This window comes from Rhipicephalus sanguineus, chromosome 1 (assembly GCF_013339695.2).
Source record: "Rhipicephalus sanguineus isolate Rsan-2018 chromosome 1, BIME_Rsan_1.4, whole genome shotgun sequence".
In the NCBI taxonomy this organism is placed as follows: domain Eukaryota; kingdom Metazoa; phylum Arthropoda; class Arachnida; order Ixodida; family Ixodidae; genus Rhipicephalus; species Rhipicephalus sanguineus.
Genome location: NC_051176.1, coordinates 227,564,132 through 227,708,310, shown reverse-complemented (window position 1 = coordinate 227,708,310; position 144,179 = coordinate 227,564,132). Strand labels below are relative to the sequence as shown.

Sequence of the window (144,179 nt, the reverse complement as noted above, 5' to 3'; positions counted from 1 at the left end):
TCAGCCGAGTGCGTCCATATAATTGCTATCGCAATAAAATACCTTTACAAGCAATAAATTACACATGACCAAGAAACGACATTGAAGATGGCAACAACAACGACAGCCACTACTGCTGATGTTCTGTGGGAAATATTCGTGGCTTGTTTTCCTATTTGACTTGCAGATGCGTACATTTATTCAAGAAAACTGGCCTGAAACTTCCCGAAAATTGTGATTCCTGGAAGCGTGTCCTCCCTTTAAAAACTAGACAGTGGAAAGGAAGGCCGCCAGCCGTCCAATAAATTGTCACACAACGAGTTTGTAGGTTCAGTATACTGCTCGTTAAAAGAAGGATACTAAACTTAAGAGTAATATGTGCAAATTCTATAACGCTCTCTGAAACGTGAGATGAACAAATAAAATTAATAACTGGGCACATCGATGCCCGTCTCTAAGACTTAAACAAGTGCGCAGTTACCTTCACTCGACGCATACGTACTCGAAATATCCAAATTTTATCGTGCTCATCTAAGATGGTCTGTGCACACTGGGAAGGAGACGAAAGCGCCAGTATTTGTTCGCACTGGGAAAAAAACACACACAAAAAGACGATTAATTCTTCGAAAACATCAAAGAAATTATTTTTTTTTTGTGCACGCGTGCTATAATTAAATACTGGTTATCAGAAATTAACGCCCACACATTACAGCGCCATTTAAGAGAATCAAGCTGCAGCTCCAAAAGTTCGCTAATCAATTATCTTAATTAACAAGCCTAAGACACGTGCTTGTATTGTACGCTCGAGGCTTGGCCGCCCACGAAGCTATCTATCTATTCATGCAGAAAAAAGGAGCGCCGCACTGTGAAATTAGATCTGTACATAGATATTATCACGTGCCTTGAACGTGGCCATCCGGGCAAACACGACGTAAGTTTTATAACGGTGGGATGAACGCACGATACATATTCGACTAGCGATTTCATGTCTTCACTTTCTTAATCATTCTATCATTGGGGTTTTGCAGTACATTTGAGGCAGACTATTGCACTGTACGAGTTTAATTTCGCAAAACAGAGCACATATTTGCGGAGTCTTGAAGTGGTAACGATGATTTATTACCCGATCTCCAAGATTTTGAAAGAAGCAGGACCGATAACATTTAAACAGCTTGGTGCACTTGGTAAAAATCAAAAATCGTCGGTAGTCCACAAACACGCAAGAACGCACGCATGCACGCACGCACACACACACATGTATATACACACACGCACGCACACACGAAAGAGGTAAAGTGTAGGGTGACTCTGCCATTTTGACACACCTAAATGGATTATTTAAATCGCAATTTTAAATACAACAGCTAGAGTAAGCTGGAGGCAGCTACCTCGGGCTATGGATTTTTGATACTCAAGCGTCAAACATCTATCTAAAAGCAGGGAGATAGCGGTCAGTCTTACATTCTTTCTTGCAGTCGTTTTCGTGCGTCAAAGTTCCATCATTAAAATTCGGTACATCCTTGGCTCACTTTCCTTGCTTCCAAATCATTCTTTTTTTCTAAGCGCTATAGAAAGAACCAGCGGTCAATTAATCGTAGCCTCTCTGTTTTAGTTTCTCGTGATTTGGCAGCCGGGAAAAATATCCGCGAGGATCCTTCTTCGTGATTATAGGTAAAATTTTATCGAACGTTTTCCGGTAACGAGGAGACTCATTACAGCTGAGTGTGAGTGCACGGCCGCAATGGTTTGAATAAAAGCGACGTCGGCGCTGCGATCATGTTTCCTTACAAAGCTGGCGCTTCGTCTGATCGGTGGAGGTAATTTTGTTGAAGACAGGTGCAGCCTTGACGCTCGCGTGCGGAGGCTGCGACTCCGGAGGCATGATATAAAGCTCACCGAAATTTTAGAACTCTTGGCTGCAGTGTCACGTGAAATTCGGCATCAGTTTGCAGCGTTCCTAATGAGTAACCGGACGCCACTGAGACTGAGCGAGCCCATTGTATGGGCTCGCTGAAGAAAACAGGTATTCCCTGTCGGTTTGACGTTATATGGCCATAAACTTTATAGCTGCGTCGACAGCGATAACAACTTTCGCGTTATCAGTGGCATGAAGCGTTTCTGTTTGTCTATTTTTGTTTACTTGTTTGTTTGTTTGTTTATCCGGTTACTCATATGCTTACCGACCTCTTCTTAGCAGAGGTCGGCGCCTGTGCGTGGTGCCACCTACTCCTTTTCTCGGGCACTGTTGCCTTCCCAATAACGTTCATAAGAAATGAAGCCATTAAGAAACGAGCGTAAAGACGTTCACATACATGCGTTTGAGTTTCTGTATTACGATGCAAATGTTCACGCAAATTACATGTTCAGAAAATATAACCATCATTCGGCATTTGCAAATTAGGTCTCTATCGACTGCTGCACTCTAAGCGCGCTTATGTATACTCATGTATTGTACTCTACTGCTGGAAATCAATGAGCGAAAGCTCACAGCTACTGGGGACGATGATTTATTAACGAGGGGGCGATTTTACATAAATTTGTAAGTGCAGCCTCCTATTGGCTCTCTACTTTTGCTAGTAAGTTGTTCTGCAGGACCATTCGTTGGCATCTATTTGTACAAGCAGCACTCTAGCACACAAACATTCTTGATAAAATGGGCCGGAAAGGTTTGTGAACTCAAAAATTAAGACGTCTGGTGAGTTGAAACCTCTTTTTTTAATTTCTATATATTTCGTTCTTGTTATTCACGTTCTTTGCCATTCTTGAGAGTAAATCTTGGTGACATCTCTCCATTAAGAGAGAGAACAACAGTGTAAATAAATAAATAAATGAATAAATAAATAGCTAAATAACTAACTAACTAAATAAATAAATAAATAGAGTCCACCTTGATTAGAGTCTGACCATCCGTGGTGGATTAAAAACCGTGTAGGCTGATGCACACTATGCAATTTTTAAAAGAAAGAAACTGACGTAGCACAAAGCCTTCAAACAGCTGCAGTAATTGCACTCTCACTCAGGAATTGCACTCCCACTTCGTGATTTTTGATTAAAGGGTCCATGACACGGTCATCCAACAATTTGTAGTTTTCAGCTAAAAATAAAAGCAGGTAGTCTATTATATATGAAAAGTGGACTCTAAAAGAATATTTCAGTGCAAAACAAGCTCTAAAATTCACCGGCTATAAACCCCGACCACCGCCAGCGACCGCCATTTCGCCGTGGCGCGTGTGACGTCATGTGCTGCACGGAGCGGAGCCATCGTCTTCTACCAAAGTTTCAGCCGCTGCAAACCGTTCAATGTCATTGCCAAGCTGAAGAAAGCTAAAATACCTCGAGTCCACGCGCAGCTGACCACGGAACAATATCGTTCGCCGGAATTCAGGCGCTCGCGCAGCAAGCTGCTTGTTACGTGACGGCTCGCGAGTGCGCCAGTGTTGCCACTCTCAGGCTTCTCGCGTGTTTATGAAGATATTCAAATATAGATGAAGTGCTCGACCAAATTCGCTAAAATTTCACCAGCTTATTTGTGAAAGCACAAGGATTAATCCGTAAAACACAGATTATGATCGAAAATTGCGTGTCATGACCTCTTTAAGTTAATCCTGTTTGACATTTGAAGGTTGCTTTTTCAAGAAATGCGGAAACTCTCCAGCTGCTTCCTGCTAGATTGTAATAGTCGTACCTCTATCCATAAGTGGATCACATTCACTCTCTTTAAGATGTTAATGCCCACTAGACATAGACGATAAATTTCAGCTCAGAGAAAAGGCGTTTAGGTAGCTTCGCCGGAGAGAGCGAAATATGAAAGAAAGGTAAAGTAGGGAGGTTAAACTGAACAAAAATACGGTACACGGGCTTTTAGCTGCCTTTGCCTCTCCCTGCAAGAGTTCATATTGAACAGCACTCGCTCGGTTGGTTTGAGGGCTTATTCTTTATTATGTACCGAAATATTTATATATTTTATATTTATATGTTAGAGCCACCGTTATGGCATGGTGGTTACGGTGCTAGGCTGCTGATCCGAAAGACGCGGTTTCGATCCCGGCCGCCGCGGTCGCACTTCGATGGAATTGAAATGCTATAGGGACCCATGTACTGTGCGATTTCAGTGTACATTAAAGAATCCCGGGTGGTCAAAATTATCCCGAGCCCTCACCTAAGCCGTCTCTTATAGCCTGAGTCGCTTTGAAACGTTGAACCCCACAAACCAACCGACCAACCAGCTAATTATTTTGAGTATCCAGACCCCCTTTAATCATTTCGAGCACCCAGAACCCAGCTGCGCTGACATCGCTCATCGTCGTGTGCATTGTGCGGGTCCGGACGGCGTCGTGGCAAGTCAGGCATGACATGCCACATTTAAGCTTTGTGCGGTTGGCCGCAGCCGATGGTCGGGCACACCCGATGTTTTTGTCGCCTCCTTTGCTCGGAATGTGCAGAAACGTGGCTATCAAGTGAGTATTGTCAACAAATGCGTCTCACGCTGCGCCACTCGATTTCCTGTGATCGCGTGTATGTTGGGCAGACGGGACGATGCATTAATGTGCGCCTGCGTGAGCACCACAATTCTCTGAAAGGCCCGGCTGGCTCGCACTTGTCGCTCCACTGTCACGACTGTGGACCTGTTTCTTTGTTTGACAACACCACCATTCTGTACCGTCACAGGGAAGAGACGTATAGCGTGAAATCGTGGAGGCTGACCGCATCAGTGCTCTGTCAGAGGCATGCGTCGCTCAACCCTCTGTCGCCTTGCTTGACAAAGAGCTTAGTTATGTCAACTTGCGAAGATAGTTATCGCTTTGATAGTTTTTAAGTTTTCTTACTGGGCCCCCTGTACACGTGGTGCTTTACAGATGTTATTTAAGCATGGTTTTGCGCAGGTAAATGTTTACGTTGGCAGTCAGCGCTCGTCCTGTGTATTTCTTTATTTTGTCCCTCGCTTTTCCGCACTGTTAATTAAGTATGGGACCGTACCAGCTAGCCCAGTTTTACATCCCACTGAATCGTACTCGAGATATGGATAAGTTATATAAATTTGCCAGAGAGAATGAACTCGCAGGTATTGAAACTGGCCAGCTTAACATGAAACGTTTTCTGGCGCTTTCAGTTACCTCGTGCACCGGTTGCAGACAATTCGACGTTGTCGACCCGCAACGTTTGAACGCGCGCCACAGCTTCGCCCGAAAAGAACAGTAAGCCGTCCGCTTTTATCTAATAGCGGGGCAAAAGCGCCGTGTCCGCTATAGTACCAACATGTGCCACCTACGTCCGGGGCGAATGTGTGTCCGCAGAAACGAGGGCAGTCACCTTCAATTGATCAGAATTCCGTGCTAACGAAGCCTTTTAGGAATGCCGTTGGGAGATGACGGCTGCATTTGTTCTCATCATTTGTCCCTGTGCCGGCATAGACAAGGTACTCGACTCGGCGGTGGTAGCAGCAGAAGCAGCAGCAACACGGCGGTTGGCTCCGGGTGCCGCCGCTTCATTAGGGACGTCTTTGTGAGAGAGCGGCCGCTCTGTTCAGAGCACACGCACCGGCGCTCCTACGCACGCACGACGAAACGCTTGGACCCTGGATGAATCGACGCAGCGAAGGGCCCGAATGGAAATCTTGCGGCAGCGGGGGCGTGCGGTGAGGAACTCGGCTTACCCCACCTTGAGAGTTGGGTGCTAGGTGAGGGTTGCAGGCACCGCCGAGCGGACAAAGATTGGCGACGACGGAGAAAAGAAAAAAAGAGCAGCACGGATGCGCTTCTTGCTTCCCTTGTGACCGCTAATCAGGTGTTCGGGCTCTTCCTCGAGACAAGCTTAGGTAACGCAATTTGCTCCGTCAGCAGTGGAGCCGTAAATCTGTGGCGTTGCGAGAGCGTGACGTCTGCGCTGTCGGGACTCAGATTAAGCGACGATGCTGAAGGCGGGGAAGCAAGCAGCGGCAGTAGCTGGCGACAAACGAGACTGCAGAAAGCCTCGCGCGCGAGCGCGCTGCTCCAACAGCCGCAAAATCGAACAAAGCTGACGTTCTTGTTCTTGGCTCTATTGCCAAAACCTCTAAACGTAACGTACGAGGGTTCGCCCGAACAAGGCGAGAAAAGAAGAAGCGAATGAGAAGTACATTCCTGAGACTGCTGCATCTGTGTATGCGGAACGTTCCATGAGACAGGGAGATTTCGTACTGTCTGCCTGGAAACATACATAACCGTACAATACATGTTTTTGTGCAGTGACAATTACTCGGTGGATTATTTTCTTTATTATATAGAATGTATGCCTTCCAGTTGGCAACCGTATGGAACAGTCGAACTGCGCGGCTTACGAAAGGGAAACTGGCGAGAAAAATAGAAAATTTACAACGCGAGAAGGACACCCTAGATGACAGTCGAAGTAAACACTCCAGGGTGCAATGTTTCCCTTATTATTGCTTCCGTCAAACACCAGATTCCAGAATAAATATGAGGGGCCTTTTTCCAGCAGCGTACATGGGCGCGAAGGTTGGTGGTTAATCTGAACAAAGTTACGTGTATTTTATTATTGTTATTATTTGAAAGGTTGCCCTTAGGCATAAAATATTTACGTAATAGCACAAGAGGCGCGTCACACGTGAACTAACAAGATATTTTCGTGCATGAAGTCTGATAAGGATCGGTGTAATGTTGCATCTATCCACCCCTGTCAGTATTCTAAAAAGATTTATTGCATTCAGCAGTGAAATTATGGAATTGACTTCGTACAGTTGACCTTTGCCTGAAGAAAAGTTGAATCGTGCCATTATAAACGAGGAACTACACTGCCCTTGCTGTTCGGCTGCGAGTGAGAACCGTGTTATGGACCGTGTTGAGGATGCGAGGCACCGGTTTCATCAAAGGTATGGTATTACAGTTTAATTAGGAACATGTCAGGTTACAGCGGCTCTAGACTAACTATTCCAAAGCTTACAACAACGTATATACTTGAGATTAGCATAGGTATAGTAAAGTGCAGCTGAATAGAGAACACTTCGTGTCATTGAGGTTGTAAACTGACTGTTCAAAAGTTTACAGCAACGGATATACTATTTGATATTACCATAGGTATGGTTAAGTGAACCTTAATTAAGAACACTTCTCGTTACAGAGGTTGCACACTAACTGTTCTAAAGTTCACAATAACGGATATATTTGGCATCGCCATAGGCATGGCTCTGTACACTTTAATTAAGAACCTTTCGTGTCACGCTGTGCAACAAAGAAAGTTGATTTCAGTGATCCCACCGTCTGTGTGTTCCTTAACTGAGACACCAGTTAAACGAGCGTCGAGTGGGGTGGGGGGGGGGGGTACCTCTGTCGGTATTCTTTTCTAACGTGAGGATGCATGTATTCTAATATAACGGCGAGTACAACGCATCGATATGAATGCAACGCGCTGAAAACGGAGCAAAATTCATTCATTCATTCATTCATTCATTCATTCATTCATTCATTCATTCATTCATTCATTCATTCATTCATTCATTCAACCGTTAGAGATTTCGTTTCTATAAGCAGAAGAACTAGAATTACTGCATATTTAGTTCCGCGCTGGCGTGGTCAGTGCTGAATGCATTTGTGTAGTCAACCGTGAACAGCCCCAACGATGGTCAGTCTTCTGCGATTCGAAGGCAGCCCTACAATCTTTGCTATCAGCCCTGCGACACGGACCATACGAGCAGTTGGTCTTCGAGGTTAGATATCTCCTCCATACTTCGTTAGAGAAAGGACACCACGTGACATTTCAGTGGCTGCCAAGTCACTGCGGCCTGATAGGCAATGAACACGCCGACAATGCTGCTCGATCAGCTCTTCAAGGTGACAGGATCGAGACGATACCCCTATCAAGGACCGATGCTGCTAGCCAACTTCGAGTGGCTGCACAAGAAATGACTTCCTCCACTTATAACACAGTAAGCAGACTGCACAACCACCACCGCCACTGCCCGACCAATCTGCGTCTTCAGACACCTACGGGACTACGCCGAAATGATGCCACTCTGCTTTGCCGTTTATGGCTAAGAGTGGCTTTCACAAAGTCATTCTCTTTTCGAATCCAAATGGCTGACAACCCGTTTTGTGACAACTGTGGTAGCGAGGAGACACTACAGCACATCTTCTGCGACTGTCCTCGCTACAATGCGCAGAGGAAATCCCTCGCCGTCGCTCTTGCTCGCATAGATCCCAGACCGATGACGGCAGGAACCATTCTGGAATGTCGTCCTGATAGGTCATCGCGGGTGAAGGCGACGAAGGCAGTGCTAAACTTCTTGAAGGCATCAGACCTGCACCGTCGCTTATAGACTAACGTCGTTATGATGACCGTGAAATGTGTGTGACTTTTTGTGCGTGCGTGCTCTCCTTCTCTCTCTCTCTCTCTTTATATCTCCCCCATCCCTTCCCCCAGTGCAGGGTAGCATACCGGTCCTTCTAGACTGGTTAACATCCCTGCCTTTCCTTTCTCTCCTTCTCCTTCCTTCCTAGGCCTGAATTAATTAAACACCGTTTACATATCCTGCCACCGGCTAGCTTTCCTTTACAAATAATACTGGAAGAAAAGCTGGCGCTGTTGTTTGCGTGCATCGCCAATCCGGTTCCAATGCGGCCGCGTAACATTTATGATGACGATAACGACGACGGGGATGATCATATTGATTACAATTTTGATTATGATTACAACCACGAGGTCAGATGAAAAAGTGAGGCAGAAATATGGAATGAAAGCAGCGTGTAAGTGTAATTAGACAATAAAATGTCTAATTGGTCTTATTAGGAGAAAGTAGGATTGTGGGATATTTATCCAACCCTTGAGGCCGAAAATTGTTTGGAAGTAAAGTAAAATGAACAGTAAGGGAGAAGAAATTGATAGAGCGAACGTTTTCTAGATTGAAGATAAGTTTGTACAGCTCCCAATACATCGGGCTAAAACTTACAGAGGTCCCAAGGCATAATCATTCAAAATCTTTAAAACCCAAACCAGGTTTACTTATTTTTTATTGTATGCAATAATGCGGAGAATTAATAAAAGCTGGAAAGGATGCACAAAAAATACGAACAAAGTGCATGCTAACAGATCGCACAATAGAATGCAGCAGGGATGAAGACGATGGTAATGAATTCCACTCCGCGATTGCTCACTGCAAGAATGAATATTTATTTAAGTTAGTTTTCGAGAATACAGGCTTTATGTGAAGACTGTGTCTGTGATTTGAGGCTCGACCACTATGTTTTCCTAAGTACTCGTATGAGGTGTATTGCCAGTTTGCCAAAATCAATCAGAAATATTAAGCAAATAAGGCTTACGAAGAACACCTTCTAGAAGTATTCTTTTAAGCAAGAAGAGCAGCGAGAGAATACGGACTGTAATGGGGAGTACATTGATTTTGCCCGCAGAAATTTAACAATGGAGAGATGACCAGACCTGTAAAAAATATAAAGACACGACAATGTAAACGCGTAGGAGGAACCTCTGTCTCGCGGGACAGCGGTTATTGTTCCCGCAGAAACGGAGATTCTCAAAGACAGGGGAAGTTATTGCTAACTATTTGATCAAATCAATAATATGCGTGCGACGGTGCCAGTACAAAATCGCGGTGACTGAAGATGGTAGGAGGAGGATGAGAGGTCTATTGCTACACGCTTTCTTGACGTCAGTACCTATAAGTATAATCCACAATGGCCCGGCACGCATAATAAACTAATAAGCATTAATTTTGAGGCAGCTAATAAGAAGAACGCCCTAACACTGATGAATTTGATGAGGCCTTAAGAGGAGGACCAATTGAAAACGATTCTGTGATATTGATATCACTCTTGATATCCTAAATATAGGCTGTAACAAGTTTTTAGATAGGACTCATTGGTTTTCATGAAACTGAACTAACAGCGCGCGAAATAGACGTGGACGAAGGTCTCTATTTCGTACTCGTCTAGTTTCGCACTGTCACCTCGATATCCTGAATATGCCTTTGTAACCTGACAACTGCGAAAAGCTATTCTTGAACGATGGAGGTGGGATCTGCAATCCGTAGAAAAAAAAACAAACTCTAGCGGTCTTCATCGGAGCAAACGCCTATCCTGGTCATCTCTTTGCACAACGAGGCATCAACATAGCTGTAATTTTGCATAATAAAGGACGGCTATTTAAGTATTCCTGGAGATGTGATAGTCTACTGAAATCACTAGAATGTTACTCCGATCGGCACGATGAAAAATTATATGTGATCTGTATGTCAAAGATCAGACACACAACATATACAATGGCCGTCACAACACTCGACAACCCGAAGTATGTCTTATGTATACTGGGCCAGTGTTCCTAAGGCAGCTTCAATGAGGATTCGTTTCGCGAGATGCATTTGCAGCGTCAGTTCATAGCCAAGGACGCGTTCGGAGCACAAGGGAGTCATTGATGAATGTTTAGGGCTGACACCATGGCCATACTTACGGTGTAAAACATCCCGCGAGCACAGGACGACTTAGGTTGTCTAGCTTTAAATTTGCGTAATGAGCTACCGGTAGCACAAGTTACCCTGCAGTGTTTAGTAAAACGGGCTGTACTTCTGATTTTGTCTTCTTTCAATTTTTGCTCTTTCTTTTCAACAGCGAAGCTGTTCATAAGCTAGCCCTAGTTTGTGCAGCCTATCAGAAAACTATCATCATCATGAAGGGGTATGTGCCACAGAAATTGGGCAAATCCCACTACTCACCACTGGTTCACTAAGAGAGAGAGAAGGAAGGAAACAGAAAAAGGAGAAGGCAGGGAGGTTAACCAGAAACACTTCCGGTTGGCTACCCTACACTGGGGGGTCGGGGAAGGGGCATAGAAAGACGAGAAATAGAGAGGAGGAAAGAGAAAAAAAGAGAGAGAGAGAGAAGAGATGCAGTGCATTCACTACAGCGTGCGGGATTGCACCACAAGTCAGAGGCGTTCGCATAAGCCCGTCGTTCTCAACAAACGCAAGAGTGCTTTCACTGCTTTGTGGGCCGCCGAGAGATGTGGACGGTGCTGTAGTAGCACCTGCACGGACACTGGCCGATCATCCAGTCGCCGCAGTGCGTTGGACAGTACTTGTCTCTCCGAGGCAAAACGAGGGCAGTGGCACAGCAGCTGTTCGATGTCTTCTTCGGTGCCGCAAACATCACATGCCGCGCTGTCCGTCATTCCGATTAACGTTCTATATGCCTTCGTAAAAGCAACCCCCAACCAAAGGCGATAGAGAAGCGAAGCTTCGCGTCGATGAAGGGCGGATGGAGGTTGGAGTTACAGTGAAGGGTTCAGTTGATGTAGTCTGGTATGTCTGATGCATGGTGCGTTCCACTCCGTAAGTGTGAGACTGCGGGCCAGTTGTCGAATCTGCCTTGCAGCGTCTGTCCTTGAAAGCGGAATTGGGACAATGTTTGCTTCCTGATGTGATGCGCGAGCAGCGTGATCGGCGGAATCGTTTCAACTGATTCCACAGTGGCCAGGTAACCACTGGAAGTCAATATCGTGGCCTTTTTCAATTACGTGGTGGTGAAGTTTCACGGTTTCATACGTCAAATGTTCGAGGCATCCTCGCCGGAGAACTGACCGCAGGCACTGTAACGCCGGTTTTAAATCAGAAAACACAGCCCATTTACTTGGTCTTTCAGTATCAATAAATTCTAGTGCACTGCGCAGAGCCGCGAGTTCTGCCGCCGTAGACGTCGACGCATGTGAAGTTTTAAGACGCAGAGTTACCCCTTGTGATGGTATAACCACCGCACCACCAGAACTGGACGACGTAGTCGAGCCATCCGTATAGATGTGGACGTGGTTACTGTAGAGAGAGAGAAAGCTATAGAAATAAAGAGAAAGATAAATAATGGGAATAAACACATAAAAAGATACAAATAGAAAGAATAGAAAGGAAGAAATAAAAAGAAATAGATACAAAAAGAAATACAAGAAACAAAGAGATAGAGAAAGAAAGAGAATGAAAAAGAAAAATAATGAGAAACAAAGAACGCCACCCAGCTGCGCTCTTCCGTCAGGCTTGGCACGACTAGTGCAAAGCTGCCATACTAGGGAACGGGAAGGGCAACGGCGGCAGCGAGAAGAGCCCGAAGCGATGGAAGCCCTACGCCAACCACGAAGTGCCCGTAGATCTACGAGAGGTGCGAACGCTCGGTTATGGAGTTTCGGCATCCGTGTCGGGACTAACCTAGCTAAAGCCTATCAACGACCTAGAAGCAACCAGATTAGACTTCAGAATCGTCCAGTTTCGCTGTTTCAAGCCTTGCGCGACTTAGTGCAAGCTTCGCCAATTTTTGTTTTTTTCCTTTTGGGCTCAAATTTGTAAGTTAAAAAAAAAAATGAACGACATAAAAAAGCGGGGGGCGGCACATGTAAGAAGTGGCTGTAGAAGATGCTGAAAGCGTAAAATTTTTGGCTGTATAATATGGAAGGCTGACAACCAACTTTTGCTACCGACCTGGTCTCTTGCTACATTAGTATAAACTAAAAACACCTGCAGACAAGCATAGAATAAAAAAAAAGGTATTAGGGGTGAGCGCAAAAACAACTTCCTCAAGCTGAATTGCATAGATATGCTTCGCTTTGGTAAAATCTGAAAACCAGAAGGAAGACCGGTTTTGCGAAGTAATAAAACGGAAAGCATTTCTGTGATTGTTCACTCGGTAGTAAAGGTAGCGAATGCGTGATCTCAACGGAGTGCCGACCGTAACCAAAATGTAGCGCTTATAGCTTGTCCCAGAAACGCGAAAGAATGTGCCAGATGGTGAGACAAGCTGTTCCCCACCACTCCTTGCTCTTTCCCGTTTAATCAGCGCCCGCGGTTCCGGTAATTACACGCTAAACTGCTTCAACTCATGCACTTCGCCGGGCTGCTCGAGAAGAACGGACGACTCCGCCTTCTTTGGAGTACGCCGCGCGCGCGCACACACACACGCGCAATGAAAGCCGCACAGAGAAGGTATGCTACAAGTCCGGTCGCGCACCACTGATCATTTTCTCGGCCTCCCGCTCGTTCTCCTGCTGTTTTGTTAGTCCCTAGCGGAGGGCCATTTTGAAGCGCGCGTGCTCCCGTTAATTGAGGCGACCTCCTTCTGTACCTCGACGAGACAAAAAAGAAACGAAAAAAAAAAAAAAAAACAGCGCACGCGTTTCAATCGAGTCGCGTCTTAAACTTAGCGCTGAGCGGAGACGGGGCGATTCTTCGTAGCACGCGACTCGCTTGCATAAACCAACCAGCTTATACGCGTATACAATCGCGACGGAGCCGGGCGCGCGCATGTGCGTGCGTGCGTGCGCCGGTACAGCTTGCGCGAATTGTAGCGTTTCGTAAGCCGCGCGCGCGAGGTCCCTGAGTGGTTTATTCTCCCTTAAGTCCTGACCGGACGAACGAAGGAGTCGACGTCGTTCGTTTTACATATACGCGCATGTGATGGTTATCTCCGGGGCCAGAGCCGGAAAGCATATCGCCTAACACGCCGCGAACGGGCGCCATTGAATTAAAGTGTAGAATAGTTCGCATGGCGAATTATCGCGAGCTCTGAACGCGGACCGCAAGTGAGAATCTCCTCCCCCCCCCCTTTCTTTTTTTTCATTTTTGCCGCCTTTTTCTTTGCTGCTTTTCTTTCTCAGGCAAACTCTCCTAATTAAATTTTCCGCCCTGACGACGAACGTGCGCGTACGTGAACGTAGAGAAGCGGAGCAGGCCACCACCGAGCGGCGTGCTCCTATTCGCCGGCCTTGCGGCAAATGGTGATTGGCGGAGGGCGAGATTGCAAGGAACTCGGAGCGCGAGAGCCGATGACTGCGCACAAAGACCGTGCAGGGAGAGAGACGGTGGTAGGAGAGGGGAAGATGAAAATGAGCGCTCGGAAAGGTGGTTGGCGGAGGGAAGGGGTACGGGCAGCTCTACTGCGCACGGGGCAAGGCAGAGGAGGAAATGTGGGGGAGGGAGTGGGTATAATTTTCTTCGACTATTCGGAGTTGTTCCCCTGGCCTTTTGCTTTGTTCTGCGGGAAGAGAGGTTATGCATTTGCAAGTCCACCTCGGAACATCTTAATTAGAAGCTGGCTGTGAGCGTTCCTAATCTTGTTTAAATATGCGCCGCGATGCGAGATTGCGCGTTTTGAAAGAACTTGCTTAGGGACCCGCTGCACTGCAGTGCCGCACCACCATAGCACACGCACGCTCACGGTCAAGCAAGCTTCCCAGAGGAGGGGGGGGGGGAGAAGAAAAATAAAGAGCGTGGTAAAGAAGCGCAGTTGCTTCTCGATCTGCGCTTCGGTTCGGTGTGTATAATGGCTATGCAAAAATTCTTGTCCCCCACTTCCCTGTCCTTTCTTTCTGTTCCCCAGCTTCAGTGAACTAAGACAGGGGAAAAAGGAAATAAATTCTCGGAACGTCGGTTTGAGATAAACGGCGGATTTTTAAGGCTATTAAGCAAGAACGGGAATCACAGAGACGCACATCTCGGCGCACAACGCTCGTTTGCCTTTCCCTCTCCGCTATTCGCTGCACCGCCCCAGCGCCATCATGTCTCCGCCTTTCGGCAGCATGGGCCGCTGCGGAGCGGTTCATAAAGAGAACACAGGTAATGAAGTCAGGCGATACGCTCCTTTTTTATTCTTTTTTTTTTCAGAGCACCCGCCGCCTTCCGACCAATTCAGCGTATGCGCCTGACGTTGCAAACTAAAGCTGGAAGTATGTACGGCAAGTTCTTTGTAAAATAAACATAGCTGCGATAAGGCGCGCGAGGTTTGCGCTCTAGAAATTTGGCCAAGCGTTCACTGCTCGTTAGACTCCATTGGTAAGAAAAAAAAAGAATAAAAGAGTATTTCTTTTTCTTTCTTTATTCTGACTATCAGCTTAATTTACGGATGAGTTACGCTTACGCTGCTAAAATCCAATTCCGTAGCAGAACCTAATGTGGCACCCATGGGTACTCGGCGACGACGCGTTTGATCTTTCTGGTGCCCCTGATTCCAGTGCGAGCAGTTTCTCTTTGAAAAATCCGTTGTTTTGGTGCTCGTCAGGCTACTGGATGTTAAGGCGGAGTACAGCATTTTTTTGTGTTTTTTTTTTAACCCTCGGTGTCGTATATGCGCAGTTCTACAGCCTTTTTACAAAAGTTCATGTCACTCCAAAAAGAAAGGTTAACTATAAGGCGTGATCGTTCCTATAAGAGTACTGTTTTAATACGAGATATTTAGCAGTACAATATTAGTGCCTGCGCAGCTGGTAACCATTTCAACATTGCGTGATCTTTTATGGGCTGAGAAGACAGCGCCACCTTCATTTCTCCAACAGCGACTATGACCGTCGAATCGAAACGTCTTGATTACTCTCTTTCTCTCTTATCACCTGTTCGATGAAAGGCTCCAGACCTTTGAAGCATCGTGCACCTCATAAATCGGGATCGAAATAATGCACTTATCAGACCTAAAGCCCGGTCGGCGAAAGCTCTGCAGGACCATCAATAAAGTTGTTACCGAGCAAATCTTTTTAGATTACACACACACAGATACAAACGAGCGTGCGCGCGAACTCAAATTTACCAACTTGGCCCTCCAACAGCACACACAAAGCATTTCCTATGACGTATAAAAAAAAAGTCACCTCCTGTGGCATTAATACATATTCGCCATTTGATCCTTAATTTCTCAAGATACGTTTTGTGCAGGCAAGGCAGGTGAAAAAATATGTAAATCCATTGACACCGACAGGGAATTCTAACGCGTGAAATCGCTCCGTCTTTGGCCATAAAAAACAACACAGTGTAAAGTACTGAAAAAAAACAACTAATTTTTAATTGAAGAAACGGGAATGCCAAACTTGGGCACAGCTACATAAACGCAGTCCATTCTCGTCGTGTCTATTAATGTGCAGTTAATTGGTATTCATGCCCGCTTGTCGTCTAATCTGTGTATCGAACTCATCCTTGTGCACCTTGTGTGCGGAAACGCACTTTCGTCTGTTGTGTTTCAGTGCGTGTATCATGCAACATGCGTAGTGTCTTCCTCTCTGCCCCGGCATGTTAATCTTAGACCGAGTCTAGGCCTCGCGCAAGTGTTCGAAAACAATTATACGCGCAAGTGCAGGGACTACGCCTAGCGTACCATGCAACATACCCTATAGTCTTTGCGGTATATGTTCCACTATATGTGTATAAATACATGCGTTTACTCCCTTGCTATGCTCTAGAATTTCTGGGCCTGAAATGATACTTCTTAATTTGCAACATATTTTTCACTTTGTATTATTACTACCCGCAGTTTATGTGAACCAGGTAATAAGGACGCTCAATCACAGTTCTTTGTGGGAAAAATTCAGCAAATTACCAATTGCGGGCGGTAAGGTCAAAACAGGAAAGATGTGATTTTCAATAACAAAACACTAATGTGGCAAGTGAAAAGAACGTCTTAGAGAAAAGTCGACGCCGAAGCGGCTTATGAAGTAAGTAACTCAAAAGATTTAAGGAGGTTCGCATCGAAACCACGGCCCGTTCTAAAGGTCACGCAGAGACGTCCAATTTCTCAGAAGTCCTTCATGACTGCGATTCCGAGAAAGGCCGTTGAAATTTTGAGACTTTAAGTCTATTTAAAAGCATTTATTGCGTCACGAACAATATATAGTGTTCGCCAAGATTGAGGCATCGCAGTAAGCGTCTTTCTTGAGCTGGAAGCGGCCGGTTGCAGGGGACATCTTCCATCGAGATCAGCCGAATATGGTATCCCTAATTTGTAGTACAGATTTTTAGCAATATTCCTTGAGTCCTTGAGACGCTCGGATTTCTTCAGCATAAGAGCACGCAGCGTAGGTTCATGCTAATGGGGAAATCTGAGTGTCGTAATAACGATGACAAAAATTATCATCAAGAGCCGATTACGCGCGCCCGTGATAAAGTATGAAAACATTCATGCTGAAACGTGCACAAGAAACTCCAAGGATAGAATAACAAAGACAATCATTCGATAACAATAGTGTACATAAAACGAGAGATCCCAAGAAAAAAATCAAGCTTTTCTTTCTTGCAATGTTTGAAAAGACCATGAGCCGTCGAAAGGAGTTCAGGAAAAGCAGGTAACACTTTCAGAAAGACATGAATAAATAGGAACCTCCAAAAATATACCGAAATCGTACGTAACCAAGCGCTAAACGCCAACATGTTTAATGCAGACGTTTATGGCGTATACGTGCATTTCAAACGTCAAAATAATCGCTTTGTTATAGAAGACATGCTCATAGTTCTCATTTTCTACAGAGATTCTTTTTTTTTTTTCTGCGGTATTGACGATGAAAAATAGCAAGTTTCGCTAATAAAAGATTCGCCATCACACAATCATAGCGAAGAAAAGTAACATCAGGATAAGAAGCCCTAGGAAAATACCAACACATTATTGAAAGACATTCGTGTAACAAGAAAAACAGAATGAGAACGAAATACCGGCCAGATCGCAAGACGTAATAACTCATCGGATTCATTGAAAAAAGAACGTAAACTACGGTTCACAAAATAACGTCCACGGTACAGACCACGCGAAAAACCTCGCCGAGCTTTGAGAGCCAATCAATGTTTGCTTGGGCACGTCTGGGATCAAATGATTTTCTGCGCGGCGAAAGAAATTATTTAGGAAACATTCAGCCAGATGCATCACTTGCAGCTTATCATGTTGTGGGCACTCAAAGAGACAGTATTCAATAGAAGCTTCGATCCGTTGTGCTGTAGTGCGTGCGCTTTTTTTTTCCCTTACAGAATGCAAGAAGTAGGGCATGTAGGCCACCTCCAGGCGTAAGTGATCTGGGAGTGCGCCTTGTGCGCGATCGATATTAAAGTTTACAGAGAAGCCAAACAAAATTGAAAACTTGCTTCATTTTTCCCGTACAACAAGCTGAAGAAAGCAAACAAAAGCTACAGCAGTGTAGATTGAACTCGCTGGCGGCCCAGTTCTACATTAGAAAGGCGACTTCCACGTCAACAGACCACGTCGTCCAGTAGAGCAGACAGAGAGAGAGAAATGAGGAGGGAAATGCAAGGAGGTTGACGGGAAGTGCAGCATGTATCGCCAATTGGAGGGCCGCGGTACATGCTATGCCACGGCGCTATCTGCGAGTGAGCTACACCTGTGAGTGTGGTGACAGCATCTTCTTTAGGCGCCATTTTACCTGCTATTTCACTGGCTGCTGATTATTAGAGGTCGGATTTTTAGGCACTAAAAAAGCTCGTTTTCGGCGCCAAAAACAGGCAGGCAAAACAACGTTTCAGGCTTCCAAAATAGTAAATATGGGCACAATAAATTTTCACATAAATGCAAATAACTTGAAACGAAGACGTGCGCGAGCTCTATCCACGAAAGGAAAACAAAAATCTTATTGCTTAAGATGGCACAAAGGCGTTAAACAGTTGAACATAGCCGTGCAATGTGCTTTGTCCCGCACGGTTCGCAGAACACGGTCTCTCCCGTGTTCTGCACGGTGAGTCAAGATTCCACTGTCGAATCAACACACTCCGGAGTGTCTTCTCGGCATGACTGAGAAGGGCAGAGCATGAGCAGATAGCCAGATCTCTAAAACACCAGAAGGGAGGGATTCCGCCTATTGTCCGGGTCGAATCGCGTAGAGCCAATTTCTCCCCTGTCAGTGAATAACTGGCGCAGCCAGGGGGGAGAGCGGTTTCAACCCCCCCCCCCCCCGAAACATTTCAGTTTTGCATGCGTATACGTATATGCACGCATGCATACAAGCGCACTCACGAACATACATAGGGTATGTTTGAAGACCCCCCCCCCCTTCCCTTCCGAAAAAAAAATCCTGGCTACGCTGATGCAGTGAACACCTTACAAGTTAACTTACAACAACAAAAGCCGCGTGCACATCATATTTTCCTTTCTTTTTTTTTTTTTGCTCTTCACTCTCCTTTCTGCTGACGGCTCTCCACGGTCTCGCATTCGCGAACCGCGCACGCCATGTCTCTGCGGCGGAAGATGTGCGTGTCCCACTTCACGGCTGCTAGCAGTTGTTTCCGGGAGTTGGTTAACTACCGGACTAAGTTGAACCCCATAGTTCCGAACAGCCAGTGTTGCGCAGTAGCATAAATAACGGTCTCAAACTGCTCCCGGGAGCGCAACTTGAGGCTAAATAGTGTTAATACAAGCGCTAATTTCGAAAATACAAAAAAAAAACGGCAGATAGTGGAAGATGGAAGCTTGTGATGAAAAAATCCGTAAACAGGGGGTGGGTGCTCGAGCCGACGTTTCGACAAGTGGACTTTTCTTCTTTAAGGCTGGAACTGATTTCCTTAGCTACCGTGTCTATATGCTTCGTGCCCTCTCCACCACAAGGAAGAAGGGGAGGGAAACTGCCCTCCCCTTCAGCCCCCCTCTGACAGTCACCCTCCCCTTCTCCCTTGTGGTGGAGAGGGCACGAAGCATATAGACACTGTAGCTAAGGAAATCAGTTCCAGCCTTACAGAAGACAAGTCCACTTGTCGAAACGTCGGCTCGAGTACCCACCCCCTGTTTACGGATTTTTTCATCAATTTCGAAAATAGGCATGTATAAGCACTTGTGAGCATTTAGGCACAAACGTCAAAAATAGGCATTTATAGGCACTATAAAAACACTATAAAAGCCCTTCTTAGCCTCTAATTCATGCTCATATATCAAAGTGGCACGATAGGAGTGCAAGGAACAATATAGGCATTTGCCTAAAATCCGGTCTCTACTGAATACCATGAGATTTATTCTCACTTTAGGAAGAAAACCGATTTTTAAGAGGTCTTCTTCTTCAAAGTCGGTCAGGTGTCACATTTTTGTTTTCGCGTGCCCTTTCGCAAACAATTTTCACACCTCGAACAAGGGTCACCACTTCTTTGCCAGTAGAGAGGATGTCGTGTGAAACAGATGATCCACAAGGCTCTTCTTGAAAATGTTGACCTTAAAGCTTCTCACTCAGTGTATTCAAATTTCGACGTCTGAGGCTGGTATTTCGGAACACTGACGCAGCCCCGTAGTCATTGCAGGGTTTATGAATAGGGGCCCCATACATTTTGGGGTCCTAAGGAAATAGCGTCGACGCCACTGCGCATGCGCGGGACGCAAACTGCGTTTGTGGATGGCGTCAAGCACGCTATTTTTTTAATTTAGCGTGGAGCCCCAAAACTTACCCCAAAAGCTTTACGTCGCCAAACATGGTGGCACCCATCAGTTAGGCTATCTTCAAGTGCCTAACTGACCCGCCTTCTGTGTAATTTATGACGTGATTAATAAATAAATACTGGTGCAGGCTATCACTCCCTCCAATCGCACGCAGACAACAAATATTGACTGAAAAATAGCTACTCTTATTTAGGATCGGTTGCCGATTTGCGAGCTTCCAGGCTTGATGTGGCAGTGGTCACTTAATGTTTTATTGTCTTGGCTGAGGAGGGCAAGTAATCATTAGACTCACAGAATGTATCATTATTTTCAGCGAGTTCGTTAGTACTACATCTATTAGATAAACACTTTAAAAAATACGTTTGCTGGAGGCAAATTCCTGTATCAGCTTTTAAATATTATTCATGGTAGCTTGCCTTTCTAGCCGCCGTGGCGCTACTAGAGCAAGATGCAATCAATGATCGCAAAACCCTATTCTAATCAACGTTTATAGAACCAGGTAAGTTGCAAAACTCCCCGAGTCAGCCAACCCGTTGCGCGGCGCCGGACCAGCTTCCGGTTTGGTGGCGCTGGCGGCGCAACAAGCTTCCGCTAGCAGACGAAAGCGCGTAGTCTGCGTGGCAAGACGCCGGGGCAGCCGTTCGGAAAGGCTCCGTTGTTTACATCGCCGACTGTATATTATCGAGATTTTTCGTTGCGCTGCCGCGCTGCAACGTAAATCTGAGTATTATTTAGGAGCGGTAAGGCAAAGTCATTAAAGCTATGGCTTTTTAGATTGCAACTGACGCTTGATGGCATAACATCAATGTCGTTCTATTACCCTATAAGAAATTAACTATATGGCGCATTCCTGTAGCGTAATTCTTTAGCTAAAATGAATGCTTGGCATGTTGGTACTTCTTTCTTTTCGTTTTGGACTGCGCAAGTATTGCGCGTTGTTAACGAATAAATCTCTGTTGTAAGTCAGCACTGTTGTTTGTGTTTTCCTTTTTCTGGTGCTCCGTCTTTCTTGCGCTGTTTTCTTTCCGATAATTCTTCACTCTCACTTTTTTTAAGTGAGGAGGTGTCAGTCTGTATCGCGGCCGTCGTTACTTGCAATTATTGAGCGGTAAAATCGCCATGTGTACTGCACACCACAATTTCAGTCCTGATACAGAAAGAAAAATTGTATTAATTTTACGCACACAGTGCAGTGAAACAAGTTTTCAGATATTGCATGTATAGTGTGATGCACACAAACGGCACAATTTATTTACAATCACAAGCATTAAACCTTATCATAACAGCTCTAATTAAGTGTAAAAAATTATTTACAGCACAATTTTTAGAATCACTCAAATCAAGGCTAGTTCGGGAATATCTTTGGGACGCATCCTTCGACGAGGCTCCTTTCCGCTGGCGATTTCAACCTTATAATTCTTATCATTGACCATGTGAGTGAAAGTCTTCAGGATGTCTTCCTCATGAAAGTGCATATATCACATACACGTTATGTGTCGGACAGTTTCTTGTCCTCGCGAGAAATGGCGCGATCCCACGCCGCTCGCTGGTCAGCGTCACGCGGGGCGCAGATAGGTTACCAACCGCCACAGATTTCGCGGGACTGTCCCGACTTTTCATACAGCGTCCCGAGCCGTCCCTGTCAGGGTATATATATGTCCCGGATTTATTCCGGACCGTCCAGTTAGAAAATTTTAGGTTATCCAACGCACGCCCGCCAACGCGCGTCACGCTCCCAGAACACGAAGTTCTCACGAATAGAACGCAAGAAGCAACGTTGCGGTGGCTAGCGGTGGCTGCGAAGGGCTTTAGTCACTTTGGCCGAACTTCTGTGCGAAGCGCGACAACTTTTACGGGTACATTATCCAGCAAGAGGAAGTGTTGCGAGCAGCACGTAGCCAGCTGAAGAGGCCCAAACAATAAGGAAATAATCCCCCCCCCCCCCGTCCCGACTCCCTTCATTGAAGAGTTGATAACCCTAGGCACAAAAGAAATGTGGTGGTGTCTCGGATTTCCTGTAACCTAGCAAAACGTTTTCTTAGGTTAGTTGGTCCATGACATCTGTGGGAAAATTGTAGCGCAAAACAACACGAGGACCGACAAAGAATACGGGACTGGCGCCAACTTCCAACTGCAACGAGAAAGAACGTGTCCGTGTTTTTTGTCGGTCCCTGCGTTATTTTGCGCTACAATTTTCTCACAGAATTCATGTAACCGCCCGTACAGCCGGGAACAAAACATGTCGGCATGGTGAAGACACGCAGCACATCCGAAACACAATAGAAAGCGTAAAACTGTTCACGCAGAAAGCAGACTTCTCGGATACTGACGCGCCGCAACGCCGGCTAGAGAGTAGAGTGAGTGAATCTTGTTGCGACAGCAGCGCCACATCTGTCGCTGATGGCGGCGCCGCCGCGCAACATCGCTCAGTTTTGCAACTGACCTGGTTCTATAAACGTTGATTCTAATATGTGTACCTCCTGCGTCACTAAAGCCAGCACACGCAAAGCGCGTTGAGGCGTCGAACTTTTGGGGCCCCAAGCCTCTATTCTAAAACTCTCTAGTGACGCACCTCGTCGCACATTGTGCGCAAGCCTCGCAACAAAGCAGGGTAGAGAGAAGTTGCGCTACCGCACGCCCCTTTGAAAAACATTTGCGTCAAACGAATTTCGGCAATTTCTCATAATACGAGCGAACGGCAACTTTCTTGTAATGTCTAACATTCATGTAGCCGTCAACAGGCAAGCAGTGAAGCTGAGTGGGCTTTGTTAATCGGTATCTTTACGACTTTATATTACATGTAATGCTCAGTATATCCGCCAGGCAGAATGAAAAATGCCTCCAAAGAATATTTTTATAGCTAGGATTTCAGCGTGATACACAGTTCACATTGCAGTCGAAATATATAGGTGGGTTCACAGTCCCGAATACTTAGCCATTCTTTCTGATTTGGCAAAACGGCGCTAAAGTACATGAAAATGAGAACAATTCCGGCTGATCCCAAGCACTGTGGGAATTATCATCTTGCGAAGCAGTATGCAAGTAGCCGGCCATGGCTCATTGCTTGAAGTTGAGTAGAACTTTACGAGGCGGGCCGACGTGTGTGCAAATCAAGTAGTTGTGTGCTTGACGTGAAGGTAGCGGATAGGTCGACTACAACGTGATGGCTGAAGAGTAGTGTCCAGTCCGACGTAACATAAGTACTCGCGTGCCAGCGCAGACATCAGTTACATCGAGAAAGATGAACACTAGGACGCGCTGACGGCGCCGGTTGTAAACCAGCGTTCTTGAGCGTGTTCCGGTGGGTTCGAGCAACGCTACACTATAAACAGGTTATATCCGGGGAGCTTTTATAAGTATGAACAACGGCGCCGCATCGCCCATACAGCATTTCAGTTACGTATGGACGAGGTGAGACCGACAGCAAACCGTCCGCGTTGCGAAAATACGCCAAGCGCCCCAACGCGCAAGTTTGCACGAGGAAACTTCTTGGGGAAATTAGGAAATCCTTAGCGTTGTGAAAAACGCGCCAAGCATCAGAACACGCTTGCTTCAACGCGGGGCATCCTTACGCATTTTCTATTCCGCTATACGATGCATGTCCCTGTGGCAAAGTGGTTGGACCGTCGGGTGTCTGTACTAGATGCCAAGAGTCCATCTCCAGGCGTCGAAAAATTTTGGTTTGTTTTTCTAGAGATTATGACGTCACGACGTGAAAGTCAGATGTATGCGGGCAAAGTGTCTCTGGTTCGCCCTGAAATGCTTTACCTTGAATAAAGAAAGGTACACATGCGGAGCTTGTGTGCATATTATCCTTTCTTTGCCCTTCTGTATACCCTAACGTTGTTTGGCAAAGTATTGACGTTCGTCAACTTTATGGCTCCGTTATGTATACTATTGCTCCTTTGTGAACTCATCATGCGCATAGCAGGTAAAAAAAAAATCCATATGCAATGGGTCTGAAAGCCGTCATTCCGTATTTGTTTTTTCGTATTTTTTAAAGTGCCGGGCATTCACTTGGACACTCGTCGAGAAATTTCTCGTTACAGAATATCTCGCACATTTAACGGAACTCCGCAGTTTCACCACAGTGTCGCGTAATGAGCCAGGGACCCTACGCTCAACATTTATGTGCCTTACCAGGTAGGACACGTGCAAAGTCATTGCACGGTTGAATAAATCAGAACCCATATGCATCAGCACCGAGCAGTAGAGGAGAGAGCCTATGCAGCAGCTGTCGACAATTTTTAATGGAACGATAAACCAGATAGACGTGCAAAGCCTGGCAAATACTTCTTCCCGCCATACATGCGGCAAATTTTTAGTATTACAATATTCAAACTGCCTCTGTGCCGACAACATGACTGCATGGTGTCATTGATCATGTCTTCACGAAGGGTTTCAACTTGAGGACGTGCAAGTAGATGTATTTTCGTCCTTCACTTTGCACATACCATGTACGCGAAAATATAAATAGGAGGATGACCAGAATGGCACCGACTTTAGTATGCATGAATAAACTGCCCCAAAGAACATACAAAGCTACAACCATGAGCTGCTTCTCCCGTCTGCCTAATGGTTTCACTGGCATATCATTCGCAATCAAAGTAGTTGGTTCGTGCCCGAATTTTATTTCGTTTTATTTTTTTGGTTTCGATTTGTAGTCGTGCTACTGTTTTCGCACAGTAATTCTGTGGCACTATGGTTTGTTAGAGCGTTCACGGTGTTTTATTTCGTTTATTTCTGGTATGAAATCTGCTTTATTCATTTGAGGAGTTCCCGGCCCGCTGGAAGACACCGGTTTCGCGTCGCACGTAATTAATATGCCGTGAGTTAAAGGAGACCACAACCTCACTCTGCAAATATATCTGAGTGCATGCGGGTATCTGCCCATTATGTGTAGCATACCCGTGCTAAGTGTGCGTGCGCCTCTCCGTACAGGTATACAAAAATTCAATTGGGTAGTTCTGCTTCTCTTCTAGCGAATATGTTTAGTCAATGAAGCAATAGCTATATAAATGAATAAACATTAATGGGGTCAGCTTAATGAACTTTTTCTTACTTGGCCTGAGTGCTCTGGAAATTACTACTCATAATTACGAACGTACAAAAGCCAAATGACACTCGATACATCATAAAATCTGAAAGCTTCTCCCCAGCAAAAAAAAAAATGATAATAATAATTGCCCAAAATAAGGAATCTGAGACGCCGCTACTTCTTTTACACGCTATGAATGTATTGGTTCCCCGAGACCCCGTAAACCGCGAAAGCTTATATGCCCGGGCGGATGTCTTTTCATTCGGCGCTGATGTACCGCGTTAAGCAAACCGTGCCCCTCGCGATACAGTACAGCCCAAATGGAAGATGGAGCCGGGGGAGAGTCAGTCTGCGGGATGCTGCGATGGGAGAAGGATGCCGTGTTATCGTGCCGGGAATAGCGCCGTCCTCGTGAGCCGCGCAACCTGACGAAAGGACGCGGGAAAATCAATCCGAGTCAAAGGAAACGCCTTTCAGTGCTTTCGCGTGCCGGGCCACCATCTTCGTGGAAGACGGCACGTTGGCGACCCCCCCCCCCCCCCCCCCCCCACCCATCGGTGCAGCGAGACACGCTTCTCCCGCGCCAAGCAGCACAGGGCGCCCCGAAGCTGGCGCCATTGGCCGTTCGACGGGTTGCTCCACACGAACCTGAGTGTCACGGCGCCCGAAGTAAAGAGAGCGAAAAGCGATACCAGGACGAAGTTGGCGGGCAAAAGTGAAGGGGCGAGGGTGTTCGGTCTATAGCGCTGTTCCACTCGTTGCACAATTTGTCACGTCGTAGGCCCTTCTTGTGTTTCTGCGCCGCTTCTTCATTCTCTGTGTTAGTCCCCCCTCTGTTTTTTCTTCTCCTTATCCCACGTAGGCGTGTGTTTGGACGTCTGGCAGAGCTTGGGATGAGCGTGCGTGTGCACATCGTGCTTCTTGATCTTATAGCCGATTGTCCATTTACTGGGCTTCCCCTTCCCACGCTGGTCAATGTATTTCTGGTCCTTGCGCCATTTAGACGCCAGCGAGGATGTATTCTCGCAGGGCCCACGTGCAACGGCGGAGCGCGGTGAATTACGAGCGCCGCATCAAGAGCACCCATGGCAGAATGAGATATGACTTCCCGGCGTGAGAAGCGACGCGAAAGAGAACGGAATAAAAATTACTACGGTAGGACACTTCCGTACACTGGTGCTTTAACCGGCTAATGTTCTTCGAGTTCTTTTAGGGACGTCGCACGTCGAGACGTCCATGTTTTCCCGCAAAGCGCATCGACCTATTCCATCGTAATGTGCTAAACAGGAATAGAGAGCTGAATTTGTAAATTCCACTTCTAGGATGTCAGGAACACTTCAAACATTTCAACATATTAGAGTTAAGTCCCTGTTGCTATGTAATACCGCTTTAAATGCTCGAGATCTTGGAATGCACGACGACTAAACATTAAAGAACACTGATGAAGACAGTCTTTCACCCTTTCAGTAGCACAGTTTACTCCAGTTTCAGAAATATACATTGTATTGCCCATAAGTAAAGAAAGCATCACCAGAGCCGACGTTACCTATATATCGGGAGAGATACAAAGACGAGGGAAATAAGACGGGAAAAGCACAGAGAAAAATATGTTGATCTACAGCTTACGCGTTCTAGAAAAAAAAAGCATAATGATGAAACATGAAGAGTCGAAAGAAAGCCAACACACGAAAAAGAAGATGCGCCAGGCCCGGGAGTGCGAGAATCGCTCTAACACGTTGCTTGTGAAACAACCGGTTATAGCCGGTACACAACAGGTCTCTCATGACAGCAACCTGTTAGTTGCTTCAGTAGCATCTTGACAGACTTTTCGTGTTTCGACAGTGCGGAATGGTCCAGCATCCACAGCAACCTGTTAGTTGCTTCAGTAGCATCTTGACAGACTTTTCGTGTTTCGACAGTGCGGAATGGTCCAGCATCCACTGCTGCCAAAGCGACTTGCGATCGAGACAGGCTAACGTGGTCGTACGCGGCCGCCAGTTCACGTTGCAGCAACGGTGACGAGCAAGAACGTTTTCGATAGTTTCCTCGCTGAAGCATTCGTCAAAACCTACCCTGTCAGCATTTACACGCGTATTGCGAAGGTTACACGCCATTACGCATTCGCCCACGTAGTGCTGGCTCCGTTTAGGACAGTCTAGTTGGCGAAACAGTATAGGAGTTAGGGCTGAAGGCGATGCAGACGGGTGTGTCGCCATTGCGTTGCGTCAGCTCACGTACGTATAGACTTTTGTTGCTGCGTCTGACCTACACGACGGCTTGGGTACCTGCTCACTTTCTTTATGGCCAAAAGCAGTAGCTGTACTGGCATGTTCGTTGCCCGTTATGCCATAGTGTCCCCGAAGCAAATGAAGCATGATGGCGTGCTCTTGCTCGACGAGATTAGAGTTCCCAGCCAAAAAATTTGGAAATATTCTTGACTTTTAAAAAAAGTATCTTTCCTCAATGTGGAAAACGCTGAACTAGAATATTTTAGGATGGAGCAGCGTGGCACGTCGTGGTACATCTTGAGGCACAAAATTTTTACGGCGGAATGTTATCCTTTATGTTTTAAGTACTGGCTCTAACTCCAACTATGCATCGAAAACGTAAATAAAAAAAATAAATAAATAATGATTTCGTCTCGTCAGTGCTGCTTCGCTTTCTGTCCACGATGGGCCGAATATGCACTTCTAACTCAAACTTTCAACTTCTAAGAAGTTTCATTTGCTAAGCGTTGTTTGTCATGAATAAAAAGACACTAGCACAAAGGAACAAGGGCGAGAAGAAAGAACACGGGACCGCGCTTGTCGTCCTTGACCCTTTACGCTAGTAATCATGCCTTACTACGGTCGATACCAACTAGCCTAACTGTCCGCTTTAACTGTTGGTCATGGACTAGCCGTCTTTGCTATTAATAGGTACGTCTAACATCCCAGTCGTCATGCATGGCTTGTTATGAACGTTCCCCAAATAAATAGCTTCTTTGTGAATACGAGGTTATATGCTTTACAAAAGGAACAAATGTAGGCGTACGGAAACATACCACCTGGAAACCTAGTTTTCAATATTCTCCTTTTCGATTGCCAAAAGATGTTTGGCGATGTTCTGTAGCCTTGGCGTTTTACATATATGAGGGTTACCTGAATCTCTATTGCATTGTATAAGGTGGTTTCGGCATCGAATAACACTAACGGTGGTATGAACCAATGTTGAAATTAACTGCCTATGCATGTGAAAAATTTCAACTCCCTATTTCAAAGTACCCGCAAGGCGCAAAATCCTTCTTTACTTGAATAGCAATAATACACGTTTTTTTTTTAATTTATTGTTGCTATTTTTTCTTAAATGTTATCATCCTCACATGAGTGCGCTAGTGAATGAATGCTAAAATTGCAGGAATAGGCTGTACTGCACGTCTAAGCACCGTGTAAAATTTCCAGTCATTCGGTGAGCCACCGGCTTAGCAGTTAAACTACAGAACACATTCCTACATGTTTAAATAACTGCCTTGTTGCAGATACTTAAGTGAGAGACTTTGTTGGCCAGATTGAGTTTTAACTATCACAGTCGCCGTGGTGCCAACGAAGCGACGATATATGGCGGCAAGTTTTTGCTCAGCTTCCACTTCTTCGTGTTCTGTTTGTTGTGCTCTCATTTGTGCTTACAGTGGGCAAATCCTACGAACAACACATATTTCTTGATTAAAGCGGGCACTTTAAGCTCGCCGCTGAGAATTACGTTGGTGAGGCACATCACCTGAATTGTCAGGCATGACCGCTCAATAAAAAGACGAAGAGAGAAGAAATATGAGAGAAGGAAAGGCAGGGAGGTTAACCAGTTTAGGAAAACCGGTTTGCTACCCTACACATGGGAACGGGGTGGGGGAGATTTAAAGATGGTGAGGAAAGAGAGAGAGGAAGATAGCACACGACACAGCACACACAGAGTCAGTCGGTCACTCTTGCGTGGTGCGCGACATTTCTGTCACAGCCGCTTGTCCAAGTTCGTCTCTTAAAAACCTCAGCAGTGCCTTCGTCGCCTTCAGCTGCGATGTCTTCTGTTGACGACATGCAAGAATTATTTCAACAGACATTTGTCTAGTGTCAAGGTGCGCTAGAACGGACGCCAGTGACTTGTCTCTGAACATTATATACCGGCCAGTCGCACAGGACGTGGTGTAGCGTCTCCTCGCAACAACAGGCATCGCAAAGAGCGTTGTCGGCCATTCCAAGCCGAAAGGAACAGGATTTCGTAAATGCCGCCCATAGCCATAAGCGATAAACCAGTGTGGCCTCTCTTCAGCGGAGTCCACTTGGCATACAGAGATGCATCAAAGAGGACAGGTGGCGTTGACGATTGGTCCGGTTGGTTTGGCTGCTTGGCGGGCACCATAGAGCGGGCGTGATCTCCTGTGCAAGCCCTCGAAAACTGCTGGCAGCGTCAGACCTTAACAGCGGGATGAAAAGGGCGGAGTTAACCGTACCGAGAAGGCAGGATCACTGAGGGATGCTGGCGCAAGAAACTTCGTCCTCCTCGCTTAAAAATAGCCTGCACTAAATAAGAGTGATGCAGATGTAAATGAGTAGTAGAGTAATTCTTGTGCCTGGGTCTGCGTCAGGCGGAACGCTGCATTATTGTTAGTCTAAGGGAACACAATAGTAAAGTTTGCAAAGCTGCAGACGGTCACTTGGCCGCGCATTGCCACGAGTGCTGGTGTCGACCATACTTTGATAACGTCGCTGTGTTTTATCGCGACTCGGACATGCGCACTAAGTTGATTGTACAGACCGCCGCCGAAATGAAGAGGGATGACCTCATATAGTGGTCAGCTCAGCATCCATTTCGCTAACGAACAACGAGCTGCACTTTTAGAGCGTGCTTATGGCCGCCCTTGTATGACTCAAAGATTTATGTACACCTCGTATGGGCTTATTCTGTGGCATTTACAAGTCTGATTATCCTTTATGATTATTTTCACCTTTCTTTTTCAGGGGCTAACACTTATACGAAAATATGTACACGTCTCGCAATAAAACGGTCATTGAAAGTGTACCACCTCTATTATGTACTACCTTTTCGTCTTTTGTCTCTCCTGGCTTATTTGGAGTTATTGGATAATTGGAGAATAAACTATGGCCACATAATAAGTTAAGCTCAACTGCCAGCTCGCTGCGGATCAGTTATCACTTTAAACTTGCGCTATTTTGCATATTACGCACTTATGGCAGTGTGTTTGTTCTCAACATGATCTTGTGTACGCTGCATTGTTCTTGCTTCTCTGTATACAATTTCTAACGCGCTTACGGCTTTACCTATTTCCGGAAGAATCACCGAGCTGCAAAACTTTCGATAGAGGGCACAATCGCATTAAAATGTAAAGTAAGTGACCTCGAAAACGGTCACGCGTGACTAAAACAACTTTGCTACTAAATGTTTGAAGATTCTATGACGCTGTCGGGAAAACCGCAATGTCTATAGTCTAGAATTTTGTATGTCTCCAGTGCGGAGACTTGTGTGTAGATATGCTACGTAGCAAGAATTACTATATAGTAATTTAATGGAAGCTGTTATTTACAGGTTAAACTTGTTTGACCAATATCCCTAAACTGAAGGGCACAAATGGCACACTGTATACATGCTTACAGAGAGCGTTAACTGTGATATTCGCGTGCTTCTATTCGTGACGATACCGTCAGCTTAGTAATACATAAACGTGAAGTAAGTGCGGACATCTCGCACAGTCACCGTGCTTGCTGTAGATGTTTATTCGGGTAAATATGCATAGGCGTTCTGTAGAGGCGTATTTTTTTCCCCCTCTTTCGCATGCCCGAGCACTTTAGTGAAGGTGAAAATCGTGATGACAGCCACGATGACAGTTAAAAAGTGAGCGTATTAATTAGCAGTAGAAAGAAACTCCTACATAAAAAAAAGTGTCCGGCGCACGTTGCCGCAAGTAGATTAGGGACTCACGTCTGCTCATTTCTCAGTGTTGACAACGGAAGAGTAATATAAACACGCTCCTGCTTTAATTAATTGCTGCCTTCGGAGAGAGACGTTTTCGTAGTGACGAGGGGACGGAAGTACTTTCGCTGCTATGATTTCTTCTTCTTCCAATCCAGTGTTTTTTGTGAAAACAAACGACGGGGCAACCTAACCGAAGCCCGAACTGCCGTATGGCACGCACTGCACGCTCGCTGCAGGAGCGTTGCGTGACCTTCGCCCTTCTTCGCGGAGTGCAGCGAACACGGAATACGCAGTCGGGGCAAGTGCATGTGCAGCGATTATATCCCGCGTTTCTTTTTATTATTTTTTAAAGATTTTTGCCTTGCCTCGGGCGCCTTCCAATTTGCAAACATCTTTCTTCTTCTATATCTTATGTCGGAGGATGTACGGCGTTCGTGTTGGATTAGGCTCCGTATACCCTGCGATCTTCGTGCTTCGTGTCTTCACCAATGCCAGTCTTTTTTTTCCAACTTTTTTTTTTCTTTACGCGTTAAGTTCACCTCGCGTCTCGCTCTTGCTTATAAATACTGCGTGTAAATGCGAAATAAAGTTAGTTGGCAGTCAGCACTTCTTCCTATCTATCCTTCATTTCCAAGCTGCGATCATGCCGTTCCAAAATGCCAAAATTACTACTTTGCTAAGTGATTTTTTTTTTCCGTAGCGACAGCAGAGTACTTGGGGCTCAATGTATGAAGCATTTTCGGAATATGCATAGCCGTTTCTTTTCAACGAAATTCCGTGTTCCCAGATGCACACGGATTGTTTCCTGTCCCATGATATGAAAGTAAAGAAAGTTTCAGCCTGTTTATTACATGCCAGCACGCCAGCGATCAAGAGGTTTCTCGTGAGCTTCTTTCCTACCCTGCGAAGACGGCCTGAGCCACGCCCTAAGAAATCTGAACCCCAAGGCAAATTTACACCATCCTCCTCCCTGCCTCCTGCTCGCATAAATCTTGTAAGCTAAAATTGTTCATGAAACGAAATTGTTAGCCGATGCTGTCACTGAACACATTAGCGAAGATATTCGCTCATTGTAAGAGAGCACATACAGCCAAAAAGTTTTGTCCATTCGGCTCCAGAATTTATTGCGTTTAGCAGGCTTTGGGATAAAAGATATGCGGGTGGGGTGGAAGCCGATGCGGAGTAGCTGTTACTTTTTTGCGGAAAAGCTCAAACCTACTTCGCCATACATGATTCGAACCAATAACAAACTCATATGAGAAATTCTATAGACTAATTATCATGGCCATGAGAAGGCGCCTGAGATAATTTTTCAGTGTTTTCAGAGATGGAGCATTACCGGCGGGAAGGACCATGTCAAACAAACCGCCCGATTCTTGCACGGGAGTGTGGTCGACGCGCTTTAATTGTTTCGCGTCAAGGCCACATACACGGCGCCGTAGTCATAGTGGCTTCCCGTTGGGTCATTTGCCTTCGTTCTCTCCACATACACATCTACGTCGACCGCCTGGGTTACTGCGTTGCGAACAGACCATCTTTCTCAATATGCGGCTTCGCGTCGCATATGCCGAATACTTTATAATATCCTCATTAGAACGGCCGAACATGTAACATATGCAGCTGTAACGACACAAATATACCTAATATGTGTCAACTAGCGCTGTAGTCATCTAAAGAAGTTGTGTGTAGAGCGTCGCCAATCTTCCATTATCGGAAGAACGAGTCCCGTGCCAGTGTCGCTGAAGAAAGAGAAGAATTGCCCGAAGAGTTATAGTTTGTTATAGATTTGCTATTCTCAAGGTTCCCTGGCCCTTTATGACAGACTGATATATGCTCCCGGGGCCGAATTTACCGCGCTTTTAAGGCGAAAGCCTTGTATGCCTCAACAAACGCGAAAACTGGCTTCAACACGAGAGATGCAAGAAATGATCACCATGTGATCACGTCATCATATGACGTCGTCAGGACGTCACAGGTCGCCAAAATATGGGACGCTTGCTCGCTTGGTCAAATATGGGACGATCCCGGAGGCAGTGCAGTACCACGTTGGGTGCAGAAAGCTTTCGGGAAGGCGTATCAATACAATTGACTGTGAAGAAAAAAAGAAGGCTTTCGCCTTCAAGTCGACTTATGCGAATGTGTAGGGGACCGTGTGGCCGTGTGGCTTTTGTATCCTTTGTAATCTGTCACTGGCCGACCGCCCTCGCCAACCAGATTTCTAGTCTAGGATAAGGATTACTTTTTCTTTAAAAATTTTAGCGCAAGGCAAAATTCATTGAAATCATAATGCTGGACCCGTGATCAGCACGGGCTGCCAAACAATTGCAAATAGCACTCGCGAACGAAAACCTTTGCAAACTTGACTTGTGATCCGCATTCTACAAAAGCGACAGAGAGGTAGAGAGATTAAAGGGGCCCCGCAACACTTTTGGAAGTAACCATCGAATGGCCTCACTAAAGGAGTTTATTGCCTCACGAATCGACCGCCGCAAAGATATTTAGAATTCATCAAAGTTACAGAGATTTGTCGCACGCTGTAATGGCTTTCTCTCTTCTCTCGTTCCGACGAACGCAGGAAGCTAAGCAGGGAGGGATTGCACGGGGCAAAGAAGTGACGTCACGCGCGTGCCATGACCTTGAACACTCCTTTTTTAACGCGATAGCGTTAAAGCGCTCGTTTAGCAGAAATTCCGGTGTCGGCGTCGGTGTCGGCATCGTTGGTTGTGAGAGAAAAATCATCATCTCGTTCATGATGGAAAAATCGACAAAGATCAAATAAAACAAATAATAACAATCTTCGCGTTCGAGTGAGAATCGAACCCAGACTGTCTGCGTGGCAAGCAGGTCTTCTACCATAGAGATGAGCTATTGCTTGAAACTGCTTCAGAAAAAAACACCATATGAATCTCATGTAGTGGAAGGAGTCTCCTTCACGCATATAATATTGCGTGGCAGAACCGTAGAATCGCGCCAGGCGTCAAAACATGTAAATTGCGCAACTTGCGGCTGTTTTCAAGGCCCATTCACAACAAAGCGCTCAGATACATTTAATCATCATCAGCAGCAAAAGCATCAACAAAGTGAACAGCTTCGTAGGATCGCGTGTTTCCTTATACGGACGCGTAGTGGGCTCTTTGCTAATTCGCAAAAGGAACATTTATGACGTAGACGGAACTCAACAACTGTTCTTGCAGTAGGCCGTGAAGTGAAAGTAGTGCAAAATAAAGAAAAAAAAAGAAAACAAAAACAGTACGGTAACCAGAAAAAAATCTGATATAACCACCTTAGAGCAGTCAATTCTTGTTTCTCTTTGCCACTGTTATAATTTTTTTCCAAAATGCCAGATTTGCGCTCTCACGCATGTCGTACTACCTCGTCGCGTCCTTCAAACTTGCTTGTTTCATTGAAAATCCCCTCCGCGTGGTTTCATCGGTTAATTGCTGCAAGTGTTTGGATGATTCTGTGCTGTTGCTATTGCCACACAATCTATGCTGCGAAAACGAACGAGGAGGAGTGCTGGAACACAGCTCGATACAAAGGCCGCAAGAGACCTGTAGGTTTTGTTGGACATTGAGTGGTGCCCTATGGGAAGAAAACGGGAAAAAATTATTGACAAATGGAAACAGACAAAGTGTGCTTGCGCCACGCTGTAGTGCGCCTTCAATAAAGCACAAAGAGACGAAGAAAGAAAGAAAAAGAGGGCGTGATGGTTTCACATATATGAAGTAAAAGAAAGACGGAATGAGGAGAAGTGTGCTGCGAGAATAATTTATCAGCTGCGCACCCGTAGGAAAAATCGAAAGGGGCACAAACGAACCGGCGGTGTAAACAAGCGCACAGCGTAATGCTCAGAAATAATGGGTTATTCGTCAGGGCGTCCCCCTTCTACTACGAGTTCCCTTTCGGCCCGCAAGGGCAGCGATGCTGCTCCTCCCTTGTGGACCTCGTGCACGCGATCATTGTTTGAGCGCGTTGCAGGCGTCACGTCTTTGCTTAAGGCTGGCTGGCTGCTGCATGCACGCGCAGTTCCCGTGCAGCTTCATGCACGCCAAGCGTATCACGCCAGCACTTCGAAACCGGCACACACGCGAGAATTCTTGCTCATTTCGCCTGTGCTGCTGCATCTACTAAGCATCTCTCTCTCTCTCCTCCACACACACACACACACACATATCATATATATATATATATATATATATATATATATATATATATATATATATATATATATATATATATATATATATATATATATATTTATATATATGGCGCGTGTTATCAGAAACAGAGGACGTGTCTTGACCCGGACTTGCTCGACAACCACGGTGGCGCGCACATTGAGGTGCTACTGCCCCTTATGGTCGCCTATAGCTAGTCGACTCGGGCATGTTCCATTGAGTCATTGCCGGCGCCTACTGTTCCTCATTGGTCCGCACTGGCCCTTATTTTTCTTTATTTTACCAGCAAAAAAGAAAACAAAGCAAAAAAAAAACAAGTCTGTTGCATAGGCGTGCGCACAGGGGGGCGGCCGCCCCCCCTATTCACCTAAGAGGAGGGCGCAAAATCTGCCCCGTACATTGACCCTTCTAGTCACCTAAGAGGGGGGGGGGGGGCGCAAAATCTGCCCCATACATTGACTTAGTAGGGGGGCGCTGCGATGAACCTTCGCCCTCTCCCCCCCCCCCCCTGATGGGGAACCCTGCGTACGCCTATGATCAGTTGAATAACGTTTCTTTCCTCCTCTTTCCTCCATTATCTGCGAATAGCGAATGCGACGTCACCAGCTCCTGATCCGCTAAATTACGTTTGCAGAATTTTAATTCAAAGCAACCCAGTCGATCAGATAACAAAGGTGCATAAAGCACGGACATTTTCTTTAGCCAACGCACGACAGGAGTTGGTGGAGACAAATCGGACATCTGTTTGTAGCATTCTTGTATCACCCTGGTAGAATACCTCTTATTGCACCTGAGAACTTACTGTAGCACGATAGCGATGAACTATTCTCCACCTCACCACTACTGTTCAGCACTACCAAAGCTACGCGGTGTAAGTAAGGCACATGCTTCCGCTGGAAAATATAGTTCCAGACATAATTACCTTACAATTCGGAGGGTTGAGACATTTGCGCTTGTTCAGCACGTGTTACATCGCATCAGTGAGTGATGTGTTTATTCACATCGCACTTACGTCGTATTTCTTTGTGTATCAGTAACCGCCGGTAACTCTGGTTACAATTCAACATGGCAGCGCCCATGCAGACGCGACCGCCCGCTTCGATCCGAAGTTGCGCTTGTTACTTGCCCACAGCGCTGACAGCAAGAAATAAATGGGGAGGTGAGCCATCGGTTTACGCCATCTCATGACGAGGACGAAGCAACAGGTATGTTTTGTCGTTATTGACGAGATCAGACTTTTGTTTAACCACGCCTGCTAAGCCTAACGTGCCGAGCATTTGATAGCGGTTCATGAAAATAGCATACATTGCTGCCGAAGCATCACGACATGCTTCCAAAGCAAATACAAGCGTCAGTTTGGAACTTACGGGCCACCCAGCGGCCACCTCTCTTCTTCTTAGTTCCTTGCGCTATATGATTCAGCACGAACACATTTCTTGGGATGCTGTCGAAGGTTATGTCGCGTAAGAGTAACAGTCGACTGTCATCAGTGTTATCCAAAACGGCAAAGCTCAGGTTACTGGTCGCTCTTTTTCCACAGAGTATCATACATTTGGTGAGAAGCGACCACCGGGTGGAAGCTGCGTCTTCATGCTGCTGATGTCAATATGCGATGACATATACTGCTCAACAATAGCTTCGTGAGATGTAGAGCACAATTTGCGAAGCTTTTCATTAATTATAGCTATTTGTTGTCCGAAACTCCACACCTTGCACCAGCAAAAATGCGCAAATGTCCCGTACAAACCGGAGATTAGTGAATGTATTACAAGGCGTCGCTGTAAAAAATAAGTAATAAAAGCACAGCTGTGAAGTAGGAAAACAGCTTGGCACGAATACAACCAGCGGAAAAAAAAAAGAAGGTGGGAACGTGTCTCAGAGCGCCATGGGGCAAAAAGAAGAACCGCTTAGGAGCACTGAAGAGAATTGAAAACGGGACGAAATAAACAGTATATCGCGAGTTTCCCCCAAGACAGACAAAAACGAAATCAGGTTGGGCAAACCAGACGTTGGTACCTATGTATAAAGAAACAAAAAAAAATGCACGGGTAGTAAAGAGCGAAGAAAAAAAAAAGACACTGAAACAGCTTTGCTGAAAACGCTTGAATAAAAAAAAAACTAAACAAAAACGAGCGAAGCAGTGCCCTGTCGTCGGGATTTCGAAGGGATTGGAGCAGTGATTTTGGCCCGTTTTTCTCCGTCACGTTGTCTCGTTTCATCTTCGTACTTCTTTTTTTTTTTTCCGGGTTCGAAACTTTGCCCCACCGGCAGCCCCGTTGAGGCGGCAGCCGGGCGTACAGGGCGAAAAAAATGGGCAACAACAAGCAGGCGCGCTGCGGTCGAATTTGTGCGAAACCGTTTGGAGCCTTCGACTTCGGGTGGGAAGCAGTTGCGCCTCTCTTCTTTTCATTTCCTTCTGAGCGTGTTGGCCTCCCAGACTCTCTTGTTCTTGCTAGCAGTTGTGCGTCGACCTTTGCTGTCACTTTTGTGTTAGTATACTCGCCTCGACAGACCGCTCCCCCCCCCCCCTTTTTTGTGTGTGTGTGGGCAACGAGACGGATGCTGTACGAGTCAGCTCTTTCAGCTTGCGTGACCGATCAGACTTGAAGCACCACCTTAAGATAGCGAACGGAGCCGTTTTGCTTTAAGGCCGTTCTACGAAGCATTGACCTTCTACACCAGAGAAACGCATCCGTAACCGAAACTTCATCGTAAAAAAACCTGCTTCCGTTGCTGTTCCAAACTTCTTCCAAATTTTCTTGCCGGCGCTTGCGGGCTATTCATGCGTGCATGCGCCTTATTCTTCCTGAACGTATCTCAGAGCAACATCAATCGCTCATAGTTCCGCAGTTGTTGATGAAAATGGATGCGGTATGCGAAACACCCTTCTGATGTTAGTCGAAGGGCAATAGAAAGTTGCAGAGCCACCTTGGCCGTCGCTGCGTACAGATGCGTCTGTAAATACATGAAGATAATCGTCAAATTTTTCAAATAGATGCGGCTGGGCCAACTGAAATAGGCCAAAACAGGCTGGTCCGACTTTTTATGTATTCCGGGAATGGATAGATAAATGGGGAAAGTGCGTGGTTGTGGATTGCCTCGTTGTGACAGAGCCCTCTTATATAAGCTAAGAGTTGGCTCTGTATTAGTGCGTTAGCGATTACACCGACAAGGTCCTGTATACAGTCCGTCATGTACGTCGTGTGGCTCCTGTGAGACACTAGAACACGTATTATTTTAGTGTAGCGCATCGTTATGCAGCGAGCACTCCTCATCAAGGAATATGGACTTATTGGTCTTAAGTGTACGAATTAAACTTTATGATTGACTGTTCCCGGGAGGTTGTGCTGCTCGGCGTGACCAGGCCCATCGAGCCCTACTTACTTCCTTAAAAAATACCGATTTGGCCTCGCGCTTGTAGACATTTTTCCATGTGACCACTTATTCGTGCTTACGTCTGTGTTATTTGTTTTTTTTCTTTCCTATTTTCTTTCCTCTATGTTTCCCCCTTCCCGAAGGAGCAGGCAGGCGTTGCGCCCCTTTAGGTGGCAGTTGTCAGCCTGTTCCCTCCCTATTTCCCCTGCGTCTTCGTGTTTTCTATGCATTCAAACCAAATAAATAAATAATAAATAAATGTGTTGCCATTCGGCCATATGCATTACGTGCTTGCACGCCTTGTACAACGTTAGGACAAAAATGCCACCGGCGTATAATAACATACCTCTAATTTAATTCCTCTAACCATTAAACAACTCTATTTCGCTCGGTCATATTGTCCTGCGCGATTTCTCGATGCATACAGCTCACACTGGTGTGACCTCTTGTTACATGTACGAAAGCTTATCTTATCTATTGTTCCTTGCAGGTATCTGTAACGTGTCTGTTTTTCCTGACGATGGGGCTGTATCTCACGAATAACATATTGTTTTCTTTAATATTCGTCTCCTCTGAAGGTTTGTTTGTTTATTTGTAGCCACATAAGCATTTTCCGAACGTACGGTTTGTCGTTAAATATTTCTGTTTTCAATTCGTAAAGAAAGCCTTGACAACATTTTGATAAATTCCTGATATGTATATTCCATCGTTTTCCTGGATCACGCACGCGTATTTGCTTATTTTTCTTATTTAATGTCAGTATTTTCTTTGTGACTACACGAACTCATGATCAAATGTTGCAGAAAAGCCGGCTATAAAATTTGCTGACATATTTATCAATCAATCAATCAATCAATCAATCAATCAATCAATCAATCAATCAATCAATCAATCAATCAATCAATCAATCAATCAATCAATCAATCAATCTCATAAACAGCCTATGTGGTGTGTTGACGTTTTTGTAAATGCGCCAGTACCAAAGCCGGTACGTGGTTCCTGTGCGGCTATAAAACGTCGACAGCTACTACTGGTATACAACTACATATAATAATAATAATAATAATAATAATAATAATAATAATAATAATAATAATAATAATAATAATAATAATAATAATGATGATGATAATAAAATCAAACGTTTATTTTACGTGCCCAGGAACAACCGTAAGGTCTTTGCACTGGCGCCCGAAAAAAAAAAACAACAACACAGGCCAACATTCATAATAAAATATCAGGGATAAAAAAACGTTATAAAATTGCACATATACAACTATGCGCAGGTAGAAAAAAAAAAATGTCAGCAGTGTACGAGGCTATGTAAGTACAGTGCAAAGCTCGGAGCAAAACAACGACTGGGTTTCATAATAATAATAATAATAATAATAATAATAATAATAATAATAATAATAATAATAATAATAATAATAATAATAATAATAATAATAATAATAATAATAAGTATTAAAAAATAATAATATCAAAAGACAAATCTTTTTCATGGTTTCTCGTAGCGGCTTAGAGAAAGCCCGAAGAATTCATGAATGAATTGTGAAAATTGCCCTATATCTAAAGTGTTTACTTTATGACTTCCTTTCTTTCTGAATTTAAACACTTGTTTTTTATGATGCGCTTTTTCCCGTGCAATGCGGTGTGCTTCGGAGCCAAGATTCCTATAGCTTCATCTGGACAATAAGAATTTGTGTAGCTGTAAAAGATCGAGCGTAAACATTGGTATTTACGTAAGAAATGGCGTCGGAATCAGGCGCATAGCGATGACCATAAACTTGACGATGCCTTCCTCACTATGTCTGTGACAGTGCCTCTCCTCTCCAACGCAGAACCTTAAATGAAAGGAGTTCATGTCCATTGTACACGGTTTCATATTTGTGAAAGACCAATGTACCTGCTGCATACATGCATATTGTCTATGTACTTTTTTGCCTAGTTGAAACTTGTGCTTCCCGATTCTCTGAAGTATAGGAAAGTTGGAATGCTATTGATCTTAATTGCCTCTGGCTTAATATTTTTTCATAAACACGAGAAATGTGAACGCCGCCTTTCCTGCGCCATTTATGGTTCAACTATTCAGCTTATCCGGGTCGTACTTCTCTCGTACTCTATGCGTTCGCTTATCATGCACAAGTTACGTGTCCACGAGCTCCGTATATCCAAGTGTGCTCCAGGAGTGCGTAGCGCGTTGCTAACTGCTTTGCTCTCGGTCTTGCAGTGACAGTGCTGCTGACGGAGGGAGCGACTGCCGACCTGCCCTGCGACCTGGGACCGCGCTCAGACCCGGCGGTCAAGGTCTGGTGGCACCGGGCCGACGACCCGACCACGGCGCTGTACACTCTCGACCCGCCTCCTGGGCGCCGCGGAAACTTGATGCAGGCGCGCCATTCGGTCGCTGAGCCATTGCGTGGACGCGCCCACTTCTCGGCCGTGCGCAGGCCCGCACTTCTGTCCATCTCGGCACTGCGCTACGAGGACCATGGCCTCTACGTTTGCAACGTTGAGTACAAGCATGGCAGCCGTAGGAGCTACGACGTCGAACTCCACATCGTCGGTCAGTCTTCCTGCTTGTCACATGTATAAATTTTATTGCGATAACAATTATATGGACGCTCTCGGCGGATTTTTGCCGTCGCCGTCACCGTCATGTCTCGCATATGTATATGCATGTATACATATAAAAAATGCACAAAGAAAAATAAAGCAGAAGAAAAAATTCTAAAGCACTCGACCGGGGATTCGAACCAGCGACCCCTTGCTCCCTAGTGCGCTGCGTTAAACAACTGAACCAAGCGCCATGCATGCGCCGGCAAAATACCGGCGAGCTATTTATATACACCATTTACCGCTGGTGGTACGCAGAACTCAGAGGAGCTTAAGCGTGTTTGCTATCACGCAATGCTCCAACATTTTCTTTCCATTTGAAAACTGCCCTTGAGACGCGCACGACAATGTGGCCCCTTTCTGAACCCACACGTGATGTGGAAGGAAAAAAGAAGAACACCGGGCACACCTTGCGTCAGACGCCCCCGTGTGGCAGGAGGCGCAGAGGGGTCACTCCACGCGCCGCATTTTAAAAGAAAAAGAAATATCTAAGAGCGTCTGATTCTCCATTGTCGACACTTTCAGCGCGTGGCTCAAATACAAAGACGTAACAACTGTGACAGTCGTTCACGCTTGTCCTGTGTTTGTTTACCTGTGCGTCCTTCTTTGTGTTTCAGCGGCTCGCTGCATGCATCGGGCTGCTTGTCGTTCTTTCGTGCGACATTCCAATTTCTTGCTATCGCATTCATTGCTTTGCCTTTGAGGCGAAGCTGTGACTTTTTTTAGTATAGTGCGAATATAGATAGATCCCTTAGTTAAACCGCAAGCAGTAATGAAAGCCACGGTTATATGGAGGCGACAACGTCATATAATGCTGAGCACAATGTCGTGACTTTTTTCCATTCATAGCGATCACATTCTGATGGCACGAAAAGCTGGGGAACACCGTGCACGTAATGCGCATTTTTGCGGACACCTCCTTTTCGACTGCTTTTGAGCCGCGCCTGACATAAAATGCATGCATGGTGTTGCTTTAGGGCGCTAAATACGAACAATAAAATCAAATGCAAATATTTAACAAATAGTTCACTTGAAAACTGTAGTTATCGCTCCCATCCCCCTTCCACGTTCTTTTTTCTGCTCCCTTCCTCACCGCCAAGTTGCAGGTTCGAAACCATGCTCCCATGACCGACCTTCCGTCGTTTCTCGTCACTGAGCTGTTCACACTAAAACGCAGATGAAGGCACGAGCTTAGCGTCTCCTTTATTATACTTTCGTCAGAACGCGATAGGCAAGTTATCTGTCACGATTACGAGCACTTGAGTTAACCAAGGCATTCGGCACATGTAATCCAGCCTTATTGCGAGCGTTTGCTGCGATTGTCCGCCACTGGCCGAGGTACTTCTTGAGAGGGCTACAGTTCGTGAGAGTGAAATGTGGTGTAACCGGCGTTCCTGTGCGTCTGCAGCATGCAAATGCAACTGCACTTCTTCTGTCTTTGTTTTTCATTGTTTGTAAGGGGAAGTATAAATGCAGCTGTACTATATTGCCTTCATCTACGACGTTAAAAGTAAAGTGCGCTTTACTTTCAACGTCGTAAAGTAATGCATGGCTTCGAGGAGTACATAGGCCAATAACCTCTTGTAAACTTCTAAGATTTCATGGCACATCAAAATCATACAGTGCGATACAAAAAATGTGGCTCCAACGACGAGTCCGGGCGTCTCAGGAAAAACCACCCAGCAGGCCTCGCATAGTACGCACTCTTGCGAGACGGTTTCCAGTGGCCGGGGAAAGGAAGGAATCACAGTTGGCTGTTGCAGCAAAGGGAACGAGTCTAGCTCGAGGAGTGAGGCGGGGGAAAAAATATAAATATAATAAAATGACTGCAGCCCAGCGCTACACCGCCACCTACTCTCGTTCGATTCCTCTTCTTCCTCCTCTTCCCCCCTGCCCCCATCTTCTTAGCCTTGCCGAGATCCATTCTACCCTCGCGTTCCAGTGATTCTTTTGTTCCAAACACGTCCCGCAGTGCTGCGATACCACCACGGTCGGTTTGGTGCGGGGCTTCAACTCAACCCATTGCGCTTCACAAACGGCCCCAAGAAATAGCGCGTAAACATGTTTACGTTCGCATTCTGACTTGTACTTTTATCACGAATGAGAAGGTTTGCCAAATCGGCTCGGCCGTTTTACGCGTATCCTTGCTTTTTGTTCGGATCATTTCTCTATGCCTGAGCAATCGCACTCGCGCTGCTCCCTTGTACGGAGTGCCCTGCAGTATCCGGGGTGTGTTTTTATGCATGACTCTTCGTCGCTTGATCCTTTTCGTTTCCTCTCTCACAGCTGCGAGAACGCGTGGCCGGTGAAAAATGAAATGCGCAGCGGAGGACATGCGCGGAGGCAGAGAACCAGGTTGAGCGCGTGCAAGAAGCGAGCATCTCAGGAGGAGGCGGAGGAGGCTAAAAGCGCTATACGACCTAACGGTCAACACTCGGGGTCTCAGCATGGGCTGTAACTCGCTGGTGAAGGATTTAGGGCCGACGAAACGCGCATTTGTGTGACTACTCGGGAAGTGGTCGTTCGCCCGCTCTGTATTATAAATGGAGTGAAGCAACAATTGCGGGCGTAGCAATAAATGTGGCTCTTAGGTTATTGCAGCAGAGGTCAGCGCTTAACCGAAGCTCCACTTATCCCGAATGAATGCTCGCCAGTGCAAGACGGGGTTCATGGACCTCGCGTTCTCTAAACAGAACAATATTTTAGGCTAGGACACTTACCAGGAGCAGGCGCCAGTTAATCGTGATTTCCGAAATACGATTAAGCGAAGACAGCCAGCCAATGTCAAAGAGTACTTGCGAAGAAAAGCTCTGCGATGTCTTTCGGCCGTGTCTTGAAAACACTCTCCTCGAAGTACTTTTTTTTTCTCGTTCTCTTTCTCTCTTTGGTGGCAAGAAAAAAAAAATTCGACTGATGGTGCTAATAGTGGTAAGCAATTGCAGAAACTCTGGATTATTTCTGCCGATACGAAGAAAAAAAATATGCTCGCAAAGCGCTTCCTTACAACATCGAATCTTCGCAACATGGGCAGCCATTAAGAAATTTTGAGTGCTAAATGCCAGTCTTCTATATACTCACAAGTTCGCTGTTACATTAGGCTGCCGTCTTTCGACGCCCGTTATATTACTCGCAGCCTTCTACATTAAAAAAGAGAAAGCTTTTGTTTTTTTGTCAGTGCGCAAATGCAGACTTTTCGCGTATCAGTTTTTTTTTTCGCTAATGAGATCGAAGAATAAATAAGTAAAAAAAAGCTTATCTTTTCCAGCACTTTTCCTGGATTCATTGCCTATTCGCTTCGTGCCACCATTTTTAAAAATGCAGTTCCCTTGGTTCCACTAATTCCTCTCACCCATAAGTAGCGTGCGTTGGGGGCTCACGCAAGGTAATGAATAGATTTGCTAGCTTTTTGCTAAATGACCGTATGGCGTGGGAAGATTTAATCATCACTGCGAACGAGTTCGGATATTAGGAGCTTTTAAGAAAAAAAAACACCGCTTTCTTCACGCATCAGCAATTAGTATTGGCTTTTGCCACACACAGGGACATCATGATTGGCAAAAAAAAAGGGACCTGCTTCGTTACATTTCGCAGATGCGACAGGCAACGACTCGAAATTAATTAGACGGTTCTTGGCCGGAAGTGCCAGAAAAAGAAACTCAACGTGGCCTGGCATAACATTCTAATTCCAACAGGGGACCATAGAGGCTTTTCTACGCACTCAGAAAACTCTTCCCTAATGAATGCAGCTCATTAGACGAAAAGCTCAAATCTCAAGATCCACAGAAATATAAATATATATATATATATATATATATATATATATATATATATATATATATATATATATATATATATATATATATATATATATACGTACACACGCTGCTAATGTGAGAGTCGGGTGAATATAGCAGATTTCTGTGGCGACGCATGCACGTAATACCCTCGTGACCCAACAAGCGTTGAAAGTTTACTGCTTTCTAAATATAGATTCACGAAACACTCAGTTATAGCGCACCGTTTTAATGTCAGCCTTTCAGCTTAACGAGCGTGCTCCGAAACATGCTCCATGAAGACAGATGAAGCATCTTGAGACGCCTACAGTGGTCGGCGCATGAATGAATGATACTGCAAGAACATTCAACGACTTCGTACTTTTACATCGTTAATATGGCAGAAAAGATGCCGAAAAAGGCAGGGCATTTTACTTACCTTAACGACAGACAAGGATCTATTGTTTGATATAATTAAAGAAATAAATAAGGAAGTTTTCTTTTTCTTTCATTAAAACAAAACGAGCGTCTTCAGTTGAACAAAAGCCTCTTCTATTCTGGTTGAACATATTCGGTGCTTTTTTTATTTCCCAATGCTAAAGTGCAATTACAGTCAGAGCGTTCTATGAAAGATGTTTCTTTGCGTTCTGTGTGACAAGCTCGTGCAATAACTTGGGCGTTGTACCCGAAGCTCTGAGTGGTGTTAAGGGGGCAGGGACCATTAGGCCTAGTGCAAGCGGAAAAGTTAGAAGTTAGAGTATAGCGTTAGACGTTCTGGAGACGGAAAACGGTTCATTGTGGGCTGCCACGAAAGCATGTTCGCGCGCGAGCGCATGTTGTCAGGAACGCTCGAATAGGAGCGGCAAGGAAGCGTCTCGCGCACGCCCGCTGCTTATCCGGCGGCAGCTTAATCAGGCCGCGGCGTCCTTTCGTGCAGTGCGTGCGTCGCAGTGGTTAGCAGCGAGTGAGCGCGTCCCTTCAGTGGAGGACAACGCACTGCGCGGTTTATGGTCACGTGAGAGAAAACGGGCGAACATGGCCCGCGCCTAGGAGAGCGGCGGGGATCCTTACTCGATCTCGCAGTGCAACGCGCGAGATAGGCGTCCCGAACGTGGTGAAAAATGCGCGTCCGAGCACGAGGGCACAGGCCGCGTGCTCGGTGCAATGGCTGCTTGACCGGTCGACAAGTCTCTGGGGCTCCTCGGTGGGGCCCCGGGGCCGTAACAAATGGGCCTCTTCTCCCCGCGAGGCGCTGCAACGTCCATCCTCGTCCCGCGGCCGCAGATTGGACGAGACGGAGTGGTCACCCAGGGAGCGCTCCATTATTCCTCGTTTAGACGCGCAACAAATGGCCGGCGAGCGCCGAAGACCCCGCACACACGCACTTGGCCCGCCAGGCCGCAACCCTCCGGCCTTGCGAGCTTTGCAGCAGGCGGCACCTTTTCGGTCGACCCCCTTTTCCTTGATCATGTCCGTGCATCGGCGAGATTGAGCCTCGGCCCGAGACAGATAGAGACGCGCCGTGTGCGCGGCGGTGGCCCTATATATATACGCCCCATGGCCAAACACATGGCTAGGCTTTTCCGCTCGTTGCGCTAAGCACGGACCCGAGCGCTGAGGCCGTACGTTACGCTTAGGAACTAAAGCGCTAAGAGCTGCATAGCGCTACCGAGATGCCTTTCAGTCGAGTTGTGAGCGAAAAAGAAACTATCCGATGAAGCTACTGTCGTCGTTATGACGTCGTTTGTACGTGGACATCTATCTGTGACGCCTTTAGGTGTGAGAGAAAAATAAAACCGACTGAAGACGGTGTCGACGCTGCATATTATAAATCTGGGACAGAGGTAGAGCAGCGTCACTTTATTTATTTACTTATTTATTGCTACGGATAAAATGACCAAAAAGTATGAAGGCGACTCTAATCCTTAACTATTGGTAGCGGCACTCGCACGTCGGCATTCGTGTTCCCTGGTGTATTCCTTGTGTTAACTTCGTGTTTCGCGCGCTGCCGAAGAGGATCTCAAGGGCCACGAAGAAAGAAGCGCGTATCCGAGATCTTCTCCGCCCGGTTCCGCAAAGATCCCAGGTGCTCACAATCTTTCAATACACTCAATTAATTTTTTATTTATCATCCGGACAGTTAATTGGTCCTTATATGAAGTAATAATAATAATTGTTGGGGTTTTACGTCCAGAAACCATAATATACCTCCAGTAACCATAATATTATTATGAGAGACGCCGTAGTGGAGGGCTCCAGAAATTTAGGCCACCTGGGATTTTTTAACGTGCACCTAAATTTAAGCCCACGAGCCCCGAGCATTTCGCCTCCGTCGAAATGCGGCCGTGGCCGGGATCCAATCCCACGACCTTGCGTTCAGCAGTCAAGCACCAGAACCACTAGACCACCGCGGCGGGTCCTTATCTTAAGTAACAGTATGCTCCGACATCACATGTATCCAATATAACTTTTAACTTGAACCAGAACTATCGGTTTCTATTACATAGAATAGTTTTGTATAACGATTAGAAAATCGGAAGTGCTTCACTGGAAGTGTTGGAAGAGAAACAAAAAGTTCGACAACCCAGGAGCTGGCGCCTCTGTAGTAGAACGTGATAGCGTAATCTGACCGTGTTCGTATCGCCTTCCCAATCGCTAGCCTGCCTTCGCTTCTCGATGAAGACCTAAGCCGTGCCGCAAGGAAAGCCAAAGTGCGGACGCCATCCGGCTCCTATCTTTATTTGCATCTACCTCGAATTTTCGCTAACGGACGACGCTGATTTCTTGCTCACAACCAAAGACGCCGCCGCCGCCCGCTACGACACTGAAATTTCTGCGAAACGAGCTCTTTAACGCTATCGCGTTAACAGTGTCACTCGGCGCTGATGCGAAAACGGAAACCCGTGCGCTGGACAATGTCCTTTGTACGTTCTCCCGCGCATTGGATCTCTGTTTGAGCAATTAAAAAGAGCACTTAGGTCTCGAATACAGAGAAATGCGCGAAGGTTAGTCAGCGCTTGTCGTGTGTGTGTGTGTTTTCTTCGCTGTGTAAACCGCCTTTTGCCACTATTTTCTTATCTACGAAATGCACACCATTTTACACTTTTAATTGTACGCTCATGCTAAACTACACAAGGACAGTGAGGAAGCGGGCCGAGTGCCCATAGCTTTTCTTTTTAAAACGCTGTTCGCCATTGATGAGCCGTCTGCTCTTTTATGTCTGACATTATTACGTATGGCTGGCGTCAGCTCTTGTGAACAGCTTCCAAGGTAAAATTACATCGGTCGCGAAACTTGGACCGAAAAGTGGTCGAAAACCTATTGCCACAGACATCAACGTCCGCCGTACGATTGAAACGCGACTAGGTGAGGAGGGGGCAAATAACGAACACCAAAAACTCAATGGATTTTTTTTTTCGAATACTCTTAATTTTATATATGCCACTGTAAAATAGAAATTTACTTTACGGTTTATCTGACACTCGGCTAAATAGTTGATTGCCTCATTTTTTTGGTCGAGCGCCATAAATGGGGGGGGGGGGGGGGCGTATGCAGGCAGTCCGCTATGTGGAGTTGTCTTCAGTTCGGCCGGTTCGGCGCATTGTCGGGTCAACGAGGCATCGCTCACTTTCGCGCGGTGGTTTCCTGCGTATCTTCCGTTGGTTACTTATTTGCTTATGTGTTGTTTACTGGCGTGACAGTTCAGAGGAGCTTAACTAGCTCACAGATTGTGTAGATAACCGCTCCTGACTGCAGACTGCTTTCGCTGGCGCACGGCGGCGTGCCCTCGCCTTTCGTGACGGTGAATGCGGCACGCTAAGCGAAGGAACACTCTACTGTAAGGTGGCCAAAGTGATAATTTCAAGGCTGCTGTCTCGCTCCAGTGGTTTTCCTCGATTGGGCAACGTGAGTTTTCGGACTAATGCGGTATTGTGCTCGTGAGCCGTTGTATTATAATTTCTTCATCTTCAAAGTATTTTGGTGCACATTGCAAGTACCCTATTTGGCTAATAAAACAGGCTTGCTTGCCCAATCTGTCTTGCTGATCTTCCTTTTTTCTTGCACACGCAATTGGCGAGCCATAAAGACGCATCAAAATCGCTTTGTTATCAAGAACATGTAAAAAGTCAAATTTTAGAAAATCCGATTTATTTTATCTTATTTTTTGCTTGCTCTTAGTTATCCCCGCGATGCGTAGATGGCGACGGTGGCAACGAGCCACCAACTACTTGACACATGGGCCCTCTATGGAAGTTTCGCTACCAATTTACATATACCTTGCAGCTTCTGCCTAGGACCGTGTTGCGTAGACAGGTCCATCCGAGCACGGCACGGAAGTCACAAATATGTCGTAAAAGTCGACCCACGCTATCGCTCGCGGATCTATAGACCATCGGTGCTGCCCACTACGGCGGCACCGAAATAGTGGTTTTGTATATTTGACAACTAAACGAACAGCGCTACGGCCGGCGCACGAAGACGGTTGGGTCGGTGCATTCGACGTTTCATGACCTTACTGATCCATGTCGCGATATACAAAAATAATAAGACATTCGTTCAATTGCCCAAGGTGACGAGGCCCATGTGTCGAATGCAAAGTCGTCTGTAGCATAATATGCCGCAGCGCTGGTCTCTGCTGAAATCCCTCGTGTGAGTTTCTTCGCAAGTTGCGCCATCAACGACGCCGTTTATTGAGCCTTTATTCGGTACGAAAGCGCATTTTAGTGCGCAGACTTCTGCAGCACTGCTCTGCACCCAACATGCCCCCAACGTGAATGGCAACTGATTGTAGATGCTATGCTATAACTTTGCCGGACGTGATACTTTACCTAATAGGGCATTTCTACCCCGCCCCCCTTTTCTGTATAGCGATTGCGCGGCTCCGCACGCGGATAGCGAGTACCCATAAATGGGCTCCATAAAAATTATGCGAAATTTTCGGATATATGCATGGGTTACATGCAAAGTTATGAAACTCACGCTAACGGGGATTGAAACTCTAAAAAAAAAAAAAGCTGGGAGTAGCTTGCACTAGAGGCGCAAGGCGATAGAGACACATAGGAGCTGATCGGCACCCAGCTGGTGTTGACCTTTCGAGGTTTTGCTAAATTTTTGCTAAGTCTTGAGAGGTTATGCTAGTTTTCGCTAAATATTGCGAGGTAATTTTTGCAAGGCACTGCTAAGTTTTGCTAAGTGTTGCTAGGCATTGCTAAGTGCTGCTAAGTGTTGCGAGGCGATGCCCAGACTCGCCAAGTCCGACACTGCCCCTCTAAGTCAGCCTTCAATGTCTATAGGTGCCCCCGCATCAGAGACGAGTGCAGTGTTGCCGGGTGGCAGCCAGTAGTGCTCAGCTTCGGGCCATGACCAGCTAGGTGCCGACTAGCTCCGCTGTGTCTCCAGCCTTGCGCCACTAGTGCAAGCTACTCCCAGCTTTTTTGAGCCGAGTAGCCGGCCTTGCCACGCAAGGGCTAGATAGCGAGATGCGAAGCGAGCGCGAAGCTCTGGTGCACCAGAGCAACCCCTGGTGCATCTGTGCATATATGCACAGATGCACCAAGGGTTGCTAGGCAACGCGAGGTGACGTCATCGCTCCGCGAGGTTTTGTTGTCCACGACGGACTGACTAACGCTCGTCTTAAACAGCTCCGCTGTTAAAGAAATTTAATAATAATAATAATATCTGGGGTTTAACGTCCCAAAACCACGATGTGATTATGAGGGACGCCGTACTGGAGGACTCCGGAAATTTCGACCACCTCGTGTTCTTTAACCTGCACCTGAATCTAAGACGGGGAGGATTCCAGAACCTTGGAAGAATACCAACATCATCTTGATCCATAAGAAAGGGGACGTCAAGGACCTGAAAAATTACAGGCCCATCATCTTACTGTCCGTTGTATACAAGCTATTTACAAAAGTAATTGCTATCAGAATTAGTACGACATTAGAGTTCAATCAACCAAAGGACCAGGCAGGATTTCGTACAGGCTTCTCAACAATAGACCATATTCATACTATCAATCAGGTGATAGAGAAATCCGCGGAATACAACCAACCCCTATACATAGCCTTCATAGATTACGAGAAGGCATTTGATTCGGTGAAGACATCAGCAGTCATGCAGGCACTGCGGAATCAGGGCATCGACGAATCCTATATAAACATAATGGAAGAAATCTACACCGGATCCACAGCCACTATAGTCCTCCATAAAAAAAGCGACAGAGTACCAATAAAGAAGGGCGTACGGCAGGGAGACACGATCTCTCCAATGCTATTCACCATGTGTTTACAGGTGGCTTTCAGGGCCCTAGATTGGGAAGAATTAGGGATAAGAGTTAATGGAGTAACTTCAGCAACCTGCGATTCGCTGATGACATTGCATTGATGAGTAACGCGGGAGACGAATTACAGCTCATGATTACTGAACTGGATACGGAAAGTAGAAGAGTAGGTCTGAAAATTAATATGCATGAAACTAAAATAATCTGGAACAATCTTGGCAGAGAACAGCGCTTTGCAATAGGTGGCGAGACACTGGAAGTTGTAAAGGAGTACGTCCACTTAGGACAGGTAGTAACCGCGGAGCCGAACCATGAGAGTGAAATAACTAGAAGAATAAGGATGGGGCTCATTCGGCAAGCAATATCAAATCATGAATGGTAGTCTACCACTATCCCTCAAGAGGAAGGTATATAACAGCTGCATCTTACCGGTACTTACCTACGGAGCAGAAACCTGGAGACTTACAAAGAGGGTTCAACTTAAATTGAGGACGACGCAGCGAGCGATGGAAAGGAAAATGATAGGTGTAACCTTAAGAGACAGGAAGAGAGCAGAGTGGGTAAGGGAACAAACGGGGGTTAAGGATATCATAGTTGCAATCAAGAAGAAGAAATGGATATGGGCCGGGCACGTAGCACGTCGGCAGGGTAACCGGTGGTCATTAATGGTAACTGACTGGATTCCAAGAGATGGCAAACGCGTGAGGGGGAGACAGAAAATTAGATGGGTAGATAAGATTAAGAAGTTTGTAGGTATAACGTGGCAGCAGAAAGCACAGGACCGGGTTGATTGGTGGAACATGGGAGAGGCCTTTGCCCTGCAGTGGGCGTAGAAAGGCTGATGATGATGATGATGAATCGAAGGACACGGGCCTCAAGCAGTTTCCCTCCATCGAAAATGCAGCCGCCGCGGCCGGGATTCGATCCCGCGACCTTCAGATCCGCAGTCGAGCGCCATAACCACTAGACCACCATGGCGGGGCTGTTAAGGAAATTTAATAGTTGTCTCACTACAGTTTTCACATTCGGCATTCTTTTGTCACAGTAGTGCAAACAACCACTCGACGTTCGATAGAATTCGATTCCTCTGTCTCCACCGCCTGTTCAGGCAAAGAGTGAACAAGTCTAGCAGACTTAAGGTGGTGTTGAGGCGACCTCATTGGTAAGGATCCATTTGAATAAACAGAGCTTAAGGAAACACTAACACAGAGGGCAATGAATGAGGACGGGCGCTGACTGCCAGGAGTGTATCAGTCAGCGCCCAGCCGTACGCTGTTGGCAGACAGCGCCTGTCCTCGTTCATTGCCCTCTATGTTTGTGTTTCTTTAAGCATTGTTTATTCAAACAAAAAGTCTAGCAGGCTAAGCCTATTCGGAGGATGAAATGTTCAGTTGACGCTCTCTCCTTCCCCGTCATCTTTGGCATCCATCCTCCTAGTAATAAGAAAAAAGTAAAAATAAAAGGAAGTTGTAATTTCTAGTGTTTCGGTTTCAGGCATGCGTCTACGTTGCTCTCTCACCCTCTCATGAGTCATTTCTGTTTCGTGCCAGGCGGTGACGAGTGAAGGCGCCCCTTACGATTCCATGCGGACGACGGGCAATGTCACAAAGAAAATCTGGAATGAAACATGCCAACAAAGAACAACGCTCGATGCGATGGCAGGACGCTAGAGCAAGATAAACAAAGTATGGGCGTGCCTCCGCGTTCGCCCCCGCTGTCGCTCATGTCTTTTCGTCAGTTTTTTTTTTTTTCGCGTGTCCTGCCTTCGTTTTCCTATCAAGTACTCCGCCACGAATTGGGGGAGAAGGACAGTTTGAATGTGTGACTCATCCCTCCAAGCCTTGCATTTGCGATCGAACGTGGCGCAAATCAATTTCTTCGTCCCCCACCCCTTCCCACCTTTTTTATATCTATACCTCACTCGAAATCTCTCCTCCCCCACCCCCCTCCCGTCGCTGTCCTCCCTCATTTCGCAGTCCTGTTCCGACGAAGGGGGCAACATGTATCGCAAGGAGGACACGCATGATGAAAAAGAAGGTTCGCGTGAATCACAAGGGCGGCGCATAAATCTAGCAGCATTTATGTTGAACCAACCTGTGTTTCGATTTCTGGCGCGCCCGGAAGAAAAAGAAGAGGAGCGGGACGGGAGTGAGAAACAAAGAAAATATGGTCACGCGGCACGCAAAGCCGAGGGACTTTTTCTTTTCTTCTCTATTTTACTTGGGCGGCAGCGCTGTGTTCGTTGGCGCCATGGGTGCGACCGCGAATTGGCAGCAATTCTGGCTCGACACGTGCGTACGCTGCCGTCGGCATTGAGCACGCTCTTGCGTGACCGCTGCCTCTTATGTGCGACGCACGGTGATTGTCCAGTGACACTTGACGCTGTGCGTCGCTATATACAGTATTCGTTTTGCTTGGCTATTTTCGGCCGCTTGTTTATTTGGAAGCCGGCGCGAACGGCAGGTCGTTGTCACTGGACTTTATACCTATTTGCCATCGCCCCCACACCCTCTCTTTTGGTCACTCTCTCTCTCTCTCTCTTTAACCTATCCCGGTCACATATCGCAAACTTTCAGAGGCGTGCTGTTTATAGTTACGAGCTTCTGCACAATGAACAGGGCGATGGGTGATAGGAGCACTTTGTCGTTTCCTGATATTGGATAGAAGTCCACTATTATCGGGCATCTTGTGCCGCTTCCTCAATGTGACGTCCTATGTCACACTCGTATCACTCACATCAGATAAAAAGAAAAAAAAAGAATATCACTCAAACTGGTAGCGCGGCGACGGCTAGGAGCATCTTGGCACCTATCGATAGCCATGTCTCGGCCCTTCAGGGACCTGCGCAGCCAAAAGAACGGCCGAGGCAGTGCGCTGACACCGATGTCGCGGGTGCTAGATTAATGGCCGTAGCAGACACATATCGATCCGTGCGGAAAAGCGAGAGCGTATGTCTGCTGATATTTCGCTGTTTCTTAGGGTATATTACTGGACGGTGTGAGCGATATCGCCGGCTTTTATTAATGCCTCTCGGCGCCTTGGTGGATCCGATGCGTAAGAAGAACGCTCAGTCTGGTGTTGACACGCTTTCTTTTTCTTCCCATTCTCCGCTGTACCCGAATCTCGTGCAACGTTGCGCAGTCACGAGCCATATGTATCGTTCAGTGTAAGTCTACACGCTTTGTCCAAATGTCCACTTTAGTAAGAGCCGTAGTTTTTCATCTTCACGCGTGAAGTTGAAAAACTACGGCTCTTACTAAGGGCCCCACGGCCTTATTGTTCCGGAAGCCTAATAGTGTTCACTGTGCCATCAACGTTCGCCTGCGTGCAGAAGGATGAATGCGCCCAGTGACGTAAATTTTATATAGACGCCGTGATCTACGGCCACTAGTACAAAGCAATGTCTCCTTACCGTGTTATATTACTCGCATATAGCCATGGCTTATAGCTTCCCTTTCGCTTTGCCTGCCTACTTTATATGATAACAAGACAGTGTTCACAGCTTGCCTGCTGCTAAAAGCAAGCCCTCCGCACTATACAGTTTCTGCGTCATTCGCCCTCTGGAAGCTGAACGACGTGAAAAGCAACGCTGACACTCCTGAAACCATCATTCACTTTGTCAGCAGTGATGCGGCAGTGATTATTCTGCTTACGACAGCTTGGAGTTCACGCTATGCAGCTCGGTTCAAACAGCGGTAACAAACCTTATTCCTTGTTCAAGTTAAGCTCGTCTATTAAGTACGATACAACTTTTCCACCTTGGCCTCTTCTGAAAGAGAAAGATTGCCATCCACCTGTTCGCAGATTGAAGCCACAGAGGAAATCCCTACGGATTTCCTAGAAAGCTCTCCGGTTGGCGAAAAATTCGTCCTGTTCCTTTTTTTTTTTTTTCCACTTTTCATAAACATTTATGCCCATTGCGGCCTTCCGCAGATGTGATTTGTTTTCGCCTCTTCTGTGGAACCTCTTGTGTGTCTCATGTACCTCAAGGACGTGTAATCATGCAAAATTTTACTCGTGACGTGCTACCAACAACGACGATTATCGCGACATAGAGTTCCAACACGTATTCTCTATATCAGGGGTCCCAAACTCACACCAGCTAGCGGGCCGCAGTCACGAAATTTAGTCCCGCAAGGGCCGGGACAGTGAAGAAGGTAAAAAGAGGAGGGTGGGGGCAAGAACTCATCTAACGGTGCCGGTATCTCCCATATGAATTATTTTTGAAGGGGTTTTGACGCCAGGATTCGGGAAACATATCGATACCGATCTCAAGAATGACTAAAGCAGACGCTGACTGTGAAATACAGGAATTTTGTTTCACGGTTATGTTTCAACACACGGAGATCCCCTGGGGTGCCTCACGAAAAAAAAAAAAGGTGCTTGAGACTATTCCCGCTTACGTAGTTAAACGTAACAAAGCGTTATTAATCTCAATAGGCGAGTAACTATTACGAGTTCCATTTAGCAAAAGCTACAAACATTGTATTCCTTTTGAAGCGGTGGGCCGCTAGCGAAACGTCCGCGGACCGCGTGTTTGAAACCCCTGCTCTGTGTAGTAATCTATACGGAATATACTCAGCGCTGAGCCCAACGACGGTTTTCGTGATAGCGGCACTATACTTATCATCGGCATGCTCCAGCTGATAGGCAGCCCGACGGAGTGACGACTACACATAATGGTAAGGGCGCAATGACGATGCCATGACCAAGACGAAATGACAACGGAATCACAATGAGGCGACTGTGGCGTGACAACAGCTATTCACCAACGATTATATTTTTCGCTCGTCTTCTTCACAGAGACCGCAATCATCATCCAAAAATTCTTGTTAGAGTGACGTCGATCACACATAACTAACGAGAGTGCTCTTCTCACTTTTAATTAAATATGAGAAAAAGAAGATATGAAGTTTGACTACAACTAGGGCCGCCTATCTCAAAATCACAGGCATAAAAGAAACAACATCTACAAACGCCTGAAAGGAAATGTCAAGATACTGGCGTAGTAAGCGCGTAGAGCTCTTGTTCTCTCCCTCGCGCACACGAAAGGGAAGTTACAAGAAAAATAAAAGCGTGCAGAAAATTGACCAAACACATTAATCACCGTTCACAGAGAGTTTATCAATTCGCAGTCGACGAGAAGATGTCGTAGAGCCTTGAGAAGCAGTCTTTGTTTGTTATGGCACGATCGAGGGTTCAAGCGTTTTCTCCACAGAAGATGGTGCTGATGTTTATACTGTTAATACGACTGCGAACTGTATCTAACTCGCTGCTTGCCATTGTGGGTCTCATTCCAATACAAGTTCGTCGTGAGCCGTTAAGGCAAAATGGCGCCTCTGACAAGACACGCGTGGTGGACTCGGGCGACGAGCGCGCCTCGCAACAGTTAGCCCAGACAGTGGAGAAACGCGATATACGGCGCCACTACCGACCACAAACATCTACATGCTGAAATGACACAATGCTCGTGCGCGACAGGAAATGCGTCTCAAGGGGGTCGCCAGTGTTCGGTGACGAACGCGCGCAGCAATTATGTTACGCAAGAGCGCGCGCTCCAGCGGGAGAAGTGATGCTTCGAGAATGGGTTAACGAGACCAAGTAAGCTGTTCGCTTTAGAGCAGTCGAATGACGAGAGAAAAAGGACGTATAGGCTGCCTGGTTTCGAGTCAGTAACATCGCTAAATAGCTCTAATGACAATAACCCAATGGTAAGACGCGCTAATCGCAGTCTCATCTATGCTTTACTGACACTGGGATAAAAGATTTTTTTTTTTATTCTGAAGATTGTCTGGCACCCCCTTTTCTGCCACCCGCCATTTCAATATCCCATGATTCGACCAAAACATCGCCACCGCACACTAACAACAGCGATGAGGGGAATAATAATAATAATAATAATAATAATAATAATAATAATAATAATAATAATAATAATAATAATAATAATAATATTACACATAATAGTATGCAGGTCTATGAATAATAATAAGTCGAAGAGGACGCACAAATTGACAGTCCCTTTAGGCAACGCTAAGGAGAGCAGAGGCGAAAGCGTATGCTCTCACAAAACGCTCACTGAATTGCTTTGAAATTCCCAGCGAAAGCACTGTTTCTGCCCTCCTCTCCCCTGAAGTTAGCAGGTCACATGCACCTCACCTAATGTTGCACTGCTTCCGGGAACGGTCCACCTTTAACGAAGCCACGATGCCGTGTTATCACGTATAGTAATCAATATTTATCGTACCCTACGTGTAGCGCGCATGTTGTGTCCCTCCTTTTTCGTCTTTGCGTTGCTTCTGCGCTAAATAATCATTGCCATGTTGTCTTAGGCGTGCACAGAGTTCTTCTTTAGGGGGAGCGAAGTTTCATCGCAAGTTGTACGAGTCCGAAAGACAACAAGCTTTGCATGGACGCGAAAGTGAAAGTGGAAGCGATGACGTTCTTCTCACAACGGCCTGCGTTTGGTCCCTGGATTTCGGGGGCTTAAAGGCGGAAGGCAAACAGTTCTCGGAGGGCAGCATTGGGGAACCTCGGCCGCAAGTTGTCGTGAACAACCTGTGCGGCCGAAAGTGTGCACGTTAAAAACTGACGGGAGAGCCACGACTAGCTAAACTGGCGCACCCCTTAGATAACTGTGCCAGTGCCGTGGTTGCAATGCCTAATACATTGCGAAAACCTGTTGTACTCGCTGATATAATTTGATTGCAAGATTAGAATTCACTGGAACACGCCAACTCACAGCTGCACTCCCACGACTCTTCATGGGGCCTTCGACTATCACCTGTTCTATCTCGGTGTTACGCAATTACTTACTGTGTTGCTTATGGTTGGGAGGCGCATCGGCATACTGCTGATTCTTCATTGACGCAATGAACAATGCCTTATGCAGCGTTTGTTATTACAACAAGACGATACAGCGTGCCCTAAGTTGCTGCTCTTCTTTTGGGAAAAAAAAGAAAGAAATAGATTGCGTGCCGCTTCAAGCGACTCAAACGGCGTAGCGCACGTAGACGAGAAAGAAAGGAAGAAAAAAGAAGGAAAGCGTGGTCTGTGTGCGGTCTGTCTGCCATCACCTCAGAATGTGAAAAGGTGACTGCTACACACTTTTCACGTACGTGGATCTACATTCAGTAAAATGTTCTTACGCTCAAATGTTGCGTAAGAGCAGATTCCAACCGACGGTGATGTCTGACGTATTAGCGAAGGTGTCTGACAAATGGAAAACAGCACTTCCGGACGGGAAGTTTCGTAAATTCGGTTCCCGAGCTCTGCGACTATATACCTTTGCGCACTGAATGCTGTTACATGTGCGCGGGAATCACTTGTTCTTTTCATTCAATCCCATCTTCTCTTTATCTTTGGCATGCTCCCACCTCCCTAACTGTAGGGAAGCAAACAAGGTGCAACGTGGGTTGCCTTCCCCCCCCCCCCCCCCCCCCGACATTCACCCCTCTTTTGCATCTTATGTCCAAGAGCAAGAAAGTATAAATTATGTAACAGAATTGCTCTTCTTTTGTTTGTAAGGTTGTTACTGGCTTCACTGAAAATACTCCTAATAGACGGGTCAAAGTTATTGCGAATATAGGGCTACTTGAACAAGCGTAGCCTTGGTGTAACGATGAAGATATCCTTCCTTAGCGCAGAGTATCAGGCAACATCAAGAGAAAACTCAGGTCTACCCTTCCACATATACACTGCTGCATCTCTCAACTGGTGCCCCTGCCTTCTGTCACACAACTTGTGGAATAACATACTTGGAAAATTGGCCTTCCGAACTGCTTATTGGGACCTGCACAAATGCTCATACGTGCAGAAAAAAAAAAATGCAGTTTTGCGGCTAGGGTAACTTGTGCCCAAGAGAGCGTGCGACTTCAGCGGGCAGTAGTATACGTAGTACTACCGAGGAAAGTGCGCACTATAACTTAGGTGCGACACCATGCACAACCTCGACTAATGGCAACGTTACTTCCTCTGTCGTGAGAGTTATCATTTTCTCTTTGTTGACTGATCGAGATTGAATGAATGGATGAATGGATGAATGTTCTTTTAGATGCGAAGTATCTCTTGCTCGGGAGTATGTAACGCGGCGTGGTAATCCGCACGCGGTGTAGTAGTCCGCATTCGCACTACGCATGCGCAACTCTCCTCCTTCCCTCTCTCCAACAGCTGCGCGTTACTCTCTCCACTTCTCTACCAGTACCTGCTTGCGCTTCTCCTGTGTTCTCGCTTCTGCTCTCACGGCGCATACGCTACTCTCCTCCTCTAGTCTCCTCTCCTTCAAGTGGTAGAGCGCTGCGCGCGTTCAGTCCAGCGCTTGCCTCGGTCGGCTCCTCTGAAATGCGGGCTCGACATGCCGAAATTCTCTCCTGCGCAGCGCCGCGATGAGGGCCAGCGCATGCGCGTCCCCTCCCCCTCTCTCTCCTCTCCTACGCTGCCTCTCTCTCGCGCGCCTGCCGACCGCGTTCCCCGCACGCCCTGTGAGAATTAACGGCCAGGCTAGAGGGAAGACACGACGCGCGTAGTGTTCCTCTTCGCGTTCCACGACGCGAGGTTGGTAGCATGCCCAGAGAACGCCAACGGAACGCGATCGTGCAAGTTCTCCGGCTTCGCATCGCCTCATGATCCCCTTTAGCGGGAGATGGTGTAATTTTTTTTTTGCACACATATCTTGTACAAAGTATGCACAAACTGTATGGTCCCATAGCCAAAGGTTAGTGTGGGTCCCATTTAGAAGTATACATAACAGAAACTGTAGTAACTGTACTACAAGTAAACAGCAGTAGAAAATAAAATTTGATATCATGCAAGAAATAGCGTTTGGCTACTAACAAGAGTAAAACGAATCATGTAGTCGCCATTTCGAACACTAAAAACAATGGCTGTGACGAAATGCCAATATGTGAGCGTAGAAAGAAACATAGCATAGGTAACTTGCCAGGTTCTTCAATTTTACAGCGCACTGCGCTCCTGTGAATGGAACGAGATAGTGCCCGAGTGTTGTCCAATACGTAGCACGTCCAATCGCTGTGGCATTCTGAAATGTTCATGTTTCTGCCGGTATGCGTCAAAAGGATCGCGACTAGTGACATGCTCCGGAAGCCGTGCGATCACAAAGTCTTCAGTAACTCGATTCTCTGACAATCCGCATTCGCCATCTTTAAGGAATGCGAAACCACCACTGGTTTGCTTGCCGGCAAAAAGACCGCGTGCAACGTTTTCTCGTGTTACTGAAGATCATCGTGTCCGTGGAAGCAGCGCGATACCTTTTGCACAGAACCACAAGGCTGTATAGAGCACCTCAACGTCGCGGAATTGCATGTCCTCGCCACGGCAAGTTCCTGTCTGACGCAACACAGAGGCCGCCTTTCCTGCCCGCCCGGTGCGATCGGTTCCGATATGGGGGTTATGAATCGATCATGAATATATCGAATTGCGTGCGATTTTCCGGACTTCTACAAAATGAGTATGCCATGCGCTGTGACGCTATTTTCCATAGAAACAAATGCCGTGAAGTTGGTTATTAATACTTTCATTAAAAAGGTTTCGTTAATTAGTCACTTCAACGTAACTTTAGCAAAGGCAAAGTTTTTCGCCTCGACGTGAAATTTGTCTGTGAAGACGTCAGGCGCCCTACTGCAATAGCATTTTCACAAAAAACCTGTATTGTCTAAAAAAAAAAAAAAAAGCCCGTATACTTATGCGAAATAAGGCAACGTGTTTAGGTGTTCGTTAAAATCTGATTACTAATGTAGTAACCCAAAGAGAGGCTCCAAGTTCGATGTGTTGCCGCATTTCTCGCCTGCCGCAAACAATGGGAAAGTCAGTCACATCCTTTCGCCTCTTTAAAAAGAAAGACAAAAAAAAAAACAGGGACTCTGGAATAGCATGAGGAATGGATCGTATCCGCGCCTGAGGCACAAAGGTAGGCACTTTTTCACTTTCCTAGCGGCATCGGCCGTTTGCACATGTACCCAGAGGAGCACGTGCCATAGATATCGGCTCTTCTTACTTTCCGCCGGCATAATGTCTCCAATAAATAGACCTCCCACGGCGAACGTCTCTGCGAGCGAGCTTTTCACGCTTGGTGGGATCGTAAATTTTCGAGGCGCTTCCAGAGACTCTTTCGCAGCTTCCCCGCTCTTTGGTCTTTCTTTTCAGCTGCCGCATACGGCTTGCTCCATCGACTCTGTCCTCCGCGCTCGTAGTCTTCTTCTGCTCCTTTCGCTCTCTCTTCTAGCTGTGTCCACTGTTGTAAGCCTATTCTTCCGTTCGTCTTTTGCGACATGAAATAACATGCCCGCTACACTTTGCATTGACGCCGAGGCTTTGGACTTCCTTAGGATGTGGACACGGTCTGGGATATTTGTGTGGCACTTTCATTATTTCATTTCGTCATAAAGCAGAAGGTTATGTTAGCTATGCGATCTCGTCAGTATGCGTTGGGAAGCTTAAGAACGCATGCGGCCATTCGTTGCCATTGGCACGCCGCTACTTGCGGCGTCCCCGTCTGCAGTGTTTGCAATCGATGTAGATTCCTATTCGTGCTACCGAAAAAAAAAAGAAAAAAAAAAGAAAAACTCCGCGACACTATATGCTCGCGCTTCTTAATTGCGTTGAACATCTATTCAGGAAACTTGCACTGCAGGCAAATAGGGATCCATTAAAAAATACTAATGTGAAGTGTTTTTACTGGACTAAGCAATTAAATCTCAATCGCCTCTTGTCGTCGTCACAACAAATAAATAAGAATAAAAGGGACTTCTTGGTTCAAGTTGTATTGGTCTAGACAATATAACACAAATCGTCTGCGGTAATTTGTTAGCAGTTTTCGCAGAAGTTTTACCGCATGGTTCAGCGAAAACGTGCTCGCGAATACCCGCACAGAGACGACAGAAAGGTCTGCTGCACACAATAGCGCCCCGAACATGGCATCGACAGGACAAGGGCTGAAGTCAGACAAAGCGCTGACGACGAGAGAAAGATTGGGTCGGCCGAAGAACGGGCAGAGGGAATAGGGAGGCTCATTTAGATGACGTCTTTTTACGTCGATAAGGACAGTCATAAAACACGGGGATAAGCCACAAACCTTGCGAGTTTATATGGCCACAGAAAGGCAATAAGAAACGTTCGTCGGAGGGTGGGAGCGCCGCAGAAGAGCAAGGAAGCAGCAACGAGCCGCCGCCAGCGTGTCCTCGTAATAGCCGTGGAAAGAAAAATGGAAGTGGAGGGGCCAAACCTGCAGGAAGAAGGATGGTAGCAAAGGAGGCGCAGGAAATTCGAAAGCAGAATGGGATGACGGAATAAAGTAAAAGCGGGAAGAGGGACAAGAAAGGAAAAGTGACATCAGCTGGGTCCCCATCCAGCGCCCATTGCGGGGGCGATGGAGACGCGTCACCTGTCGTTCCGGTTGGCCAGGTGGCGGCGCGCGTATGACATGTGGCCGCTGCCAGGAGAGCGCTGGAGTGCAGGGGTGGGCGTCACGCGAGGCGCTCGCTGCCCGCTCTGAGCGTAGCGCGCGCACGCCCTTGACAGAGACGAACACCTCAATTAGGACTTTTGCTCATGGCGGAAACTGCTCGAATGGGACCCGTCCCAGGCGCGGCGCGGTGACGCTTTATTACGTTCTCCCCGGCGAGGAAGAGCGTGGCGGCGCGGGGAGGACCCGGAGCTCATCGTAAATTCGTCCAGGTGGATGTATGTCGCGCTCCAAAGAGTTCGCTCGGCCCACCGCCGCTGCTGCCGCCCTCTCTCTGGGAATGACTGGGACCGACCGTGTGTTTTGTCTCCGCCGCGGCTCGTGCGCCCGCGTGTCCGGATCAGCCAGCCCGGGGAGGCCCTAAATATAATTTAGACGTGCGCCCTCGTCGGCCCGTGCGCATTTCGCTCTCTCCGCCACCTTCTCGCTAGTTTCAATCTAGGACCGCCCGCTGCGCACAGTTCGCCGCCCGAGCGCCTTCACGACGAGCCTTTTGTTCCTGCCCGCGATTTCTTTCTTTTTTTGTCCCGATTCCTCCTTCTGCCCGCAGTGTTCATTCATTCGCCCCGAGGCACTCCCATGGCCGCCGTGCGCGATGATGAGTCCCCTGTAAATATTTTATCCTCGTTCCGTTGTACGACATTGGTTCGCTTTTCCGGGTGGTCGCCGGAAAATGAGCGTGACACAGTTTATGCATGCGACCGATATTGCGCCTGGCGGAAGTGCTGCCTTCGCGCCATTCTTGCGCAAGATCATAGCGTCAGGTAGTGTACGACAGAAGCAACTGATGGCGATTCAATGTAGGGTACGGGCTAAGTGGGGGACGGGACTCCCTTTGTTAAGGTCCATCAACGAGCCAATGTTATCAGCTTAAGGTTTCCTACGCTTCTGATTGTTTGGTTTGTTTGTTTGCGATCAGAAACGATGGTGTGTACGCACATCTGTCGGTACGAAATGCTAGGAGAAAGGATGTACTGAGGCGGCATCAACATGTTTAAACGGCACGATTTTCTAATGCGTTAAGGTAGATTTTCCTTGGAGTAGTTCGTAAACACTAATAGTTCTGACCTTCCTGGCACTGATGAAGGAAATAGCAGTGGCTTCAACATGTCTTCGCCTTCATTTAACAACAGTTTACTGCGACGAAAAAGAAATTGACAACCACCCGTTTGTAGCATGGAGCCACAAGGAAATTGATACGGATTTCTCAGAAATAAAGCTGCTTAGGTGCCGAAAAAATTCGTCCCGGTCCGGGGATCGAAACCGGGACCAACATCTTTCCATCCAGGGTGGTCGCTCTAGCAATTGAGCTAACCAGGAAGCTAGCAATTGTGTGGTTGTCAATTTTTCTTTGATAACTCTTCTGCCACCTTGCGGGATTCCACAGAACTGATTTACAATTTACTGCATGAATTTTAATTAAAAATTTGAGTTCCCGTGTTTAGTGCTGATAGTTAGCATTAGCTAGAAGATCACATAGAGTGAGGGCTTGGAAAGTATTGCTTCCTGCTACTTCACGTGACTTCTGTAGGTATATAGGCTAAGACGCTATGAAGGACGAAAACTATTTGAAACCAATAAAATAATTGTTACAGTCTACTAATGCACAGGAAAAAAAATTGGAAAAGAGAAATAAGGACGATAGGATCTCATATTCAAGCGCAGATATGAAATAAAGAAAAGCAGTATTTACTACTTAAGTTCATACCGATGCCCAGTGTTAATTTTTTATTTGTGCTCTTTTTGTGAGCGTTTCGAAACGGCTGTCGTATACAGCAGCTGGGCTCTCTGGACAGGGCGTTCCTGGTGTATTGTTTAAGAGGGTGACGCACTGCTGCATCAGCGCAGTCAGGAAAAACGCTTGTTGCTATCTATGTGTTTGGCATACTTCATTTATAAAAGACACTCATAAAGTCAAAGCTCCAGGAAGCATTGCACCGCTAGCGATCAGAGCTCGTATTCACGGAATACGTCTTGCAGGGAATTTCACTAGCAATGAGCACTTACGAATAGAGACCTGTGAGAATCAGAAAAACTTAAGTGCGCTAGATTGAGGAGCTAATGCGTCACAATGTCCGGAATGCGTGGTGTAACTATGCGACTACGACGAGACCACGACACGCCCGGTAGGCCGATGAACGCCGGCCCGGGAGACCGAGGCGAAGCAAGTTATACGCACTGCTGGCGTGCAGTAACGGCGTTTTTATAGCATCGCTGTCACCTGCTTCGTGGTAGCACGTACAATGTCACAAATAAACAACACGATCGCTTGCGAGCGAATTGTCGGCACGCGCATCAGACTGAATATACTTAAACAAGGCAAAATTCTTTAGAATAAATGCCCAAATCGACGCTGCGTTAATTCAGAAATGGACGTCGCAACCGTTTGGCAACAATGTGCGAAAGGTAACGCATTTTAGAGCGAGTTATAATTACATAGATTCCACAGCACGCACCTTAATTAAGAATAAAACGGAACGTAGTTTTCATTGGCACGAGATAAGCGTGCGCTCCGTTGTGGCCTATTTGTTGTAGCGTGATGCGAATGATGTCTGGTTCTTTTATTTCCAGTGTCAGCTAGTCAGCAAGACGGCAGCAGCGACCACGCTTTGCAAAGATGGGTGTAAAGTTCGCAAAGAAAACGGTGTTGAAAATTATGCCGGTAACATGCACTGTGAAGAATAATGATAACCGAATAACTTTGAACGCCATTTAATCCCGCACCTCGGTATGGAATTCTGCAATGCATTGCTAGGTAGACCAACGCAACAGCAGAGGCATAGTGTGGTGCTACATATATAACGTAAAGCGACTTCCTTTCGATTTATGAAATTAAGGTAACCGTCAAAAAAAGCATAAGCGAGAACCCGCAACGTTTATTTTTTTCCGAGCAGCCCAACTGAATGATCTTCTCGTGGACAGGAAGCCCTTCTGTTAAGTATTAAAGCAAATAGCATTGCCTGCCGTGACATGTTTTCCTTATCTCGCTGAACGACTGGAGGAGAGACGCGCAGGGATGGAGTGGGGCTGAGCTATAACGCCGACGCAGCGGAGCAAAAACAGTTCAATGGAAGAGGAGGATTGCACGTGCGTCTCTCAGTGATAAGAGCAACGCGGACGTCTTTCCAGCATTACACAGTTTAGGCAGAAATTGGGATAGTGGTATCCAAGTCTGTGACTGGAACGTTTGGTTTTTAGCAACGTTCGGTGGCTCCTCGACAATCACGGTGGCGTGCAACATAGCGCGAAAGATGCCGCCAAAATGGATCCTCTTCAAATAAGAGCTGACGGGGCGACATTGTCTGTTGGTGTAATAAGATCGAAGACGTTATATACTGCCATGGGAGACATACGACCTAAGCAGCGACTGGACCAGATGAGAATGTTGGTACCCTAAACTCTGCGCAGTGAAAGCGAAATGCCAGTAACCATACACGACTGCTGCATGCGCTAACGATTGCTTCGAGAAGCACTTCACTTATGGTTATCTGCGCCAAGGAAACCGAAGCGGTGGCCGGCGCACGCTGGATGTATTGCAACCACTTTGATTATCTGGGTCCATATTCATAGAAGACTCTCATACTAGAATAATTTATTTGGTAAGAGAAAATTTTACCCTATCCTGGTGCAGGATATACAGTTGCGGAAGGCGACCTACCAATGGTAAATCGCACTAGCGAATAGCTTCGTGAGTTCGATTACTGATTCTTTTCGCGTAATAACAGCCGAGTTCTGGTGCTGCGCGATTGATGTGGCGCTCTCGAGTAATGATGCCGAACAAGTGATGCTCGACGGGGTACCGTTCCGGCTGCAAAAATGCGACGGAGGAGGTTTTGTTTTGTTTACCAAAGTCCGTGTTCACAGAAACAATTTACGCTAGGATTGCGCGCAAGAGAAAATTTCAGGCAATCGCGACGCCGTTCATATTATTAGGGGCAGCTGAATGCCCAATGAAAAAATTCGGCAGATCCCACTTGTTGTGGGAATCGGTTTCATGTGAAGCAGTCAGCGAGTATTTCTATGCTGTACTTTATGGCTTTGAGCCATGGGTTACGAGGCCAATCGACGTGTTTTTGTAAGTGTATACTAGCTATGTGCACATCGTGGGCTTACGAGGCACGTCTACAACACTGGGGTTTAAAGGGTAACTTATGGTGCAACGTAACGTCAGCCCTCACGTTAGAGTACATACGTCAAGAATATCGAAACTAAGCGCACTTTATGGTGCAATCATGTGAATATGACATGTAACTGTCGTTAATGTATTCCACCGGGGTCGAGCAATGCTTCAATACAGCTTGCTGAATCATAGAAATACCAATGTAATGTTTACTAGACTGCTATAAAAGCGGAGCCAACACTGGAACCACAGACTTTAATCTGATATGACGCCTGTATCGTAGGAGTACATATGCAGTGTTTATTGCTTTCTTGTAAAATTAGATAGCCAGCACCACAAAGACAATTGACGTTGCACCCACATTACGCCTGCATAGGCAGTTTTTCCGAACCAGTTTATAGACCTGGCGTGGCTGTGTGGTAGAATACCCGATTGCCACGCAGAATGCTTCGGTTCGATTCGTGCTGCGATCCTAATTCTTATTTTTTCATTCGTCGGGTCAACGCTGCCGATGTCGGTTTTTCTTAACGCTCTCTCATTTAAATTACCAATACCTGCTCTCGCCGTTCCTTGGTAAATATAGACTGTCAATCACCTGTGGCGCATCCCCGTACGCCGCGGCCCTTGGTAAATGGGTATGTGCCACACGTGTCTGGAGGAAAAGGTCTGACGATGTACGCGCCAGGATTTTCACGTTATTCATGTCATGACCCGACAGTCATATTCGTCAAATCCTCTTACCCTCCCATGCCAATTTTGGTCCACACCAAGTTAAGGGTGGGATCATGATAGATAGATAGATAGATAGATAGATAGATAGATAGATAGATAGATAGATAGATAGATAGATAGATAGATAGATAGATAGATAGATAGATAGATAGATAGATAGATAGATAGATAGATAGATAGATAGATAGATAGATAGATAGATAGATAGATAGATAGATAGATAGATAGATAGATAGATAGATAGATAGATAGATACGCTCAAAGTGCGAAAGGTCCGCTAAGAAATGCTTCGCATTTAAAAGAGAACTGAAAGTTTTGGGAATTCGAGCCTAGGTGATCGCAAGCTTGTCACGTAAGAAAACTTTCTATTTTCGTAAAGGGGCCGCATATAAGAAGTTCATTTTACTGTATTTGCATTGTATCTCCTGCCATTTAAACCGGAAACCAGTATAGGTTGAGTGAATGGGTGCGCTAACAACGTTTTACGTAACTTAGTCGCGACAACGAGTACTAGATGATTGCGTAGTGTTCCATTTAGAACCTGTTCCCATTGTGGCTTGATGGTATAGTTCGATTTCTTTTTTTTTTCTTTTGTATTATGCGCACTGAAATTCATTCTCGTAAGCACATCTACGAGCAAACAGCGTCTGAGCTATTGGTAGGCGCCTACCATCTATTAGAAGTACTTGTTGATGGGCTAGTTGGTCCATCATAATGAGGGAAATTCTAGACGCCTAAAACACCGCAAGAAGAACGCTCTTTGACGCTCTTTCCCTGTGCTTCTTCGTTCTTCTTGCGGTGTTTTAGGCGTCTAGAATTTCCCTCATTACGATCTATTAGTTTCAGAATGAGGCGCTCTGTAACAATAAACCCCGCCCTTCCCCAATCAAGAAAAAGAGAAGCTAATTAGTGACCAATTTCACCTTTTCATTCGCGAGCGTTTCTTTTGAATGACAGACTCGCCCTCTTAGCTATTATTGTGTGCAGCATGAGGATTGGCTGGAAGTTGCACTTATTAACAATTCCTGCGTAAAGCGTCTACACAATACGCGTCCCCTTTTGTGCAGTATAATAATGCATGTTTCGCGCGCGCAAGTCACTCTGTCGTGGTGATTATTCGTGGTTTTCTCTGAGGTGGCGTGACAGACGGGTGAAGTGGGCGGCAGCCGAAAAATTTTGACCAATAGTGAAGCATGGTTACTGGTGAAAAAGGCGTGCAATCGGGAATAATATGTATTCCTTTCCTTTGGCTAAATCACGCATAATAGTTGTGAATACGCCTTTTTGAGATGAACTTTTCGTGACGTCGCGTGAGTGAGAGGCATAAAAGTCGTTGCTCGAAAATTTTCGACTAATGGCGTCGTGCGAATGGCGGAAAGGGATTAAAATGAGATTGGGAAAGATTTAGGGTATAGCGCCTCTGGTTTAAGCTAAAGACACAAGCAACCGCAAGCAACTAGATGCAAGCACAAGCAAGCACACAAGCACACGCACACAAAAAGACACAAGCAACCAAACTGATCATTATCTGATTTCTGGCGTGGAGAACGAAACAAAGGTCAAAGTGAAAAAACTTCGATGGCAAGAAAATGTCTGAACATTTTCATACCCAGCACAAACTCACATATAGTTTATTTCCTACTTTTCAAAAGGACATGCTATGCAAGCACCCACACCACGTAGATCATTTACCAAACGATAACAACATGGCATACTCGAGACAGACTAAAGAAAAAAAAATCACAGCATATCCACGGGGTGAATGATGATGAGTGGGGCGAAGCTACGGAGGGAATCATCTGTAAACCGTGAAACTCTTCCGTGAAATGCGCCCAGTACATAATATAAAGAGTGTGAAACATCGTGTGTATATTAAACATCAAACTTTTATTGTACTGTTGGTTTACGTGGTCCCTTCATTATCACTTGTGATCGGTGAAATGCAAGGAAGAAGTCCGCTCCCGAGCGAAAGAGCGACCGCATTCCCCGCTCGCCCTGTGCGAATTAAAGGCAAGGCTAGAGGGAAGACAGGACGCGCGTTCCACGACGCGAGGTCGGTAGCATGCCCAACGAAAGCCAACGGAACGCGATCGTGCAAGTGCTCCGGCTTCGCATCGCCTCATGGTTCCATTTAGCGTCCCAAAACCAAACATATTGCTCAAGGTGTGCCTTGCGTTTTTCGTAGAAATAATTTCTTTATCATGTACATTAAGACGAAAAGTTGAAAGCTCACTAGAGTGTATCGCCCGCAAAGTATGTCTTTTAGTGTGATTTAACTCTCGTACGGCAGGGTCCTCGCGCCGTTGCCGGTCCACCTCGCCCGTTGACGATCGGGCGAGGTGGCTAAATACAACTACTACTACTACACTTTAAGAAAAACATCTGGCGTTCTTTCGTTCTGCTTTTACAAAACATCTGGCGTCTTTCGTTGGTTTATTTCATCAATCAACGGCGTTTTGAACAAAATTTTTATTGTTTAATCACGCACAGGAGAAATCTCACCAGGCACTACCTTGGAGGTAAACAATGGCTGCTAATGGCAATGAGAGACAGAAGAAGTCGGCTTTTAGCTAACACTTACACTTCTACTTCTACTAACGTTTCCTACTGGAACATGCCAATGGCTGCTAATGGGGAATGAGAGACAGAAGAATTCGGCTTTTAGTTAACGCGCACGCTGCGAATTTTTTATTGTTCAACAACGCACAGGAGAAATCTCCCACCGGCACCACCTTGGAGGTCAAAGCGTAAGACTTGTTACTCACTACTTCGATCACGACGACTACGAGGGACGAACGGGTGCCGCCTTAAGGAGCTTCGCCCCTAAAAGCAAACCTGAACACTGAGGTTACCTTCCGTTAAGATTCTCCGCAGCATTCTCACACCGCTACCGCTTACAATGCGCACTCTAGAAATACTAACTCGTTTCTCCATCTACTAACACACACGCACATACAGAGACATAAAACACAGACAAACAAACGCGCATGCATACGGACAGATAGACATGTACGAACACGTACCGCATACGCCCGCGTATGTGATAGACATTGGAAGTTGAAATGGCCCCGCAATGAGAGAAAATGGTAAAGAAGCACCGCGGGGCTTTTAAAACGAGCGCGTCACTCATTTCGTTACCAGTGAGCGTATATATATACTGCGCGCGTGCCGGGGCTCCGACAGCGAGAGGGAACTTTTCAGCCGCGCCGGCGATCAGCCGTCCGCCCGTGTCGTCTGCATGCACGCTCTAATTGGATAGAGGGAGCTCGCTCCGTTCGCCGGTCATATTTCAGCGCGCGTCTGTGGCGTCCGAAAAGCGCTCCTAACCTCGCGGGAGTCGTTGCTGCAGAAATATATTTGTTTAATTTTGGCCCCGCGCGTCATTCTAGTCGCCCTCTTTCTGGCCTTATCGGGGCAGCGAGACGAAATAACAAGCGATAACGCTTTAATAATAGCGCCGTATATATTGAGGCATAGTGAATTAATGCGGGATAGTGTAAATTTTTCTTAAAGAAAGTCAAGGAGTAGAAAAGGGCGACACAAACAAGAACATAAGTGCGCACAAGTAGGGTACGAGAGCAGGGCGCTAAAGCGCGAAACAGAATTACCCTAGTAATTTATCTCGTCACTCAACGGAGATCGAGGTCGTCATTTTTCACCGGCAATACAGATGAACACGGCACCCTCCCTTCCTCCGTTCATGGCCTTTTTTCTGTTCGTGCGCGCCAAGAAGTCGGCCAGGCACCGCCACTCTGCCGCGCTCTCGGCGTGGGAGCCGGAAAGGGTGTTGAGAGCGGCCCAGAATAGCCGCGAAGCGAAAGCGAAGGAGAAAACAAAATTAAAGCGAATAGGAAACAAAGCAAGGGCGAGCGTGTAAAGAACAATGGGGAGCGAACGAGCCCGCGGTCCCTCGCACACGTCGACGGGAGAGAGCCATCGGTCCTCATAAACAAGAGTTATCCTATGTGCTCACGTCCGCTCCCTCATCGGCAGGCAAGATGATTGACCGCGCGCGAGCTCCTCGAATGAAGAAAGCCTCGTTGTAGCGGCGGCGGCCACTGCAACACGCGGGAGCCGACAATGGATGAAGCGGACAACAGCTGCCGCAATAGTTGCTGCTCTGGCCGCTATCGAGCGGCTGGTGCGCGTTCCCTGCTGCCGCTGGTCGCCTTTTGACGAGAGCCGGCCGCTCGCACCACAACTCTGCATGGTTGGCGTGTAGATGAATAAGAAGGGGTTTGCAACGTGCACTCTTGGAACGCGCGTTCAGCGCTCCGGTTTAGCCTATATGGCTTCATTGACTCGAAAACGACCGCACGCACGTCAGGCCATCGCCGCACACGCTGCTGCCCGACGCCGTTGCGTGCGGGAGACGTGGGACGATTTACTCGTGTCGCGCGGATGTCGTCGTCGCTCACAGCGCGTACAATAGCTCGCCTCCTCGCAGCCTTTCTGCGACCGGAACACGCGCGCGTGCGTGCAGCTGTCCGAGCGGAGTAATGGGCCTCATAATCGGTGGCGCCAGGCACGGCGCCGACAATTGTGTGCTCGAGGAATCAATTTCGAATACGTCGCACGTTTCACAAAACGACCCACTCAGCGTTTCAGAAGTTTCTCCAGCGGCCGTTGCGAGTTTACATTTATGTACAGCGCTGGAGAGAAGGAGCGCCTGCCTAACGGTGTTTGCAGCCTGGCTAATGGAAAGTGCGTGTGGGCAGAAACTGCTCAGTTTTGCAGGCACAAACACCGGCATTTCTATACATCCATGCCAGTGCGTCCTTTTCTGTGCGTTTGGTTTGCCTGACTAGAGTCGCGCCAGCATAACTTTTAAGCTGTCTGTACCAATCAAAAAGGAGTGACCACATAGCGACCGAATGAAATTCTCATGCTCAGAGGCATTACAGCTAAGCCACTTCTCCGCAACATCATCATCGTCATCATTATCAGCCTGTTTTAGTGAAGCGCAGGTTGAAGGCCTCTCCCAAAGATCTCCCTATTCTGTGCAAGCTGATTCCATTCTATCCCTGCGAAGCTCAACTAATTTCGTCACTCCATTTGACCATCTGCCTTCCTCGACTTCGTTTCACATCCCCTAGTAACCATTCTGCGGCTCCTTTGTCCACCGGTTTTCTGTTCTACGCATTACATGGCCAGCCCAGGTTCATTTCTTTCGCTTGATGTCAAGTAGGCTATCTGCAACCCCTGTTTGTTCAGTGACCACCTCTACCGTCCTCCGACCCCTCAATGTTACTCTTATCATTTTACGCTCCATTGCATGCTGCGTGGTCCTCAACATTTAAATACGAATCATGTCGTAGCGAACCTTTGGTACTTTCAGTGTTTCCTTCCATCCATCCATCCATCCATCCATCCATCCATCCATCCATCCATCCATCCATCCATCCGTCCGTCCGTCCGTCCGTCCGTCCGTCCGTCTCCGTCTATCTATCTATCTATCTATCTATCTATCTATCTATCTATCTATCTATCTATCTATCTATCTATCTATCTATCTATCTATCTATCTATCTATCTATCTATCTATCTATCTATCTATCTATCTATCTATCTATCTATCTATCTATCTATCTATCTATCTATCTATCTATCTATCTATCTATCTATCTATCTATCTATCTATCTAGCCGCCTACATCTTGGTGCTCTCATGATCGCCTCTTTAACTTTGTGTAGACCGAAATTGGCATGGGAGGGTAAGAGGATTTGGCGAATATGACTGTAGAGTCATGACATGAACAACGTGAAAATATTGTCGCGTACGTCGTTAGACCCTTTCCTCCAGATACGTATGGCACATACCTGTTTACCACGGGCCGCGGTGTACTGGTATGCGCCACAGGTGATTGACAGTTTATATCTACCCAGGAGCGGCGAGAACAGGTACTGGTAATTTAAATGCGAAAGCGTTAAGGAAATCCGACATCGGCAGCACTGACCCGACGAATGGAAAGAATCAAAATTAGAATCCCAGTAGGAATCGAATTCATGCATTCTGCGTGACAATCAGGTATTCTACCACAGCACGCCAGGTCTATCAACTGGTTTGTAAAAACAGCCTATGCAGGCGTAATGTTGGTGCAACGTCAATTGTGGTTGTGGTGCTGGCTATCTAATTTTACTAGAAAGCAACAAACTCTACATATGTACTCCTACGATACAGGCGTCATATGAGATTAACGTCTGTGGTTCCAGCGTTGGCTCCGCTTTTATAGCAGTCCAATAAACATTACATTTATATTCCTATGATTCAGCAAGCTGTAATGAAACATTTCTCGACCCTGGAGGAAGCTACGTATGGTATTCACATTATCGCACCGGAAAGTGCACTTCATGTCGATAAGAATGACGTATGTGCTCTAACAGGAGTGCTGACGTTACGTCAGACCATAAGTTGCCCTTTAAACCATAGAGTTTCCTCAAATTAACTAGAGTGCACTCTGGCGCTGCGGTCGTTAAGCCACCATGGGAATGATGGGTAGTACACGGATTTGCCTAATCTTGGTGCTTACGGTTTCGAACGCACTTGTGTCTTTGTTTATTGCTGTGTTTTGGCGTTCGTTTTGGATAAAAGACTAGACCGTTGTGAACTTCGTGATCAGGTTTGAATTGGTGAGCCTAAAAAGGATAAAGTGGTGAAGTGGAACTGCTGACTTTTGCTGAAGTTCGTTTTGCGACAAAGCGAATGGAGGCGACGCAGAGCCAAACGGAGCCGAAAGAACGAAGTTGAGAGAAATGTGTGTACTACCCATCATTCCCATGCTGGCTGAAGCGCCATGCGTTGCAGCTCTCATAGACACTAGCGCCAGAGTTTCCTCTAGTAAGCATTGTAGGAAACTCTATGCTTTAAACGCCAGTGTTATAATATCTGGGGTTTAACGTCCCAAAACCACCATATGATTATGAGAGACGCCGTAGTGGAGGGCTCCGGAAATTTTGACCACCTGGGGTTCTTTAACGTGCACCTAAATTTAAGTACACGGGCCTCAAACATTTTCGCCTCCATCGAAAATGCAGCCGCCGCGGCCGGGATTCGATCCCGCAACCTTCGGATCAGCAGTCGAGCGCCATAACCACTAGACCACCGCGGCGGGGCTAAACGCCAGTGTTGTCGACGTGCGTCGTAAGCCCACGATCTGCACACAATTACTACACTTACAAAAAACACGTCGATCCACCTTGTAACGCTTGGCGCAAAGCCATAAAATACGGCATAGAAGTACTCGCTGACTGCTTCGCATGAAACCGATTCCCACGCGTGGGATTTGCCGATTTTGTTTTGTTTAGTTGCTTTGTTATCCTCCATGTTTTAGCCCCATATCTTAGAACTGGCAGAATGCAGTGATCGTATACTTTTCGCTTTAATGACAGTGAGAGAGAGAGAGAAAGGTTAAGTGAAAAGCAGGGAGGTTAACCAGAAGTTTTTCGGTTTGCTACCCTGCACTGGGGAAGGGGCAAGGGGGGATAGAAAGGTAAGGAAGGAAAATAGAGTAAAAAAGAAAAAAAAAGCACACACACTCAAGCACGGGAGCATCATAGTCGTTTAGCGAGGTCAGTTGAGCGGAGAAACTTCAGCAGCGCCTTCGTCGCTTTTTGGTTGGAAGCTAGAACGTTCCGGCACTCCAAAATTGATTGTTCAGAAAGCGGCTGGTCATGGAGGCGTGCTAGCGTTGCTAAGAGCTGTTGTCTTTGGGAGCTATAGTGAGGATAATGACACAGGACGCCCGCACTGGTTTCCTCGCTGCCACAGTGACCACAGGCAGCACTGTCTGCCATTCCGATTCTGTAAGCAAGGCTGTTCGTGAAAGACACCAGAAGCCACAGGCGGCAGAGGAATGTTGTTTCGGATCGGGATAGTCAGTGAAACAACTCTATTATAGGTCCACAGTAGACGCGAGTAAACTCATCGTCACCTGGCTGCGCCCACTCGGAGACCATCAGGTTAAAGCTGTCTACCCTCGCGCGGGCCCTCTGGACGACCAGGATTTGAGAGATCTAGTCATGGGCTTTAATGAATGACAGTGGCAGATTTTCTGACATTATTCGGGAGTGCTTGTCGAATGCGCTCCAGCCCATTCTTAATCTTCGGTGAATTTCCTTTTCGTGTTTAGGTTCTCCTGCTAGTAGTTGTCCTAGGTATTCTTGTGAACACTCCAAAGTATGGTTTTCAATCGTGAACCATTTTTCTTTCGCACCGCTATTCAGCATTATCCTTGTATTTATCATATTAATTTTTAGACCTACTTTAATACTTTCTTGATTTAATTCCTCAATCATACGTACGTACAGAAAAATCACAAGTGAGCCTGAAATTATCAAAGCGGCTATGATGCGATGTATAAACGACGCACTTTGGACGTTGAACATATTAAGCCATTTCAAACTGCGCGTGTGCGAGCATGCCTCTCCAAGTCTAAAGGCACCGATCAATATCGAACACTACTACCTTAGCGTTTGTTAAAACGTCACGAGCAACGGCCTTGTCCCTCACCGTTTTGGCACGATCAACGACACAGGGGCGCGTAGACGACAAGAAAGATTCAAGTTGCTGTGGTGAGTACTCTTATTACCTCTGACGCAAGATGAAACATGAAGACGTAAGGCACTTAAACTCATGTTTAGAGGGAGTAAAGATAAGGAGAAGATAATGAGTTTCGGAACAGGTACGGAGATGTTTGACAGGCCATTGCGCCTAGCGTACCACTCCACATGGTGTTGTCGACATGTAAAATGAATTGCGTAAATCACATGTTTCATGGAAGGTATGAAAATGCGTTTGTTTCCAGCAAGTATGTTTGTAGTAGAAGTTGACATCGTTAGTGATGCCGATAGCTTCTCTTTCGCCAAGAAATAACACTCATACATGGGAAATGTAAGTTCAAGTGGCAACACCCTTAAATTAGTTAACAGAAAGTGTTCAGACTGAAAAATTGCACAGCGTAATGTTCACAGCTTACACATGAAAGAAAAAATCGAGCCAGCTGCACTCTCTGAAAGCCGTAGAAACAGCTAAGCTGATGCCCCCTTTCATCAGGCTGTTGAGTTTCTTTGTTTGGGAAGTCTTTTCTAAGTATTTCTGTGTTGTATCGTTGTTCTTTACTAGTTACTCTGTGTTAAGCTGCGGGATGGTAGTAGAGAGAGAGAGAGAGAGAGAAATGTAATGCGGAAAGGCAGGGGGGTTAACCAGAAAACATATCTGGTTTGCTACCCTGCTCTGGGGAAGGGGTAAGGGGAGACAGAAAAGTAAGAAAGAGAGGAATGGGATAGGGAGGGAGGGAAGCACACACACACACACACACACACACACACACACACACACACACACACACACACACACACACACACACACACACACACACACACACACACACACACACACACACACACACACACACACACACACACACACACACACACACACACACACACACACACACACACACACACACACACACACACACAGGAGTGTCACAATCGTTCAACGAGGCGGGTCGCTCGCAGAAACTTCACCAGCGCCTTCGTTGCTTTCTGGCGTGAAGCTCCATCTTTCCGACATTCCAAGATTGACTGCTCAGAAAGCGGCTGGTCGTCGAGGCGAGCAAACACTGCTGAGAGGGACTGTCTCTCGGAGCTGTACTGAAGGCACTGACATAAAATATGTTCAATGGTTTCGTCATTGCCGCAATGGTCACATGCAGCGCTGCCTGTCATTCCGTTGCGGCAAGCAAAGGCGTTCGTAAAAGACACCCCAAGCCACATGCGGCAGAGAAGGGTCGGATCCGAGGGATGGTAGTAGTGGTTTATTGTACTATTGCATCTGCTGCCGCCCCTTTCGTCAGACATTACATGTTGCCCTTAAGTTTCGGCAGTTTACACTAAGGATTTCTTCGTTCTTCAGGTTAAGCCATGTGGACCCCGCGCGACGATGTTCTCAGTCACGGCCGCGCTGGAACGCTACGGTAGCGTTCCAGTGCGGCCGTGGCCCATTCCACCAAGATACTCACCCAAAACGCGTATTACTATTACGGATGCGCTAGAACGGCAGCAGAGTTGCAAGCGCTGCTGCTGTGCAGACATGCCCACCTCGTCAAGGATGTTTGGCGAGGCGTAGTTGCATATACACCCAATTCCGAGCGAGCGTATAACGACGCTCCCCACCTTCTCCCCCTCTCAGGAGGCTCTCTCGCGATTCTCGGCGAGGCGCAGCCCTTTCCCCTTCCTACCCAGCCCCACTCTCGTCCCACCGCAAGACGACGTGTCCCCGCGGGAAACCTGCGGAGTCACGTGGCCCAGGTCTCTGGTCACGACCAGAGACCGTCCACGGACATTGCTAGCCCAGACTTTGTCCCTCGACTGTAGTTATACAGCACCATGTGTGTGTGAATAATCGGAACGAATGGCTTTGCTACCCTCCTCAAGTGAAGGGCAGAAAAATGGCCAATGTCATGTTAAGTTACCTTCCTCTACATGTTATTACAGTATCTTACTAAAATTCTAATGCGAAGAATGGTTTAACCCATTTTATGCGTACATAAAGTGAACGTATATTTTTTCTAGCATTTCACGGCAGTCCTCCAGTGTCCCAAACACTAATGAATTAATTCACTCGTATAGCTTAACGTCAAAAAGCGGCAGCTTCAAAAGTAACACTGTGCTTTTTTCTTATTCTGCTCGTGAATCTACATTTAGCTACTAAGAAGTACAAATTGAACCGTTCTTTTCAGGACGCAGTATTTGTTGCGAGAAACTTCCGCATTTACATAGTGTCCGCATACATTACCTGGTGTGTATGGCTACAGTATCGATTCTAGGGTTCGTCCTGTTGATTTAGGAAGATCTATGGAAAATGAGCACTATTAGAACATAAATAACTACTCTAAGGTTAAAAGGAAATCACCATTTTTAACCTCAGCTCATCGGGATGTTTTTAGTACACCGGAACTTCGGTACAGACAGAGACATAAACAAATCGTTTATGCAGGACATGACTGCACCTCGTTGCGTGTGTTGAGATCATTCACCGGCTTCTAAAAAAAAAGAAACAGCAGGCGACATTGCGAGATAATTTCAATGCACGTGCGGCTGCATCATTGCCCAGCGATCGGTATAAGACAGGCACGCAAATGCGGCATCCTACATATGACCTCCTCAATTTCATGCACCTAGTACGACAGGAGAGAGATGGAGTTGGCCGTCTTCCGGTGTAACAACTTTGGGACGCGGTGCCAATTAAGGTGATCTGAACCAGTTCGGTGGTCGTGCCGCTCCCCAAGAGAGGCTCGCTCCTAAGGGCTCTGGGAGGAGGTGAAATGGGGACGCCGCATCCCGCTCATACTGCGACCGTCAACAGCCGCTGAGCATGCCCTGCAGCGCTACTGTCAGCGTCGTCATAGGCCCAGAGAGCCACCCCCGCGACTCGCCGCTCAGCGGTCCTAGCCGCATCTTAATTAAGAGGATTTCCTGTTGACTCGAAAAGCGGGAGCTGCACGACAAAACGGATGAACGATTAAGAAAGCTGATGAGCATGACGTAGCACAGTGCCACCGAATCATGGCCTTTCCTCCCCTCTTCCCCCTCTCCCCAAACACACACTGACACAAACGACGCAGACTAGCTGTTTGATTCGTTGCAGCCCCGTCACGTCACGGTCTTCTGCAAACTGAATTGGCGATCCGTCCAATGGCGTGAATCCAACTTAAGTTGTCTATAATACAATGGTGATATGGTCCGCGGCCGCCTCGGGCAACCATCGGTGACGTAGTGAGCAAACCACTCAGTTGCTTCTCGGCAAACAATACCGCCCTGCCACCGGAAACTTTTCAAGCGCCAGCGTCGTCCGGTGCGCTTCGAGACCGCGAGTTCATATCAGCGTCTGTGGACAAACCGTGACGTCAACGGCGCGTTAGTTTTGTGAGCGCACACAGCGGCGCCTGCCAGGGAAGAGGCAGAAGCGACTGCCGTCTCGTTTATTTTTTTCTTTCTAATGATTCGCTTTTTTATTTTAGTTTTCACAGCCGCCATAGAAACCGTACCTAGCTTAAGACGTCTCAAGAAGCTCTCGATGGGCTGCCGCAACATTGCCCGCGGCACTATCCCGTCAGCGGGGCAGTTTCTACGAATAATTTCGCGTCATGCCAAACAGTGAATTCTTTTTTTCTAACACCGAGAATGACTGTCACCCTCGAAGACAAAGTTCTTTTTTTAGTTATATGTACTTCATGTGTTTCGGAGACTTTAAACTATTTCTGTAAGCAAGTCCTTACATTGAGTAGCAGTGTCAATTTACAGCTTTATCAAACTATACTGAGTTCGTTCTTAAATTTTTCTCGTACATACGCGTGAAATTCCTCAAATTGGGCACATGGTTAATAAGGAATTTGAGTGTTTGTAAAGAATTTGAGTGTTCAAGGAGTTGCCAGCAATATCGCAGTATAGCCATTCAGCATGTGCTGAAACGTAAGTCCCACTTTTGTGGTCACAGATTCTGCAGCAATCTCGGCGCCTTTTGCTGCAGTTATGATGAAATCGTAATGTTGATTTTTTGTGATGGATACCAATGGTGAAGTGACTGCAGGGTGTGTCCAGATAAGATCGAACACGAGGTCCCGGTCACCATTCCCGATTTTGATGAAATTTACTGTAGGTCTAGGCATTACACCCAGAACAATGGTCTCGCAGTTAGTTTTGCGAAAAAAAATTTTGTTCGCCCGAAAAAAAAATATACAACTACAACTTTTGGCCGCAAAAAACACTTTTCCGCCAATTTCGCGATCTCTGAATTTTGAGCGTACCTAGGGAAACAACGGTACACTTCTTCGTCACAATATTTATTCTCCTTAAAGAACAAGTAAAATACAATCTCATGAGCCTCTTTTTTCTCTTGCTTGTCGAAGCACTTTTGAAGAAAAAAATCACAAACTTGGCAAATCGCACAAAATACCTGTATTTCAGGAATTTATTGCTTCAAGCAAGTTAAAGTGAGGATAATAAAAATCGGTACACATTAACTTTCATACTTTCGCTCTCTTTTACAATAACTTGCGTGGTTTTACCGCGCTCCGTTTTACTCGATAAGTGGGCTGAAACGTAAGTGATTTACCAAAAACGACGAAATTTGAAAATGATTTTCTCAAAAAGGCCATCTTTAATTTTTTTTAAAATCCCTCTGATTCAAGTCAATGTCGTCGTCTACCATTCTGCAGAAAAAAACGTTGCATTATTTTGGTTGCTAACAAGTTATAGTGCGTCAAATGAGACCATGCCAGCCTAGCGGCCGCGTCGTTCGTTATGTGCTGAAACTCGGATATAATTTGTTGAAAATACTTGTACATGACATAATCACAAATCAGCAGCTCCACACCAACAAATGCGCAGCCAGGTGTCATGGTTCAGCAAGCTTTGTCTTGCGATCAGCCGCTTGACTAACCCGCAGCAGCGGCCGCTCGATGCTGCGGGCACTCACATTACATGAGTGCCGCTTCGACTGCGGATGAGCTCCGCTTGCGCGCCAAACTACGCTCAGAGGACAAACGAAAGAAGGAATGCATCACTGTGAAAGTTAAAGGCTGTTAAGTGCTAACAAATCTCATAGTATGCAACGAAAACTCTGCCGGCAATTTCCAAGAGAGCGCCTCCAGTAGTGCGCTCATGTGTTGCTTTCTATCTTCTGATGGCCTAAAGATAATTAGGTTCATTCTATGAGCAACATATGACATAAAAAAAGCCACTGACATCTAAAGAAAGCTGTCACTTGTGTCAGCCGGCTGTGAAAAGAAGTGTGTTCAAGTCCTTTGCTTCATTAAAGAACCGCTTTTACGATACTGTATTGCTGTGCGTCCGTAGATAGAATATTCAACGCAAGTCGAGCGTTTATCACGGTATTTTGCGGCTTCGGGCATAACAGCAGGAAAAAAAATACATGCGTGCCGTATTGAAGGCGCTCACTGGGAAATTGCCGGCAGCGTTTTCGTTGCATACTATGAGATTTGTTAGCACTTAACAGCCTTTAACTTTCACAGTGATGCATTCCTTCTTTCGTTTGTCCTCTGAGCGTAGTTTGACATGCAAGCGGAGCTCATCCGCAGTCGAAGCGGCACTCATGTAATGTGAGTGCCCGCAGCATCGAGCGGCCGCTGCTGCGGGTTTGTCAAGCGGCTGATCGCAAAACAAAGCTTGCTGAACCATGAGACCTGGCTGCGCATTTGTTGGTGCGGAGCCGCTGATTTGTGATTATGTCATGTACAAGTATTTTCAACAACTTATATCCGAGTTCCAGCACATAACGAACGACGCGGCCGCTAGGCTGGCATGGTGACATTTGACGCACTATAACTTGTTAGCAACCAAAATAATGCAACGTTTTTTTCTGCAGAATGGTAGATGACGACCTTGACTTCAATCAGAGGGATTTTTAAAAAAATTAAAAATGGCCTTTTTGAGAAAATTATTTTCTAAGTTCGGCGTTTTTGGTAAATCACTTACGTTTCAGCCCACTTATCGAGTAAAACGGAGCGCGATAAAACCATGCAAATTATTGTAAAAGAGAGCGAAAGTATCAAAGTTAATGTGTACCGATTTTTATTATCCTCACTTTAACTTGCTTGAAGCAATAAATTTCTGAAATACAGGTATTTTGTGCGATTTGCCAAGTTTGGGATTTTTTTCTTCAAAAGTGCTTCGACAAGCAAGAGAAAAAATAGGCTCATAAGATTGTATTTCACTTGTTCTTTAAGGGGAATAAATATTGTGACGAAGAAGTGCACCGTTTTTTCCCTAGGTGCGCTAAAAATTCAGAAATCGCGAAATTGGCGGAAAAGTGTTTTTTTGCGGCCAAAACTTGTATTTTTTTTTCGGGCGAACAAAATTTTTTTCGCAGAACTAACTGCGAGAGCATTGTTCTGGGTGTAATGCCTAGACCTACAGCAAATTTCATCAAAATCGGGAATGGTGACCGGGACCTCGTGTTCGATCTTATCTGGACACACCCTGCAGCGTTCTGTACCATTGCTACAGGTAAGGATTTGCAGTGACTATAGGACATAATACATTAATACTTTCTCACTGCTACTCCGTATTATAACATTAGTATTGGGAGATATAGCACTGTGCCAGCACGCATACAGACTTCTTATTGCAAAAGCCGTTTGCAATAACTGATGCGTGCCAATCGTTATATTCGGCGTGCAATATTAGCTTGGTGGCTGTGCATTGACAAAGTTCTTTTACGCATGAGAGCAATTCGCGATTCCAACTGAGCGCTCGACACCTATCGGGCGTGCCTGGAAGCAGCAGATCTATGGTCAACCTGGAACTGGAAGCGAAACAAGTTCTCAGATTGCGGCGTGCTCAGAGGCTGCCATACAGTGCATAAGCCCCCCCCCCCCCTTTCCAAAAAAAAAAAAAAAAGATCTCCAAAGCTTTGTTTTGTGCGAAAATGCATGTCATGGCGGTGTAACGGCAGCAACGCATAGTTTCATCGTTTTCCGAAAGAAGCAGCCGACGAGCATTAGAAACTTGCGCATCTGGAAAAAGGTGAGTGATAATATGCTAGTTTGTTTGAAACCATTCCCTCGCGACGACTTCTTTCTTCCCAATGAGTAGATCATTAATGTATGTGTGTGTGTGCGTTATATTTAATATCATGCGGGTTTTTCAAAGAGCGGAGTGTACTCTCGAAGAGCGGGCGACAGTGTGGAGGAGTCCGAGAAAGTGGGCCACGTCTTAAAAGCTATAGCAGTTGATGCCTTCACTATGCTAATCTGCAAGGACTGTGACACTGAGAGTGCCATTATCTGGGAGTGCAAGCGTTTTGAGGCCGCCAAAAGTCGACCTGTTGCTTGTCGGTGCGCTCGACTTCCGAACACGGCGGCAACATGGTCGTGCGAATATATACCTGTACCACAGTCGCCGCTATCTGCAGAACACGTGACGAAGGTAATCCGACGTGAACTTGACGCTGTGTCTCCTGCTTCCACATGCTCCCGTGCCTGTGACTCTAGCTCCCAGATGCCACTACTAGTGCATGCTGTCGTTCGTCAGGACCTTTACAATGTCGTCCTGGGCTCTATGGGCACCGCAGCTCCCTCGCCTCTGATCGACCACCGTCCCCCACACTCGTACGCCGAATGTCAGAGGCTCCCGCTGCGTCCTCGCAATCCAGCCGAGTGGAGGATTGTTGACTACCGGCCCATTTCCTTTAACTGTCGTCATATTGGCCACGTGGCTCGCCATTGTTTGCAACTGCCGGCGGTATCGACACCAGGCATTTTATGGATAGAACCGTTACCCCGAGATGGAACATGGCTGATCCCAACACTACCGCGAGCCATCCCAGGCCACCAGTGACGACGCTTCTTCCATGCCGTGTCGTCATTTACCAGCCCTGCGTGGTCACCGGTTCCGTTCGTCACCGTATCGTCCGCCATCATGACGTTCGCCTCGATTCTGCCGTCCTAGATTGCCGATTAAAGGCCTGCCTCGGGAAAACTAGACTATGCAGCAATATAATATCCACACTTTCAGGGTATGCACCTGAACAGACCGATTTGAGCGATGTGTTCCATAGGCATAAAGCAATGGTGAAGTAAGAAAGAAAAACATCTGATACATGTGTGCATTTTTGTGAAGAAACGTTAGCTAAAAAGCTGTCCACCTTTTAGTCCTAGTGATTTGAGCGCGATTTTTTGCGGAAAGCCTTCTATTCATACAATGGAAACGCTATGGAGAATTAGCCCTTGAGCTGTGAGCTGTACAAGCCAAATGCATATAGTTGTCCACGAGAAACGTTTGTATTGTTTCGACGAGAGCGAGTTTCAGATACGCTAACAGTGAGGCACTTCTATGTGAATGACCTTCGCGGCGTTTCATCCTTCTTTTTTATTTCTAATTGATCAAGGGCAAGGAACTCTGGTTTTCTAATTGTGCAACCCCGATACTATGGGTTAATATCTGCCACGAAGTACAATCCCGTTCACCATCCACAATGCGTCACCGCGTTGCCTATCTATTATATACAGTGGTATTCAAGGAAATTGCGATTTACGACAAGGATGCAAATGAAATGGCTTTCTACAAAATACAGCCTCCCCCCACCCCACCCCCTCCACGGTCATGCATTCACACAATCATCAACATACAAGAAACATCTTGTTTAATCAAAAATCAAAGTTATCTGATTTATTTTTTATAAACCGTCACGCAAATGGGATTGGTAATATAAATTTTTTAACTCATTTGCCCCGCCTGTGATTAGGCACATCATATACGGGTCATTTTCCCGGCAAAACCTAGTTCCTTGTAAGTCCTCAGTGCCTCTGTGGCCACGCTGATGAAGACAAACAACTCCTCCTATACGGCCCCTGAGATGATAGTGCCAAGAGACTGACTAGAGACTGATTTCCTATTGTTAGACTTTCAGCTGTTGATTTAAAAAGTAAAACGCATGATCCATGGCAGACAATTGGGCTACAGAAGAGGTCACTTGCGGCTTTTAAAATCTTTTAAGAAAAATGCAAGAATATGTTTAGACAGATAAACCACCTCGTCAGTGACATTCTCAACCTTGGTTCACATTTTTGTATCAAGAGGCGCTGACCAATGATGATAGCATACTATATTATTAGCGAGGCCGTCCGAAAATGACAGTTTTTGGCGAGAAACACTCCAGAAAAATCGGCCCTTTTGGTTAGGGTGCGATTACTTGGACCTAAAATGGCAATGTTTGTATTGCTAATAATCTTCGCATGGGTCACATGATCTTATTTCATAATATTTATCCTTCAAGTAACATCAGCCTCTTCAAGAAATCAAGCTGAATAGGTGAAATTCTGCTGTCCGTCGGGTCGCCAGCAAAAGAAGTTATTAAAAACATGCATACTACAAGAACTCCCCCCGGTCCTTGGACTCATTATTGCGACAGCCGATATAATCTATTCAATGCTTGGAGTGTTTGCGCATTCTCCGCCTTTTGCCGTATTTCTCGCCTCATGCACCGCTGTTCTTCGCCCGGCATTTGCAAAACACGCACACGCCCTCGCAATGTACGTCCCAGGGGTCTTCAGCCTCTTCAATTACGGCCAGGCGATGCGAGCGTCTGGCTTTTGCCTCCGCATCGACGGCGAGCGACCTCATCTTCTGTGCCGGGGTCCTGAACGGAGAGCGAAAATGCTGGGCTGCGGCTTATAGCCTCTGACGCGCCCTTCGCACGGTATCTCTCGTTCAGCTACAGCGCACGCCGCTAGTGTATTCTCCATGTCGTACAGCTTTCCTTTCTTTTTTTGTTCATAGAAACTCCGAGATCCCCTTGCGACTTCGAGCTGCAGTTGCCACAGAGCATAGTCCAACCTATGCGCACGGACGTACGGACGGACAGAAATTACATAGAGCCTATTTTGAAGCGCATAATGGTGGTTGCTGTTTTGAATGAGGACCTAATACGTAGTTGGAAATATTGTTGGGAAAAGACAAGCATATTGTAGCACGAAAGCACCAAGGTGACTCCATTTTTTTTTTCGCGGCTGAGAAAATCGAAGCAGAATGTCCTCTCTTTTTTTGTCTTCTTCTTTGCTGCATATAAGATGATGGGGTAACATACGCATCCACAATGACTTTCGAGCTTCTGCCGATTAGGGCTTGGACAAAAAATGGCCAAAGCAGACCGCGGTATAGATAGAGGAAACTCGCGTTGCGCCTATTCCGCTTAATCACTCATCGTAACGAAATATCTGAGCCCTTGGCCAACATGCATAACAGGCACGCACTTCCGTCACTGGCGCTGATTGCAGCGCGCATCGGCCAGCACGAGGCGGTCGCCGCTAAGCGTTCTCGAAGCCTCCCCGGAGCAACGCTCGTGGCTCGATGTAGTGCCGCAGGGAATCAACTGCCTCCCCAATAAATAGAAACACGCGAACGAAGCGCAAATAAGGAGAGAAAAAAAGCATCTGCGGGCTATATAGCTTGCGAAAGGAGTTCGCACGCCTGGAAAACCTAATCTTCAGTATGACATATTGCGTGCGGGGATCGGTGCCGCTGATAAGAAACGGTGGCGAAACAACGCCCAACGTCGGCCGCGTCCACGGGGCAGCTTTTTCACTCGCCGGATACGCATGCGTGCGTGCGTGGGCGGCGCGCAGGCAGTTGCACCGTGGGCGCGAAGGCTATGCCAGCGTCCACTCCCCACACGCCTCCTTGTCCCCCCCCCCCTCCTCTTCTGATAACTACCGCCTGTGCCACGCTCGGCGGGCGCATTAAACACGGCCGTGCCGAAAGGATGAGCCCGCCGGCTAGCCGCGCCCCACTGCGCACATTTACTTGGTGCAGCGCGATCTTTCATTCTCGTGCGTGCTAGCGGGTTGCCTAAGCGTTCATTTGCCTCTGTTGCCATTATACATGGGCACGCGTTTTCTTCCTCGGTGTTGCTGAAAGGGTGCTTCTCCGCAATAAGAGTCCAAGTGAGGAGAAGCCAGCGTTATTGGCAGGGTCGTTATTGGCAGCGGAGATGACAAAGAACCACGACTCGCAACCTTTCGCCGTGAGACACATAAGCCGCTAGCAGCGGGATGACGACACGAGCAATGGATTGTTCGAGCACTATAGTCGGCGCTTAGCATGTTACAGGAGCGGTGTACATTTATCAGTTTTATGTGATAACGTAAAGGCTAAATTTGAGATCGCGTCGACCGCTTCCAGTGGTACGGTACCTTTGAAAAATAAAGCAAGAAAGAAGAAAAAAAAAACATATACAGTACAATTCAATAGTCTATCCAGGGAAAAGACGCGGTGTCATGCGTGAAAGTGCGATTTTGCCACTTTATCAAACCCAACAGATCTTAATTTGAACATCCCTTGCCATGCCACGTGTGCCGGCCAACTGTACGGAAACTTATAAATAAATAAATAAATAAATAAATAAATAAATAAATAAATAAATAAATAAATAAATAAATAAATAAATAAATAAATAAATAAATAAAAATGGGTGTCAAACTTGCGAGTGTATTTAATTTTGAGGATATACTACTCTGTAAACTTTTTCTTCATCTAAAATTTCTTCTTAACTTGGCTTTATGAATTTTATGACACTGATAACGTAGTTGTGCACAAGCGCTACTGGCGCGATTGAAGAATTTGTAAGCTACCATGGTTCTTTTAGTCCTTCAAAGCGACAGAATTCCATCGTTCTAATGCGCACTTAGAAGTCTTTTCTCTCTTTCTTGGTGTTTCTTTTTTCCCATACAATAAAAATACGACCAAGAGATATTATAGATCATGGCGCATCAGTGCACAAAATATATGAATGGCTAACGGAATGAAACGAATACATTTGACACTGTGTACTCCCGCACGCATCTTTATCTCTGATCCCACCTTCAAACCACTGCTCATGACAAATTGAAAAATGCGCTGAATGCTTCCAAGTTTCCAGTAGCTGAGTTTTACGTTTCACTTTATATTTGCTTTGACGTGTGTGTTACCAATGAACGTGTGTACGGGCACGTGTGTTTGTGCACATTGCTTCATTATGCTTAAACAAGAGACTCAGTGGGGCGAAATCAAGCGTTCAACTTGCAGATGTCGATGTCCGAATCGACGTATCGCGTGCCGTTCGTCCAAAATTGTACCCGCTTTTTTTTTTTGTTGTTTTTTCAGTGCCGCCTGGAAAACCTGTTATCTTGGATGAAAACCTCTCGGTGCTCAATGGAACGGTGGGACCGAGCAATGAGGGAAACCTTCTTATTCTCAACTGCCACGTCATTGGAGGTGAGTTTTGGCTGTGATTATCAAGCCTTATCTACGATGTCGGGCATCGCAGGTCAGGATGAACTAAAGTGATGCGATGGGACACGTCAACACACTCAAGTTATCACTTTACAAAACTCTACCGCACACTGCGACGTGCACTTTCATTTGGTGGCGGGAGATGTCGAATGAACTAACTGACATGTTGCATCCATCAAGAACTCCTTGGTAAATAAGTACCACATGACACAATCTGCAGCTTTAATGAGCTATTTATTCCAGGATAAGCAAAAGCCAGGCTCTTCCATTTCTCAATATCCCGCTTGCCAGGGGCGGAATAGCAAGGAATGACGCAGCAAATCATTCATAATAACAATTAATGAGCTTTAGTTTATGAACTTCTAAAATTTGAGCTGCTGTAAGGCGTATAGCTTCCAAACTCTACGCGCTAGACCAATATACCTCGTTTATTCCTAATCCCATACAAAGTAAAATGCTAAAATATATTGAATGCGTTAACCCAGAACTCTCTGTTGCAGCTCATGCAATAGGAGTTTGTCACGACGCTTCAAAGTACGTAGAGCGTTTTCCCGACGTTTACACATTTTTAAAAAAATTACTTCGACCACGCAGGTGAATTCTAGTACTTGATCTGGTTTCTTCTCAGAAGCGGATGTTAAGCTCACGAGGAATTCAAAGGCTTAATCTGCGAACTATAGATACATTCCTAATTGACAAATCGCTTTAAAGAACATTGTGCAATTTCCGAATTGTAACCGACCGGTCAGTCCGAATGGCATGCGCGCATCGAAGCGATTTCAGGTATGACACCAATATGGAGAACAGCGTTACTGAAATAGGATGAAATACGTTGGTGTTTCAGTTATTGTTGTGCTCCATTGAATAGAAGAAAAAAAGGAAGGAAACTGCGTTGTTGGAAAAAGCGGGTTTAAAAACCGTGCATTTTTGCCGCATCTTTGAGATCGCTGGTTTAAAATTCATGGTTGGTTTCATTCAATTTGAAAATTTCTGAAATTGCTATAATGTAATAGTTGTCAGCTCCGCATTTTGATTTCTTGTCAAGCAGCAACCGCCACTTCAAGTACAATCAAGATCAATGAGTGAATATCTGCTGTATGCTACTGATTTCTCCAGTCAGTCTATCTAGATGATTTCATAAGAAAGCATGAAGAAACAAGGCTCCTTTAAAAATGTGACGTACTTGCGGAGCCGTTATCATAGGCAACCCCGAGACTAAAGATAAAACGCTAATTGACATGTTTTTTTGCACGTGCGCTCCAAATTGCCAGAATTATGTACATTGACAGATTTACGTTGCTTCATATCCGCGTTGTGGTATCTTCCGGCTTTACTGCTCTAGCGAAGATGCTCATGAAATGAGTTCACGTTAAAACACACGAAAAGTTGTTCAATGCGACGGAAACAAGTCGTTATAAAAATTCGTTCTTATTTTTATTACGTATAGGTCCATTAAGCTATTGAGTGAAACACGCGACGTATCATCTATCGTTAAGTATTATGCCATCAAGAAACGCAAATGATGGCAGGATTTGTCCTGTGCTCTGAGAACGCTTGAAAAAGAAAAGAAGCGGGCGGCGGAGAGGATAACGTTTTTTCCAAGATACATTGATCGAAATTTACTGCGGCACTTGCGCTGCTTTGCGTTCGTTATACTAGGACCATCTGAGCTCTAACTCTGTGCATGCATTTTGTTGTTGTTGGCGTTGTTCTTGGACGTCTCCGCGTAGAAAAATATTTCGCCTAGATTGTTCTGAATGCACTGGCAGTAGCACGTATTCTTTTCTCGACGGTATCAATATTTTTTATTTCTAACTTTTTCCCGCGTTTCACCCTTAATTTATTCAGTGTGCATCCGCGTATGCGTACGGCAAGCACATCTGAACTTTGAAGAGCCCACGTGACGTTGGAAACATTGAACGAGTAAGGAGATGAGAATAAGGAAACCATAATGAACATTAAGGAAATTATAAAACACTGCTCTTACGACTTCCCACGCGTAAACTTTAGACCCCGTGCACAAGCACTGAAAACCCCAAGCACGCTATTCAAAACACCTTCGCTTCCTTCATCGCCAGGCTCCTTTTATTTAAAAAAAAAAAAAAACAACCTTCTCGGCATATATAAATTTTTTGCACAACAATATTGCTGTCAACACGTATAAATGAACGAAAGAAGGGGTATTCTGAGGGCTCGTTTTTCTTTGTTAGACACAACATTAATTAGAACTTACAGACAAGAAAGCCAAGGAAAGTATAGGGAATGCTATTTGTAGTAATTATGATGTAAATGTGAAGAAACTAAAGTGGACGAAAAGATGACTTGCCGCAGGCAGGGACACGTATAGCCACATACTTGTCAAAGTAGGTAGATAAAAGCGCTAGTAATAATTGAGCCAATGCACACACCCTCCTTTTGTATAAGTCTTCCCCTTTAAATGCCACAAATGAAGAAGAAATGTAAAGCCCAATAAAAAAAAAGGCCAACTAACATACCCGAAACATTCCACAAGGTGGCAGGTCCGAAATCTTCTGCACCTCTGGTCCCTCGTACTACAGCCGCGGTCACGTCTGTGTAGAGCGCGCGAGCAGTCGACTTTTGCTCTGCGGGGCGACACCTTGAGGCAGTTTCGGGCTCTGACGTGGTGTGTCAGGAGCATGCGCGGCCTAGTAGTCAGGCTGACCACGTCAGAGCCCGAAACTGCCTCGAGGTGTCGCCCCGCAGAGCAAAAGTCGGCTGCTCGCGCGCTCTACACAGACGTGACCGCGGCTGTACGTAACAGCTGACCTATTGAGTAGAACGAAGGAGTGGAACAAAGTATCGCCAGTCGTCCAAGTTATCTCTCAGGGTTCGCACTAGACAGAGGCATTCGAAATGCCAGATCAGCATTGCGGGAAGGGGGGGGGGGGAGGGACTGAGCAGCAGCAGCGTCCGCTATACTTTACTACCTATACGATGCCGCAATGACCTGGTAGCAATCTAAGGAAAAAAAGAACACGTGTTGCTTGCGTTATCAAGAGTGCAACGGTGAGCCTTCTAGATATGAAACACTGTCTGGTCGCAGGTTCCGTGACGTAGATCTGCCAGAAGACTCTGAAGGGTTCGCTTATAATCACAAAAGATGGCTCATTATTATATTAGTGATGTTATCGTGACGACAATAAAGCAGCAAACTCAGTCACCGTGGACGTGGTCATGTGGGACGCAACGAACATAATTGTTACGACACCAGCGCTGGATACCAATTGTTCGGGCACTCGGCATACACCTCTTCAAGAAGAACTGCATGCATTAACTTCAATGCCACGAAAGTCGTCTGGAGCGATACTTTTATACGTACGTTCTTACTCTAGAATTGCTCGTAATAAAATATATGCAGACAATCTCGATGCTAGGGACAATATTAGCGAAGAAGGCCGGCGAAAGGGAAAACGTGTTTACGAACGTCGATCTTTGGTGAATATATGTTCATACGCTAAAAAGGTGCGCAATCTTTGCTCTCAGGGAGTCGTTTCTGTTAGGGATCATATGTTGCCTACGACAATCGCCACACGTGGCTGCTCACCGAGGGAGACTTGACCCAGAGGGTCTTAAACACAGTCGTTGAAGCTGCGTACACCCTTGCACTGCGAGGTGGCTTTTCAGTGCAAAAAATCAACACCCCTCTTAAAAAATTTTTTCTTTGTTTGTCAAAGGTTACGAAGAGGAAAAGTTGCGTTTGTCTTTCTTTGCTTTCTACCTATTCAAGAAGTTTCTGGAGGCGAAAACTTGCCATAGCGAACGCCGAGAACTGCATATACTATAGTGCTTCAGTGCATGTGTCGCAGTCGCCGCGCAGGTCCCGTAACTGGCGCACCGTGAGAGACGCAGTCGCGCGAACTGCGCCTCGGATTGCTTTGCTCAATCCAACCGTGCATGCATTCTCTTCCAACACCGGCCGTCTCTCTCTGTATGTTGATTTTCGGGCCTCGTGCGCCGTCCTTCGACAATAGGACGAAGAGGGGTGCGGGGGGAAGGGGGGGGGGTGCAAAAACGCGACTCCGATGGCAGCGGCGCCAAGTGCTGCTATGCCGGAAACTCGTCCACCTCCTCCCGGCATTGTGCCAGTATCGGTGTGCGCGGCACGTTTCCACCGCGACCGGCTTGGCGCCAAGTTCAACAAAGCACCGCCGTGCCTCTTTTGAAGTGCACTAGTTGCGCTCTGCGAATAGCTCCCCAGTCATTGTTTTGCCCAGCTTCTATTGATGCTGTTATTGGCGTTTCACGGAGGCCCCTCTTTAGTTGTATAGCGGCGCCGATTGCCATCGATATATATATATATATATATATATATATATATATATATATATATATATATATATATATATATATATATATATATATATATATATATATATATATACGGACACGCGCTCGTACGTGTGTGTGTTCGCACCGACAGGAAAGAGAGGGCGGATCGGGCCAAATTTTGCACTCTATACCTCGAATTCTGTTTCCGCCTGGACGCCTCTGTCGCCTGCAGCAGCACCTCGAATGCGCCGATCCCCGTCACTAAGCGAGTCGTAATTTCGGCGCCATGGCCACGCGTTCAGTCACTACACTGTCGCTGCTGCTGTTACTGCAAACAAAGCCCTCTACTTTGTGCGAGCGCCGCTGCGCTTAGCTCAGTGAACGGTGCGGAGATCGAGAGACATTGTGCGCGAGGACTGTGAGCTACTCGCGGCGTGCGCCACTCGAAAACATGAAGCTCACAATGAAAAGCTCGCTCCGTAACAGCTATAGCGCTAATGTCGGCTCACTCAACGGGGAGGGGGGGGGGGGGGGCAAAAAGTTTAGTCGTAGGTCTCTACATTGTGTTCTCGCCCCGTATAAACAAAAAGCAAATTTGTATCAGTTCATGTATTTTTTAAATGCGAAGCATTTCTTAGCGAACTTCTGCGACTTTGAGCGTATCTATCTATCTATCTATCTATCTATCTATCTATCTATCTATCTATCTATCTATCTATCTATCTATCTATCTATCTATCTATCTAGCCGCCTATGACTTTGTGCTCTCCTGGTCGCTTGGTTCATCGAATGTGCACCAAAACTGGTATGGCGTAACATGACTCTATGACGAACATAAATGACAAGTCATAACATGAAAATCATGACATGCATGTCATGTACACCATGATTTACATGCTACGCTCATGCTGCGCTGGTGGCCGTTTCGCTAGCTTGACCTACCCCGAAATTGGTATTGCGCGACGTGACTGTGTGACGAACATAAAAACACGAGTTAACATGACAATCATGACACGTATGTCATGTACAGCATGACTTACGTGCCACGCTCATGGGGCGCTGGCGGCGGTTTCGCTAGATTTATATACACCAAAATTGGTATCTTGCGACGTGACTGTGTGACGAACACAAATAACACGAGTTAACATGAAAATCATGACACGCATGTCATGTACAGCATGACTTACGTGCCACGCTCATGGTGCGCTGGCGGCCGTTTCGCTAGCTTTAAATACACCAAAATTGGTATCTTGCGACGTGACTGTGTAACGAACATAAATAACACGAGTTAACATGAAAATCATGACACGCATGTCATGTACAGCATGACTTACGTGCCACGCTCATGGAGCGCTGGCGGCAGTTTCGCTAGCTTGATCTACCCCGAAATCGGTATTGCGCGACGTGACTGTGTGACGAACATAAAAACACGAGTTAACATAAAAATCATGACACGCATGTCATGTACAGCATGACTTACGTGCCACGCTCATGGGGCGCTGGCGGCGGTTTCGCTAGATTTATATACATCAAAATTGGTATCTTGTGACGTGACTGTGTGACGAACATAAATAACACGAGTTAACATGAAAATCATGACACGCATGTCATGTACAGCATGACTTACGTACCACGCTCATGGGGCGCTGGCGGCGGTTTCGCTAGCTTGATCTACCCCGAAATTGGTATTGCGCGACGTGACTGTGTAACGAACAGAAATAACACGAGTTAACATCAAAATCATGACACTCATGTCATGTACAGCATGACTTACGTGCCACGCTTATGGGGCGCTGGCGGCGGTTTCGCTAGATTTATATACATCAAAATTGGTATCTTGTGACGTGACTGTGTGACGAACATAAAAACACGAGTTAACATGACAATAATGACACGCATGTCATGTACAGCATGACTTACGTGCCACGCTCATGGGGCGCTGGCGGCGGTTTCGCTAGATTTATATACATCAAAATTGGTATCTTGTGACGTGACTGTGTGAAGAACATAAAAACACGAGTTAACATGACAATCATGACACGCATGTCATGTACAGCATTACTTACGTGCCACGCTCATGGGGCGCTGGCGGCGGTTTCGCTAGATTTATATACACCAAAATTGGTATCTTGTGACGTGACTGTGTAACGAACATAAATAACACGAGTTAACATGAAAATCATGACACGCATGTCACGTACAGCATGACTTATGTGCCACGCTCATGGGGCGCCGGCGGCGGTTTCGCTAGCTTGATCTACCCCGAAATTGGTATTGCGCGACGTGACTATGTGACGAACATAATAACACTAGTTAACATGAAAATAATGACATGCATGTCATGTACAGCATGACTTACGTGCCACGATCATGGCACGCTGGCGGCCGTTTCGCTAGCTTGATCTACCCCGGAATTGGTTTTGCGCGACGTGACTGTGTGACGAACATAAAAACACGAGTTAACATGAAAATCATGACACGCATGTCACGTACAGCATGACTTACGTGCCACGCTCATGGGGTGCTGGCGGCCGTTTCTCTAGCTTGATCGACCCCGAAGTTGGTATTGCGCTGCGTTACTGTGTGACGGACATAAATAATAGGAGTTAACATGAAAACCATTACATACAAGACGATATATGCAGCTCTTTGCTGGCTGCTTCGCATTACATCGATTCCCAGAACGCGTGGGATCTGCCGGCTTTTTTTTTCTTCTTTTTTCTTTTTTTATAGAATGTAAACAGCGCAAACATAGCCTATTTGCAGAACAACTTAGCGTGAAAAGCCCGCACTGGGTTACCTCAGGGGACACTGGCGCTCAGTCTATACTCTGTCGAGGCGCCACAGTTCCTTCCGGGCGCACCGAATCCACTGAAAACGCTTTTGCATGAAAATCATCATCTGTAAACAAACAGCACCCGCGCATTCATGTTCTTGCTCCATTATGCGGAAATCGGTAGCGGATTAAAACGAGAGTGTCCTTGATAACCTATACCACTTTGTGCGGTATATATACTAATACACGTGCTGCGAAGGATCGGGGCAGTTTGACAAAATTTAGTGTACCGGGGACTCGGTGGCTGATTTCTCCGGCGTTTTCACTTCATCATCTCTTCAAGATAAACCTTCGTCAGCTTGAAGTGTAGTGGTTATTTCATTATTGTGCACGTAGTTTAACAATATGTAGAAGTTGCCACCTAACTTGAACAAGACGACCTGCTGACATCCACGTAAGGTCAAATGGCATGGCTAATATTCAATGTTGAAGAGTTCATATAATTTTACTAAATGAAAAAAATTCTGCAGATCGCACTCATCCTGGGAGTCGATGGCATGCGAAGCATTAGGCGATTAGTGGCCTATACCAAATTTTTTGCACAATTTGGGACGGGAGAGGGGGTTTTCAGAAGAATTTATGCCCTAAAGTTAGATTTTTTAGAAGAAATCGCTCGTTTTGAGCAACGCCGCTCGATTTTGAAAGCCGTCATGTTGGATTTTCAGCTACCTTGGTCGTTTGGCTTCCAGTGGCCAGTTCTGTTGCCTCCAAGATTGGGAACGCGCACAATCTTACAGTTTCGGAGTCCATGCCCGCTCTTTCTTGGCTGGCAAAGCGCTCTAGGGGACGCAACTTGCCTTGTCAGACATCCTTATCGTCTTCATTAATACGCCATTAGGGTTTTCTTTTTTGGGTGTGCGTTCGTTTTTCCGGTTGTCATTCGCACGTGGTCGTGTTGGCGGTGCGTTAAGTGTTTTCTAGCCGTCGTGTGCGTCATGTCCTCTGCCGTTGCGGTTGCTCAGTGGTTAAGGTGCTCGGCTGCTGACCTGAAACACACTCGTTCGATCGCGGCCGCGGCGGTCGCGTTTCGATGGGGGCGAAGTGCTGGAGGCTCGTGCACTGTGCGATGTCAGCGGAGGCTAAACCACCCCAGACCGCGTCGTTATATCCCACCGTCCAGAGGAGACGACGCATGCACCCTTTTGTGGCTGGCATCAATTTTTTTTTACTTGGTGTCATGGAGCCACGAACTGTGTCGCCCGGAACGGTCGACGGCAGCGATCGCGAATGCGCTAATGATGTTACTGTAGCCTGAATACAACCACATCTGCTCGTCCCCAAGCTTAGCATGAAGCAGGTCATTATTGGAGATTTTTTTTAGGCTGCTCTAATCCAAAGAAACTTCATTTTCATGTCTTAACAACTTTTTTGGGCTGTTCGATTTTTCGGACTATTTTTCGGTCGCCGCCAGGTCCCAAAATATCGGTCGGCGACTCTACTGCGGAGCGACCGGGAGCTGTAAAATTCCAATGTGCAGCGCGCCCGAGCTGTTAATCTCGGTCGTAATCGTATCGCTGGTGTCTCCCGCGATGGAATTTACACGAAAATAAAGTTTTCCTGCTGCTTTGCGACACCAGAAAACCGCGGTCTCTTGGATGCCGAAAAGTAGCCAAAAGACCGCGGGCTGTCTTGCGCCGTAGGATTCCATGGGGCGTGCTGTGTGCTTGGCCATGTGACTGTGTTATTCAGAGTGCTTTTTTGCACCTGAATAAAGTTTTGCTTCACTGAATGTGGTCGCTTATATCGAAATACCGCTTATAACGAATTTTATCGCCGTCCCGCTGACTTGGTTGTAGCGAGGGATTACTGTACGTAGATAGAAATGGTGAAAGTGCCTTTGGTTCGCCGTGAAATGCTTCGCATTTATAAAATATGTAGCTGATATCGGGGGAAGAATAAATTTTTGCTGCGTACGGAAAACAAGCCACAAAACGAAGATAGTGATGTGTACTGTAAGAGTGTCGCCTACGTGACTTTATAGGGGGCATCACTTGTATGCGAAGAAGTGTAAAAAAAAAAAAAAAGACAGCACGTTCCTCGGACTGTAACTGTTCATGCCTTATGCTGTTGCTCGCGGTGATAAAGATAATGTGCAGGCTCTAGCCCTGCGATTGTTCGCCCCGGTAACAGTTGCTCTAGTCCAGCGACCTTTCTGCTATGGGGCGCTGAAGTTTAACGAAAACAACCGACTTGAATAGTTCCTGCTATTTGGTTCACATTCGATTCCACAATACACTATTACAGTTGGTGGCATGTTTGTTTTTTGTTTTTCTAATATATATATCAGATAAAACAGGTAATGCCGTTTCGTGGGAAACGCAAATATGGCGCTTTACGCGCTTCCGTTCTCGACGGCCGTATCGGCTGCGCCGGCGTCTTGTGCCTCACCAATAAAGTACACCATACGTACATACTACATATGCAGGTATATATATATATATATATATATATATATATAGTCGAGAAAGGAAGACAAAACGTACGAAACAAGCTTTACTAACGTTTCGGCAGGAGGGCCTGCCTTCGTCAGAGTGACGCGGATTTGTCTGACGAAGGCAGGCCCTCCTGCCGAAACGTTAGTAAAGCTTGTTTCGTACGTTTTGTCTTCCTTTCTCGACTGCATTTCCCACCGGATCCATTGAACTTCATCCTCGCATATATATATATATATATATATATATATGCACACACACCAAGCGGACTCTACCCGATCTTAACAGTTGCGGCCCTTTTGTGTGTGTCTTTCTTCCTCTGGCCTCCTGTCCTTTTCGCTGTTTCGAATCCGTAGTACGTATTTTTCGGGAAAGAAACAATAGGAAAAGTGAAATTCGGCAGGTATTACACTCTTGTAGCACAAGAAGGCGAAAGCCTTGCTGTACTCGCGTAAGATGACATGAGCCACCATTGAGCAGTACGTAGGCTCCGCATTAAATTGTACTCTTTGAACGTCTTATGCGAGCCCCTTTCAGCCATGTGCATGCGTTTACATCTTCCGCTCGACGCGCCCGTCTTTGTTCCGCTTCTCGCTTCCGCAGTTGGGGATCCCTTCGTCTTCGGCATCACGCTCGCACAGACGCAGAAGCACGAGCAGCAACGCGCGCGTCTTCCACAGTGGCATACAAGCGCGGCCCCGCCCGCGCGCCGAAAATGCGTGCACGCTCCATCGCTCGCCACTTCGCCGTCGACTAGCGCCGCCGGCAACAGGCGACGCCAAAGAAACTGCGCCTAGTTTGACGTAAATGCTCAGTGCGCGCGCGTTCACTTTTTTGCGCAACACCTGTCACTCTGCAGAGTGGAGCCAAGAAGAGGCATCGGGTGCGCGCGCATATGTTTCTTTTTTACTTGTTCACAGCTGTTCCCGCACTCATCCGCGGATTTGTTGTTTTTTTTCGGCACTGCACCTTTCGCGTCAAGCTCACCAGCTCTCCCAGGGGACCTGCAGCATAGACACCTTAGTCATTCGCCTTAAAACACGAACAAAGAGAAGAACACACCGCATACGCAGGTGTTGAATGCTGCTGTCATAACATGGGACCGGTGACGGGCGGCGTGCGTTGTAGCCCTCGTCATAACGTCTGTAGCGAAATTTTCGGTAACATACATCATTTTTCTCTGTTATGATACACTTAAAACAGTCATTTTCTCTTATTTTAGTACGTTCACATGCGCGTGCAGATATTTAAGGGATGATGAGGAGGAGGAGGAGGATGTTGTAGGTTGCCGGCGGACTTGGCCTTGCGAGATTTGCAGGCAATTGCACAGCCCGGTTTCCTCCTTTCAGATTATAGTGAACTGATGTCCTTTTGACAGCGAAGGCGTTCTTGGTCAAGCCTTTCATGTTCGGCATCCGCGTTAACACTTGTGGGCCTCATAAACGGGTATGCGCCACAGACATTGGGCAAATATCACTGCTCACCACGGGTCCACTAAAGATGTTGGCAGCAGTTAGCCCAACAAACGGATATATGTGCCACAGAAATCTGTGTGGCCTATCAGAAAATTATCATCATCATAAACGCGTATGCGCCACAGAAATTGGGTAAATCCCACTACATACGACTTCCATTAAAAACACTATCACGTGATACTTGCTGATTATAGAAGGTGGTGGCTATACTGCCACCTCAAAGCTAAACGCTCGAGGAGTGTTTAATGAAGAGCAGTAATACAACATATCGGAGCATCTTAAGCGAAGGCTCCTTCGCAAACCTGTGCGAGAGTGTATCAGATAACTAAACATACCGTGGCGTCAAACTGACACCAATACAGTTGTGAACGTGCAACAACATATCCTGCAACATACGTCCTACATACACACTCGATTTGAAAACGTGGGATTTAATGATCTTAACTAAATAGGCATGCCTCTGGCAGTGTATCATAGCGACCACAAAGCTGGGATTGTGAAGTGCAAAACGCATGCCAAACGATCAAATGGAACCAATCGATCAAATGGAACCAACGCAGTACCATCATATACAAGCAGCATATTGTGATGAATATCAAGCATCGGAGTACAGCGATGAACACCGCACACAAACAGTGTATGACGAAGACCAGACAGTGGAGTGCACCAATGAAGACCAGGCATTTGGGTACACCGATGAGTATGATGAAGACAAGGCGATGGGGTACATCGATGAAGAAGCAACGGAAGACTACTATGGAGATGAAGACCATGACCCTCTGTAATGGCATCATGGTGATTCAAATAAATAATGAAGTAAATGAGATGCAATAAAACTATACTACTACCTCAAAGCTTAGCAAAGAGTGTTTAATACAGAGCAGTCATACAACATATCTGAGAGACCTGCAAAACATAGAAATGTGATAGCCAGACGAAGGAAAGGCCACCAGCTTTGCTGTTTCATCAGTGTCCGGAGCTGGTTGAACTTTTTTTTTAAAGCGAAGCGCGGGCAGGCTACCAAGAAGTCGCGCGCAGCGCGATGCAATATTGCACATACCAGTGGCCTATAGGCTATCGCGCATACAGTATTGTGCGGACCCCCATATCACCACACCTGAACATAAGTGTCACTCATCACCAGTCACATACGAGGTCTGTAACATTTAAAAACTTCAAAAGTAGCCGCGACACCTACTTCCTGAATGTTTAGTGATCACGCGGAAACCCGATATCATTTACAATGTCGTGGGGCGAGCCTAAACGATGAAGTGATTCAAAGAAACATTGACGATCTTTCTCAAGTTCACTGCACATATGAAAATAATGTTCGATATCAGCACAGGTCTTACAAGCCGGGCACAATGGCGTCGCGGAGAGCCTGATCTTGTGGAGCCATGCTGGTGTACGCGCTGACCCCGTGCGAATGCGATGTAACAGAGAGGCCTCTGCCGTGGTCAGCCCTTTTGTCACACATGACTGGTGAGGTGTCAACCATAAAGAATGGAAATGCTTGTTTACAGCGTCTCTTAAAAAATGCTGATGTTCTCTAGGAGCCTTCTTCGTTGGCCTAAGTTCCAAAGCAACGCGGGCAAGTCTGTCAGCCACCTCATTACCCGCTATACCCACATGTGATGGAATCCATAGAAACATTATATTAAGTCCAACGCTGTGCAGGTCTTTAGGAATATGCCGCCATCTTTGAGTGCACTTCTCCAAGAACAACCCATGCTTTAAAGGGCCCCTCACCAGGTTTGACAATTTTGAGCTAACGAGCGCAATACACACACTGGGCGTTCACGATCGCGTCTGCCAAAATTTGCAACGCTACGCGCCGCGGAAATGGGTCAAATTTGAAGTTGAACGCTGCTTGCCCTTCCTCTCGCGGGCGCGCGCATTAGAGAATGAGGGGATGACGTACATGAGAAAATGGCCCTACGTAGATGGTAGTGCTGTGACGTCGCTCCTCTACGTAGACGACCGTGCTCTGACGTCGCCAACAGTAGCACGTGACACTGCGATAATTATTTCACACGACATGTGTAGTTTGTGTAATTTGTTGCTTGAATAGATTCATAAAGCTTGAGAGAAATAATGAGACACACAAAGGGAATGTGTGCGTCTTTTGCATTTTTTTTTTCGTGAATAGCAGCGAGATGCGGGGCTAATGTGCCTCCATTTCGCATGCGTTCGTGTTCCCGCGGTTAGCGCATCTAGCAGACGCCAGCCCTGAAAAGGAAAGTAATGTTCTGGCGCGTTCGAGCACTCATTATGCTCATTTATTCTACCGCGTCCAAGTAAACGTTAATGCGGCACTGGCTCATGATACCGCCACTCTCGTGCCCGTACAAATGTCTCAACTTTCATGCCGGTCCCGCAGAAACAGGCAGTACACCATAGAGAACGCCGACAAAACGCCCACGGCCGCTACATAAAAAAAAAAAAGGTAGCGGCCGTGCAACGCCGCTCGCGTGCTCGGGCTGGCTCAGGCACGTCATGCGCACGTGACCATGCATGCGCATGACGTGTTCATGCGTATGTGTCAAGTGAAGAGGGCAGGGAAAGGATTTGGCTTGCTAAGGCTACACGGGGCGAGTGGCAAGGGTTTGAAACTCGCCTCCTCCCGTCATGGTTTCGCGCCGCTACAAATTATGGTTTTTCTCAGCTCGTAATGAACCGATTTGAAAAATTCTTGTGGCATACTGCTCTTCATTCGGCACACAACAACTTCCAGCGTCTAACTAAAATTTGCTATGTGGCCTGGTGAGGGGCCCTTTAACAGTTGCAGAGCGGGCTTACTGTCCGAAAGTAACACGACTTGTTGCGCCCTACAAGGCTCTAGTTTCTTCAGGGCAGCCTGAATTGCCTCGCTGTCGACGAAACGACGCAGTCGAGTCGCGCCGCCTAGGACACCTTGAAGGACAAGATCATGAACGCTGCAGCGGTTGCTCCGCGCTCGATCTCAAGCGACCCGCCGGTGAAGACTTTCAGATAGTCGGCGTACTTCAATGTATTCAAGCACCAAAGAACGTGCTTCTGCTATCGGTGTGGAGCGCTTGTTGTGCATCCGTGGAATTGTCAGCTGGCAGTCTATATTCTCATGTGACCAAGGTGGGTCTTGTCGAGAGAGAGAGAATAAACATCTTTATTTCGGTATTATTTAAGCGTCGTCTTCGGGGTGGTCTCCGCCCTCCAGGAAACGATAGGCTTTCGCCGCGTCGACAGCCCTCGTTATCAGCTGGCGCAGGGCTTCCAGGGTGGGGCTGGCTAAGGCTCGCTCCCAAAGCTCAGGCGCGTAGTATGGGTTGGATGCACTAAGAGGTGACCGTCTATACCACCCTACCATATGGTAAAGCGTGCCCTGAGCTCCACAAAACTGGCAATGTGGGGAGGACACGTAAGTTGTGTGCGTTTGAAGACTTCCAGGCCAAGATGACAAAGAGTGTTGAGGCCTTGCATTAATGTCACGGTAAAGCAGAATACCTCGAGGCAATAGACCTTATGCAAAATTGCTGCCATCTGTCGGAGGTTTGACGAAGCTACCGATTCGGCGCCATGTTGGAGGCTTGTGTCCGAATCGTATTGCTGTCGCTGCTATAACTTCTCGCTTGTATCTGCTTTGATATTAATAAATCGGGGCATGAAAATGTTAGACGTGTGTGTAAGGGCCTGTACACGTTACCGGTATTTCCTAGTCACTGCGTTGACAGTATTACGTGTAGATAACTGCCTCACAACGAGAACGAAGGTCCAAGTTTGTCACCGAGTCACCATGTAGGCCCGCTGTGGTTCAGAATGAAGCTATGCGCTAGGTTATAAATTTTGTCTGTCTGTTCTCTGTGTAGCGAATAAAGCGTTGTTAGCTATCTGGATATCCTGCATGTAGTGTAGGATAGTTGGGAAGAGGCTTTAGCATGCGTGACCTGTCTAGGCACAGCGATGACGGTAAGAAAGTGCTGCAGTTGACCCATTTCAAAGCATATTTCATAAGGGGCAGCCGTATTGTGCATCTAATCGTAAATTAAACGTTGTCCCTTTTTGTTTTGTAAAAAATATTTCGCTGTTGTAGTCATCGACGTAAGTTATGTGTAGAATTACTCTGCAATTAAAATGTAAAAAAAATTACGCATCTCACGCAAGTGAAAAGTGAACATGAAAAGTGTGTGTTCCTCCAAGATGTAGGTGCCGATTAGTTGGTATTTTATCCAGTATATCCCTCCGACATGTGCTCATGAATAACAGGATACGCTAATAATATTCGCGTTCACATCGCCGCTTTCGGGGCCTTCTGGCGCCTTACAATGTCGAGCCGTTGCAACAAGACAGTTTTGCGTCGCCGACTGAACGCTTTCGAAACCACGTCAGCGCGTAACCAACGATAGCGCACCCACAGCCGAATGTAACACACATCTCGCCGGCACAGCATTTTTTTTTTTCAGTTTCGTGCGAAAAGTGCCTCACACTTACATCTGTTAACATTTAATAACACAGAAGTGTGGATACAGGATGTTTCCTTTAAGGGGACCAGCTTTTGGGAGAACCTGATATGTCCTCTTCTTGGGGTTTAAATTTAAAAACTTCAGAGGGGGAGGGGGGGTCAGGACCAGTGGCGTAGGCAGAAATTTTTTTCGGGGGGGGGGGGGGGGAGCACTTCCTTGATCCGACAAGGGGTCCAGGCAGATAAGTGGGGTCGAGTGTCATATTGTGCTCTGTAGTCCATGGGGAAAAAAAAAATTGGGGGTGGGGGGCGGGGGCACGGGCGTGGTGTGCCACGCCCTGGCTACGCCACTGGTCATGAAATCCGGGCCACCCCTCTGAATTTGACAGTGATAGCGCAAGAAATGCTTCGAAAATACGCATAGTGAAACAATACGCGCGCAAAACATCAAACGAAACGCTACCTTATTAAACTCCACAATATAAAACTAACTAAACAACACGCTCCAGCACAGCAAGTCCGTTCGCTGTGAACAAATTGCGCGCACGAGCTCTCCGTATAACATGCATGTGTTATCTAAATGCAATAATTAAAATAGTGTCGTCAACAGCAGCGCAGGCATGCGCGAGTAGCCGCGATGCAGCTTTGAAGCTCGTACACGAAGTCGGTTTGTCTAAGTTGCATGCACAAGGCGCGAAAACTCTCTCGTTCCGGCAGGACACGAAATAGTGTTCTCTTATGAGCGCCGATGCTGTCATACACCGCATCTATTAAGAACAGCGAACGTAAACACGACGTTAGTCGTATAGCAGTAGTCGGAGCAACGGAACGATCTGCTGCTTCTCGACGGCCACGAGTAAATCTGATAACGTGGAAGTTAGTTTTCTGCAAATATATTTTTCAGCATCGTAATTTCCTAAATCTGAGCAACACGACACACGAAAATATGTCGGCTTTGCCGTTCCCATCAGCCGCCACACGTTGATACGTACGCTCCGTGTCTGCACATGCGGAGCGCCCTTAGCCTTCAACATGGCGGAAATGCACACGGCGGCCGCTCCTCGTTGACCTAAGCGTTAATTGTCCCCTTTGGTGTGAAATTCATAGAAAAATATAACAATAAAAGGTGTTTACCGTTTTAAAAACATGATATTATTATGAGGCATACCGTTGCGAAGGGCTCCGGAAATTTCGACCAACAAGAGTTCTTTAAAGGGCCCCTCACCATCTCCCGTTCAAAGACGAGGGAACGGTTTCCTCCTCGCCTTCGCTACCCTTCCTACAGGCCGTATCTCCCCCTCGCCACTTATTTCTTAAAACACGTGTACCATGTCGGCACTGGGTGTTGTCACTATCAAGATTTCGCGCTTGACGTCTACACGCTGTTATCTCCGTTTGCGCAGTCGCAAACACAGAAAATAAAGTGAAATTAGTGGATCACGCACGATAGGCAAGGAAGAACGGATGGCCAGCTGCATGGCAAAGCAGTGCAGGATACAATTCACATCTGATATTTCGCGTATATGGACCAGTCGGGAGTATGTACTATGTAGACGTCACGGGCATCACTGTTCTGTGTCACGAAGTGCGCCAGAAAGACGAGAAAGGCCAGGACAGAATGTCGCGCTCGTTTTTTGTATTTTCAGAGGATGGTGAGGGGCTCTTTAACGAGCGCCTAAATCTAAGTACATGGGCCTATAGTATACCGCCTCTATCTAAATGCGATCGCCGGGGCCGGGATCGAACCCGCCACTTTCGGGTCAGCAGCCGAGCACCGTAACAACAGTACCACCGCGTCGGCTTAAAAAAAAAAATAAACACGACTGGAAATTAACTGCATGCACTAGGATTGCTACAGCGCAGTACGTCTTCTATTCGGGCACGTCTCTGCAAACACATTAGTTTGGATTATTGATCCGTAAGGTCGATGCAGACTAAGCCGTACGAAGTCGCATTGAAGCTTCTAAGAACGCACAAGAAGTAAAGCATGACAAGGTGCAGGGACCTGACCGGAAGATGACCTTGGCACCAAAAAAGGGCGACCGGAGGACTAATCTCCGATTATACGGTGACATAGAGAAGTCGTTTACGTCCACGACCGAGAACAAGTTTGCGCGGACAGCGTCTCATGATAAGGCTCGGAGCACACGACGTGCGATACGCCTTCAGCGCTGTGTGGGTATAGCTCCTTGATCGTTTTTTTTCAACAGTAATTGCCGTTTGTGTTTGCACTGCGCATATCTTGGAAACAAGGGTGTTTGCTTTCTGCGAAGCGACTCCGAGAAAACACTCTGTTAGGATTGAGTCGGAACATTGTGGCTAAAGAAAACTTTTTTCATACTTTGACAAATGATATATAGGTATAAACTTGAGACAAAGTTCTGTGCAAGTCGGCGTATTGAAAAAAGATAAGCTTATAGAGCACGTAAAATGAGACTCGATGCACCGCGCTTCGTCGCTCTTGGGATATAAATCGCTTGGTTTTGCTGTGAACGTCTCAGCGAAGATGCCTCAGCTACGATGAAAACTAGTCAGCGCCCTGCACCTGGCCGCCACTCTTTACAGTGCTGCATGCTGTCTTTTTTTGACCTCGTTCTTCACGTTGTCCTCATACCATGCAGCCCAATTAAAGGCCAACTCAGTTCTTCTATCGCAAATGAAGTAACCACAGAGTTCATATTTGATCGAAGAGAAAGGCCCGTTTTTTGTTTGTTTTTTTGCCACTCAATGATAATTTAACGTAGGTTATCAGTGATGCATTTACGAGGGCAAGAAGAACAAACGAAGAGGTCATCTAGACGTAAAACTGGTATTGAGTTCCATTGTAACTTATATTTGAAATGGACGTAGTTCAACCCAAATTGCCGAGAACGCTTCGGTCAAGCATGTTCATTTCGACAAGAGGAGATTAACAACTAAGTGCATGTCGCTCGCAATTTCCTTTGTCGTATAACGTAATTGTCCTCGAGTGAGTTCGGCGACGTGTTCGGAAGAAGTTAAAATCAGCATGCAAGACTGTATTGTCTCTCATTTCTAGAAGGTTGATTATAGTGCGCCGTGAAGCTCGCACATTAAGGGGGCCCTGCAACACTTTTTCAGCATGGTCAGAAAACGCTGCCGATCGGTAGTCGAGGCTCCGGAAGACACGCGAGCCAATTATTATAGCGCAGCACGCGGCCTGGAATTTACAATTGCTTCTCAAAGTCAGCTATAAATCGTTCCCTCTTCTTTCTACAAATGATGCCATATACCAAAATTACCGCGCCATATACCCAAATTTACTGCCACTGTGTGATTTCAGCATCGTGCCCTGCATAGTTACTGTGGCCGCCTTTGGAGGCCGCCACGTGCACGAGCGATCACTCGCGATCTCAGTGAAAGTAAGCCGCGCGTTCGGGAAAAAAAAAAGTGCTCAAGGTGTTGACGCGTGCGTGACGTAACTTCTTTCCCCCGTCACATCCCTCCCTGCTTAGCTTTCAGCGCGCTCGTCGGGACGAGAGACGAGAGAACGCAATTACAGCGTGCGAAAAATCTCTAACTCCGCTCGTACTTGAAGGATTCTACAATTTTTTGCGGTGGTCGATTCGTGAGGCAATGAACTCCTTTAATGAAGTCATTCGATGGTTACTTGGAAAAGTGCTGCAGGGCTTCTTTAAGTGGTTATAGGTCAAGAATGCTTGCTCAGCCAAGAGGTACATGCGCGGATTCGGTAACGAGCCGACATTAATTCAAGTTCAACCACATACTTTTTTGTGTCACATTTTCTAACAGCTGTCAGATAGCTTTCGTTGAGCCACTTTAGCGCTCCGGAAATGTAAAAGTGCCGAGGCTTTTGCGTCATGGTAGTTAGGAGGGATAAAGCATAGGTTGTTATTAAAGTCAGGCGAGTGAGAGTGAGAGGTGCTGTATAAATCGGTGAGGATGTTAACTAGACGCAGTTCTGGTTGGCAGTGGCGGAAGTGTAGGAGGTAAAAAGTGATGGAGAATGGAAGGAAAATCGATGACAGAGTAACCGCGTACACTACACAGCAGCAGCACAGGGCCCTCTTAAGTGTATCGCGAAGGCGCGTAGAACACAGAAACCTGGGTGGCGCGAATTAGGCCTTCCCCGCCGAGACCTTTCTCATAAGCACTGCTTAGAGCGTTTTATAGGAATGTACAATGATTCCCCGTCGGTCCAGCACAGTGCCCTACAGCTTAAGCAGACACAGCCTTAGAGTCTCGCCATGGCGGCGTTTATATCCCGTGGGGCTGTCGGTCATTCCAGTAAGGGCGGCATATGAGTTAGATAAGTGCGACACCCTGCCGAAAATGGTGTACAGCATGGTCTGTTCGCGACAGAGCAACTCATACTGTAGAGAGAGAGAGAGAGAGAGAGAGAGAGAAGGAATGTAGGAAAGGCAGGGAGGTTAACTAGACAATGCGTCCAGTTTGCTACCCTACACATTGGGAGGGGGAATAGAGGAGTAAAAGAGAGAGAGAGAAGAATAGACACATGTCACATCACACACACAGTGCCGAGTTTCACAGGCGGTCGCTCAATAAGGTTCTTTTCAAGTACCACAGGAGGGCTCGTGTGGCTTTCTGGGCTGATATTCTGTGCGACCAGGCTCCTAAGATCTTTGCTTCATTAAAGGGTCGGTCATCCAGTCTATTCAAGGCACCCTGGAGTTTTGATGAAGATCGCCGGAACTCAGACTGTAAATGTAGCTGTAGGTCTGGGGATGACGAATCCGAAATGAAGCATGGTAAAATCAGTCGAATCGAATTAGAGCAGTGTGCATTCACAGGATTTCCAGCCTAGTTCCAGTCGCAGCATCAGTTTGCGAAAGAGGAATCGTAACACAGCAGCAGCTCTCATGTACGAAGTCAGTGGTTTCATGGGGGGTGGGTGGTGACTAGCGCTGACAGTACACAGTATCTAGGAAGCCACTGAATTGTCTCGTCCCTTCACATGGCTGCGTTGAAATGCAGGTAGAATATCTGACACCAGATATCGATCGGGTATGTGGCGCATTGCGTTTATATGGTTTGGAGGGCTGCCTTAGAGTCAAATACTGCCCATTGTTTAGACACAATATTAATGAAAACTAACAGACAATAACGCCAAGGAAAGTATAGGGGGTGTTATCTGTAGTATTTAGAATATAAATGTGAAGAAAGTAAAGTGGACGAAAAGATAACTTGCCGCCGGCAGAGACCGAACCTGCGACCTTCGAATAACGCATCCGATGCTCTACCACTGAGCTACGGCGGCGGTCATCCTCCCGTCCGCTTTATGGGGTATATATGTGCATTTAAACATTGGAGTGTTCGTCAGCGCCAATCGCAGCCATGGCGGCGAGTGTGGAACACTCTTTTTCTGCCTTTCTGGCGTCACGTAGCACGTGATCTTTTTACGAGCTGGCAGCTGACCAATAATCCCTCGCATACTGCCTGAAGGCATCAAGTCTGCCAGAATGAGACCCTTGCTATGAATGAAGGAAAGAAGGTGACTCTTAAGGGCTCGTTTTCTTTGTTAGAAACAATATTAATGAAAACTAACAGACAATAACGCCAAGGAAAGTATAGGGGGTGTTATCTGTAGTATTTAGAATATAAATGTGAAGAAAGTAAAGGCAGCTCCCATAACTAAGCACCGCACCGGTACGTGTGACGATACTTGCTGTATACCATTTCATTTCGTCGGATTTTGTAGGGATGGAGATTGCCACACAGCTGCCGCGTTTCACCAACCGTCAGGTTAAGCACGTTGCACAGCTTTGTGTACATCGCCTAGAGCCTCCAAGCGAAAACTCGGATCTGATATGAGGTTGAAGAGGAAGGAGAGGCGAGGATACAATACAATACAGATTTACCTCCAGGAGTACAACAGTTCCGGGAGATACCTTTGGCTAAAAGATGTTCGAAAAAGTTTTGACACATCTCAAACATTCTGGATGTAGATGTCATGCGAAGCAGTAGACGAGTAGCGGCCTACACCGCATGATTCTGATTGCCTTGAGCCAAGCGTTGCGAGTTGGACCGACTTCTTTGTGCATTTTGAGTAGTTATGGGCATATTGTGGGCTTACCAGGTACGTCGACTACGGTAGTGCTCAAACGGTATCCTATGTTCCGACGTAACGTCAATGCTCACGTTGGACCACAGATGTTAGTTTTGTCGAGACGAACTTCACGCTACGGTGCGATGATGTGCATATCATAAGCAGCGGTTTTCGCCGTATTCCATCGGGTTGTGCAATGGTTGAGTATGGCTTCGCGAGTCATAGAAGTTCAAATCTAATCTTTATTAAATTACTATGAAAGTGGATAGCCAGCACTGTAACCACGATGGACGTAGCCGGACATGACGAGTGTATTGGGCCTTTTTTAGAAGCAGTTTCAAGCTCTAGTGTGGCTTTGAGGTACAATACTTGACTGCCACGCAGAATGCCTGGATTAGAATTCGGCTCTAACCGTGATTTTCATTATTTTAAATGCGAAGAATTTCTTAGCTAAGCAAAGGCACTTTGAGCGTTTCTATCTATCTATCTATCTAGCCACCTACGTCTGGGTGCTCTCGTGATCGCCTCTTTAACTTTGTGTAGACCAAAATTAGCATGGGAGGGTAAGAGGGTGTGACGAATATGACTGTGTGGTCATGACATGAATAACGTGAACATCCTGACGCGTACGTCGTCAAACCCTTTCCACTAGACACGTGTGGCAAGTAACCGTATACCACGGGCCGCGGTATGTGGGTATGCGCCACAGGTGATTGACAGTTTATATCTACCCAGGAAAGGCGAGAACAGGCATTGGTATTTTAAATGCGCGAGCGTTAAGTAAACCCAACATCGGCAGCATTGACCCGACGAATGCAAAGAATAAAAATTAGGATCCCAGCAGGAATCGAACCCAAGCATTCTGCGTGGCAGTCAGGTATTCTACCACACAGCCACGCCAGGTATTTGAACTGCTTTGGAAAAAAGACCCTATGAAGGCATAATGTCGGTGCCACGTCAAATGTGGTTGCAGTGCTCGCTATCTAATCTGACAACACAGCAAGATACATTACATATGATTCCTATGACTCCTATGATACAGGCGTCATGTCGGGTTAACGTCAGTTGTAGTTCCAGTGTTGGCTCCGCTTTTATAGCGGTCTAATAAGCATTGCATTTGTATTCCTATGATTCAGCAAGCTATATTCAAGCGTTGCTCGACACTGGAAAAATACCCTAACGATAGTTACGTAGGATATTCCCATCATCGCACCGTAAAGTGCACTTCGTTGTATAATACTGACGTATGCGCTCTAACATGAGTGCTGACGTTACGTCAGACCATAAGCTGCCCTTTAAACACCATCGTAGACGACGTGCATACACTCTAAGAAAAAAAAGAGTATGCGTGACTCTTTTCGGAGAGTTCTGACTTGCCACGTATAGGACTCTCTTTAAATAGTCACGGTGACTCTCTTGGTGGGTCAGGGTCGGCTCGCTCTAGGAGAGTCCCCTGACCCTCTAGGAAGAGTGCAAAGACTCTCATCGGGAGGATCACGTTATCACTCATAGGGAGTCAGACTACTCTTGCCGGTAACGCTCCTAGGGGGGTCAAGGGACCCACACCGAAGCATCAAGCGACTCCACAAGTATTTTAAGCTACTCATTCGATCCTTGCTCTACTTTTGCGCGACTACTGTTGAAAATAGTGGAGTATTCATTTTAAGCAAGTCCAATAATACTTGCCGTTCTGCCCAGCGACTGTAAATAAAGAATAGTTCAGTTTTAGCATTATTTTAAAGAACTCGTCAAAACAACACATATTTTCCAACAAAGTTATATAGAAAGCGCGAAAAGATGGTCTGTGATTTCCAATTAAGAAGTTTGGGTATTCCTCATTTACATGCTTCTATGAGTATAGCCAACTAAAATGTGTGACTGTGATGTGCACAGTGTCATATGGTGCTAAATGAACAGCAGAAATCGCCATCATGTTTCCATATTTATTCCTTGTGATTAAGAATAATCAAAAAGTGGTGACGGCTGGAAGTATCAGACTTGTGGCTTGCTAGGTTGTCGCTCCTGTCCAGCGTGAGCACCATGAAAACGGTATCTGAAAAGCAGAACGTGATATTATGATGAGAAAATGAAATTGCAGTAAAGGTTTGCACAACCTACACAAGTGGTTCACACAGACATAACAAAGGCTAACAACAAAACAAGCACATCCTCCGGCAGCCAGGGGCATGCCGTGAGCGGTTATTGACCGCACGTTTTACAAACGTAACCCATCCTTAAATACTCAGATAAACAGATGCGAGTACTAGGGCCCGAACGACACCCAGCGCGTGCGTACGCCGTCTACGTCGAGATCAGACATGTGATATGCTAGAATTAGCGCACATAACTCCCACAATCACGTACACTCACTCGATTCTGTTATAGCGCCCAACGTCATCGCACTGTATGCAAACCACGAAAACAGCAAAGAGAAACGAGGGAAAAGAGTGCACGCCGGCGGCCGCAACAACGCGCGCCGTCGAAAGTCTAAAGCTTTTTCACTTTCACCGGCGAGGCGTGTCCAACTTGAATGACTACCGCGTACATTCTGGAAGCCACCGTACTATATCTGCACCTCAAACTACCGTCTTTCAGCCAACAAAAACCATTACATATAGTGCGTCTGAGCGTTCTGTACACAGGCATTTTTTTTTTCACGTTCCCACGCGTGAAAGCACGCCGCACACTCAAGGTCGATGGAAATGTTATTATGAAGTAGACTAAAGGGCATCTCAAAACGACATCTTGCACCTTCAGTAGTGCAGACACGACGTGCGATCAGCAAGAAATGACCCTCGATTATTGTTTGCATCGCTCACTTTATGGGAGCTTGTACAGCAACGCGCATAACGGTGGCAACTCGTTAACTGACAGCTATAGTTGGCCATCCGCAACAGCCCCGCGGACACAGGCTGCTGTTGGAAATGGCTGGCAGATAACTTCCGCAGAGCTGCTGCAGACGCCCAGCTAAAGCTGTATAATTAGTGCCTACGAAGGCAGTACACTCACCGTTAACTGGCGCCCGTTGTCCGTATCCACAGCTCCATGAATATTCCGCCCTCCAAGCGTCACTTCGTGCACGGAGCCGGCGTCAATACCACCGAAGACGCGCAACCAACTCATCCACGCAACGCATTCCAATAGACCAGGAGACTGAGACGACTGAGAGAGGAGAGCGGCGCGCCACCCCGGCGCCAACCCCGTCTGCGTCGCCGAGCAATGCGCCACAGCGGCGCCAAAGGGCGAGCGTGCGATATGTATGGCGTATACGGCGGCTCTTCCGTATAGACGTCAGACTCTGCCCAGGCGGCGCTGCGAAAAACACCGCCACCAGCGCCCTCATCGTAGCCCTGGCACTAACTGGGTAGTGCAAAGAGAGCCGCCCGCAAGCGAATGTGCATAGGCCGCAATATAACCCTCCTCTTTCGTTGGTGTCGAGGCGCGGTTTCCTGAAAATCAAGGACCTGGAAAGCTTCTCCCGCCAATCCACGCTTCAGAAACAAAGGAAGCTGATCAAAGCGAACTGCGAGTACAATGCAAAATAAGTTTTAGTTATTCCCGCGCGCTGCCACTCGCAAGTACAAGCGAGCATCACACGACACCGAGTTCGAGGCAAGCCCTCCGACATCCGTTCTCTAGAGCCTAAATGCGTTAAAATCGTGTATATACGTATGCCACAGCGATAAAGTACCTACATACACGATCAATTTACTTAGCTATGCATCTTACGATCAGTGGTACAAAACTCGGTTCATCAGGGGCGAATGGCTTCGGCGATTTTCGCCTTTTCAGTTGCATTCTCCCTTAATTCATCTCTCGCTTCCTGTGCATTGGAATGTTTTATTACGCATCCTCAAATGGTCTCTTGATGGTCGTCTTCCGTTTGTATGTACTGCAAATGGGGATACGTGCGTGTCCACTTTCGCGGGGTACAACCAAAGGCAAAACCGTGGCCTCCGAGATAGCTACGGCAACCGCGGAGGACACGGGCGAAACAAACCTGAATGGGGTCACGACCAACATTCTGCGATTTACTTGTATGACGCACGTGGTGTCAGCTAGTTAGAACCAGAACTCTGAGCCTTCAAGACGTACATACGTCCGCGATGCTGTGTTGTGACGACCAACTCGTCGCGGTGTGCGTATCACGCGTCTCCAGTCTGCCTCTAGCTGCTCACTTCGTGTTACACGACAAGCACAGCGGTGAGCGCCTCTGCTGAGCTTCATAGTCAAGGTTACCACGGTTTTGCATCAGGGCTACGCAAAACAACAGCAGAGCCACACATTCATGCCACCGGCTATGGAGAACGCGGGTACTTCGCTCACCCAACACGCTCGCAACGGCCCGTATCCAGCGCTCTCGCCTTTCTTCTTCGTACGACAACTATGGAAATCGCTAAAACTGAACGTTGTTATTCAGTCTTTTACGTCCGTGGCAATTCACAACGCAACAGTGCGTCTTTTGCGGAGTTTCTTCGTAGCGTGCGGAGGGCTCTCGTCTGCTGCTGTTTTCGCCGTCTTTCAGGCGAGTGATCCAACAAGCACTTCACGACGGCTCGGTGGCGCGTCCGACTAGCGGAGAGCAATTCACAGCTCTCGTTCTGAGTGCTAAATACGCAAACACACGCGATATTAAGCTCAATCGTTGTTTCGCACTCGCTAGTTGCACCTGGTCCCATAGCAAACTGTGCGAGAGAGTCGGTCTATGCACTACTCAATACTTATCCGACAGGTGGCGCCACACATCTTGGAAACTCCAGAGTCTGACGTCTATACCGAAGCCAATTGAAACGCGCTTCAGAGGAGGGTCCAGTGACTCCTTCCCAAATGCGAACTCTTTTTTTCTGCCTGTACCTTCCAAAAGGGGTCAGATGGACACCCGAGGAGAGTCACGGTTCCATGACCCTCTTTTGACTCTCTTTTTTCTTAGAGTGTAGTAAGCCCACGATGTGCACACAACTACTTCACTTACAAAAGCCAGTCGATCCACCTCGTAACGCTTGGCTCAAAGCCAAAAATGCAGCACAGACGACTACTTGCTGACTGCTTCACATGAAACCAATTTCCACAAGACGTGGGATCTGCCGAATTTTTCTGTCCCTCAGTTTTTTCTCGCGCCGACAATGCTACCGACGCCGGCAGCAGATTTTCTGCTACACAACCTCCTTCACGCTATCGCGTTGGGGTTTCCATAGATAGATAGATAGATAGATAGATAGATAGATAGATAGATAGATAGATAGATAGATAGATAGATAGATAGATAGATAGATAGATAGATAGATAGATAGATAGATAGATAGATAGATAGATAGATAGATAGATGAAAATGCTGAAAGTGCCTTTGGTTCGCTAAGAAAGGCTTCGCACTTAAAAACAGCTTGACGGTTCTTCCTGAGTGCGACTGTTTTTCACTGAGCATAAGTGAATAGGGTGAATTTAGCGCGGGCAAGTAACCAAAACCAGCCTACGTAAATACATTGGCTATTACAAGCATATATACTGTTCACTGTTCATTGAACACTGAAAAAAAAAAACTATTCCGGTCATGAATTCACGCGAATATTACGAAAAGCAAGGTATTTCCGCAATTTTTCATTTAGCTTGCATGGTGAGATATACTTGAAAGCGACTGTCTGGTTAGTGTCTAGCAGCTGCTGTTTGAGAACTATAGACAAGGCTGAATGCGAGTTTGTTTTTTTACCAAGAAACATCTTACGTTGATGTAAAGGAAACTAAACTAAAATAAAACAAAGCGAATTACGCAATAATTCAGGGAACGCCTGGTTTTCCAGCTGTCGTGACAGAATTCGCTATTGCTTTTTCATGGTCTTCGATAACTGATTCGCTCAAATGGATTCCGCTTTCGCAGAGGGCAGTAAATGATTTGGTTCAGTCAGAACTGCAAGATTCTCGGCCTTGCGCCTAAAACTAGTGCTTCCTCCTTGTGGAATGGGAACCTGGCGATAACAGGGCGGAAGCAGTAAGCTTAGTGACGACTATGACCGATGAGCTAAATCAATTTCCCTTCTTTGTTTCTATACGTTTATGTGTGTTCCTAGGAACTCTCGTTGACCAGTAGTTCCCAGTGCGAAATGTTATCAGTAAAGCCGTACAGAATATGAAGTTGTCGCGTGGCGGCCGCTTTTCTGCGTTGTCGTAGCGGACTTCATTTTCTCAGCGACCAATTATGCTGGTTGTTCGTGCACTGTCACTCTGCTGCACATATGCTGTTCGAACTAAAGAGTGGCAGGCTGTTGCTAATGTATTTAAGGGCCTGTCACTGTTCTGGTTACAATTAATTTTCAGCACTTACGAGTGAAAATCTTCATGAACTCTTCTCCTGCATCGTTCATTTTTTTTTTTTTTAACTTCCGCTGTAGTTGTCACAAAGTTTTACAAGACAATGAGAGGGATAACAAATTTCGACGTCATATTCAATATCCAAGACAATTCGAAGGCGTTTCTTTACTTTTGACCTTGCTCGTAAATGTACGCCCACAACCATCCCGGCTAAATATAGCGAATCAATATTGTTGCCAATCCTTACGTCAGCGTCCCTTCTTAGCAAGTGACAGCGACGACGCAAAAGACGGAAGCATGGCTGAAGTATGATGACCTGAAGTAAGCAACTGAGGTTCGGACCAGGATTGTCTCCCCATGCCTGAGGCCTTAAGGAGTGGCATCTCGATATCACTGATTGCCAGCCACTGACATGTAATGCGTGCTGCACCCGTCTCAGGTTCGGCCCTGTGCTTTGTCCTGACGCTCTTCCGAAACCTAATATCTCGTCTACTTTGCTGTCATGCTATGTGAGCATCAACTTACTACTTCTCAACAGAAACACGTTCTGAGCACTTCTTCCCTGCGCTACACTGCTGACTGTATTCATGAAGTCTGCCTTGTTGCAGTGAGAACAAACGTTATCAGCATGCTCGCAATACTTTTCCAGTTTTTCTCGCTAGTTTAGATAATAAAAGCCCAATTTTTCGGGGTTGAATGAGACTACGCACCTACTGAGGAAACTCATTTGGAGTAAAATCTGAATCTATCTTAGGCAAAACAAAAACATTATAAACACTGGCAGGGCTGAGATAAGGAAGAACCGTTGAAGTAGCAGTAACGGTGGTGTTGTGAAGGGTGGTTTCAGTATGGCAAAATAAAAAAAAAGGTTTTCGATATCTACTGTGGTAGTCAGGTAATCCTGATGCCTTCATTTCTGCGGCAAGTTTATCCCATGAGTTACCCTCCAGTAATGTTCAGTTGTTGTTATTGCATTACCTCTTCAAACGTTTCATTCACTTCAATTAATGCTATGTTTCATCTGTGCGAACTTCCCAAACGCATTTCCAAAATTGTCTTTTATCAGTACAACTTACGGACAGAATATATCACTGAAAGATAAGAACAAGAATGTACCTAGTACATTATTTAGCTTCGAGTTACTGCTTACGAACTGCTCTCTCTAGAAGTCTGTACGTAAAGTGCATGCGTCGTTTTTGAGATTGAGTTTAATGCTAAAGGTAACCGGCTCAGGATGTGCACGATGACTGGCGCATCTCTGCTGCTTTACGATAGTCTAGACGCATCACTTTTGATACCTTATAGTGAGCAGCTCAAGTTCCCTACAACATTTGGTAACATTTGATTCGTGAAGTTCTCAAAGCAGTCTCGCTTATAAAGCCGCATGCGTTCAAGCTATCTGCTAATCTCATGTTTATTCCGCGTTTCGCTCTATTTTCCCTCCGGTAGCCTAAGTATAACTTGTAGCTCATAAGCCTTTGATATCCTTACTGTTTTTTTTTTTTTTATCCTAACCGCATCAGCTCTCGCTGCATATATAAGGCTCCGTCGGAACAAGGGGACGCTGCCTGTTTCACTTGAAGAGGTAAAGCAACCAGCTCAAGCGCATTGCACCCTTTGTTGCGAACGGATGCAGGGAGCAACGCCTAGATTAAGGCAACCGCCAAGACAACGAGCGCCTGCTTACGTCAATGGTAGAGCGCATATGCATCTACTCGGGTAACGGGAGACGGCCGACGCTATACCGCCGGGCCTCCGCGGATCCCTTTGTCTTCCTGTCTGTCTCCCCACTCTCTCCGTTCCTTTCCGACTGGCATTGTTTTCTCGGCTCTGTCTTCTCGTGTAAAGCGAAGCCGAGCGAAACTAATACGCGCGCAGCGGAGGCACACGTGCTCCGGCCGTCGCTGAGTGCCGCCTTGCACCGCCTTTCGCACCGTGGCTGACGAGAGCCGCGTGCTCGGCTCATTGTGCAGGCAAGCCTGAGCCCCGGGTGACATGGCGTCAGGGTTCCGCGCACCTGCACCACGTGTTTCACCGCAGCGAGCAGGGCGTGAAGAAGGCAACGCTGCACGTGAGGAGCCTGAGGCGCGACCACCTGGGAGCCGTGTTCACCTGCGAAGCGAGCAACAGCAACCTGACCAGGCCAGCGTCCACGTCGGTCACACTCACCATGAACTGTGAGTCAGCGCATTCCGCATGAGCGAACTATTCTATAGCAATTAACATTCTTAGGATGCTATACGGACGCAGTTTCTGGTGGTTTTTGCCGTTTTTCTGGCCAACTTGAGCCATTGGACATGTAGCACTGTCTACGTGCCGCTGATGTACGAAAAGAAAAAGCTATTTCGTGAACAAAGTTTTCTTCTTTTTTTTTTTTGTTCCGGGCAGGGTCAAACCTGCGAAATATATATTTTATGATTTATTGCCACACCGCACCACTGGCCCACTTCAAGTAGTTCTACAAGATGGCATTGCTTGTCCAGCAAGGAGACCGAAAGAGGAGCCTGGCAGCATACAGGCGCCATACATCATGCGTTTAGAAAATGGCAATACTGCGTGCCGCTACATTACTTTAATGCAAATCGCAAAAACGCCGACGCTCATCTTCAGGTTAGTTTTTCTGGGATTTTTTTCATTCCTCACCGGGGAAATACGCGTGCGCGTGGGGTATCGACAGGAAAGGTCAGGTTAATCAGAGCCCTCTCTACTTCAGCACTCGACCTACATGGTCGGCACTCTCGCTACCATCTCCAAGTCCCGTAATTGGATGTGATGCCCGGCAAAGGTTCGTACGATGACCACTTACTCCAATGCAATAGGGAATGATAGCTGGGAGCCTGGCCCTACGTGCCTTAATTCCTAGACAAGTAGCCGTCACAACTATTTCTGATGAGCCTCGCCATCACTGTAATCTGGCCGGACAATGACACGAACAATAAGTTACGGTCAGGCGCCAGGAACGGCGCTTTTTCTGAACGGTCACCGTTTTTAATACCTTTTGACATAAAGCAGCTCTGTTCACCCAACTTGCACCTTGCGTGAACCCACCTACCTTGCAGCGCTTTTATGTGGGCTCATAACTTGTCTGCGCCACTGCACTGCAGATCTCGAGGTCATAGCTATGATTCTAGCCGCGAGGCGGCATTCTGATGGAAGTGTCATACAAAAACGCTCGTATACTTAATTTAGGTGCACCGTTAATGAACCCAAGTGGTGAAAATAATACGGAGTGACCCACTAACACTTGTCTCGTAATGAGATCGTGGTTTTTGCACGCAAAAACTACAGGATTAGATTTAGTACAGCACAACTCAAATTCAGCTATCCATCGTTTCCGGACTGTACCGCAGTGCTAAAGCCGAGCTCGTAAAAGCTCGATTTACGTGTAAGTGTCTTTCTCCTCAAATCACTTCCCGTTATCTAACACTGGCGCTTGTAGAAGAGAAAGCATGGTTTATAGTAAATTTTACGATGTAGTAAGCATTCCCATTGTTCCTGAAGGGTTTCCCAAGATGGAGCTTAACTGCCAGGAAGCACTCAGAAGACTGCTCATAAGAAAGCACTCAGCACCAATATAAGTGGTTCAGGTGGACTTCAGAGGTTCAGATGCAAAGATAAAAAGAACTGACTCTGTGCTCATAGGTTTAGCGCTATAACTTCGAGTTCCCTCGAAGCGGATCGATGCTTGTTTTCACCCACCCCATCGAGAGGAAAATATAACGATGTTCCGGGCATTTACTTGTAATGGTGCTAGCTATGGGCCTGTTTTTTGTTTCGATTGGCACAATTATAAAAGCCATAAGTGCGGTCTTTTCAGTATACACATAGCTTGCAAAGAATCGGCGACGCAGTCATTGCCTGAATCTCGGCAACTTAACAACAGAGGAGTGATCTTGACAGATTTGGTTTGTGGCAGCAACGGCCTGAGGAGAAAAAAAAAACAAAAAAAACACGCGGGAGATTTGTTCTTTGGCTTACAAATGACACCATTTTGACGTGAAGATCTCCTAAAGTACTTTGAACAGTTAAAAGCTTCGCCAGTAAAAATGTGGAAGTTGCCACGTGAAGCACACAAACGTCAAGGCGGCGCTTACATCAGTTCGCCCTTCGCTTGAGCAGAAAGGCTGCGAGAAAATCTCATGATTCTGAACCGGGCGAGCTAAATGACGTGGTCTGTAGCCTCTCTCATAGTGTCTTCTCAGGGCCTTCAGTAGGAAAGTCGGGAGAGAGGATGCAGCTATTGAAACAAAAATTTGGCTTCGAGCCAAATGAGTCTCGGCTTTTGTGAGACGAAGAGCCTGAAGATGAAAAGAGCTACCGCTATGCAGCTTTAGTTAGGTCATCCATTAGTGCGATGGCTATGAACAACGAAGCGGCCAGCGGTGTTAGGCGCGTAGTTATTACAGAACTAGGAAGCTAACTTGCAAAGAGGGATGGACGCTAAGTACGCTTTCTAGCCACGATGGTGCGCAGGTCGATGCTGAATTTAACTAGGTCAAACCTGTTGCCAAAGACGACAAGTCAGTGCGTCAATTAAAATTTGTCGTCGTGAGAAGACGTGAGGTCAATAGTAATTTGATAATACATTGTAAGCGATAAAAGAGTGTAGAAGAAAAATCGGAACCAAATAGTTCTGCTTTGTTGAACCAATAGGAAAAGCTGCATAAAGGTTGCTGTTTGCCGAATTCGCTCGTTTACACGAAACAAATATCAAAAAGAATGCCGTAGCGAATGCAATAGCCATTTGTTAAGGTGCTGCTAGTAGCGACAAGTGCTGGCTCCTTAAGGGCAATCTAAACTGGACACGTTATGCGTGCGTTTGTAAATGTATTTCGCACGCATCTTGCGGCAGTCCTTATTAACGGATAGGAGGGCGCTTGCAAGTATTAGTGGGCTTGAGCTAGTTTCCCTTCAAAAAAGAAAGAAACAGCTGTGTTTCCGAGGCCTGCACTTGGTGCGACATACTACAACGATTTAGGATGTTTGACGCAAATAGCCCTCTTGAACACGGATTTCGTATTCTCAAGTGATATTGTATTTCACACAACGAATGAAAGGTACACAATACTAGTGGTAATATGCATAAGCGCACTAGACGGCATAATTGCAAACACTGATGCGACGAAATATTTTGCAATCGAGTACACACAAATTACATAAACGAGACCTGTGAACACATTTGTCGGGATATTAAAGTCGCATTAAGATGCGCATTCATTTGAATTGTCCGAGATACTGCAGTACAGCGAACGAAAATATGTGCACAATGTGCTACAAATCTTGTCCCGCGGCTTCTTTCCCATTATCTCACCACTCGAGTTTCAATATCGTCGTGCCATGGACTTTCGTGACACTGCGGCCCATGGAATGTCGGGCTGAACAATAGAAGATCAACTTTTGAAAATTTCCTAAAGGTTTCCAAATAATTTCACTTAGGCATGTATTTTCAGTCAGTAAGTGTTTTTGTCGATCCGGCGGCCACAATATGTGCAGAAATATACATTCGGTAGCCCACTTAGACTGGGGAATATAATTTGTTTTTGTACAAAAAGAAAAGGATCATGACGAACTGACGCTGTTAGTAGTGTTGCTAATGTTTAAATAGTCGTAATGTATACATTTCAAATTGTTTCCACTTGCGTCTACTCGTTTTACGTAGTTTCTGTCATAAAATGTTTTCTGTTGTTAAAAAGTGGATCCCACAAAAGAAGCTGCAATTGAACACTAATAATTGCGAACTAGAGAATCATGAAATAGGTACGTTTTGTAGCAACACGTAGCAACAGAAGCTAGTTTTAGGAAACAAAGGGAAACCAACCCAGCTATAAAAGCTGACACTAAGAATGAAAACCCACGATCTGCAGCTGAGATTCGAACCCGGGCCTTTTGAGTGGGAAGCGGCCATTCTACCCCCGCACCACTTTGGCGGAGCCGCGCGCAACTCATAAACGACGACACATTGCAGACTACCGATCGGAGCGCCGCAGGTGGATTGACCCTGTTTGGGCTTCACTTTCTGTACATTGGTGCTGCGGCCGTTCCGAGCACTCCCCTGTTCTAGTACACTCTAATTCGAGTGACGGCGGCAAGCGACAGGTCTTCTTACGGCCTAGAAATTTGCGCTTATCGCCCGGGAGAACGTCCAGCATTGGCCACCCGTGATGTAGGGTCGGAACAGAAGTTACTGTCGTCAATATACTAACGAACAATTGAAAGCAACATGAAACCTTTTTGGAATGCGCCGTTTAGTATCAAGCAATAATTAAAAAAAATAAGACAGCTTCGCACTAGTGGTGGCAAGCATGAAAGGAGGGCGGAGCTGGGCGGCCTGCCTTGTTTTATCTTTCTTCCTCTCTATCTTTCTCTTTTTTTTTCTTTCTCTCGGTTTTTTCTATCGCTTCTTTTTCTCTCTTTACTTCTTTCTCTTTCTTCCCTTTCTTTCTCTCTTTCTCTCTCTTTCTTCGTTGTTCTCCTTTTCTTTCTCGCTCTGTCTTGCTCTCTATTTCTTCCTATCTCTTTTTTGTGTATGTTTCTTTTTATCTCTTTCGGTCGGTGTCTTGATTTGTCTTTCTTTTTCTCTCTTTCTTCCCTTTGTTTCTCTCTCTTTCTGTTTCTTTCCCTCTCTCTCTCTCTGTACTCGTTGTCTCGCCCATCAAAGTTATTGCATCCCACGCCGGACAAATCGACGCCCGTGTACTGGGAGCGAAGCAGAAGACGAAGAGGAGGACGAAGAGAGCGCCTGCCGGTTCGTGATGATGATAGTTTTCTGGTAACTCCACGTGGCACAACGAAAAGCTTAACAGCTCCGCTGTAAAAAAAAAAAAAAAATTAGATCCTGCGCCTTTACGTGCCGAAACCACTGTGCGACGATGATGTACATCGTAGTGGGGGTCTCCAGATTTATTCTGAGCACCTTCGACGCCCATCGAAATCGTGCATCGAAATAGAAGTGCGGGGGAGATCTTGAATTTCGCCCCCATCGAAATGCGGCCGCCGTGGCCGAGAATCGAATTCGTCTCTCGAGTTCAGCAGCGAAATACTTTAGCCGCTCAGCTACTCTGGCAAACGATACTGCGGTATATGATATCGAACGAAATAGCAATTTATGGGGTACTATTCCACGGTTCGGTGTTACGAGGATATTTAGCAATCCCTGCGTAGCCCTGCCCCAAGTTAGCTAAGAGAAACACTATATGAGCATAGTACAGCCCGTATTAGTAGGTGCGAGCGCTGACATAACCGAAGGAGTGCTTAAGTATAGTGTGTAGGAAATGGGTTCGCCAAGGAGAGCAATGCATCCTGACGCCTTCGACTGATTGCGTAGACGATGAGCAATGATGTCGCTGGCGTTTCGACGCAGTGTGTGTGAACAGTAGGCGCCAGCTGGCGTGCGCTGTATTGACCTGTTGGAACGCTATTTTGCAACATGCCAAATTTGGCAGGATACTGCAAATCTCCGCAAAGAGTAGCGCTCGTGTACTGACTCCATTCCGCGTGCCGGCGTGCTGCGCAACTAAGCGTGCACGCATCTTGCGCAACAAAGCAGCCCGTTTTCGCCCTTGATTACTGTAGCCTGACATGCTGGGGTGTGCGGTGTGGTCGCGAGAACAAACGCCTGCATTTCACGCGAGAATGGCGCAAGCATAATAGAAGCGGCATGTATAGCCCCACGCAGGCTATATACCTGCGAGAACGGGCAGAGAGTTCTGTGATATAAATCTCCATCCGGGCAAGGAGAGCCATGCGAGGGCCTCTTTCACCGTCGGGGCGGCATGTTCACGCCTGAGCGGTCTGCTGGGCCTCTGGAACGCCGGAACGCAATGAGTGCGCGTTCGGATCGCTGGTGAGCGATCGATGAGACTCCACCGAGCCGGCGTGGTCGTGCCGATACTGTCTTGGAGCATACGGGTTCACCCTGCTGAACCCAGAGGCACGGTGCCATCAAAATTCGCTCTGAATTTAAATCAGGGAGGGTTACAGCCGACTGTTCAGAGCGACTTGCAAGTTTTCACATGGAGAGTCTAAAATGCATCTGCTTAGGCACTTGGTTCTGACGAGTTCTGAGAGCTTCGCAGGGCCTTGTCCCAAATAGTTATAATTAATTTCAGGCTGCCTCAGTTTACTTGCGCCTGGGGAACAATAACTTGCGAGGTGCAGCTAGATGCAAGCGCATTGGCGTGCATCCAGTTGAATTATTATTATTATTATTATTATTATTATTATTATTATTATTATTATTATTATTATTATTATTATTATTATTATTATTATTATTATTATTATTATTATTATTATTATTTGATATGAAAACGCACGTAATTGGACTCTGCGAAATAGGGATCTTACCCTTGCCATCACACCTCGTGCCCTGCTGAATGTAGAATTTCCTAGCCCTCTGTTAATGTTTGTAATTTCTCGATAATACTATTGATTATTTTCTCGATGGGTATTCTTTGACAGAACGGAAACAGTGGCAAACGGTTGTGATAGCAAAACTATGCAGACATGGTATGAGCATGAATGCCTCGTCAACGCCCTTGTGTCCAAGGGCCGCGAGACAGGTGCTTTCTGTGCTGTATCTACCGCAGCAGAGACCTCTGTACAGAGGTCGTGCCGCGGATTACCTGGGTATATCTGGTGCAAACTATGCACATATTTTAAAAACGCGAAAAAGGAATCGTGTTTGAAAAGCGCATCCCTACCGATGTACATCGATGGATGAAGTGGTATTCGCTCTCGCTAGGGTAATGAAATTAAGTACTTTTTCCTAATAGGATCTAATTCACCGCATTGAATGAGAATGTGAAGGACAGTAAGTGGTTCGCCAGATTTTTCGCACATGGGTGGATCACCACCGGACAGAAGGCATGAGTGTGTGCTGTATGTGTGTCCTGTTCATAGCCTCGTAAGTGTTACTTCTCTGCAGCGTGACTTTGGTACTGGCGGCCAATTACCACGGTGCGGCTTGATAACGTGTAGTTTATTTTGTGTGTGTGTCTATCATATGAGCTCTGCCAATAAACCCTGAGCTTTCGCTTAAGGACGAACTTTAGGTCTAGTACAGGGATAGCTATGAATGTATTTGCAGCGTTTTCGTGGGCGGGCGCAGCAAGCTGGTCCGGCAGCACGTTTTCATAGATCTCGCGGTGCCCTGGCACCCAGCACACTATGATATGCTGTTTGAGTGCGTAGACCGTGCATAAGATTGACTAGGGCGAGACAAGGGCAGGGTTTTGTGCTTTTTCAGAGTTTTCAGAGCTTCTACCACGCTTAGGGAATCTGTGTATATTATTGCACTTGGTAGTTTTAATTGTTTAATGTGTTTGACGGCCGCGAATATCGCGTATGCTTCTGCTGTGAAGATGCTTGTATTCAGGCGCAGAACGCCGGCCTCTTAAAAGGGTGGACCAACCACTGCGTAAGACACATCTGTAAAGAATTCGGGGCAAGTGTGCTTGTGCTGCAGGTCGAGGAAGTATGTATGGATGTGTGTAATAGGCATGTGTTTCTTATCTTCCTCGAAGGATACATCACATGCTATGAGCTGCCACTGCCATGGTGGCAGATATGCAGTGGGAGCTATTAGAGGGTGTAGAGCTATTAGGGACAGGCCCATTTCCTCAGCTAAGCCCCTCACGCGAAGTGAGCAGGGCTGTCTCACCGAAGGACGGTTGCGCTAAGAGGGAGGAAGTACACAAATCATTGACCGTAGAGTGTGCTGGATGTTCCTTGTCTGCGTTCACTTTTAGAAGATATACAAAAGACATGTAAGATCTCTACAGATGGAGCGACCGCTCGTTCGATTTAACGTTGAGGCTTTGTACAGGGCTCGTTTTGAAGGCGCCAGTGGCTAGGCGGATGCCCAAATGGTGAATTGGATCAAGTATTTTCAGCGCACTTGGTGCGCCAGAGTGATAGACCACGCTGCTGTAGTCCAAACGTGTCTTGACAAGACTCTTGTACAGGCCCATTAAGCACTTCCTGTCGCTTCCCCATGTCGTGCGTGACAATATTTTTAGGATATTCATTGTTTTTAGGCATTTCGTTTTAAGGTTCTTAATGTGTGGGATGAAGAACAGTTTCGAGTCGAGGATGACACCTAGAAACTTATGTTCTTTGTTGATCTGTATGTGTTGTCCATCCAGCGTAACCTCAAGATCTGATACAAGGCCTCTTTTTCTGTTAAAAAGAACACACGAGTTTTTAAGGGGGTTTATCTTAAAACAATTTTCATTTGCCCACTTTGATACTTTGTTCAGGCCAAGCTGAACTTATCGCTCACAAGTTGAGAGGTTACATGATTCAAACCTTATTTGGACGTCATCAACATATACACAGTAAAACACTGCGGGAGGAATCACCGTACGAAGATAGTTCATTTTCACAATGAAGAGCGTCCAACTAAGCACGCCCCCTTGCGGCACACCAGTTTCTTGAGTGAATGGTTTCGACAGGACATTTCCCACTCTAACGCGAAAAGTGCGATCAGACAGGCAACTTTCTATTGTTTTGAACATGTTACCATGTACATACACCCAATTCGGACAGGTTTTTGAGGATTCCAAATCGCAATGTTGTGTCATACACTTTCTCGAGGTCGAGAAATACCGAAAGAAAAAACTGTTTATGGATGAAGGCATCTCTATTTATTCCCTCAATGCGAACAAAGTGGTCTAGTATTACCGAAACTCCCTGAAGCAACACTGAAGTAGCTCTAGTAGATTGCCGCTTTCGAGAAAATAGATTAGTCGCCGGTTTATCATTTTTTCATAGAGTTTACACAAGCAGTTTGTCTACTATTGGCCCATAGCTGCTGGCCACGGACGGATCTTTGTCATGTTTATGTATTGGAATGATAATGGCTTCTTTCCAAGACGTTGCAATGTACCCAGATGCCCACATGGTGTTGTAAAGGAATAGAAGTACATTTAGTGCTTCAGGGTGTAGGTTCTTGATCATTTCATACATGATGCGATCACCACCTGGTGCTGAGTTGTTGCAAGAACTCAGAGCGGCGTTCAGTTCGGCAACAATAAACGAACGTTGTAGGGTTCATCTTTTGTGCACTTTCGTTCAAGGCGTTCCCTGTACAATGAAATGACAGTAATTAGCTTGTTAAAAAGCACCGCTTGAATAGCGACTGCTTCTAGATGCGTTCTCAGACGGCGCTGCCTGCAGCTAATGCTACTATAAACTATGATAGCCACACCGCCGTAGGAAGTGACTGCGTCGTCGCGGTCCCTGCGGAATATGGCATATTGTCTGAGGAAGTTTGTGCGTGTGGGTTTAGGGTGTGTTTCTTGGACACACAGCATTTTTGAACTGAATTTACGCAGAAGCTCAGTAACTCGCCTAGACCATGCAGAAGACCTCTGACGTTCCATTGCAATACATCTGTATCCATTTTGAGTGGAAGGTTAGGGCTGTATGTTTAGAGATACCTCAAGTTACGGAGCTCTTTCCAGGTCCCGTAATAGGAATTTTTTTTTCTTTTTTGGAGCGGTCGACAGAGTCGCGCCGCTTCTTTGGCGCGTTTCACGCCGCCTCACTCGAACTACTGTCCATCGCCTCTTGCGAGGCGTTGAACGTTAGCTGCAGAGCCTTCGCCCCAGGGGGCAGAGCCTTTGGGCCCACCTGCCCAGAGGCTGGTGAGTCTTTTTTGAGAAATGGCGATGCAGCACTGGCTGCAGCCGCCGAGGGGGCAGTTGGAGTCGCTTCCAGCTCACTACGTGTGGGCTGGACAGCCGCCGGGAGCCGTTGTGACGCTTCCCCCTGACGCGCCACATCGGCAATGCTACTTTTAGGTAGGTGAGAAATACGCCTGGTGCCTCCTCAAAGGAGATGTTTTCCTTGACCTTATTTGCACTATTTCCTTCTCTCTATTCCATGATGGGCATGATCGCGAGTACGTGGCGTGGCCCCCATCACAGTTCACACAGTATGGACCGTTTTCGCAGGACTCATACGGGTGTTCAGCTGCACTACATTTTGCACTAGTAGACCGGCCGCGACAGTTCTGTGAACTGTGGCCGAATCGCTGGCACTTGAAGCATCGGAGAGGATTTGGAATCAAAGGTCTGACTTTGAGTTTGGTGTACCCTGCCTGGATGGTTTCAGGCAGGATACTGGAGCCAAAAGTGAGAACTAGATGCTTTGTCTGTATTTCGTTTCCATCGCGCCTCATACTGATTCTCTTCACATTCTGGACATTCTGGTCACTCTAGCCCTCAGCAAGTTCAGCCTCAGTTAATCCCATGAGGTCATCGTCAGAGACAACACCACGGGATGCGTTCATCGTGCGGTGCGGGTTGACTGTCACTGGGACGTCCCCAAATGATGTTAGATTGGATAGCTTCTGATGTTGCATTTGGTCGCGGAGTTCCAAGATATCTCCATTTGCCATTTTCGCGCTTTATAGCCTACTCCAATGGTATCGGACAGAGTTTTTGAGTCTAGGAAAGATGAGATCATTCTCACTGCCTTTCCTGCTTTCTCGGAATGAACGACATGATAACGTGGAAATGTTTCTTTTTGGTATCTAACAAAGAGGAATACATCTTCGGTGCGCCCCCTCTTATGGGGGCGATCGGGAAGTTTCGGGAAAGAGCGAGCCATAGGATATCTTATGTTTCGGCAGTAACGCCAACCACCCACCGCGGAGCCCAACTAGGGGACGCCGCAGAAAGCGCGAAAAACAGGTCCTGCAAGCGCCAGCTGTACGTTACCGCTATAACCAAATATGGCCCATTGAAGGCTGGCTACCCACACAAGGTTATAACCTTAGCCAGCAGGAAGTTTGGAAGTAAGTGGAAAAGAGGAGAAGACAAGACAGATTGAAAGTAAAAGAGAAAGACGAAGATATGAGAGGAGGACAGGAAAAGGCGACTGCCGATTTCCCCCGGGCGGGTCAATCCGGTGGTGCCGTCTACGTGAAGCCGGGGCCTAAGGGGTGTGTTGCCGCTGCTGGGGGGCCTCAAACGTCCAAGCACCCGGCGTCGGCTCAACCCCCAGGATCCCCCTTTCCCCGGACGCGGTAAAACCACGCATAGCTAGGCGTGGGAGGGGGTCCACCCCCACCCCCCCCTCCCGGTTGACTCGGGTCCGTGGTGACGCCGCTCACCAAACGCCTGCTTGCGCGGAAGCCCCTGCGGGGCACATATATTGAGAGTTCGTGCATATTTATCAGCGCTTCAACGCCAAAATGGCGGCCCTTTCAGCCGCATTAAGACAGCTGGACAACCGCGTTCTCACGGGGAACAAAATCTTAGAGCCCTGGCCTACCCAGTCTTCAACACCAGCCGCTCTGAGGGCGTTGTCGCGGCTTCTTCAAGCAACGGGACTGAATGACAAACTGTGACTGTTGGCAGAAAATGTTGCGGAGTAGTTGGACTACGGTCATGACTGTTCTTTTTCTGTCGCGTGCTGTCGTCACAAATTCTTCTTGTTCATTCTTTTACATCCCTTTTTCCCTTCTCACGTACAGGGTAGCAAGTCGGAGGCTTCCTCTGGTTAACTTCTCCGTCTTTCCTTTCTCTCTCTCTTTATCAGCGATATTCTTCAGTCACATGCCAAGTCTACATCCACGGAAACTGACTGACTCATTCTGAACGATCATCGAGGTTAACTTGTGCTGCTATCCCGACTGATATCTGCCAATATTCGCCCAATTTTCCCGCGTCCGAGTCGAATGATGAGAGTTAAGTGACAACTTGCACCGCCTACCATTATTTCTACATTGGACTTTGATATTCTGAAGGCAGTGATCGCGCACGATGATAAGAGGCATAAGAAAATGATGAATAACTCAGTGTTGCTATCTGTACCACCGAAACGGTCTAGCGTAGTCGTTCTAAATAAAGTTTCTTTACAATAATAGCGTTTACGAGCATTTCTCTAGCCAATATTTGTGTTAAAAAAAACGGAAACGCTTCTCACTGTAAAATTCACTTCACCGGTTGAGCATGTCTAACATGCTTGCGCAAAAACCACGTCACCGAAGTAATTCCAGACCTAAATAAATTATGTGCGAAGAAGCCGTTGGCTCTCTTCTTATTCATGGTGCCATGCGTTGATAATCTTCGAGAATATTGTACATGGACTCGAATACGGAAAGTCAGAACGACAAGATTTCACGTTTCTTCGTGGATAATCTTTGTCCTTGTTGTTGCCGGTTTTGTTGACATGCAGTGAAGCCCGTGCGCGCGGTGATCCGGGGCAAGCAGGACTTCCTGTCAGCCGAGTTCCGCGCCGAAGTGGAGTGCGAGGCCGAAGGCTCGTTACCGCCGGCGCTCGTCTCATGGTGGCTAGACGGCGTGCGCTTGAACACGTCGCTCGCCCAGACTCGGCTGTCGGCCGGCGGCAACGTCACCACTTCGCTGCTTGGCTTCGTGCCCAGGGCGAGGGACAATGGACGCCAGCTCAGGTGCGTCGCCACCAACCCCAGGATGCCCGGACACGAAGAGGTCGCCGACGTTTGGCTGTTGCAGGTTCACTGTGAGTCATCACGAACCTATCCTCGTTCTTCAAAATAAAGTCGCACCATCGCCAACATGAACCTGACAAAGTTGCATTTATCAACACCGAATCAATGTTTTACGCGCATGCTTACATATATAGAATATGTGAGTGTGTCAGTATATGTGGGCTCGGTAAACATGGAATTTGAGTGAGTGAGTGAGTGAGTGAGTGAGTGAGTGAGTGAGTGAGTGAGTGAGTGAGTGAGTGAGTGAGTGAGTGAGTGAGTGAGTGAGTGAGTGAGTGAGTGAGTGAGTGAGTGAGTGAGTCAGTCAGTCAGTCAGTTCGTGCGCGCGCGCGTGTTTGTGTGTGTGTGTGTGTGTGTGTGTGTGTGTGTGTGTGTGTGTGTGTGTGTGTGTGTGTGTGTGTGTGTGTGTGTGTGTGTGTGTGTGTGTGTGTGTGTGTGTGTGTGTGTGTGTGTGTGTGTGTGTGCGCGTGCGCGCGCGCGTTTGTCTTACGTGCCAAAAGAAAATACTGCTAATTTATTTGGACCATCTTAAATTAGAGAAAACGCGGTGAAACACTGTATATGAATTCAAACATCGTATTCACATAGGACGCGCTTCTGCTGCTTGAACAGTTCTGCTGCTTGAACCATTTATGCGGCGTGAGGTCTTCTGTTGCGTGATCGTTTTTCGCCAGTGAACATTGTGGCCCTTATGCTGCGCATATAAATGTCAGTCTCTGCGCTCCCTTGTCGATTGTTGTAGTTATTGCTAGGATTATCAGAAAACCTATTATGTCAGAGATGGGGAGTAGCCACGCGCCACACACCATAGCCACCAACCTCTGCTTAACTACATTTATCAAATGAAGAACATATATACTCAGTAACACAGGTAATTATGATCTAAAAACAGTACTCACAATCCATCTACTAGAGTACCGATGCCCAAAGCAAAAATACTTGCGGCACACATTCGATACATTCAACAGGGCGCAGTTGACCACTGGTTCCCTTCGATAGCGCCTTTGTCGATCTGGTAGGTTCGTTTTATGATTTTGACAGAACAGCGCCACAGTCTTTATTAGGTCATAGAATATCGGTGAACTTATTTTTTTAGTGGAAATAACGCTCCCATCTACAGTATTCAATACTGAGCTGCAGCAACCTACTTGTGTCCGCAGACAAGCCCCGAGTCAGCTTGGCCTGGGGCAACAGGGTGAATCGGTCCAGCATCGTTCAGGGCACCGACGTCTACTTCGAGTGTGAGGTCGACGCCAATCCACGCCTCATCGAGGTCTCGTGGCGCTTCGAGGGCCATGAGCTGGCCTCTCGCCTCTCGAACTTCATCGTGAGCAACCAGTCTCTGGCGCTGCGCGGCGTCCAGAGCTCAAACTCTGGCCACTACTCATGCGTGGCTGCCAATGCTGAAGGGGCATCGGAGTCCAACAGGGTCTTTCTCAGGGTTCAACGTGAGTACACGCTTTGTATTGTAAAGATGTCATCCTGCATGTGGTACTTTAAGGACGCCTCAAAGCTATTCTTGCGTACAGACTCGAAAAGAAAAAAAGAAGAAGCGCTACCACAGCTGGCTTCTCCACATCAACCTACATTAGGTGAAAAAGCCAGCTTCAATTGCTTTAAAGGCGACGGTGAGAAGGTTTCGTTGGAGAATGTATGGTTACATCGCGTAAACTTGTACGCGCATGTGAGTGGGCGTTTCTGTCTCTACGTAACATACGCAATTCCTGTGTCGAGCCTGTGTGAAGCGCTTGCAACACGCCCCGATGCTATCGCGTGGTAGACTTGTAGGTAAGTCGCAGACGTTGGCTTTAAGGCTGAATTCCTTACGTGTAAGGGTACACTAAAGCGAAATTTTACCCTTGTGTTGGTAAATTACCATTATACAATAACATAAGCATTACTCTTGTCACGGGAAGGCACTTGATAAGCCAGAAAATGCGAAAGGAGAGAAGACCGTGACGAAGCCTCTTTGAAATTTTTGGACCAGCCAGGCATGATGTAACTGATTTTGATGGCGTCTACTAAGGCCTACGTAATTATTTATCGTTAAAAATAAATTACATTGCCTCTAAGGGAGTCCAATGAATTATGTTTCAGGAACTATTCTTGAGCCAATGTGCCCGAAATAGGTAAACAAAAATACTACGAAATTTGCGACGTCACATTGACGTACTGGTGTAACGTTTTCGACGCGAAATTCTAGAAATAGAGCTTTGACCTTCATTTTCTCTTCTCCTCGCACACAAAGCGTTACTCTGTCTTCTAGTTATAAGCCTATGATCGCCAACTTGACTACAATGGAATTCTCAAAGAGCAGTCTATCATTATGAACTTATTCAGCATTTCACTTCAGTGTACCTTTAAGAGGCAATATAAGACACCCATTTGATGAACATAGTCGCCATATCATTTTCTCTTTGCCCTGGCCTTCACATTTTCTTTCTGCTCGTGGTTCAGTCGCAGTAACGCCATTGCGCCGTGAAAATTTCAGCTCTCAATACCTAGGGTTCTTGAATACGCACTGACCGCTCATGTGCGAATTGCAGATCTCCCGGTGTGCGACCCGAACCTGCGCACCAAGTACACCGCTGCACGCCAAGAGGAGCTGCGCGTCCACTGCTCGGTTTTGGCAGACCCGTGGAACGTCAGCTTTCACTGGTCACTGAACGGCTCCGCGGGTCATCGGCGAGACCTGCAGTGGGCAGTCTCTTCGACGACTGACCCCCGTGGACTGGTCACCAGCTACCTGCGGTACACACCCAGGAACGAGTCTGACTTCGGTACGCTCAGCTGCTCCGCTCGGAACGCAATCGGCCTGATGATGCGTCCATGCATAATCCACGTGGTTCCAATTGGTGAGCCTGTTCATGCATTTGGCAAGTGCTACTAAAACAACACGCTTAAGGTGCACCCTGTAGGAAACCTCCAGTAGTGAAAGAGAGTCAGTGGGAGCCTCTTGATTTCGCCCACATCGCGCGGAAGCCTATTTAGCAGCCTCCCATGACACAGCGTTCTGGTTGCTCTAATTCCATTTGTACATGAACATCAACAATCCTTCACTCCGCCTTCCACCTGGCCACCGGCACATAAGTCGGTACTGCATGACCAAAACATTCGCTTAATATACAAGCGGCTCGCGCTTATGTTTATTTACGTGGTAAGTCACAAATTCATTGCGAGTCAGTGAACGGTACTTGATGTATTCGCTTATCATGGGGTAAGAAATTTACGTACAGTGTTCAGTAATTAAAATGCGATAATCCACCCGCATGGCTGCCGGTGTTCTTTGACCCATCGGAAAACGCTCGATGATCGCGTGAGGGTCAAACGCGATAATAATGCAGAACCAGGGCTGTCGTTTTGATTGTATACTGCAATGAGATAGTACCGCGTCGAGACCGCTCACCGGTGGCGCAATAAAGCGCCTGGAGACTGCCGCGTTTTGATTGCTGAGCGCAGTATACTGCCACATCTGTATATACGTGCGATGAATTTGTTTTCTGCGAATTTGTTTCCTTCGCCTCTTGGTTTTTCTTTTATGTATTTTTAATTCAGGAGTATACTTTACTTTTCATGTATTATATGCCCTTTTTCCGCCGCTGGTAATGAACTACATTGATCTAGTAATCGACAGCGCACCCAATTTGCCCTTACCTTTCCATTACTCGAGTGTACCTTTACCGGCGTGCGCAGTTTTAAGTGGAAGCTGATGTGTGCAAGCGGAAAAAAAATGCAGCATTTAGTGACAACATTAAACATTCTGCCTACACTACTGTGTCATTGGTCGCCCTGTCGACAGGTCCACCGATGCCTCCGCAACACTGCAACGTGAGTAACCAGACCATGGGTGCACTTCGCGTGGACTGCGAAGGAGGTGCGGAGCCAGGTCACAGCTTTCTGCTCGAGGTGCACGAGCTGCAGCGCCGCCGACTGGTGGCCAACCTGAGCTCGCCGACACCGTCGTTTTGGGTGGACGACGTGCCTCCAGGCACCAAGTACACACTGCTCGTCTACTCCTTCAATGGCCGCGTCCGGTCAGAACCCGTGCTACTCAGCACACACACGTTGACCAACGCTGCGCAGGGCTTTTCTGAGCCAGGTGAATAGGATGCCTTGCATGTAACCGCGAGAGCGTTGAGCGTTGGTTCTAAGCCTTTATCAATGGCGCTTTCTGGTCGCAATCGCGCATAGCGCCTTTTAACGAGACAACTTTGGAGATGCTCTCTGTGACCAAATATGCGGCAAGTTATCGACATTAAGCAGTGATTCTGTTATCTTTAAGTGTGAGTAACTGCTTCGAGCTGAAGTTATTTCAGCCGATGTTGCCAAGTTACCCGAAGGGTTGTAGACATGGTAGCCTCAGTCCCTTGGTGGAGCAGAAGCGTGACTGGCCTTCACATTCGTAATAAATAGCCAGCCCCTTGTGCTTTGCCAGGACACTTGTGCAGGACAATGTGAGCATGCTCGTGAAAATTTCGCAGGTCGTGATGACAAGGCAACACTTAATGAAAATTATCCTTACATGAACGGCTGGTTTTTGTTCCATAGTTGATGTTCACGGCATGAAAACGAAGCAAGTGCAAAGCTTGACACGGTGTTTGGGATTTGATAGCATTTTATTAAACGAAGCTCTTTAGCAAATAGACACCTTGGAGCCTGCCTAGGACTACTCTAATTCAACCTATACATTTTTTTGTTTTGTTTTTTTGTCTCGTACGCGCTGCTATATGATGACTGATATCAATGCGTAGCATTTTTGCCTAAATACACCCACTTTTCAAAGCCCAAATTTGGTGTCATTTTTGTATCGTTACGCCGTATAGGCCGAAAATCCAGTAGCGCCGCCTACATCCGAGTACTTGATCGTTAACTGTTATCTACTGTTTGGATAAACGAACTTCCGCAGGCTTACCGCTATCTATTCTTAGTGCCATTTTTTCGTCGCGGAAAAACCCGTTGCGTCATCTATGTGCCCCAATACGCGATCTCTCTCGCACATAACAAAATCGCGAAGTTTGGTGGTGGCGCGTATCTAACCGGGCACCTCATGCTCAACAGCCAGTCGTCTAACCCATTACGCTACGTGGACAGGTACTGAAGAAATGAAAAACCTTCGATCATATACATGAAAACCGAGAATAGTAATGAAAAAAGGGAGAGGAGGATGAAATGAGGACGAGAACAGTAGAGAGGAGGCACAACAACTGACGCTGAGCCGTGCTTCCCCAAGGTTCGCAGAAGATAGCGCCACCTTCTGCCTTCAGGAACCGCTCCACGCACTACAGAAAAACTTGACAATAGGTTAGTTGGTTAAACATGATAAACTTTCCTTGCGCAAACTACAAATATAATTGTACACAGCGAAGAAACACAGCGTTGGTGTGTTCTGTATGCGTCTTTTTTTCGCTGTGTGCAGTTCTTTTTTGTAGTTTGTGCAAGAAAACTTAATCACGCACAACAACCGACCGCGAGTCACAGAAGCACCGAGACGCAGGCAGGCAGGTTGGCGGCCAGAAAGTACACGAACTTTTCTTTTCTCTGCGCTTAGAGCCATCTATCGGCAACGCACAGGTTTAAGACGGGACCTTTTCTTACAAAATTTCCAAATCCCGACTCACACCCACCATAACATGCATGGCATATTTTTGAAAAACTTAATATCTCTCAATGCGATGTCGTTTTTAATAGCCGTGTTTGCATCGTTGATTCGAGCGTTGCTGTAAGTACTAACCAATAGTATGAACCCAATGGGTGACCCCAAAAAATGCTACGCTATATGTGACAATGTTCTTAGTTGGCTGTTTCTGCGCAATGTTTTTTTTAACGTATTTCTCTCGAAAAACTATGAGAAGTATAAGCTCTGTGTTAGTCAGCCGGGAAACGTGTGTGGGACTGCTTCACACGCTCTCGCACTAAAGCAACGTCAGGCTGTGTGCCAGCCTCATTTATCCCCAAGTCGGGCACTGAGGTCCACGTCGCGCTACATAAGTGCTCACGCGCGTTGCAGGACCACCCTGGCTTGTCTCATCCAACATCTTGGTGTCGTTTCTCGTCGTGGCAGTCTGTCTACTGGTGGCAATTCCGTTCATCGTGCTTATTGCCATCAAGTACAAATCCAAGACCCCAGAAGACCGAGGTAAGTGATGCTAGCTTTATGAAAGGACGTGTCTTACCGACTTCTTCGTTGACGCCTTTGTTTAGAGGTTAGTATAGTTTTTAACCGCTATTGGCCAGTAGCATGTGTTCGATCAGGCATTGTTTTACAGCCACCAAAGGCTGAGTGTTAGACACCAGAGACGACTTCAATCTAATCAAAACGACATTTTGTGTAATTAAGTTAAGACGCAATTTTGTTCTTTCTTAGCGAACAAAAGCGATAAAAAGATACCAAGAGATGGCAAACGCAGCCGAGGGTGGCAGAGAATTGGGCGGGGTGAACCGCACTAACAAGATAAAATAGAATAAAGCGCACTAACACATAGCTCACTTGAAGTTCAAGCTATATCTTATTACATATATGACGACGCGCAATGTATTGCCTAAAGCAGTTACTGGCAATTCTCTTATACTTCAAGAAAGTACGTCCTACAATATAATAAACTATACAAGGTTGCACCACAAGTTGCGACACAATCGCTATGAAGGGGACCTTCATACACACCGCAACCCTGCAACACCCGCTGAACATATTTCATGCGGAACAAATTATATTGTCCCTGCTTGTCTCAATCTTTAATGCGGAACGTCGCCTTTCACTAACAGTTGGAGGCGTTGTTCATGCGAGTAATTGCCTCCAAAAAGAAAAAAGAAGTGTCAGCAATGCTTTGCCGCAGACATTATTTCAGATTATAACTGATAAATTTGTGAGTGTTGGCACTGTATTGCTTACTTATTTCAAGTAGTTGGTTGTCATCTCTGTTTTTATATGTACAAAACGCGTCTGCGCGCGCTCTCTGGACAATGAAACTGTCGTTGCTAATGTTGCCCGGCACCGCAGCTAAAAATCGCGTGCACCTCGCGAATATGGTGGTCTGAGATGTCTTTTAAATAAGTAAAATGCTTCGGGCGATTACATGCATGAGGCTGTGTGTTTACACTTGAAAGTTTATTCAGAAATATATCTACTGCGTTTTCTTTTAAAATTTTCACGGTGTAGAAAATGTAACCTAAAGGAAAATGAAAGTGGGCCAGAAAACATACTGCCGGCCACAACCTCCGCGTTACCTGTTTATGCAACAATGAATATAGGCCGGAGTCTTAGCTGCAGAGCTTTACCGCGCGAGCAACTCCTCAGCGTTAATCCGGCAAAGTACCCTGTAGGATTCCGCGCCTTAAGCCGTAATAACCGCGATGGCAGGCAGCAGGCTCTCGTATCCCACGCCATCTGCGCGCCAGTGTGTTCCGGGAGCTTGATCCCGCAGAGCTGCTGAGTTGAGGAAGAAAGCTTACGTGTCTTGATTTGCATTGCAAAGCGTAATAATCTCATCGCGATTTAAACAACCAGCGAAAGACGAGCATGGGCTTCGCTCGCATATCTGGCAATCCGAGGAAAATGGCCACACGCGCATGACAACAAGCGAAAATGTCCATTTTACGTGTAATCTTGAGAGTCCACTCAGATACCTTTGTATTTTGTTCCAGAGGACAAGCAAGTTCACCAGGAAAAACAGTAAGTTTCCCGCGTTTCACACAGCAGCGTGAGAAGGGATATAAGCCGGGCCTCTCATGCCATAGTTCCCTCAAGAATGCCTGAGCCAATGTCTCTCCTCGTTTTAAAGTCTGTCTTGTGCCATTTCAGTCAACTATCATGTGGGGATTACAGCGCAACGTTAGAACACGCGTATTTCGCCTTTCGAATAAACCAGCGTTTGTGGCAGCAAGTAAGTGGCTGTCATTCCATGCTAGGCACTTAGTTTTCGGGCTTAGTGAATTGGTATAGAGTACACTCAAGTCGACTGATAGTGCGCCCGGAAGGTGTTTTCATCTAATGTAGTTTGTGCAGTTTACATGCGAGTGCCCACGCAGCAGGGTTTTCTTATGCGCTGTCGTGTGAGGAATGGATAGGTCATTGCTGATGTTCCGTCCCCTGTGCATTTGTCGTGACCAGGAGTGTAGCGTTTGAATGTGTGCGTGTATACATGCAAAACTGAAAAATTCCCTGGGGGGGACTTTGAACACCTTCCCCCCAACCAACCTCCTCCCCTGGCTACGCCGGTAGTCGTCGCCATCTTTATCGTGGCCTACCGCCGTCATCACTGCATTTGCGCAGCCATTGTCGCTCTATTAACGTTATCTTGTCATCTCAATCCACGCTCACTAGCTCATTTTGCCGGACACGTTTTATCATGTAGTAATACCTTGTTGATCGCTAAATGAGGCCAGATAACAAGGAACCTCAGAAATAACCTTCATAAGCTTGTTTCCCGCCCTGTCATAGAATCTGCACAATAAGCCACCAGCACCCGTTTTCTTTCGTGCGACGAATAAAAGGCGTATCCCGGTAAATAACCAGGGCGCAAATTGTCGTCATTGAATTTCAATAATGCATCGAAAAACTAACAGCCAGCATCGGAAAAAATGCACGAGGAAATTGCAGAAATGGATAGCATAAGGGAAAGGCCGTGAGGTTAACTTGATTGCAAGATCCAGTTCGCTACTCTGCGCTGGGTGAGCGGAAAACAAAACATGAAATATAAAGAAGAAGATGATAGTGCAATAGCATCACTTAGCCCAGAACGCATACACGGTATTAAAAACACGCAGAATGCGCAGTCGTTCGCTTAAGTTCTTGTCCAAAGACCGCGCTTGATCTTCTGAACCGACAATCAATGAGGTCATGCACTTTTGAATTTCCTGGTCACATAATAACAGCAGACTGTGGAGCATTTTCCTACTCTGTAGAGGTGCCAGAAATTCGCTGCATGTTTCCAGTACATATACAACATTTTATTGCAGACGTGGTGTGCTTGGTTATTCAGGATTAAATGACTGACGTCCTTGACCGCGCACAGTACGAAGGTGACTCGTCGGTCGACAACCGGTACCTCCTTACATAAGGTCGTAATAATTTTGCACGTAAAAACCTTGATAGCTCTTGGTGTCGAGCGGCTAAGAGCTATTGACGAAAAGAAGTTCCGTCCTTCCCGTTGGCACTCAGCACCTGACCAATTCTTCACGAAATATTCGGGCAACTGCAAACAGAACTTCAGAAACAGCTCGAAGATAGAAAATGCCATTCCACTCAGCACAGCTTGCTCGGGCGATCGGGGCGATATATCATATGAATATTGCGTAAGGCACCGAATGCTCGATTACATCGTACCGAAAATAATGCAGGCAATAGCGATTTCAGGGCGGACGCAAAACCCCACTGGATCGTCAGTTAAAAAAGCATAGCAATGCGTTCGCTCATGTTCACCCCTCCTAAGCGAGAAAAAAAGTGTTCCTCTATAAAGTTAACGTTCCTCCTCTGTACCCACAGCTGGATACAACTGTCCCAGGGTGTTGAGCACAGAAATGAGCCAAGCATATTCCCAGAGGAGGCTTTTGTCACTGCCATGACCTGTAAGTACATACTGCGTCAATGTCAGCTTGTTGTCACACAATACTGCTGTTTTTTTTTTTTTTTTTGCTGATATTTTTGCAGTAAGAATAAAGGCGACGTTATGCGTGGAAAAGTTTTCACAATAATGGCGCGTATTTAAATTTACAATAGGTGAGAAAAAGTGCCTGAGAGTTGGTGCGGAAGAACGGTTTAGATGTACAAGGCACGCACTGTCGTAGTACCATAGCGCAAGGCACAAGCAAATTTCAGTAAAATAAGTTTTCTTCAGTTTTCAATAAGTTTTCAATAAGTTTTCTTGCTAGAAAAGCAAAACACCATGCTGGACGGTCTTGATAACTGACCTTTTAGCGTATAGTAACAACGGCTTGTGCCGTGAAATATAGATACGCAAGCTCAAATTCAAGTTTTTTAAAGGACAATAAAGTCACATCGAGTTATCGAAACGTACTTCTGTGCTTTCCATACTTATTTTACTATTCGCTTATTTATGTTGTCGTTGATTTATTCGTTCATATGTACTCTGTGGTATATAGGGTGTTTCAAAGAATGTGTCCCTAAATCCCCCAAAACAAGGGAAATGCAATATTTGCTCGCTGCCTTTATAATTAATTTTTCAGTGCCGGCACATCTTAACATGAATTGATACAACCATCCTACAATCACTGCAATAATTAATGAAATAATAATAATAATAATAATAATAATAATAATAATAATAATAATAATAATAATAATAATAATAATAATAATAATAATAATAATATCTGGGTTTAACGTCCCAAAACCACTACATGATTATGAGGGACGCCGTAGTGGAGGGCTCCGAAAATTTCGACCACCTGGGGTTCTTTAACGTGCACCTAAATCTAAGTACACGGGCCTCAAACATTTTCGCCTCCATAATTAATTAAATTGGGTTAATTACCTTTCTAATTAGTGCATACAGGTGGTCTGGTCTACTGGGAGAACTGAAGCCCTTCTTGCGAAGAGTCCATCGCTGCTCTGTGATTTTCAAAAAGCGGACGCTGGTGATTTTAGCAGAGCCATGAGCGACTGATCAAAAGGTTAATTTAATTTCTCTAATTAGTGATGTAATTGGTATCTCTAATTATTTTAAGATGCCTACCGCTGCAGAAAAACTAATCATGAAAGCAGCGAGCTAATATTGCATTTCCTTTACTTTGTAGGATTTCTTAACACATTCTACAAAAGCCCTGTACACGTAGCTCGTATTTCTGCCATTTTTGCATCAATTGGGCAAGGGTGTCAAAATCTCTCTGCGTCCGTGACGGATATTTGTTTCTCAGTTGTTTGTTTTCTTTGCCCGGACACAAATGTGGTGTTGGCACTAAGTTAATTGGAGCACTCACTGCAACGCTCATTGATCGAATATGATCGACAATAAATGCTTGTCATTTTGGGCATGTGTGTTTTCATTGGCCCATTTTCTCATGTCTTTTCCACACATCAATCATTTAAAGTTCAGATGTGATGAAAGAGCTGGCAGCAATAGTTGCCAACACTTCCGGTATCATCAGATAATTGAGCTCTGGCCTTACTGCGAAGATATCGGCTTTCTCGATGTGTAGGCGCCTGCAACACTGAAAAACTTTATGACGCGGAACACTTAACATTGTCTTGGCTATATGCCTCCGTGAAAGCAGACATTAGGCATCACTTCTCGTGAACTTTTATTTACTACGTTCCCTAGAAATTCTTGTTGGTATCATCGCATCAAAATTACAGTAATGTTGAGTAGACAAACTTATACTATAACATTCGGCATCTGTGCACATGCGTATACACCAACTGATTCTTTCTCGCAGCCTTCCAGGCATCTACATCGCCAACCAGCGTCGGCTGCTCCGACGGCCCCGTCCTATATTCGAGAAGTGTCTGTTAGGACACGGAGGCCCTGCCGGGGGCCGCACGTCTTTGCTCAACGTCGTGCTGGGCTGGCAGCACCGTGGGCTTGGAGGAGACGACCGTCTAGTCGGATGGCCCCGACCGACGGGAAATAGGCAGCTCGGCCGTTGCTACGTCGCGCCTGACCGCACCGCGGGGCGCGCTGGTTCGAGGAATCCCGCGCGGCGACGGCGCCGGCGACGGTGTTAGCGTCTCCGTGAGAGACGAAATGAAGTCGTCGACACGGAATGGCCAGATGTGCAGAAATGAACTGCGGCAGGGATAGCGCGGGCTGCGTGCGGTGGGGCCGGGGTTTGGGGTCGCGCAAGAAAGAAAAAGAGAAAGACTGCGCTATCAAGCGCGATGTGCTCCTTCAGCAAAGTGGTTTGTGGTCCTTGCTCCGTCCCCAGTGGAAACAAAACAAAAGAAACAAACAAAAAAAAAGACTCGCCCGTGTCGTCGTGTACTCGATGTCTTGTTCTGTTAACAGGCACCCCGTTTGGTTCCTTGTGTACAAAGAGAGTGCACTTTTTGAAGCTTTTTCTCACAAACTGCCAAGAAATCCAGTTGATGTATGACTATCGTTCCTTGATGAATATTGGTTGAATAAAGATTTATTGGAAGTATTCAGCTTGTGCCTGCACTTTCGCTTCTGAATATTTGGCAGTTAAGTGTTTGCACCGAGACGACCAGTAACGGATCGCTGTAGAGGTGAAACTACAGCTGGGGCACTCATGGACCAACTCTATTACATGCACTACAGATGCAACAAAAGCCCGCACAGCGGGCGAATAAATATTTCAGGGTCTATATCAAGAACTTGATCGTGCTGTGTAACTGTATTAGACATATAAGGCTATAAATGTAATCTGTTCTCCCAGAAAATCCACGATAGAACGAGTCCAAGGTACCCGTGTGGACTTCGGGGCCTCTAAAGAATCGCAACGTCTGCGAGGTAAGCACTTTCGTTCTCGTTCAAAAAATGTAACTTGGAAATGCCACTGAGCTCTTCGCATACTTCCCTTATGAAGATATTTTAGGAATGAAGCAATAATCGGTTACAACTCTGAATGGATAAATATGAGCGTGCATCAATGGTGGTGAACTCTGGCCTGACGTCATGAGCCGGGCGGCCGGTGACTTTGCCGTCCGGCTCATGAGCGGCACTATTTCTTTAGTCGCGGAGGCAATCGGTAGTCGCGCTTCGGTCGTCTGGGCGGGGCCTCTCCAGCCCTCATATGTCGTATGCACTAGCGTAGGGGGGGGGGGGGGGGGTTAAAACCACCCGGAATTTTTAAACTTTGCATGCGATATATACGCCAACAGTGTTCTCCCCCTAGACATTTTCAGAGCGGGAAGGGGGAGGGGGGAGAGGCAAAGGGGTGCGATGTATCCCTTAGGAGTTTCAAGTTTTCAAACTGCCTGTTTTCGACACACATACACATTTCATTTGTGGTTGCGCACTTGCGGCATCTATAACGTGCATAGAAAACGGAAGCAAGGGCCCTTGTATTCTAGCGCTGGCAATGAAGCTGGCGATCTTTGAAACCACTAGGCCGCCTGCTCAGACTCTTTATTACACATAACCAGCTGGCGGGGGGCATGGCTCGCTGACTTTGAACGCGTACAGTTACTATTTATCGGTTCCCTTCAAAGGCGTCAATCGGAGCGTTTGGTGCGTTTCGAAGGGGTCAATCGGAGCGGTGAGCAATCTATCGAAAGCGGTGAGCGGTAAACCAGAGCGGTGGGCGGTAAAGCGGAGCAGTGGGCGGCATTTCCAACGCCGCCCACAGTGGGGAGAAACCTGAATTATACTCTAATAGCTTAGAATATTTTAGTACGGTGCTCTGAGCCTCGTATCGAGATGTAGGACGACCTTTTGGAATAGAAGAAATCATTCAACAGAGTTCCAAAATAAGTCC

The 144,179-nt window shown here is 46.5% G+C and overlaps 1 protein-coding gene and 1 non-coding gene across 2 annotated transcripts; one reads left to right on the top strand and one right to left on the bottom strand.

The window, feature by feature from the left end:
• The first annotated feature begins 36,129 nt into the window (after positions 1-36,129).
• On the top strand, positions 36,130-142,883 carry LOC119381742 (hemicentin-1). Its single transcript, XM_049412488.1, has 12 exons — positions 36,130-36,183; positions 40,887-41,256; positions 88,357-88,467; positions 118,279-118,482; positions 130,493-130,798; positions 131,948-132,235; positions 133,334-133,642; positions 134,587-134,886; positions 136,795-136,923; positions 138,429-138,456; positions 140,269-140,351; positions 142,179-142,883. The coding sequence occupies exons 1-12, from the start codon at positions 36,130-36,132 to the stop codon at positions 142,253-142,255; spliced, it is 2,259 nt and encodes a 752-aa protein (XP_049268445.1). The 3' UTR covers positions 142,256-142,883.
• Positions 74,729-74,801, bottom strand: Trnas-gcu (transfer RNA serine (anticodon GCU)). The gene has a single exon. It is a non-coding gene; the product is annotated as a tRNA-Ser (tRNA).
• Positions 142,884-144,179: the final 1,296 nt, after the last annotated feature.

Excerpts from the sequence above, each read along its gene's own strand:
- LOC119381742 (XM_049412488.1), top strand. The coding sequence starts at position 36,130 with ATGAACTATTCTCCACCTCACCACTACTGTTCAGCACTACCAAAGCTA. Across the intron at positions 134,887-136,794 it reads GCAGGGCTTTTCTGAGCCAG|GACCACCCTGGCTTGTCTCA; the intron begins GTGAATAGGATG and ends CGCGCGTTGCAG. Across the intron at positions 140,352-142,178 it reads TTTTGTCACTGCCATGACCT|CCTTCCAGGCATCTACATCG; the intron begins GTAAGTACATAC and ends TCTTTCTCGCAG.